The following is a 107,308-nucleotide window of genomic DNA, read 5'->3' as shown; positions in this document are numbered from 1 at the left end:
AATCCCAAATTTTTTCCAGATATTAAAAACTGCATATGTTTGTGAGGGTTGAAAGAGGTGGTTCTCTTGCAGGGGTGCCAAAGATAAAAGCTTGTCCATCTTAAAATGCTTTCTACATTGGTTCCATATTCTGAGTGAGTGAAGCACCATTGGGTTGTTAGTATATTGGCGATAACTTGCATTTATTTTGTTTTGGGAAAAACGGTGATTAATGCTTGGCGAAAAGTTTGAGGAAGAGTTTGGTTATCTCTGGCTTCTGTAAATGTTGCTAATAGGAGGGGAGCTAGCTGAGCGGAGAATTTCTTATAAAATTCTGCAGGGTAGCCATCAGGGCCTGACGCTTTCCCACCTTGAATTGACTTTATAGCATCCAGTAATTCTGATAACGCCAGAGGTTTATCAAGTTCCTCCTCACTAAAAGTGTCTATTTGTGGTATCTGTAATGTATCCAGAAATGCATTCGATTGTGTATTGTCTTCTTTAAACTCAGTAGAATATAAGGATTTATAGTAGTCTCTAAATATGTGAATTATATATTTGTGGTCAATGATTTTGTCTCCGTCTGGATTTATAAAGTAATTGTTCAGTTTCGTCAGTTGTCAAGAGGTTTAGTTCTGAATGCAGAGGCTGTCTTGGAAGCCTGGCATGTTCTTTATCTATTTTAGTAATTTCGCTTTTTTAGCTCTGCTACTTTCTTGGTTTCTAATTTATTGTTGTGGGAAAGATATGAGATAATCTGTCCTCTTAAGAAGGCCTTAAGAGTTTCCCAGAGTATTCCTGCAGAATATTTGTCTCTAGGAAGAAACTGATTTGTTTGGATATGAATTCTGTACAGTTCTCGTCTGCTAATAGAAGCGGGTTGAGACGCCATCTTGACTTTAGCTCCAAGATCAAAGGTGCATGGTCAGAAATAACAATAGCATCATATTTGCAAGATTTAATCGCAGGCAAGAAATTATTACCTATAAAGAAATAATCAATACTTGAGTAGCAATGATGTACTGGTGAGTAGAAAGAATATGTTCTTGAATTTGGGTTTAAAAACCTCCAGGGATCTTATAAGTTGTGATCAGTTATAAACTTTGTAATTATCTTTGCAGTGTTAGATGTCGTCCCCCCTGTGATAGAAGTCCTATCTAAGAGTGGATTTAAAACACAATTAAAGTCCCCGGCCATTATAACTTTATGAGTGTTCACTTTGGGAATGGATGCAAATAAATTTTGTATAAATTCCTTATCATCAACATTAGGTGCATAAACATTTATCAAAATCATTTTACAGTTAGATAAGTCTCCCATGACCATCACATATCTCCCTTCAGGATTCAATACTACATCTGATGCTACAAATGAGACTCTTCTATGTATGAGAATTCCCACACCTCTAGTTTTCTTTGTAAAGCCGGAGCTGATCCTTGCTTAGTAAGTGGGTCTCCTGTAAAAATACTACTTTAGCGTTTAAACCTGTTAGGTGAGAGAATACTTTCTTTCTCTTTAATTCGTGATTCTGACCTTTAACATTCCAGCTCACAAAGTTAACTGTCCCATCATGGAGACACTGATTCTGAATTTTTGATGTCATTTTGTAGTCTTAACTGGAAGTGAGACAGCTTTAACCTTAATTTCTTATTTCCCCAAGAGTTATTGCCATGCAGCCAATTGTTACATTGGTAGTTATAATTATAAAAGTTAAAAGGATAGATTAGGTATAGATATAGCCTGCTCTCTTTCTCCCCCCCTTAACCCCACACATGAGGCTAGACCCCACTTCACGCAGTCCCGTTCCTCTGACATACCCAGAGACAGAGCACGTCCAAATTAAAACAAGCCCCCACGCAGCAGCGTTTTAGGATTAAAAAATAGAGATATTACCAATATATTCTAAATACTATATGCCTAAAATATAATCATTAACAAACTATGAACTTAAAATATATATCATATTCAACAATCTTAATGTATTAAGATAATAAACCCGGATAATAAAACCCGGGGAATGGTGTTAGAAAGTGGTCCAGAATAAGAATAGTAAGTCTTAATGTATAGCAATAACAATAAACCAAGGGTATGATGTTAAACAGTCTCGTTTAGGGTAGAGAAAAAATAAATAAATAAGATAAAAAAAAAAAAAAGAATTAAGCACAAACGTCTATAACTGTAGTTAAAACATAAACAGATAGCATCCGAGTAATAATGAGGATATATAATGATAAAAACCCATATCTTAACAAATAGATCAGACAGTAGGTTATTTATCCTTGCCATGTCATGACAGGCTACGACTCACTATTGTGTTTCAGAATAGTCCCGGGATCAGCTTTCTTAATTCCTTTTCTGCTTCTTCCTTGCTGGCGAAGACATAGAATTGACCGTGCAATTCCACTTTCAGTTTGGCAGGATACAAGAGGCTGTATTTGACATTGGCTTGCCGTAACCGCTGTTTAATGTTGTAGAAGGCTGCGCGTTTAGTAGTTGTTGCTGGAGAGAAATCAGGGAAGATACGAAGGTGGTTATTTTCATATATAATCTCTTGCTTGTGTCTGAGGAGTGCCATCACCTCTAGCTTAAATAATAATCTCCGGAAGCGAATAATAAAAGATCCAGGTCTAACGGTATTTGATCCGCGTACGCGATAAGCCGCTGCTATCTCAGAATCTGCTTTAAAGTCGTCTCCAATTATTTTAGATATTAGTTCAGCAGCGAATTTCACAGGGTTTGGACTTTCCCGATTCTCAGGCAGACCTTCGATTCTAATATTATTCCTTCTGCTTCCATCTTCCAAAGCAGCAAGTCTGTCTCCGAGTTTTTTGCAATCGGAGCTGGCAGTTGTTGCTTTTTCTTCAGCACTGGCAGCTAGATTTTCGGCTGTTTCAATCCGAGTCGTGAATGTCTCATTGACATCCTCCAGTTGATCAGCAAGTGTGCTCAGTTTAGACGAGGTTTCCTGAACGTGCTCTTCAAATTTACCCAGCACATGTGGCAGCTCCTGTTGCGGCTCCATTCGCAGCTTCTCATTTGCCCTCTCGCTTTTCTTTGTATCTTTCTTTATCTCTTGCATGAACTCAGCGAGCATCACCTTCAGTTCAGACAGATTAATTCTACTTACGTGCACCGTAGGTGAGGCGGCAGGCTCTATTGTAGCTGGTGTTCCCGGCTCGTGTGGAGTAGTTGAAACCGCGGACTGCGAGGCCTTTTTCAGTTTCAGGTGATCTTCTCCAATCGGCGAGCTGTCGTGACCTGCGCCACTCGCACTCGTACATTCGCTCCCCATTTCGCTCTCAGCCGGAGACGATGTAGCGGACCATGGTCCCGAGGAGTCTGAGCTTTCGCCCATCTGATCCAGGTCAGTCTCTGAAAGGCCGTACCTTGAATTTGGGCTTGCCGATCTGAGCTTGGATGTAGCTTTAGTTTTCGTTTCTTTCATTTCTTTCTGAACCCCTTTCTTGTTGGCCATGTTTGCTTGCATATACTGTAGTAGTGTCCCTCAGGTTGGATAAATACAGGATATCTCAGGATAATAAGCAGATAATATGAAAAATAACACCTCTGCTAGCGGAGCTACGTTTCAGACGTCCATCTCTCGCAACGGACGAGACCAAACAATTCTCGGAGAGAATGTTAAAGACGCTTAGTAACCTTTTGATTTTTAGAAGCCGACTTATAATTTTTCATAGACGACACGTCAGAAACGGAGTTTCTCACAGTTTGCAATACAACAATGTAATTAATGTTAAGATTACATGAAAAAATGAAATAAAAAATAGAACCTGTGTCACCTTCCTCTGTAATGTTGTGTTCGTTATTACACCGAACCATTGTTCACAATTTTCATTTATATGTAGTAAAATAAGTTGGATTGACTTAAGGAAAATCTGTAATCTCAATTATAATAAAACCATGTTTAATATACATACAGTTGGTAATTTAAGTTTAATGAAAGAGACTCCGTTACTTCAATATAAATAAAGGCATTCATTTAAAATTACCTGAACTACAGTTTTGTAAACACAAAGTGAAATCGTCAACTTAAAAAGAATGCTTAATTTTAAAACTGCTCAAACTAATTACGTTCATGAACTTTATTTAACAAATCATATTTGAGTGTATCAGCACAAGCCTATTTGGCGTCTCTAATTTTTGTTTCCGTTCTCCCTTATCCTTTTTATATTCATTGAGGATTGACTGAAGATGGTTGCGCAAGTGTAATTAAGTCTCATTTCTCTTATGCTCGTGCGAATAAACCTGAATGGTGGGAGCGCCGCACGGACCCCTCGGCTCACACCGACAGCCCTGATGAGTGCCCTGCAGCTCCCGCGACCCCGTAATGCGGTGACACATTCAAAAGCAAAGAAAAGATTTAAATATCAGGGGGGAACTACAAATCTACCATCAGGAAGATCACAAAGGGTTAACCGTACGTGGCTGTAGCTGCTTAAAGATGACCCGCTGCTTTTTCCTTGTGAAGGCGACTGACCACCACGACCACTACGATATATTCCCATAGCTAGTCAGTCGATTAGTATTAGCTTTACATATGTGAACGGCCTCTCAGCGCTCGTGCTGTTGTATTTACATTCATAAACTTTCTCGTTGGTTATTTTATTTCAATATATTGTACTACTCTGGACTCACACGCGTTCTAATTGTGATCTTTTTATTGGACAGGGCTACTTAGTCAGGCTGGAACCCCACAGTTGTATAGAATATCACATCACTAAAATTAATATTCAATACTATTTAATTTTTATAGTCAGAAGAGGGAAACTTTGGTCTTTGCGCAGAATTTATAGAGAGACCACCTCATAACATTAACAAGTTAGACACAGTCGGCATGGCAAAGCTGGAGCATTTCACCTTTTTTATTTATTTCATCACAGAGTCACTTATTCTATCTCTGTTTATTAAATGGTTTTGTAACAATGCGTCATATTCCGAAGTAACAGCGGTGACAGAATGCAGTTCCATGTGTCAGCAGGCGACATTAAAGGCGCGCTTTTAACGGCACTTTATAAACGGGACACAAAGAGGCTCACGGGAGCTCAACGGCTTTCATGCACAGCGGACTTTCAGTTCTAGGCATCGAATGAGGAGCGTTAGCGCAGGGGGGTCTGGGATTAATTGTTGCCCTATTTCTTTAAACATGACATTTTTGAAAGTATATCCAACGGAGTTTAAATTCAGTAATTCAAAATATTTCTGAAAACTCAGAAAGGAGTGGTTATTTGTATAATACAGTATGGTACACGAGGGATGTTATGCTCAGATAATATAGCGCACTGAGTGAGACCAGATCGGAAGTGATGACTGCAGTTCTACAAGTGTGGCTGATCGGAGAAGAACACGCAGGTGCATCATGGGACTTAAGGACACATCCTGCTGTGGCAGCCTCAGAGAGTTAAACCGGTTTAGTCTCGAGCAGAGGAGACTGCATTGGGATCTAATCCAGGTCTTTAGAATTCTCAAAAGCACTGCTAAAGTACGGTCACCGTGAGCCTGGAAATCGAATCTGCTAAGGGACAGTGAACTGAAACGGTTTGGCATTAAAGAGGGAGAAGCAGTGCGCGCGAGTGTGTGTGGGCATCTAACCATCCATTTTATGAACACACTGACAGTATGTAGTGATAGAGTCACAGGGAGTCAAATAGCGCTGAGCCAGATAGATAGATAGATAGATAGAAAAGGCACAACATAATGATTGATAGATAGATAGATAGATAGTAGATAGATAGATAGATTTTTAATTTTAGCGTAGTAGGTAGGATAAGATAGACAGATAGATAGATAGATATATAGATAGATAGATAGATAGATAGGCAAATATCGCTGCGATAGATAGGTACAGTTAGGTCCATACATTTTTGGACAGAGACAACTTTTTTCTCATTTTGGTTCTGTACATTACCACAATGAATTTTAAATGAAACAACTCAGATGCAGTTGAAGTGCAGACTTTCAGCTTTAATTCAGTGGGTTGAACAAAAGATTGCATAAAATGTGAGGCAACTAAAGCATTTTTTAACACAATCCCTTCATTTCAGGGGCTCAAAAGTAATTGGAGAAATTAAATAACTGGAAATAAAATGTTCATTTCTAATACTTGGTTGAAAACCCTTTGCTGGCAATGACAGCCTGAAGTCTTGAACTCATGGACATCACCAGATGCTGGGTTTCCTCCTTTTAATGCTCTGCCAGGCCTTTACTGCAGTGGCTTTCAGTTGCTGTTTGTTTGTGAGCCTTTCTGTCTGAAGTTTAGTCTTCAACAAGTGAAATGCCTGCTCAATTGGGTTAAGATCAGGTGACTGACTTGGCCATTCAAGAATTTTCCACTTCTTTGCTTTAATAAACTCCTGGGTTGCTTTGGCTGTATGTTTTGGGTCATTGTCCATCTGTATCATGAAACGCCACCCAATCATTTAGCTGGATTTGAGCAGACAGTATGTCTCTGAACACCTCAGAATTCATTCGTCTGCTTCTGTCCTGTGTCACATCATCAATAAACACTAGTGTCCCAGTGCCACTGGCAGCCATGCACGCCCAAGCCATCACACTGCCTGACTCCACCGTGTTTTACAGATGATGTGGTATGCTTTGGATAATGAGCTGTTCCACGCCTTCTCCATACTTTTTTCGTGCCATCATTCAGAGGTTGATCTTGGTTTCATCTGTCCAAAGAATGTTTTTCCAGAACTGTGTTGGCTTTTTTAGATGTTCTTTAGCAAAGTCCAATCTAGCCTTTCTATTCTTGAGGCTTATGAGTGGCTTGCACCTTGCAGTGCACCCTCTGGATTTACTTTCATGCAGTCTTCTCTTTATGTTAGACTTGGATATCGATACGCTGACCCCCTGGAGAGTGTTGTTCACTTGGTTGGCTGTTGTGAAGGGGTTTCTCTTCACCATGGAAATGATTCTGCGATCATCCACCACTGTTGTCTTCCGTGGACGTCCAGGTCTTTTTGCGTTGCTGAGTTCACCAGTGCTTGCTTTCTTTCTCAGGATGTACCAAACTGTAGATTTTGCCACTCGTAATATTGTAGCAATTTCTCAGATGGTTTTTTTTTGCTTAAGCTTAAGGACGGCTTCTTTCACCTGCATGGAGAGCTCCTTTGACCGCATGTTGTCTGTTCACAGCAAAATCTTCCACAAGCAAGCACCACACCTCAAATCAACTCCAGGCCTTTTATCTGCTTAATTGATAAGACATAACGACGGACTTGAACACACCTGCCCATGAAATAGCCTTTGAGTCAATTGTCCAATTACTTTTGAGCCCCTGAAATGAAGGGATTGTGTTAAAAAATGCTTTAGTTGCCTCACATTTTTATGCAATCGTTTTGTTCAACCCACTGAATTAAAGCTGAAAGTCTGCACTTCAACTGCATCTGAGTTGTTTCATTTACAATTCATTGTGGTAATGTACAGAACCAAAATTAGAAAAAAGTTGTCTCTGTCCAAATATTTATGGACCTAACTGTAAATAGATAGATAGATAGATAGATAGATAGATAGATAGATAGATAGATAGATAGATAATCGCTGAGCCAGTGACAACCTGCTGAAGTTCAAAGTGAGCACCAGAATGGAGAACAAAGGGGGCTGAAGTGACTTTGAACGAGTCCTAGTTGTTGGTGCCGCAGAAAGGCTGGTCCAAGTATTCAGAAACTGCTGATCTACTTGCGATCTACAGTCAATGGGTGAAACTAAAAGGTAAAAAGTAGCAATGCACAAAATTCACTCGAGCTCCATATGCATAAAGCATACAATTATTCAACTCAACATTATATATCGAGCGCGTCTCTCTCATTTAAAATTGTCCAAAATGTTTCCAGGGCGAGATCCAACCTGCGAACGCTGCAATCAACTTCCGGCCTCACTGTTTTGGGCCTGCACCAAATTAACATCATTTTGGACCAAAATCTTTAAAATGCCTCTCAGACAGCCTTGGTGTCACAGTTTCTCCTAATCCATGAACAGCTGTGTTTGGTGGGCTCACAGAGGGGCTTAAAGTGGAAAAGGACAAACAAACAAACTGTGATCGCCTTTACTACACTATTGGCACGCAGACTTATCTTGCTCAACCAGAAGAATCCTAACTCTCCTCTTTTAAGTCAGTGGGTAACTGTTGTTTTATACCATTTGAAACTGGAAAAATATAGTTTCAAAAAAATAGAGGATCTGTGCAGAACTTTTTCAAAACCTAGCAGGATCTGATCAATAATATTTTAGAATAAGCATTTAGATTAATAGGCAGGTTCTCTCCCCTCTTTTACTCCATTTATCTTTATTCTTTTATTAATTTACTGTATCTATTCACTTATCTTTAATAGCTTTAAGTTTTACTCTGCTGGCCCAGCTCTCTTAATCAAGGGTGGGAGTTGATTCGCTTCGAACCTTTTTTTTTTATATATAAAACTTGAGTATTGTGTATGGAATGTTATTTGATTTTAATAAAATTAATGAAATTAAAAAAATAAATAAAGGTAAAACGTGGACTCAGAGGGTGACAAAGTGTACTAGCTTCTGCAGATCACAGGAAGGAAAGAGCACTTGAAACCCAACTGGATTGCACTTCCACCTCCAAACCCCGCCCTCCTGCTGACCTCACTTCCGCCTAATCCCACTGGACCCTCCTCTTCCTGCCCGCTAGATTTAAAGCCAACCACTTGCCTCCCGCAATTAGTCACGTGTCGGACTCAGTCTGTGGAGATTCACTCTCTAACTCTAACGCTACGTCTGAAGATCGTGTTGTTAATATAATATTTTTGGTGGAGCCCCAGACTTTTTTTTTTTTCTTGTCTCTTGTGCTTCTCCCACAGTGCTCAGAAATCCAGCAGAATTTTTTCATCTTAATGGTAAACCGCATACACGAGGACACCTGAGGAAATGAAGTGGAAGTGTGCTTAGCACTGAATACAGGAGGCACTTCTTTATGGAAAGAGTTATGAGATACTGGAACAAACTTACCAAGACATGGAGTTGAAGCAGAGGCCTTCACAATCTTTAAGAAGCACCAAGACGAGATATTCTGGGACAGCTGAGCTATTAGCCCGACAAATGAGCCTGATGGACCCAATGGAATCCTCTCGTTTGACAAATTTCTTATGCTCCTCATATGTTATCATCCATACATCTTCCATTACTAGATCCTGAGAAGCTATGACTTAACCAGGGCAGCATCAGGCACGAGGCATAAGTAATTTAGAACACTCACACTGGGTCAGTTTAAACTGAATGGTAAATTTCTGGGATGACAGAGGAAATAGAAGATCAAAGACACTGGGAAAAGTATAAAGAATCCACACTGGGCAGAAGTGGAATCCAGTGGCTTGGCATTGTGAGGCAGCGGTGGGCACTTTGGGCTCATCCAATACCCCAGACTGTGCACTCCATTACTACCACACTGCCCAAAACAAATTAAGGGAACTCTTAAATCACACATCAGAACTCAATGAATGAAATTTTCAAGTTGAAAATCTTTACTGAGTACTGCTGTGTAATTTGTAGAACAACTAGGGGGCTTCACCCACCTGGCTGCGCTACGCAACAGCAACTTTGGGTCTCTGCTACTCGCAAACAACCAATCTTAATACTCGTGGATAGGCCTCTTCATTGAGAAGAAACACTACTTTTCCCTGATGGCAACATAAATTAGACGATCTACGTGACAATGCGAGTGAATATTGTTTCTTTCTCTCTACACGAACTGTGTCTGACAATAGCATTCACACAAATAGAAATGATTGAACTGTGTGTGTGGTTACGTGGGCAGGACTTTTCCAAATCTCTATGCTTAAGCTCTTGTCTCGCAAGGCATGAAATTTTCTCTTGCGGGATTTCACTTTCACCAAACAACAAATCTTTTAATTCTCATAGATGCGCCTCTTTATTGAGAAGAAACACTACTTTTCCCTGATGGCACCACGAATTAGACGATCTACAAGTCTCCAATTTAAATTTAAATCTGAACAATATATTTGATCTGTTTTTGCTGTTCCGTTATTTCACCGAGTAATAAATTCCATTTGTTTGTGCTAATGCGATCTTTACTATCATTGTTTTGAGACTTTCTAATTTTTGTACTTCCATTATCTCTAACCTACTCTTCATGTGTATTGCACCATTTTTTAATTCTTTACGATGTTCTGCTTTGTCATCTACTCTTTGTCTTTTATTTCCAGCCCCAGGCCTGTTAAATCTCTTGGCACAAAGTCTCGTCTCGTGGGACTTGAAAGTGTCTTTCTGAGAAAATTACTTCTCGTTGCAGGATAAAATGTCTCGTCTCCCAAGATTTTTTTTATTGTAACAGAGAGAAATGATGTAATGACAGTCAATGGAGACCAAAATCACCAACCCATCGAAGGCTGATTCAACATCACGTCAAGTCAAGAACTGAAATCACAGCCTGTGCCAACTTGTGTGAACTTCATCATGGCAACTCCTAATGTGACTCAGTAGTGTGTATGGCCCTCACATGCCTGTATGAACTACCGACAACGTCTGGGCGTGCGCCTGATGAGATGGTGGATGTTGTCCTGGGGGATCTCCTCCCAAACCTAGATCAGGGCATCAGTGAGCTCCTGGATAGTCTGTGGTGCCACTTGGTGGCATCGGATCCACGGATACATAACGTCCCAGGGTTACTCAATTAGATTCGGGTCTGGGGGACATGTGGACCTGTCAGTGGCATCAGTGCCTACGTCATCCAGGACCTGCCTACACACTCTGGCCAGATGAGGCCGGGCATTGTCCTGCACTAGGAGGAACCCACGTCACCAATGTAAGGTCTCACAACATCTCTGAGGTTTTCAACAGTAGTCTGGGTACCATAGCCTAGCATGTGGAGGTCTTTACGACCCTCCAAGGTTATGCCTCCCCAGACCATCACTGACCCACTAACAAACCGGTCATGCTGGATGATGTTACAGGCTGCATAACATTCACCAGGAGCATCTACAAACTGTTTCACATCTGTCACATGTGCTCAGTGTGAACCTGCCGTCATCTCTGAAGGGAACGGGATACCAATTGTGTATTCTCTGGTGAATGCCTAGTGATGGGCTGTGAGCACAGGTCCCACTAAAGCACGTCAGGCCCTCCTGATACCCTCATGGACACTAGTAGTCAGCTGGAGGTCATTTTTAGGGCTCTTGTAGTGCTCCTCTTGAGAGGATACCGGTACCTGCTGCTGGGTTGATGCTCTTCTACCCCCCCGTCCAGCTATCCATGTGTAGCAGCCCGTCTCCTGGTATCTCCTCCATGCTCTTGAAGATTTGCTGCGTCTCCCAGCACAGTCTCTTGCGATGTGCCATCCTGGAGGAGCTGGACCACCTGTGCAATCAGAATCGGCTGTGGTTACCACCTTATGTTACCAGTAATGACAAGGATGCTAGCAAAACACAAAACTAGAGAAGAATCAGAAATGACAAGGAAAGAGCAATGGTCTGTAGCCACCATTGCCTTTGTGGGGTTGTCTTGCTGTTGCCTCTCCAGGTCATCTGTTGTCACTTGCGATTGTGAATCAACTTCACCTGCTTTGGTGCCAATGCTTCTGGACGGACTGATATCCCTGAAGCTTCACCGTGACTTGGCATTAGACTGGGATGATGAGATGTTCCCTTCAGTGGATTTTCATGAGGACTTTAAACAGCCAAATGTGAACACAACTATCTGCAGGCTTTAACAGAAACTGCGAAAGCCAAGAAGTCATCGGAAGTGAATTACCAACTCAGGGAGACCCCAAGGTAGAATAAGAGGCCCTATTCTTCAGGGAATGGACCCTCACATAAAAGGGCGGCTGTTAGAATATCAAGGAAGAACAGTCGAGAGAATGAAAGCATTTTGTACTCAATCAGTAAACAGTCGTGAATAAAAGAAAACGCTGCAAATGAGGCGACTTAGCAGGCGGTCTGCCCCGTTGAGGTTTAATAGAGTGAAAGCGCTTTCAGATGTAATAAAATGGAAATCTCTCCCCCCACCCTTGACGAGCGGCCACATTGTAGGGGCCTCATTGAGGCTCGGGTGGCACACCACGCCGGGGGGGCTTCAAGTCAACTGCTGCAGTGTTAGATTTTAGAAGCACAAAGAGCAGCGACTGCAACACAAAGAGAGAAAAGTAAATTGTAGGGTTTTTTTATTATTATTATTAATGTCTGGTACCTAATGATGTAAAAACAAGTAAAAACAGTTAAAAAGTTAAAAGTACTTCTTTTTTTTTTTGAAAGCCCCGGCCACGCTCTCGGATCACATTGAAAGGAGCGCCTTCACAAGGCAGGCCCATGTTTTATTCAAATGGACGTCTTACACCGTAAAATGATATACAAATGTGTCTGTGGTCCAAAGTGCAATGGGAAAGGTTGAATTCATTATCATGGTCTGGGAAACAGAGATCTAGCAGATGGGCCGGCTTTCAGTTTGCGCCTGAGTGACCTGGACACATGGCCCTCCAATAGACCACAATTAATTGACTTTTGAAATGACTTCTTTTCTCCCCGTTATTTCTCCTTGGCTAAGCAGAATTCACAAATTGCTGTCTTGAACTCTTTATTGGGACTAAATAGGGACCAATGAAAGTGTAAATGACTTTTCCTTGAATGGGGGCTCCACAATGCCCACTCAATGACAAGTTTCTAAGGAACATAATGATTATTGTGAGCCTGGAAATCGAATCTTCTAAGGGACGGTGACCTGAAATGGTTTGGCATTAAAGATGGAGGAGCAGTGCGTGTGCTTGTGTGTGTGTGTGTGTGTGTGGAGGAATCTAACCATCCATTATATGAACCCACTTATATAGTGATAGAGCCAGATGACACACACATATATACATATATAATGTATAATTACTCACCAGCCACTTTATTAGGTACACCTGTTTAACTGCTTACTAATGCAAATATCTAAATCGGCCAATCACAGGGCAGCAACTCAATGCATTTCGGCCTGTAGACATTGATGAGACAACCTGCTGAAGTTCAAACCACACATCAGAATGGTTAAGAAAATGGACTGAAGTGACTTTGAATGTGGTGTGGTTGTTGGTGCCAGACAGGCTGGTCTGAGTATTTTAGAAACTGCTGCTCTACTGGGATTTTCACTCACAACCAGAGAATTGTCAGAAAAAGGGAAAATATCAGTGAGCAGCGGTCCTTTGGGCCTTGTTGATGCCAGTGGTTAGATGAGAATGGCCAGACAAGTCAGAGCTGATAGAAAGACAACAGTAACTCAAATAATCACTGGTTACAACCGCGGTATGTAGAAGAGCATCTCTGAACACACAACACGTCAAAGCTTGAAGCAGGTGGGCTACAGCAGCAAGAAACCCCACCGGATGCCAATCTGCCACTGGCAAATGAGGTTGTACTTCAATTTTGGTGAGCCCATGTAGACAACAGAAGATTAGAAAAACGTGGCATGGTCTAATGAGTCTTGATTTCTGCTGTGATGGTAGAGTCAGAATTTGGTGTCAACAACATGAAAGCATGGATCCATCCAGCCTTGCATCAGTGGTTTAGGCTGGTGGTGACGGTGTAATGGTGTGGAGGATATTTTCTTGGCGCACTTTGGGCCCCTTAGTACCAACTGAGCCTCGTTCAAATGCCACAGCCTACCAGAGTATTGTTTCTGACCATTAAGACCACAGTGTACTCCTCTTCTGATGGCTCCTTCCAGCAGGATAACCCACCATGTATCAAAGCTCAGACCATCTCAGACTTGATTCATGGACATGATGATGAGCTCACTGGACTCAAATGGCCTCCACAGTCACCAGATCTCACTCTAGTAGAGCACCTTTGGGATGTGGTGGAATGGGAGATTCGCCTTTTGGATGTGCAGCTGCCAAAGCTACAGTAACTGTGTGATGTTATCATGTCAATATGGACCTCAATCCCTGAGGAATGTTTCCAGCACCTTGTTGCATCAAAGTCATGAATAATTACAACAGTCATGGAGTCAAAAGGTGGTCCTACCCGGTACTACCATTAACCACCATTAACATAGATAACGAAGACCCATAAGAAATGTAGATCTCAGTACTCAAAACACCCAATTTGAAAAATAAAGCACAACATCCACCTTCTGACCGCACGTCTAACTAAAGGTGGAAATGCATATGTGCCACGCTGGTGTGGCTGCAGCCCTACACGTTGTATATCTGTAGACCACCATGCTGCTCTAAACGGTTTGCTGCTGTTGTGTCCTATAGTGAGTGATGCAACACACCAAAGTGACACAAAGATGTCACAGCAGATGGAGGCACTTTGCAAACGTATGGAGCCCAGCAGCTGCAGTGATCTACAGTGGTGTGAAAAACTATTTTCCCCCTTCCTGATTTCTTATTCTTTTGCATGTTTATCACACAAAATGTTTCTGATCATCAAACACATTTAACCATTAGTCAAATATAACACAAGTAAACACAAAATGCAGTTTTTAAATGATGGCTTTTATTATTTAGGGAGAAAAAAAATCCAAACCTACATGGCCCTGTGTGAAAAAGTAATTGCCCCTTGTTAAAAATAACCTAACTGTGGTGTATCACACCTGAGTTCAAGTTCCGTAGCCACCCCAGACCTGATTATTGCCACACCTGTTTCAATCAAGAAATCACTTAAATAGGAGCTGCCTGACACAGAGAAGTAGACCAAAAGCACCTCAAAAGCTAGACATCATGCCAAGATCCAAAGAAATTCAGGAACAAATGAGAACAGAAGTAATTGAGATCTATCAGTCTGGTAAAGGTTATAAAGCCATTTCTAAAGCTTTGGGACTCCAGCGAACCACAGTGAGAGCCATTATCCACAAATGGCAAAAACATGGAACAGTGGTGAACCTTCCCAGGAGTGGCCGGCCGACCAAAATTACCCCAAGAGCGCAGAGACGACTCATCCGAGAGGTCACAAAAGACCCCAGGACAACATCTAAAGAACTGCAGGCCTCACTTGCCTCAATTAAGGTCAGTGTTCACGACTCCACCATAAGAAAGAGACTGGGCAAAACGGCCTGCATGGCAGATTTCCAAGGCAAAACCACTGTTAAGCAAAAGAACATTAGGGCTCGTCTCAATTTTGCTAAGAAACATCTCAATGATTGCCAAGACTTTTGGGAAAATACCTTGTGGACTGATGAGACAAAAGTTGAACTTTTGGAAGGCAAATGTCCGTTACATCTGGCGTAAAAGGAACACAGCATTTCAGAAAAAGAACATCATACCAACAGTAAAATATGGTGGTGGTAGTGTGATGGTCTGGGGTTGTTTTGCTGCTTCAGGACCTGGAAGGCTTGCTGTGATAGATGGAACCATGAATTCTACTGTCTACCAAAAAATCCTGAAGGAGAATGTCCGGCCATCTGTTCGTCAACTCAAGCTGAAGCGATCTTGGGTGCTGCAACAGGACAATGACCCAAAACACACCAGCAAATCCACCTCTGAATGGCTGAAGAAAAACAAAATGAAGACTTTGGAGTGGCCTAGTCAAAGTCCTGACCTGAATCCAATTGAGATGCTATGGCATGACCTTAAAAAGGCGGTTCATGCTAGAAAACCCTCAAATAAAGCTGAATTACAACAATTCTGCAAAGATGAGTGGGCCAAAATTCCTCCAGAGCTGTAAGAGACTCATCGCAAGTTATCACAAATGCTTGATTGCAGTTATTGCTGCTAAGGGTGGCCCAACCAGTTATTAGGTTCAGGGGGCAATTACTTTTTCACACAGGGCCATGTAGGTTTGGATTTTTTTCTCCTAAATAATAAAACCATCATTTAAAACTGCATTTTGTGTTTACTTGTGTTATATTTGACTAATGGTTAAATGTGTTTGATGATCAGAAACATTTTGTGTGACCAACATGCAAAAGAATAAGAAATCTGGAAGGGGGCAAATAGTTTTTCACACCACTGTACATGTGTCCGTCTGTTTCCACTGTCACTGCACTCATTAAAATGTGCAAACTAATTATTAGGCTTTCAGTCCCCTTGTGCTACTGAGCTCCTGAATGGACAACAGCAATTTCAGCTTCGATGTTTGATGAATGGTTTGAGGTGAAGCAAAATGCCGACATACAAATGCATTCGTGGTGCTTTTATATTTAAGCATTGCATATTCCCCATCGTAATGATACGATACATTTTTAAAAAAGTCTCACATACCATCTTCTGTGCCGATTTTTTTTTTTTGCACCTTCACAACATCTTCGTCGCGGAACAGTGGACCAGCTCTACACCCTTAGCAGGGTCCAGGAGAGTGCATGGGAGTTTGCCCGACCGGTCTACATGTGTTTTTATGGACCTGGAAAACGCGTTCGACCGTGTCCCTTGGGGAATCCTGTTTTGTGCTCCGGGAGTATGGGGTACCGGACCCCCTGATAAGAGCTGTTCGGTCTCTGTACAACCGGTGTCAGAGCTTGGTCCGCATTGCCGGCAGTAAGTCGAGCCCGTTTCCAGTGAAAGTTGGACTCCACCAGGGCTGCCCTTTGTCACCGATTCTGTTCCTAACTTTTATGGACAGAATTTCTAGGCGCAGCCAGGGCATTGAGGGGGTCTGGGTTGGTGGACTCAAGAATGGGTCACTGCTTTTTGCAGATGATGTTGTCCCGTTTGCTTCATCAGGCCGTGATCTTCAGCTCTCTCTGGATCGGTTCGCAGCCGAGTGTGAAGCAGCTGGGATGAGAATCAGCACCTCCAAATCCGAGACCATGGACCTCAGCCGGAAAAGGGTGGAGTGCCCTCTCAGGGTTGGGAGCGAGATCCTGCCCCAAGTGGAGGAGTTCAAGTATCTCAGGGTCTTCTTCATGAGTGAGGGAAAAATGGAGCGTGAGATCAACGGCGGATCGGTGCGGCGTCCGCAGTGATGCGGGCTCTACATCGGTCTGTCGTGGTGTAAAAGGAGCTGAGCCGTGAGGCAAAGCTCTCAGTTCACCAGTCGATCTACGTTCCTACCCTCACCTATGGTCATGAGCTATGGGTAGTGACCGAAAGAAGGAGATCGCGAATACAAGCGGCTGAAATGAGTTTCCTCCGCAGGGTGTCTGGGCTTTCCCTTAAAGATAGGGTGAGAAGCTCAGTCATCCGGGCGGGGCTCAGATTTGAGCCGCTGCTCCTCCGCATCGAGAGGAGTCAGATGAGGTGGCTCGGGCATCTGATCAGGATGCCTCCTGGACGCCTCCCTGGTGAGGTGTTCAGGGCATGTCCAACCGGGAGGCGGCCCCGGGACGTCTCCCGGCTGGCCTGGGAACTCCTCGGGATTCTCCCGGAAGAGCTAGAAGTGGCGGCAGGGAAGAGGGAAGTCAGAGCATCTCTGCTCAAGTTGCTGCCCCCGCGACCCGACCTCAGATAAGCGGAAAAGGATGGATGGACAACAGCGACATAATGTACAGCAGCGTATTTGAGCCACAGAGAAAAAAATTAGGGAAACTGTGAAAAGGTGTATTTTGTGATTAAAGTGGAAATTTCAGCTTTAATCTCAAAATGTCCACTTTAACCTCGTAGTTTATTTTATCATTAAAGTAGATCACCGTAAACGCCATCTTGAAACCAACGCAGTTGTTAATGCGCTTCTGGGGCTTCCTCCTGACCCGACATCAGTGGCAAGCAGCAATAGACCACCACATAGAATACATTTATGATATTCCAGCTCTCTGCACATTTAGAATCCTTTGATTGATGCTTGACATGACTTTAATGATGAAATGTGTTAATGTATGATACACGTTACAGATAAATCGATAACTTTGTTAAAATAATGTATACTGTTAATAAATACATGTGGGGGCGGCGCAGTAGCCACGTGGCTGGTGTTCCCTGTCTGGAGTTTGCATGTTTTTCCTGGTGGTTTTCCACAGTGTGCTCCAGTTTCCTTCCAAAAACCTGAAGGTTTGGGGATTTGGTAACGATAAAATAATGCCATTGCGTATGTGTTTGTATTTACATGCGATGAGCTGCTGCCCCGTCCAGAGATTGTTTCTGCCTCGTGCCCAGTGCTACCTGGAATGGACGCCTCCCTGGCTTGATGGATGTAGTCATTAAACATCCTTTTCAGAGATGTTGCGGCAAGGTGTACTCGGAATTTAAGTGAAGTTTCAGGCAATTCACAACACCACCCAGCCGAACGTTTTCTTACCATGGTGATATCTCACACTGCCACCTGGTGGAATCTTCTAGATTTACGTAAAGTGCGCGCTAAAATATAAACAGTACAGCACTTGTGTATCAGTAGAGTCTTCTGGAGCACATGTCACATCGCATGAAGTATAAACCCGGGCTGATGAGTGCGATGGACCTGCTCCCTCTAGTGGGCATTTGGAGATTTGCAGGACACCAAGTTCCTAACACAACCATCAAGTGTTATTTGCTTTAAGGCTATCTGTTCCTAGACTTTTGCTCCCCACAAATATCGGATGGTCTGCTACAATAGGTGTTATCTTCTATATTGTTTAACACATCTAGGAAATAAAAGCTGACATTCTGAACTCATCTCAAATTCAGCTTTCGCTCTCAAGCCCAAACATCTCCAGTGTAAAGCCAAAAACAAATGAGCTGGCCTTGCCGTTCCAATACCATCAGGGGGGACTGAACGTCAAAAACAGGTACGTGAAGTTCATTGGACTGGAGAGAGTGCCAGCATGATGGACTAGTGCCTGCCAGAACGGACTGAACTGAATTTAACATATTTTGGAAATGTGTTATATAATTGATGAAAGGGCAACGTAGTAAACCAAAATAACTTTTATTCCTATGTTAGTAGTGAATGAGGCTTTCATCTGCTGCCTCTGTGATTGTTCTGATGTCTTTACTTTTCTGCATATCTGTGATGCCCAGAACACTGTAGGCCTTACACAAAGACAAAGCCCCTGCAGCCCACCACCATGGGATCACACCATGTCCATCAGTCCCGCTGGTAATACGCCAGCTTTCTTGCATTCACAGGCCTCCACCATCCTCTCTTCGCAAGGAGCAGCGTCTCCCAGCATTACCACTGTGGCGGATGGCTGGCGCCCTTGCCTGTCTAGGATAACTTCAAGGTAGAGGGACTAGGGGAAGAGTGTGTGCTCAGGACATTAGCTCTCCCGGATTGCTAAAAATGGCAGCCCCCTGGGTTGCTACAACACCTTGCATTGCCACAGGGCATATTGGGAGTTGGGTAGTTCAGCCATCTTGGGTTCCGGGGGTACAACAAGGACTCCTGAGCCCTACATCATCGGCCTCCCACCTTACTTGCCTCCAGACCAATCCTACGGGACACCAGAAGTACTCCTGGGGATTACATAAAAGGAGGCAGCTGCCACTGCTCCAGAAGCCAGAGTCAGATGGAGAAGACAACACGTGCTTGAAGAGGACTGGAGGTGGAAAGAGACAAAGATGAAGAAGGCTGCATTGCTGTGCTATTTTGTACTTTGGTGCGGTCCCACACCAATAAGCTTGTGCGCTGTGCTAAACTTGTGTCCCGAGTCCGTCTGTGTCAGGTTTGGGGAGCCGGAACGCTCCTGCAGGCCACACCACCTACTTGAATGTCTCAGAGAATAAGACGACGTCAGGCCTCAGCTTTGCGCTTACACGAATCACTGTGAGAACTTTCCAACTTGTCATACAGAGAAGCGTGATGCATCACTTCAGTGCAAAAATTCTGCAGGTGAAACAAAGATGTTAAATAAAAATAAAAAAAGACAAGAAATTGAACTGGACTTCAGCTTGCTAGAGAATTACGATTTATTCCAGGGACAATTTCAAAAACATCTTTGATGTTGCAAGAAAGAAAATCAACATGAATAATTGTCAAATCACAGACACATACACACACAATTTAATTCCTTCTCTGTTCATTCCTCTCTAAAGCAAACCATAATATTCCTCAACGAAAAAATATGGGGAAAAAAAGTGCACCCCCAGTTACATTAATACAGCTGGGTGTGGACCTGGCCGAGATTCCACCCCAGGTCTTATTCCAAGATTTATGGCTTTTTAAAAATGACGTTCAAGCTTTTTATGGACACTGGTATTCAGAGTAGGACTGGGCTGAATAAAAACTAACTGTCACAGCTAATCTGGCTGATTTTGAGAAACTGCCCTGAAAGAAGTCTAGCCTCCATTGTCTGGTTTTGTTTTGGTGCCAAGGTGGCATTCGTTCAATGTACAGTATACTTTCTATACGTTTCACTGCAGCTTTACATTTGATCATACAACAGTGCAAGTTTACAACAATGATTAGTGTGATGAAACCTCCAAAATCTATCAGAGTTACACTTGTGTCTAAATGGCAGTCCAGATATGATGCACGCCCCATCACCAGTGTGCAAATCAGAACAGTGTTGTGGTGTGAAACTCACCCAGCACTGGGGACATCCCAGCAGCATGATGAGCGGACAGGATGAACTACTGGTGACAGTGGCTTGCTGAGCTGCAATCTGGTATTTCTGAGATGGACATCAAGGATGTGAGTGACTGAGAGGTATGACTCACTGACGTGACGTTTGACATGCAAGTTATGGCACCTATTCACAAAGGAACAAGGTGGCACTTCAGAAATGGATTCACCAAGACGACAGAAGATATTTTATTGATGAAACCAAGTTGCCAAGATGTCACCTGTCATTACAGAAACCAACTCACAGAGATGTCTACAGATGTTTTAATGAAGAAACCAACTCATCGATACAGAACGTCAGCAATGACGTGTATTCAAGTAAGGTGCCAGTTGGCACTTCATGGGATGATTCACCACGATGCCAGCTGAGAGTGATGAAAGCAACTCGCTGACATGGCCTTTCCTTGATGAAAACAAACTGTCAAGATCGTAGCAGTCATAACTGAACCAAGTTCATGGGGTTGCTAGCTGATATTTCAAATGATGAGCGATTCACCAGCTGGCATTTCAAAATGAACAGATCTCATGACGTTACTGTACTGCAGCCATTCCCTAAAATGCTAAGACAGATTCTGTAGAACAAACAGGCTCCAGCGCCTCAGGACACGTCTTCCAACTGACAGGCCGTATTTAATGCGGAGTACTAATTTAAATAATATTGTAAAGGCAGCATCATTTAACAAAGCAACAAGCGAGATATCTGTATAGCCAGAAATGTTCCAACTATACTGTATTTTGACCAATAGTAAAAGGTGATCAATTAATAATTCTACAAATGGTAAAACAATCAGAGATGGTCCAGTTAAGTGTCAGTTACCACACAACAAAAGGAAAAGACAATTCAGAGGAGGACAAAGATGGCCATTTCACAAGTTATCTGCACTCATTCCTTTTTGTGTGTGTGTATGTATGTGTATAATAATATATATATATATATATATATATATATATATATATATATATATATATATATATAAATACACACACATTTTATTGAATTTATTAAAAGCAAATAACATTCCACACAAGCAAGTCAAATTTTACAAAACTAAGTTCAAATCAAATCATCCCACACCCAGCAGTCTTGTCATTCCTAATGAACAAAACAAGGCAAGGCTACAAGGATTAAAATAAAATCTTTCCTCTCTTTTGTCCATTGCCTCGGTATTGTACAGTGATTTAGAGTACATAGATGTGAAAGGCACTATATAGTAGATAGAAATGAACGGTGATGGACAGACCTTTGGTTTAGTAAAAGCTGCCATCTCTAAATGAACACATTTCCAGGGAGTGTGCGCCCCCTGCTGGATGCAGTTGGTATATCAAGCTAGTTTTCTTTTTTTTTTTTGCGATACCATGGTTGCCAGCCACACAATCTGCTGCAGATTCTCTGGTTGGAAGACAACTAGTTTGGACTATTATTACCTTATTTAAAAAATAAAATAAAAACACTAAACAACCAGACATTCAACATTAGGCCATCACACTGCAGTTATCCATCTCGTTCCTTTTCTTGAATGTGTGTGTCTGTGGCATACAGGTTGGGAATAGAGATGGCTTGCATGGGTTTCCTTTGAGAAATGGGTTCTCCATGAGCTCACACTATTATTTCTTCTGTAATTATGAATTGCTGTTTATGTTAATAGATTGGAACAAAATTTTGGTTCGACTCCTCCAACTCTCAGTGATGCCAACAATCGAGAGAACAGGATTGATTACCAAGAGAGTTTGATTCTAGCAAAACGTTTCCGAACGCCTCCCATCTCCCTAACACGTGGCCAAGTTGTGACCATCACACCTTCTATAGGCGAGTTGTTACAGACACAATATGCAAAGAACCAGCTGGTTGAAGTAAAAGAGACAAGTTGATGTTCCACAGACAAGTCACGGTCAGACTACACACTTGGTTTTGCAACAAGGATTCTGAACGTGGGCTTCATACTGCTAATTTACTTATCAATACCTACAACCATTCTCAAAAATGAGGAATAAAAACAGACAAGAGTTGATCAACTCCACGCCAATTAAGTTGATACTAAGACGTTGTGGTCTAACAGATGCCAACTAAAGTTGGGACTTGCAGCTTGTAACCAACATGCAATTTTGTTCAGCCTCAGAAGTGCAAGTCAGGTACCGCAGGTCTAAAGCGTCGCCAATGTATGGCTGTGAAAAGACAAACTAAAATGACATTCACAGATACAAAAGGTGACAGATGACCCACAAAAAAAATCCAAAACATACAAAAATGCGGATTTTATTTGTCTTGATATTCAACCACATGAACTAAATGTCTGGAAAAGGTATTAGCAAATGAACCCAGCATCCAGAAGTTAGAAAGTTCATGTCAGTAGGATATCACCACATCTTTCAGTTACATCAAGCATGTGAGCGAGGGTCCCCAGAATGTCTAAGGAGAAGTTGTGGAGGACATCTCGTGACAACCAACATTTGGAGAGACCCATCATTAAAGATCTAACATCTACAAACATCCACTACACCAGTAAAAATTATAGGCTTGTCTCTAGAGTGCTGTTGACCCCAAATACTTCAAGGATGGAAGACAACATTCAGTCATGGCCACTTAATGTGCCATTCTAGGACAACAATATAATTTCTCTCATCGATTGGTGAGCAAATATGTTAACTACCTTAAACAAGATCACAAAAGGTAACTGCAACTCTTGCGGATTTTCTCAGTCGTGATTTAAAGGGCACCAAGGTTGCTCATCTACAGACTACCATGAAAAAACTGATTACTTCTTTCAACACTCCGGTCATGGACATAAAAAGGAAAGTAGTAGAACTAAAAAAAAACTAAAAAAAAAAAAAACTGATGAATGGGATAATACATCTAGTGCGGGAGTCTCCAACTGCAGTCCTGGAGTGCTACTGTAGCTGCAGGTTTTCATTCAAACCCTTTTCTTAATTAGTGACCAGTTTTTTCTGCTAATTGACTTCCCTTCACTTTAAATCGACTTGTTTTTAAAGACTCTGAATTGCTTCATTTTTCCTTTAAATGACACTCAAACAGAAATGAGATGTTAAGTGAGCCAACAGATGACCAGCTAAGTTGGGCCCTCAAAATCCAACCATTTTCTTAATTAGACGCCAATCCTTGTTATTAATTAAACCCATTAATTCCATGGCTTGTTGCTACTCCCATTCTGTCACAGTAGACTTTTCCAAAACTGTCAATTTTCTTTTTTCGAAGAACATCGTCAAAATGTTTTGGATACCTGAACATTATGGAGACCTTCAGCTTTCTTTACTTTCAGACCAGTAATTGAGCACTGCACGATAACATGGAGGGAATACACATGACTTGAGCATTTCTAGTTTTCATCCTCTTTTTCTGTACGTTTAACATTCAGTTGACGCGCTAGCTGCTTCCTGAGCAGCCCTTCTTTCTCCACCCTAGCAGCCCGCTTCTTCTCTTCTTTCATCGGCATCTTTTTGCATTTAAAACGGATTAAGTCAGTGTTTGTGTTGCAATCAGTACATTTTCTTTAATTTTTCACTTAAGCTGGCTCTTAAGTCTTCAATCTGCCTTATTTAAGATATGAAGAGGTAGGGGAGGTGAATGCGAAGGTGGTAGGGAATGACAATGGCGCTCGTACATATGCGCTGCACGGCCGCCCTGCTGACCGCTGCCGAGAGTTGATTCTACAATAAAATAAAAAGAGGAATAACCTTGGAGGTCAATCATCACCCTGAAAGCGGACAGTAGACATCACATAGTACATGTGTACCAAATTTCAGGTCCGTAGTTCAAACAGTTTGCGAGCTCCAAGTGATTTAAAATCCTGGACAGACAAGCGAACAGCCACAGTAGCGTATTATAGATAATATTATATAGACAGAGATATAGCTCTCGATCGATCGATAGATAGATATAGATATAGTGGTCCCGATGCCCAGGAGGATCAGAGGAGGGCTTGTGCCTCCTCCAGATCGCGAGGGGGCATCCGTCCTGGTTATGTTGGGGGCCTCAGGTACAGGGCTTGGAAGCCCAGCCCTGTAGGGACCCGTGGCCGCCCCGGTGCCGGAATATCCCGTGTGGTCCGACGCCCAGAAGAGGGCTTGTGCCTCCTCCAGACCGCAAGAGGGCGATCGCCCTGGTTGTATTGGGGGCCACGGGTAGAAGGCTTGGAAGCCCAACCCTGTAGGGGCCAGTGGCCACTGCCAGGCGGCGCCCAGGTGCCTGACGAACCCTGGAGCCCAGTACTTTCGCCACACCAGGAAGTGCTGGGGAAGAGAACAGGAGACACCCAGACGGCTTCCGGGTGCACAGTTGGCACTTCCGCCACACAGGGGTGTGTCCAAAGGAGAGTGCCGGGAAGCAGCGGAGCCCATCCGGTTCCCATTTATAGGCCGCCTCCTCCAGTCATTAGTGGATGTCGGGTGGAAGAGGACAGAGCTGGAGAGAGGACGCGAGGCGGCCAAGAGAAAGGCACAGTGACGGAGAGGCCTGGACTTTGGGGAATCGGTGCAAGAGGCACTGGGGTTCGTGCATTGTGAATATTGTGAAAATAAACGTGTGTTGGGTGAACTATGTTGTCCGTCTGCCTGTGTCCAGGTCCCAGTTCACAATATATATATAATATATAATATTATAGATATATTGTATGATGGGCACAGGTTAGCTGGTCATGTGTTGGCTCGTTTTGCATCTCATTATTTTTAAGCTGCTAACTAAGGAAAAAAAAATGAAGGGGGTTCAAGTCTTAAAGTGCAAGTCAATAAAAAATGAAAGCAAAACAAGTTAATCAGCCGCAAAACTTGGGCACTAACTAAGAACAGGGTTAGAATGAAAACCTGCAGCCACAGTATTGCTCCAGGATCGGAGATGGAGCCCCCTGTTCTAGTGTGTGTGGGCAGAAACAGGACACAACATCTTTTGCTATGGGTGGGAGTAGGGCAGGAACAAATTTATTTCTGTTTGAAGGTGGGAAGAATCCTTTTAGAAAGCGAGCAGGACTAAACAAAAACAAGTCAGCCCTGAACAGGCCCCAAATATAGACTTTTCTTCAGCTTGCATCCATTATGTTATGGGACTATAAAAAACACTCCCTGACTACAAGCTAGCCTCGCGGTCCTTATAACTCAAACCAGTCTGCTTATCCTGCGGCGTCGCTCTGTTACAGCGCACTCCTACGTCTTGCACTACAGTACATTACTCCTGGTGCCCTTCACATTTAAGTCTGGTTAATGGAAAGCCACCATTGATTGGCTTATCAGTCAGCTTGCACTACAGTAAGGCCGCCGACCATCAGACAAATGTGTGGGGCCTAGAGAAGTGCCACTTGACATACCGAATATGGGGACCACTTGTAGCGAGCCCAACATCCTCCAGAGAATTACTGCTGCATTCCATTCATTATGTTCAACTATATGGCTTCTGTTGGGCAAAATATAAAGCAGTCAACAAATGCCCACATAAAAATCGGGCCAAAAATGAGTGCATGCACAATGTAAAGCACACACAGCTTTATCCCGTTCAAACATGCCAAGTTGACTCCACTTCATGAGCAGTTCTGCATTCAGTGCAAGGAAAGAGCAGTTAAGTATTTAAGGAACAAAATAAAGTGATAACAAAAGCATCTGTATGGAAAAAGGAACAGGCGTGAATAGACAATGAGATGGCAGGTATCCTAAAAGCTTTTCAATTCAACTCATGAGTGATCACAGCTTGTTCTGTCAGCACTGGCCAGGGTGCCAGTCCACCAGTGTATGGATTTACATTTTATTTCCACATGGCAAACACACCGAATTTGACTTTGTAAAGCTCACTGTAAAGTCTATTGCCAATCCACTTAAAGGCATCTACACTATCTAAACAATGGTGCCGTAGGTTCAGTGCCGCAGCAACACTTGCCTTTGAGCGCAATTCAGAAATTTGTTAAAAGTCCGCACATCTCAGACTAAGAGAGATGCAACGGCGAGCTGAATCGACACAAATTCACACAGCCGCCTTCTTTCGGCTGCGCCAGTTAGGGGTCATCACTGCAGACCATCTTTCTCCATATCTTACTGTCCTCTACATCTTGCTCGGTCACACCCATTACCTGCATGTCCTCTCTCACCACATCCATAAACCACCTCTTAGGCCTTCCTCTTACCTGCCAGCTCTATCCTTAACATCCTTCTCTACAAATTCACACAGCCTATAAAATTGAAAAGACCACTGTTGCATTTATCAAGCATCTCGGAGTAGGAAAATGGTCCTGACTGGCTCAAAAATCTCAGGACAACACAGATTTGGTCCTACTCTTAGCAGTTGGCATAAAATTATTTTATTAAATTTTCCTAATTTAGAGATTACTCCTAATGTTTACCAGGATTTAGGACAGCTCAGGAGGCATCAAAGAGTAACTAGGAGATGGAGTTCAGGCAGAGATTGGCATGCACATCCCAGAAAAGGCAGAATGTTTTGGAAACGTTGGTCAACTCGTAAAAGGATATTGATTTGAAAGAAATGGAAGCTAAGCATGTTCAGGCCTGACCAGTACTTGGATGAGAGACCATCAAGGAAAAGCTTGGGGTGCTGCTGGAAGACGTGCTGGGGAGGCTAGCAGGAGGAGCTTACCGTGTAATCCGAATGTGGATCATGTTGACCCAGTGCAGTGACGGGGACATTATGCTGTAAAAATGGCGCCGTCCTTCACATGAGACATAAAACCAAGGTCTTGACTCTCGGTGGTGTAAAAGATCCCTGGGCATCCTTTGCAAAGAGCAAGGTGTATCCCCAATGTCCTGGCTAGATTGCCCACCACAGCCTAGTCATTCTGGCCCCCTAACCACCCCCTGTTTCTAATTGTCTCTCTCTCACCACTTAACAGCTAATGTGTGGTGAGCATACTGGCACAAAAATGGCTGTCATCACATCATTTAGTTAGATGCTACACATTAGTGGTGTTTGAAGTGGCTCCCCACTCACTGAAGCGCTTTGAAAAGTTAGAAAAGTGCTATGTAAATGTAAAGAATTATTATTATTAGTAGCAAATCTTGTACATTAGGTGATCGATCGAGCTATGCCGAGAAGCCATATTGTCAGCCAAAATTAAAGTGCTGGTCAGGTTACAGCTTTGCAATAGTCATGGTACGGGTATGTCATAACCAACCATTTCCCCAGCTTTGCACCAAATTTTGAATTCTCCTTACAACACGCAAGGGAACACAGATTTATACACCTCCTCACGTCTTCATATGGAAAAAGTAAGCTGAATTAATGCAAATCGGCATGTACATAAAGAGCATCGCCCCAAGTGATATCACAGGAACACCAGCGAGGTGGTCGTGGATACAAACTCTACCCTGAAGATAAGTAGGACTAGGAACTCCACGTGTCCATATATATGCATTTAGTTATGGTGGCTCACAGCTGCTGTAGCAAATGCTTATGATAACTACCTCTTCAGAGAACAACTACTACACCTGTTTTGCACTTTTTCACACTGATGTATCCCCAAGCTCGATTTGCAATTCCTCTTTGACCATCACAGCTAAATCTTCTTTGAAAGTGTGGTTCATTGACAACATGTGGCACTCAGCTGAGCATGACAGGATATGAGAGATAGACTGGCAAGCAGAAGTGGTGGTCACTAACAGCTAAGCCTCTTTCAAACAAAAACGTTTTAGGGAAACAAGTTGATCCCAATACATTAGAAAATTTCTGTATGAAACAATGCCCTTGCAATTCTGAAGATGCCTGTATGGAGGTATTTGCATTACATTTAACTTATCTGGCTGACATCTTTATCCTAGGTGAATTAACCACTACGCCACACTGCCTTCATTTTTCTCTTACATTATGGATGAATAGGGCAGTTTTGTGATTCTGGATACATGGGCCTCATTTATAAAATGACCATAGAAATACAGGGAGTGCAGAATTATTAGGCAAATGAGTATTTTGTCCACATCATCCTCTTTATGCATGTTGTCTTACTCCAAGCTGTATAGGCTCGAAAGCCTACTACCAATTAAGCATATTAGGTGATGTGCATCTCTGTAATGAGAAGGGGTGTGGTCTAATGACATCAACACCCCATATCAGGTGTGCATAATTATTAGGCAACTTCCTTTCCTTTGGCAAAATGGGTCAAAAGGAGGACTTGACAGGCTCAGAAAAGTCAAAAATAGTAAGATATCTTGCAGAGGGATGCAGCACTCTTAAAATTGCAAAGCTTCTGAAGCGTGATCATCGAACAATCAAGCGTTTCATTCAAAATAGTCAACAGGGTCGCAAGAAGCGTGTGGAAAAACCAAGGCGCAAAATAACTGCCCATGGACTGAGAAAAGTCAAGCGTGCAGCTGCCAAGATGCCACTTGCCACCAGTTTGGCCATATTTCAGAGCTGCAACATCACTGGAGTGCACAAAAGCACAAGGTGTGCAATACTCAGAGACATGGCCAAGGTAAGAAAGGCTAAGAGACGACCACCACTGAACAAGACACACAAGCTGAAACGTCAAGACTGGGCCAAGAAATATCTCAAGACTGATTTTTCTAAGGTTTTATAATAATAATTTATTACATTTATATAGCGCTTTTCAAGGCACTCAAAGCGCTTTACATACAAGGGGGGATCTCCTCAACCACCACCAGTGTGCAGCATTCACCTAGATGATGCGACGGCAGCCATAGTGCGCCAGAACGCCCACCACACACCAGCTTACTGGTGGAGAGGAGACAGAGTGATGAAGCCAATCAGTGTATGGGGATGATTAGGAGGCCATGACGGTCAGAGGCCAATGGGCAAATCTGGCCAGGATGCCGGGGTAACACCCCTACTCTTTCCGAAAGACATCCTGGGATTTTTAATGACCACAGAGAGTCAGGACCTCGGTTTAACGTCTCATCCGAAAGACGGTGCTTTTTTACAGTATAGCGTCCCCATCACTATACTGGGGCATTAGGACCCACACAGACCACAGGGTGAGCACCCCCTGCTGGCCTCACTAACACCTCTTCCAGTAGCAACCTAGTTTTTCCCAGAAGGTCTCCCATTCAGGTACTGACCAGGCTCAACCCTGCTTAGCTTCCGTGGGCAACCAGTCTAGGGCTACAGGGTGATATGGCTGCTGGCTGATGGGCTGATGAAATGAGAGTGAGTCTTGATGGGCCTGTGGCTGGATTGGTAAAGGGCAGAGAGCTCCAGTCCGACTCAGACGCCAACAAGGTGTAGGTGGAGTACTGGTTTGGGCTGGTATCATCAAAGATGAGCTTGTGGGGCCTTTTCGGGTTGAGGATGGAGTCAAGCTCAACTCCCAGTCCTACTGCCAGTTTCTGGAAGACACCTTCTTCAAGCAGTGGTACAGGAAGAAGTCTGCATCCTTCAAGAAAAACATGATTTTCATGCAGGACAATGCTCCATCACACGCGTCCAAGTACTCCACAGCGTGGCTGGCAAGAAAGGGTATAAAAGAAGAAAAACTAATGACATGGCCTCCTTGTTCACCTGATCTGAACCCCATTGAGAACCTGTGGTCCATCATCAAATGTGAGATTTACAAGGAGGGAAAACAGTGCACCTCTCTGAACAGTGTCTGGGAGGCTGTGGTTGCTGCTGCACGCAATGTTGATGGTGAACAGATCAAAACACTGACAGAATCCATGGATGGCAGGCTTTTGAGTGTCCTTGCAAAGAAAGGTGGCTATATTGGTCACTGATTTGTTTTTGTTTTGTTTTTAAATGTCAGAAATGTATATCTGTGAATGTGGAGATGTTATATTGGTTTCGCTGGTAAAAATAAATAATTGAAATGGGTATATATTTGTTTTTTGTTAAGTTGCCTAATAATTATGCACAGTAATAGTCACCTGCACACACAGATATCCCCCTAAAATAGCTAAAACTAAAAACAAACTAAAACCTACTTCCAAAAATATTCAGCTTTGATATTAATGAGTTTTTTGGGTTCATTGAGAACATGGTTGTTGTTCAATAATAAAATTATTCCTCAAAAATACAACTTGCCTAATAATTCTGCACTCCCTTATGGCTAAAGAGATTCTGTATCAACAAAATCTATGAATATCATCATATGTGAAAACTGCCATACAAACTGGCGTTTGTAAAACCCGAAACTGATGTGCAAACATTCTAACATACGCACATATCCATAGCAAGTGTGGAAACCTTTCGTCATACGCGGGCACTGGTAGCTTCCAGCTCACTGTATTTTTTCTATCCCAAAGACTTAATCATGATGATGCGAGATTTAAATGAAAGCAGTATAAAAATAAAATTTACATTCAGCTAACATGAGTGAGAACCTTGTAATTTAAAGACATAGCTGACAACCAAAATAAGAATGCATCAATACACTGAGCAGCAAAAGTCCAAAACAAGTTACACTGAATTTGATGTGGATTATAAAGAAATACTCGCCGTGTCATTATTTCAAATATCAGTCAAGATGAGGCATCATCTCATAGTCCAGCATCATATAATATATATTGTGGTCGAGCGCCATAATGACAGGGCAAGAAACAGAAGAATGGTCAGGACACCAACAGAGTCTTGCCATTTAATGCTGGAGACTTCAAAGTAACAACAAGCCTTTAGGGCTTAGAATACAACTCATCTGGGCGAAATCGCAAAAAGGAAAATTAAGTAGGCATTATTCGCCATCAAAATCTGAGCTCTATCTAGCAATCTGCCCAGTTTCAAAAGACAACTCTTTCTGTGCGGTCGGGCCTCCTTTCTCACGGCGGACCAGAAGGGGCAACACTACCATTCTCACTGTGTGGTTTCTCAGTGATGTGGGGTGAAAATGAGAAAAGGAGTGGAAGTGGCAGCACCCCCTTACGTCCTAGTGGAACCCGTGAGGAGAACCGCAGAGCTGAACGTGTGATTATATATAAACACACACAGACACAGAGAGAGAGAAATCCACAATAGGAGAAAATTAATCATGTACAGTACATTAAAACAGTCATTTATTCCTGAGCTTTCAACACCTATCATGTGTCATCATCAGAGGAAAACGATTAGACATACAGGAACCAAGATGATACATAGCAAATGAGGAAGGGAGCCGGGGGGTTAGGTTGCGATGTTCTTGTATACCTGTTGCGAGTACAAGAACACTGCAACGCGGTTAGAAGAAAGGACCCACAGTCTCTGATATATGCATATACCAAGTCAACCAGGCATACATGGTTCATTTTCTGCCTTTGTGGATTTCTATCTAAAAATATGCAAACCATATCAAAGACCTTCACTTACATATATATCTACAAATCTAGTCATAGGTGAATGAAATGGGAGTATCCATGCAACAAACATGAAGCAAGGACTTACAAACCAGTGTCTGGGGAAATGTGGCAGCTAACTGCATCATTCTTTTCACCCGCAGACCAGATGACGAAGTCTGCTGACTTCACTTCTACGATGGCTCAGAAAGTCCCACACCTCTTCATGGGATATCTAAACAGCATTAAGTGCTGAAAGTCGGCATCCAATTTAGATCCAGAGAGAGAGAGAGATCGACAAAGGAATGCCTACGAAGAGGCACCACTGTATGAGCAATGTTCACTACTCCCTTTTTTTGGTTTATTAGACTATTTTTCTCCTTTTCATTCTTTGCCATATTAAATGTGATACCAGCTGGTTCCTCATCCTTTACCATCTCCTTTTGCTTCTCCCCAATTTTTGAAGAGTAAAAGGCCATTGTTGCAATTGTTCTACTAAAGGAATCTGCCAACCACACAGGTGGCTCAATGGTATCGCTGCTGCTTTGCAGTAAGGAGATCATGAGATCGTGTCCAGGGCTCTCCCTGAGTAATAAGAAAAGCCCTATATAAAGAATTATTATTAATGGCACATACAGAGAGAGCAAGTTATCAGGGTTCAATTATGATCAGTGGCTATCAAGAGCAATCCATCTGGACCTCTGCCAACAGCTGTGTCACAACCTTCAAGCTCCACAACACACAATCGGCTGTTCCAGTGGAGGTCCAAGTTATCTCTGTGTATGGGTGCTTTCAGAGAAAATTTGCAGACAGACCGGCACTATCTCAAAGTATTGCTGGTTAAAAATCTCTGCGGTCTTGAAAACGATCATTCATGTTTTCAGTTCATCAGTTTACCCTACAATGAAAGAACCCAATGTCCAAATAAGAGGAGATCTGTGCAGAATACACGGTCGTTCTCAAACGTAACCAGTGCAACAGATTGCCCCCAAATTGCTATAAGAGGGCACTTAATAAATGTGTGAATGGGTTTTACTTGCCATTTTAACCAGGTGAATTGTGGGCAAGTTCTTGCAGTTTATATGGCATTATATCTTACTATACAAGGATATTTGAAAGCATTCCTTGAGTGGAGTCAACATGCTCACATATGTGCGTACAAAATTCAGATTTGTGATTTACAAAAAAGAGAAAAAGATTTAGAAATATTTGTGTATTGATATCTTAAAAATCATTCACAGAAACTTTAATGAAATAGTATGTTCAAATATAGGACGTTTCCTAAATGTAGCACGGCTCTCTGTCATATTAGTGCAAAATAAAAGTCCTGAGGAGGAGAAAATAAAAAAATAAAAGACATTCCATTAAAATCCATTCTTTCTTGTTCATTTGATGCCCACCCTCTCAACGCTTTTACATCTCCCAATGTGGTCAGAACTTTGCAATGAAATATTTGAAATTGTTGTCGCAATACAAAAATGACACATACCGTCTCACTCAAAGGGTACCCTCCAATTCTCATGCTCCCACCCAATCCTAGTAATTTTAAGTAATATCATGGTGATATCAAGTCAACCATGATGCCCACTCCTGCTACACGCCACAAATGGTAAAGACCTTAAGACAACTGCTGGAACAGAAACATTGCAGACCTCCTGGCCTCAAATTATCTTTAAGAAGGAGACTGACAAGTCACACCAGACAAAAGGGAATTTTCTTTATCAAATTTTAGATCCTTTTCCCTCAACATTCAAATCTAAAAACACAAACCCTGTTTATTTTTGATTGTCTTTCGTATCTGACCCCATAGAATTTGGTTCCTGCATTTGATCTGCATCTACACTTGACCAGTCAAGGCATTTTGCTTTATAGCTTCTGAAATAGAGTATTGCAATGCCTTTTGTAAGATGAAACAAAACTACAAACATAACTCATATAATAAAATTAGGAAAATCTTGTACAGCATGTCACTCAGCAGCAACACGCTGTATCAGTGCATGCTCCCCAACCTGACCATGTAACTCAGCCCACAATACCAGGACTGAATTACAAGGCATGTTTCCCAACCTGCTTGGCTATTGAAAACAATGTCTACCACCATACTTTACAGGTCAAATAAAGCTAACAGGAAAACATTGTTAAGTGTTTGGAAATATATAAGAAGGCCTCATACAATAGGGTCCAAAAGCTTGTGATCTAGAAGCCATCCTCCACTACTCATTAAGACTTCCCATCTTCATGAACATCTCCAAACAGGCACCAAATCCAAAGCTTATTTAGGATGCCATACATTCTACTGAAGGTTGTTATACACTAACATGGCAGTGATGTCCAGCACCTTACCTGCTTTTTTTTCTTTAATTCTAAACCTGCCTGTGAAATGGATACAAAAAAAAGTGATTTCCAAAGATTTCATCAGCTGAACATCGTAGCAACTAAACAACGGATACTTTTGATTTCTACCTGCCCTACACAAACCTTGGAAACCTAACCTGATGTAGGTCTTTCCATTTACTGTCATAGTACATAAATAAAACTTTGACACACCCACACGATTTTGCCCCTGATTTATCAACATCTCAGTTAAGTAAAAGAAGATTGGTGTAAATTTCTAATTACCAAAAAAAAAAAAACCCCACTTCATTTCTTATCCTCCCCATCTTAATAAATTGTACTGTATTATTATTTCTTCTCGACTGGTAATGTTATTGCCCTGTGCCATAATTTGGCTTCTCACTCGTTGTGTGGCATACCAAGTGAGAACTTGATCTCAGGCAGCCAATTTACACAAAGTTATCTTACTGCCATTAGAAAAGAGCCAGAAAGCGGGGTAGATGGACTCCTGAAACTGGCAATTAAATTTGTGGATGGGGGTGGCTCGGTCTGCAATGTTATAGAATGTCACAGAGCTCTCTTCACAATCTAGGAAAACCCCAACACGGGATGGACTGATAGAGGGCAGGACAACCTCCTGGTTGTTATGCCAAGCAGAAACCCTCACGTTAAACCACTCAACACACCAGGATTCCTTATTCCTGCCCAACTTGCTTGATGCGCCCTTACGGTCTATGCTGTTGTATGCAATGCCAATAGCACAGAAATTGCTGCAGCTCAATTTCACCTCCCAGTAATGGCGTCCCTGCGAGAATCCTTTTGTGCACAGAATCTGAGAGCAAACGGAAAATCTTGCGGGACTTTCAGGGTAGGCCAGCTGATCATCAGATATTGAAGCTGTGGTGCAGTTTTCTGAAAGGCTGATCCTCCGATGTGCGGTTTTAAAATCCAGTGTAAGAGTAGAAGAATCTGATAAAATAAATAAATAAATGAATGAATGACAGAATCTTCACATTAAATATCCATCCACTCATTTTCTAAACCCGATTTGGAACATGCGACACAAAGTCAAACCAGTGGTACCAAAGGATTCCCCAAAGAGACACAGTACAGAAGGAGTCCAGTCTTTATCTCAGGTCTCTGGATAGCGTCCATGTCTCACAACCATATAGCAAGACAGGAAGCACCAGGACTCTAAAGACTTGGACCTTCGTCCTTTTGCATAGATATCTGGAGCACCACACAACCCTTTCCAGCGACCTCATGACCCCACCCAAGTGCTCTCCCAATGGGTCTACTGACTTCACAGGAAGAGTCACCAGAGATATGAATGTCAGTGCCCAGGTAAGTAAATCTCTCGACACGTGCCCAAGAGGTCATTAAAGGCCTGGATCTTGGTTTTTATCCAGGACACTTGCAAGCCCAGACACTCCTCGCTCAGTCTCTCTCTCGAGCCCTGATCAGAGCCTCCATTGACTCCATGAACATCACAGCATCATCGCCAACCTGACATTACTCTTTTAACCCTTAAATTGCCACATACTTGGGGGTTAATGCACCCTTGGATACCAAATACTTTTCTGGAAACGTCACAATTCATCAACAAAAAGTGAAATTTTAATGGAACACATTTTATTAATGCAAACAGCATTACAATTACTACAACACTGATCACTTTACAAAGCTGCCAATGAATTGCAAAAACCGTAAAAAAACTACTGCAACAATCTATTATATGTACAAGGTGCAACTGACCCCCATTTATGAAATTCAGTAAATCTGCACGCAAACACAGAGGCCAACGCTGATACCTTCAGGCCAGTCTAGTGCAGCGGCCGAATCCCAGGGACAGTGCGGCTGCAGTGGGCGCCAGTGGACATGAGCGGCACGGACCGATTAGCTCCGGCGTGCTTGTAAATTGCATTGCGAACTGACTATAGCAGGTTCCCAGCGGTTTAAGTGTTAACATGACATTAATGAAAAGCTAAACTTACACTGAAGGAGCTCATGTCTTGTTGTGGGTGGGCATCCTTTTGGTAGTTCTTTGCACATAAAAGAGAAGAGAAAGAACAACATTACATATTTGAAATCTCATCTACTTTACTTAAATTCTTCATGTCTTGACATTTACAGGTTTCATTTTTCATTTGTAAATGTACAGGGCAGACAGCCAGAGTTGGCAAAAATCAGGACCATATGCCATTATTTAATTTTTTACAAAGTTAACTGGTATATACCAATTCTTTCCAGTTCCTGGTCTCATTGGTGAGGTGCAGTGGAGCTAGGAATCGCAGAGGTGTTTACATAGTTCTGTCTCATGCCACTTCCAAAGTTATACCTTCATTTTGTTCCAAGAAAATGACCAACGCTGACCTGCACAGTAGTACATTCTAAAATGCCTCAAAATGGTGTTGGTCAGCCAGTTGGCCTAAGACTACATCCAGTCCACACTATTACATTTTCACTTAAAACTGCATTCGTAAACATAAAGGATCTCCATCCACACTTGTACTCTCACATCATTTACAAAAGTATTTTCTTCGACACTAAAACCACCAGAAATGCAAATGATGTACACCTACACTGGGCATGTGTGCATCACGGAAAAAATCCTTGAAGGGAGAGTAACACTGCCTGCCACAGCACATACCACAGAACTGCAGTGACCGGTAAATTATTTGCCTTTTGCACATGGATGCAGCAGTCAAACTGTACAAAACACAATTTAGATGCACACATAAACACCACCACAGACACCAAGAAAAGCGGGAATCAGCAGGCACCGGCTGGGGTTGAGCAGAATAAAAAGGAGCGGGACAACTCAGCGGCAAGTCGTCTTTAGAGAGTGAAACAGAGAGAGCGATCTCTGGGTGGACAGGTAGTGGAGTGAGAGGAAGGAAAGTGCAGCATCGGCCGGGCTGACCACTAAACAAACAGCCAGACAGAGAGCGGTGTAATGGTTCCAGAAGGTTGCTGTGGAGTAGAAGAGAGAGCGAGAGACAGCCAGAATGTAAGGGGTGGGATGAGCAAGACGAAGTGGCGTCCATGGAATGACATGGTGCCCTGGGAGCTGCAGCAATTGGTGGCAGTGCAGTTCAGGTTTGCATGGATAAACAGGATGTGGTCAACTTTTCCTGATGGGGACGGAAAGAATGGCAAAAAGAAGAGAACATAAAAGGATTTTACTTCTCCACTGTTTGGGCGTTTAAAGCACTTATTTTCTAATTATTTATACTCACACAGGGCACCAAGTTTTATGGATTTATTTATTTGAACCATATATTTATTTATGGACATCTGAATATGCACCGTTTGCACACTTGAGCAGTTTTGCTTGTCTATTTTAAATAAAAACTGCTGTTCTGACCATAAAGTCTCCCTTGTCTGCTCACTAGCTGAAGTCCATCCTTGTTTCATGGCTATATCAATGCTTCTGATGAAGAAAGATGCTGATGGCTTCTTGTCCATGGTGACACAACATATAAATTAAGAAAAAAGGCCACTGCTTTACCTGAACTCGGGGCACACACTGGCTCTTTCGGGGGCTGTTTCTTAGCAGATGCTAAAAAGAAAAAAAAAAAAAAACAGAAAAAGAGAAGTCAATTGTGTAAATTGCAATCTACACTCATTTGTCACTTTATTAGGTACACCTGTTCAACTGCTTGTTAGCACAAATATCTAATCAGCCAATCACAAGGAAGCAACTCGATGCATTTCGGCCTGTAGACATTGATGAGACAACCTGCTGAAGTTCAAACTGACCATCAGAATGGGAAAGAAAGGGGACTGAAGTGACTTTGAATGAGGCCTGGTCGTTGGTGCCAGACGAGCTGGTCCGAGTATTTCAGAAACTGCTAATCTACTGAGAATTTTACACACAGCCATCTCTAGGGTTTACAGAGAATGGTCCTAAAAAGGGAAAATATCCAGTGAATGGCAGTTCTCTTGTTGATGCCAGAGGTCAGAAGAGAATTACCAGACTGATTCAAGCTGATCAAAAGGCAAAACTAACTCAAATGACCACTCTTTACAACCAAGGTGTGCAGAAAAACAACTCTGAAAACACAACACGTCGGACTCTGAAGCAGATGGACTACAGCGTGCCACTCCTGTTAGCCAAGAACAGGCAACTGAGGCTAAAATTCACACTGGTTCACTAAATACTAGACAAAAGACTGGAAAAATTTAGCCTGATCCAAGAGTCAAAAACATGAAAGCATGGAATCATCCCACCTTGTATCAACGGTTCAGGCTGATGGTGGTGGTGTAATAGTGTGGGGGATATTTTCTTAGCACACTTTGGGCCTCCTAGTACCAGCTGAGCATCATTTAAAATGCCACAGCCTACATGAGTATTGCTGTTGACCATGTCCATCCGGTTAGGACCACAGTGTAGCCATCTTCTGAGTGCTACTTCCAGCAGGATAACGCGCCATGTCACAAACCTCAGATCATCTCAAACTGGTTTATTGAACATGACAATGAGTTCACTGGACTTAAAATGGACACCAGAGTCACCAGACCTCAATCCAACAGAGCATCTTTGGGATGTGGTGGAACGGGAGATTTGCATCATGGATGTGCAGCTGACAAATCTGTAGCAACTGCGCGATGCCGTCACATCAATATGGACCACAATCCCTTAGGAGTGTTTCCAGCACCTTGTTTAATCAACACCATGAAGAATTACGGCAGCTCTGAAGGCAAAAGGGGGTCCAAACCAGCACTAGCAAGGTGTGCCTAATAAAGTGGCTGGTTAGTGTACATATAAGCATTGTATTCTGCATATTACACTTCAAAATTCACTACCAAAAAGCTAACCTCTACATGATGAATTAAACTTTACACTCATTCTATACAATTGTAATGATAATAATTCTTTCCACTTCCCCAGGTGGAGCATTTTAAGAGCAAAGGAGAAGCCACTGAAAAGGGGATTGAGAACGTCTCAAAAATATACCCAAGATAAGCCAACTCTAAAAACTAGAAATGGGCACTAAAAATCCACCAACTTTCAAGACCGCAGTTCTTTTAAGAGGAATGAATCCTTTAAACCACTGAAATCTGAAAATAAAAAATAATCCAACATGGATGATGCAATAATTCTTACCACTTGCCCATACCAATCACACTCTCAGCAACTTTGCAAATTGATAATCTGTGAAATTCCAAATCAGTCTTAACGTAAACCAAAATTTTAGCAACAAGACAAGGAACAAGACAAACAATTACTGAAACCCACCACTTTTTTTGGCTTCTTTTGGTTCAGCCGGTTTCTGATCTGGATTTTTTCCTGCAACAGGAAGAACAGAAAAGAACAGCAGAACCTGTAAGCAGTGATTTGACTATATGTCCAGGAAAAAAATACAAATGTAACAGTTGCTTACTTTGTTTCTGTTTAGTTTGCGCTGGTTTCTTATGAGCATCAGGGTGAGTCTTCCCTATTATTAGGAACAGAAAAAAAAAAAAAAATGGAAGAAACATTAAAAAGGAGCATAAGGGTGTGTCCTGGGACACAAAGCCTACTGCCACTACAAATATAGTCAAAGTATGTGAACCCCTAGGAATTCTCTATTTATGTCTAATTCCCATATAAAACATGGTTGTATCTTCATGTCAGTCACGATAATGAACAAACAGTCTCCTATAACTAAAAGATACACAGAATTCTTGACCATATTGAATAAATCATTCAAACTGTGAAACTGAAGGTTGGAAAAAGTGAACCCTAAGGTAATGGCTTTTTAAAAAGCTCATTGCAGTCAGAATTTTGCACACCTGGGGCCTTATGTATAAACGGTGCGTACACATAGAAATGTTGCGTAAGAACGTTTACACGTTCAAATCGTGATGTAAACTTGGAGCAAAGCCACGCACACTTCCACGGTACCTCATACCCTGTTGTACGCAAGTTCTTCACTCGGTTTTGCAGACTGGCGGCACCCAGCGTCAAAGCAATGCTACTGTTCCTGTGTGGTTACCCTTTCTTTCTTAGATGCACATTCCTAATGGAGCTTTATAAATACACTGAAACTAACTGCAAATTGTTTATTAGTTTAATGCATCTGATTGTAATTAACCTGTAACAATATAATGGTCCAGGGAATAGCCATAGTATTCCATACACCATAACTGCTTTAGCGTTGTTACTCTCACTGCACCTTCTTTCAGCTGCTCCCGTTAGGGGTTGCCACAGCGGATCATCTTTTTCCAGATTACTCTCACTGCACCACTGAGTATTTATATCACTGTATCTGAGTGGGGAATCACAGCAGCAGCTGATCGGAAAGAGAATTATCAGGATACAGCATCAAGCGCATGCTGCCTCAGCCACGGCAAAACGCTTCAGAGTCTTTCCTGTATGGACCTCGCAGTTCAGAAACAGTTTCATCCCACGAACTTTAAACACAGTCAATCAATCCATCAAGTGCTCCTTGTAGAACCGTTTGTACTTATAAGTACAATCACCTCACTGTAAACTTGCACTTCAGTTATAATATTGCACAACCTGTGCCACTTTATAAAGCTTGTATTTACAAATGATGACAATATCATTTTTTAAGGTGAAATGCAGCAAAATATGTTGATTATATTATACAGATAAAACTAATTTAAATCTGTATTGTTAATTAAACGTGTGAGGACACGGTGCCACAGCGCTAGCTAGTTCACAGATTGATTGCTGTATGCTGGAAGGATAGACAGAATAATTAAACATGTACTATGAAGATATTTCAATGTTCCTCAAAAGTTTTGAAGAATCGTCGTTGTAAGCTTACAGATGGCTTAATATCTATTACAGAGCTGATTATGTGGCGATTGGGTATTTGGAGAAAGAAAAGTAAGGACAGGAATTAGAGGTTAGTTTGAATGACACAGTACCGCCAGCGTGTTCCCATGTTTAATAACATGCTTTCATTCCTATCATCATGAAAAAGATATCACGTATACATCTCAGTATTTTAATTATTCAAACAGCTGTAATATCACGAATGTAATGCATTCTGTGTCCTGTCGGAGGAAGAGAAAGCCAGTTTAAGAACCACATTGCGATTCACACACAGAGCAAAGAAGATCAAATACAAAGCATTTAACGTGTTACTTTAGTTACGATGGGATTTGAGAAGTTCGTAAATTAATCGATTTTAAGATGAAGTTTATGATGTTCTACTTTAATGACAAAATAAACTACGTGATGAAAGTGGAAATTTCGGGATTAAAGTTGTGTTCCTATTTTTTTTTTCTCTGTACCCTAATAAGCTTTCATACGACACTCAGACGTTGGGCTACGACTCATCTTTTCACGGCGACTTGGATATGTGACAACTTTTTTTATTTCGGGTACCGTGTGACTTTGTGGACTTGAGCTTTCGAGTTTCTCCGACACTCTGTTACTCGATCAACTTCCTTTTGTTGATTATACCACTGTTTAAACGAACAAATAGTACTTTTTCCCTGCCTCCACTTGGTATTCGCTGAAAATTCTTATATTTTCCCCCGTGCTTTTCCCGTTGTCTTTTCACAGAAGGCTGAGCTTAAGGGCTATTTAAATTGATTTGCATATTCAAAGAGGCGTAATTCTGGGAAGAGTTGGGGCGGGACAGAAGGTGCGTGCACGAGCGTTACTTTTCGCGCTGACCGGGATTTATGTAGCGGCAGAACGTGGATTGGGGGAGAGGGTTGGGGGAGAGATCCTGCCCCAAGTGGAGGAGTTCAAGTATCTCGGGGTCTTGTTCACGAGTGAGGAAAGAATGGAGCAAGAGATCGACAGGCGGATCGGTGCGGCATCCGCAGTGATGCGGGCTCTGCATCGGTCTGTCGTGGTGAAAAAGGAGCTGAGCCGTAAGGCAAAGCTCTCAATTTACCAGTCGATCTACACTCCTACCCTCACCTATGGTCATGAGCTATGGGTAGTGACCGAAGAACGAGATCGCGAATACAAGCGGCTGAAATGAGTTTCCTCCGCAGGGTGTCTGGGCTTTCCCTTAAAGATAGGGTGAGAAGCTCAGTCATCCGGGAGGGGCTCAGAGTAGAGCCGCTGCTCCTCCGAAACGAGAGGAATCAGATGAGGTGGCTCGGGCATCTGATCAGGATGCCTCCTGGACGCCTCCCTGGTGAGGTGTTCCGGGCATGTCCAACCGGGAGGAGGCCCCGGGGAAGACCCAGGACACGCTGGATGGACTATGTCTCCCGGCTGGCCTGGGAACGCCTTGAGATTCTCCCGGAAGAGCTGGAAGAAGTGGCTGGGGAGAGGGAAGTCTGGGCCTCTCTGCTTAAGCTGCTGCCCCCGCAACCCGACCTCGGATAAGCGGAAGAGGATGGATGGATGAATGGAAGAACATGGATGTTGGAGTACGCACAGATTCCCATCTAGATTTTTCTGTGCGTAAGCACATTTCGGCTTTTGTGCTTGCGTCCTGTTATAGTGCGAATTTTACGCACGGCATTATGCATGAGGCCCCTGGAGTCCATTTAATGAAACAAGTTCAGAGGTGTGGCCTAGAATTACTTTGATTGATAAACACTACGAAGTTTGAGTTTGAGCTTTTGACAAGAAACATATCCAGATGGGAATCATGCCTCGTACAAAAGAGCTGTCTGAAGAGCTACGATCACGAACTGTTAATTTGCATAAGGCTGGAAAGGGTTACAAAGTCATCTCAAAGATTTTAGATATTCATCAGCCTACTGTTAGGCAAGTTGTCTATAAATGGAGACAATTTGTTATTGTGGATACTCTGCCTAGAAGTGGGCGACCTGCAAAGTCAGCAGTGAGGTAAAGAAGAACCCTAGAGTGACAGCAAAGGACTTGAAGCCATTGGAACTGGCTAACGTTTCTGTTCATGAGTCAACTATACGCAAAACATTGAACAAGAAAGGAGTCCATGGCAGGACACCAAGAAGGAAGCCACTGCTATCAAAAAAGAACATTGCTGAACGACTGAAGTTTGTGAAAGAGCACCTAGACACTCCACAATGGTACTGGGAAAATGTTTTGTGGAGTGATGAAATCAAAATTGAACTATTTGGGAGGAACAAGCAGAACTTCATTTGGCATAAAAAGGGCACTGCATATCAACATCAAAACATCATTCCTACAGTAAAGTATGGTGGAGGGAAAGTCATGATTTGGGCCTGCGTTGCTGCATCAGGGCCTGGACAGCTTGCCATCACTGAGGGGAAAATGAATTCACAAGTTTATCAACAAATTCTCCAGAATAATGTGAGGGTGTCCGTCCGTCAACTTAACCTCAGAAGAGGCTGGGTGATGCAACAGGACAAGAACCCCAAACACTGCAGCAAATCCACAGCACAATGGCTTCAGAAGGACAAACTGAGCCTTTTGGAGTGGCCCAGTTAGAGCCCAGATCTCAATCCCATTGAGATGCTGTGGAATGACTTGAACAGAGCCACACAAGACAACCAAAGAATATGGATGAGTTAAGGCAGTTCTGCAGGGAAGAATGGGTTAAAATCCCCCCCCACCCCGATGTGCAGGTCTGATCTGCAGTTATAGGAAGCACCTGGTTGAGGTCATTGCTGCCAAAGGAAGGTCAACCAGTTATTAAATTACAAGGTTCACTTTTTCCACTACCACTGTGAACGTTGAATGCGTTTGTAAAATAGACATGAAAGAGTAGAATTTTTGTGTCATTGGCTTAAGCTCATTGTGTACATCAGTATCTGTGACTCAGATGAAGATCAGATCACTTTTTATGACCAATTCATGCAGTAAACCAGATAATTCCAAAGGGTTCACATACTTTTTACTTTGACTGTATATAACTTGAATAAATCCCTGACCAAGGTGTTTGTACTTTATCTAGTTCTTACACATTGGTCATCTTTTCTAATAAGAAACCACAGATCATCTACAGTCACCTGAACACAAGTCTGTTAATCTAATACATTTAAGAAGCCAAGAATTTTACCTGGTGACACAAGTGGCTGTGGTGGAAAAGACAGTATGGGTCCTGTCAAAGACAGAAAGAGGAAACTATATGGTCTATTTTTAAAAGTCCTAGGGGTGAAAAAAGGCTTTCAAAATTCAAGGTCTTTGATTTCCAAAATGCATTCTTATGGTCCTGAAGGGTTGAAATGTTACATATTCTATACACCAAATAATGGAAACATGAGTCAAGTACTTGAAGAAAATGATATTGTAAGTAGCACTTAAAGAGAATTTAGAAGGGGCATCTCTTAGCAGGGTTATCTCCTCCAACAGAGTTCCTTCAATTCCCAGCCTGGGTAACTAACTGGCTCAACTGTGTTGAGTTGGCACACGTCTGTGTCGGTGGAGCTTTGATCAGAATGCTCAGTTTTTACTTCCACACTCCAAACACGAGTGGCATTTCTAAAATGGCTAGTTATGTGTGGGTGTACACAATTTTTGGTCTGTTCTGTGTGTTCTTGATGCTGCTCGGATTGCCTTTAATTTGAATTATGCAGATCTGGTAACAAATGGATGGATATTTAGTCTAAACGGATTTATTGGGCATTTTTAAACAGACCAAAACGGATAATGAAAGAACTTATTCAAGCAAAACTCAAGTAAACTAAATTTCTCCACAGATTGACCATCAAGTGAGACGCCCATTCTTTAGAAATTAACAAAAGAAATTATTAGCTCCTTAATAAGCAGAAAACAAAGTGCAGTAGAACCCCAATTATTCACACCCTCAATTACTGATGTTCTGCATTACCCAAGGCAAACTCGTAAGTGCAATACATTACTTTTTATTACTTATTAATAAAACAAAATCAAAAACTATTTTCTATTAGTTTTAGAGATCATAGTCTTCATTTCAGGTCTATAAAAATGAAATTCATAACAGTCCCAGAGGGACAGTGAGGACCAAAAGAAGGCATTTAAAAATGAGCAAGACAAAAGAGTAATCTGAAGACAGACAGAAGTTGAAATACTGAAGAAACCAAAACCAAAGTAGTACACAAAATTATATGATGTATCCAAACATGTTAGCCACAATGGGGAAAAAAAAAGAATACAGTAATCCCTCCTCGATCGCGGGGGTTGCGTTCCAGACCCCCCCGCGATAGGTGAAAATCCGCGAAGTAGAAACCATATGTTTGTGTGGTTATTTTTATATATTTTAAGCCCTTATAAACTCTCCCACCCTGTTAACATTATTAGAGCCCTCTAGACATGAAATAACACCCTTTAGTCAAACGTTTAAACTGTGCTCCATGACAAGACAGAGATGACCGTTCTTTCTCACAATTAAAAGAAAGCAAACATATCTTATCTTCAAACGAGCGTCGTCATAAAGGAGCGCGTCAGGAGCAGAGAATGTCAGAGAGAGCGCTGGTAAAGAAAAGCAAACAATCAAAAAATCAATACATGCTTTTAAGTATATACAGAAGCACCGCGATAAAGCGGCATTTTGTAGAGGAGCGTCCGTGTCCTCTGTGCAAACAGCCCCTCTGCTCACACCCCCTCCGTCAGGCAGAGAGAGCGAGAAAGATAGAGAGAAGCAAACAAGCACAGCGCGGGAAACATATCTTATAGCATTGAGGAGTTTTAGTTAATATGCAATACATGCTCTGATTGGGTAGCTTCTAAGCCATCCGCCAATAGCGTCCCTTGTATGAAATCAACTGGGCAATCAAACTGAGGAAGCATGTAACCTAAATTAAAAGACCCATTGTCCAGAAAGCGAACCAGCGAAAAATCTGTGATATATGTTTAGATGTGCTTACATTTAAAATCCGCGATAGAGTGAAACCGCGAAAGTCAAAGCGCGATATAGCGAGGGATTACTGTATTCAGAAAAGTAATAAATGAATAAGAATTGTTGTCAAAATGCATGTTAAGAGTTGTGAAAATACTTATTACGTGCAGCAAGCCAAATGTATCATGACCTTTAGAATGATGTATTATTGTTATCCAAGGATCTGAATCGTTCATTGTACTTTGGGGTATTGTTATGCGACTACCAGTTCATTTCCTGTTTGCTTCTTTTTAGTCTTTTCTGTTTAGTGCTTTTTTTATACGTTTATTGTAGTTTATCGTCATAATTATGTAAAACTGAAATATGTTCCTACACAGAAGTATGCGTTCTGTGGGTGGATCCCAAGAGGAGGGGCCACCTGTCAATCTCCACTAAGGAACTGCCCCCCAGTCCGACAAAGGATGGTGGGAGTTGTATTACCTTACTGCTGGATTTTCTGAATTTCTGATTACTTTTCTTCAGTCTTAGGTTACCCATTATTGGACTGTGCTATTTGGGACTTAATCCAGCTGAATTACGTTTTGACACCACTTTTCATTCTGTGAAGCCTTTGTGCACAACCCAAGGTTTACGGTTACCCTCCTCTTGTGGGGCTCTTGAGCAATTTAGAGACATGCAAGGTTATTCTGAGGCCAATAAAGCTTTTATGCCTGAGGCAGACCATGCTAGTAGGGATTGGCCCAACAGGGGAAGGATTATTCCCAGACGTCAGTGAAGGCCTGGCCAGGCCAGTGAAGCCTTTGTGGGGTTTTATAGAAGTCTTTCACCTTTTAATAATTAATAACAGGTATATAATGAATTGAATCAAGTTGTAAATCATTTTGGAAGAATACATTACCCTATTAGAATTATCTGAGCACTTTTGATTTCAGCAGTTAGAGTAAGGCAGAATTCATTACGAAAGTTCAAAATGCAATACAAAAGTTGGAGAAAAAAAGATGAATGGAATCACATAGTAGTTCATTTGATATACAAGTGAGCAGATAAACTCAGTCAAATTACAGTGACTCACCAAAGCTTAATGGAGGCTGAAAGACGATGGGGAGTTGCACTAAATAAAAATGAAAATAACACCTTAAAGATAGATAATGCACCCTCCTTCACTGGGTGACATACAAGTCACTTAAAGTCCGTGTTTTAATTCAGCTTTGCAATGCCACAGGATGCTGCTCACTCCTGCTGCCAAGCCTATGATGCCACTCAACATTCACGCCGCATTGGTTTTAAGAATCACCGTCTACATAATGAACCCTTTAGCAGCACTCAGATTAAATTCTGAAAATGCAGAACACTCCTGACTTAGGCCAAATATTAACTCTGTTGTTTTTTCTGTCTTTAGATTTTTGCTTTGCTCAAGTCACCAGCCAGGTCTCACTTCAGTGTGGAAGGTCTGAGCCAGTTTATACGTATTTCAGTAATCACCCATACTTCTATAATCCCTTTTTCCCCCAAAACAAGCCAAGTTGGGCAGCATGCACAGGGGTGTGGAAATCTAAATTTTTTTCTACTTATCCACGGACAAGTAAACTTAGAAAATCCACTTGTCCGCCAGTTAAATTCACTTGCCCATAAACAAATAACAAAAGTGAAAAATAGTTTTTTTTTTCTGATCTCTTTTGATACCAAAACTGCCTTCCATTTTAAAACTGAAAAAAGTTCTTTCAAGGAGTAGTATTTTGCCACCTTGCTTTAGAACATTATATAAAAGATTGCCTTATTTTAACTCACTAATAAACAATGCCTTCATTATTGATACACTAGTTCCGTTTCATTTTTAAAGTTACATAACAGAACACTGTCCTGATTCATTTTCTGCCATGTTCTTCAGCTTTTGTCTTGCGACATCTTCTCCCCTAAGAATTTCTTTTCTCTCAGACAGCATGGGCTGAATGCTGTTCATTTCTGCTTGAGCTGAACTGCATGGTTCCGGGACTGATTTACCAAAGAAGTAAATACAGGGAGTGCAGAATTATTAGGCAAGTTGTATTTTTGAGGATTAATTTTAATATGGAACAAACACAGTGCTATCAGTCAATCCAAAATGTTAATAAACCTGAAACCTGAATGTTTCACAACGGAAATGTGAGTGTGAACATCATCAGGGGAATACATATGTGCGCACAATTATTAGGCAACTATTAGTGTGCAGATTTATTATGCAACTAAAGGAAAAATGAAAATTTTCCCATCTCACTTGTTTATTTTCATCTGTTATAGTGAGAATAATAAACAAACACCTCAAAATTTACAAATAAACATCTCTGACATTTCAAAAAATCAATCAATCAATCAATGACCAATATAGCCACCCTTCTTTCCAATAACAGTCATAAGCCTTTCCATTCATGGAGTCTGTCAGTTTCTTGATCTGTTGACGATCAGCTTTTTGTGGAGCAGTGACTACAGCCTCCCAGACACTCTTCAGAGAGGTGTATTGTTTTTCTCCCCCGTAAATCTAGCGTTTAAGAAGTGCCCACAAGTTCTCGATAGGGTTTAGGTCAGATGAGGAAGGGGGGCCATGTCATTATTCCTTCATCTTTAAGGCCTTTACTGGCTGGCCACGCAGTGGAGAACTTCGATGCAAGTGATGGAGCATTGGCCTGCATAAAAATCATGGTCTTTTTCCTGTATCACTGTTTGAAGAAAGTGTCTTCGAAAAACTGGCAGTAGGTTTGGGAGTTGATTTTGAGTTCATCTTATGCAAAAAGGTCCAACTAGCTCATCTTTAAAAATACCAGCTCATACCAGTACCCCACCTCCACGTTGGAGTGGAGCTCTGTGCCCATTACTGATCCACAGGTCCATCCATCTGGTCCATCAAGAGTCACTCTCATCTCATCGGTCCATAAAACCTTTGAAAAAAATCTGTCTTCAGATATTTCTTGGCCCAGTTTTGACGTTTCAACTTATGTTTCTTGTTCAGTGGTGGTTGGGTTTCAGCCCTCCTTACCTTGGCCATGTCTTTGAGCACTGAACACCTTGTACTTCTGGGCACTCCAGGTAGGTTGCAGCTCTGGAATATGAAAGTACTGGAGGATAATGGGTTCCTGGTAGCTTCACGTTTGATTCTTCTCAAATCTTTGGCAGCTAATTTGCGTCTTTTGTTCTCAACACGTTTGATTTGCAACAAAATGTTTGATGGTTCTGTGATCACACACCAATATCTTAGCAATTCCAAAAGTGCTGCATCCCTCTGAAAGACTTTTTACAATTTTTGACTTTTCAGAGTCAGTTAAATCTCTTTTTTGGCCCATTTTGCCTGAGGAAAACTAGCTGCCTAATAATTCTGCACACCTTGATATAGGGTGTTGATCTCCCTAGGCCACACCCTCCCTGATTACACAAATACACATCACCTTACGTGCTTATATCCAATAAGCATTCAAGTTAATACAGCTTGGAGTTGGAATATACGCATTAAAAATGATGATATGGTCAAAATACTCACTTGCCTAATAATTGTGCACACAGTGTATTACTGATGTTGTCGGGAAAAAATAATCGCGTCTAAGTGAAGATTTTTATAGATATTTCATAACGTTTGGAAACCGTTAGAATGTTTTCTTCTTTATTTTTAATAAACTGACAGCGCGAAACCAACTTGTTTTATATGAAAAAGTTTCTAATCAAAAACGATCTACAGACAGATCATCAAAATTGATGTTGTCACGCAATAAATTTCTTAACTCCTCCGTATATCACAACCTACGCGAAATTGCAAATTTCAGGAAAGATTAACTGCCGAACAAGCTTTGTTATGTGGTGAAAACATTTGCATTGTAAGTAAAATGACCTCATTTTTACGTAAAAACAATTCATTTTATCTATACTAATAAAAGGCAAAGCCCTCACTCACTCACTCACTCACTCACTGACTCATCACTAATTCTCCAACTTCCCGTGTGGGTGGAAGGCTGAAATTTGGCAGGTTGATTCCTTACAGCTTCCTTACAAAAGTTGGACAGGTTTTATATCGAAATTCTACGCGTAATGGTCATAACTGGAAGCAGTTTTTCTCCATTTACTGTAATGGAGATGAGCTTCAACGCCGTGGGGGGGAGTTTCGTGTGACATCATCACGCCTCCCACGTAATCACGCAGTACATAGAAAACCAGGAAGACCTCAAAAAAGCGCTCAAGAAAACATGCATTATATAATTGAGAAGGCAGCGAAACAATAAGAAGCGAGTTCTGCTACTTCGGAAACAAAGCACGATGTAAACCTACACTTTAAATTAAGTTCATAGACAGGCTGCCGCTGGCGTTTGTAATTTAGTGCCTGCCCATATAAGGCCATCCGTCAGCGGCAATCCAATAGCAAACTGCCACGGGTAAATATTCACGGGTGAAGGACTGTGCTTATGGAGAGGAAGATGAGATGGTCAGGGTGGTGTTTGACACAAACTCAGCGAAACTGCCAGAGAAAGTTTTAAGTGCCAGGACTAAGGTAACATTAAATAAAGCTATGGACATAGCACGAGATGGCACCAGCACAGCTGGGAACCTTCGATGCAAGTACACCGAGTGGCTCACGTGAACTGATGCAGTGCACAGATAAAAGCAACAGTTCCAAAGAGCTGAACAAAACCGAATTACACAATTGAAAAGGCAGCAAAAAATATGAAGCGTCTGATAAGCATATTCATAAATGCAGCTACTGTGGAAACAAAGCACACGGTGGAAAAAGTGAATGTCCCGCTAAAGGAAGACAGCGTAAAAAAAAACCCGTGCATGCAGTTTGTCACATCACAGATAAAAAGGAAGACGAGCTGTTTATTGATGCAGTAAGGAACTAATCGATGAATGAAACCTCTTATCTTTACAACGATTGACAAACACGGAATGTAACTTGAACACATCACATCGTACAAATACGAGCCTGATTGAAAGAAATAATGATAATCAAATCCTTGATGACAGCAACATTCAATAACACTCACAAAACAATTACTGTATATTGACAATCATGTTACGTTATTTTTAAAATGTTCCCTTTTCTTTTTCATAACTTCTACTTCTCCACTGCGATACACGGGTATATATATAAATGTATATCTATAGCCCGATCTACAATATATACTTTAGCATAGACAAGCGGTGGCGCAATTGTAGAGTCTTAAGCCTCTAACGCCGACATTGAGGTTCGATTCGAGAGGGATGTACTGACTATGTACGCTACTCCCAATTCATTTTACCTTCCCATCTCCTTGGTTTGGGACGTATGAAAAAATATTAGGTTAACGCAGAATCATGTTACGTTATTTTTAAAATTTTCCCTTTCTTAGCACAAGCACAGTTGAGAAGCTTCGATGCATGTACTCCATAACGCGTTAAAAAATAACGCATTTAATCACACTTTCAATTCCAAGCAAGCGGGAACTTTTGTCAATGCATGATTTCCTGGTACATCCATTACACTGATGCACACATCACAGCTACAAAAATGTTAGAGTCGGAATAAAGCGCGTTCCTACGACTGATCATTTCGACTTCCGAGCGAAGCCTTGATAAAAGCATGGTTTTGTGCACACTGAAAAGCAAGCAAAATTAGATGCATTACAGAAAGCGGACTTTGTGGCTCTTACTGGGGATCATTGGACTTCCGTGACCGTTAGTAATTCTAAATACATCTAATTACAAAATGTTCAATGATCACACTGTTTTAGCCTAATGTACAAAATAATTTTGGCTAATGTTACTCAGAGTTTAAAGAGTAAGCTGGTCAAATTACCTTTTATGTTTCTGACTTATTTTTTTAAGAAGAAAAACTGCACTTTATGGTGAAATTTTGGTTATTATTATTTAAAGACAATACTATTCTGAAAATGTACTTAAAGTACTTAAACTACCACTTTATTTTTAAGTCTGCCCAATTTTAACCAGGGATGATATTTTTGTTTCTGTTTTGAATTCAAATGCAGTTTAAAAGCTTTTTTCAGAAATTAAAACAGCTTCAGTTTACAATATTCATGTCCATGTCTATTATTTGATTCTGTCGCCCACTAAAACCGTTTTAAATAAAAAAAAAAAAACATTTGCGATTTGGGGTAAATTTATGTGTCGATTACATACGATTAATCAAGATTAATTCTTACACAGCCTCTAATTAATTGGATTAATTTTTTAATCGAGTCCCACCTAATATATATATGTAGATATATATATGTAGATTTGTATATATATGTGTATATACAGTATATATGTAGATATGTATATGTGTATATACAGTATGTATATATGTGTGTGTGTGTATATACAGTATGTATATATATATATATATATATATATATATATGTTTATATGTATATATATGTTTATATATGTGTCTGTGTGTGTATATATATATATATATATGCCAGCAACACTCATGACAATTACAAAACAATTACATTGTCAATCATGTTACGTTATTATTAAAATGTTTCCTTTTCTTTTTACTTCTCACTGCCAATTATTTTGCTATATATATATATATATATATATATATATATATATATATATATATATATATATATATATATATATATATATATATAAAAATAGATAGATATGACAACAACACTCATATCAATGACAAAACAATTACATTAACAATCATCTTACGTTATTTTTAAAATGTTTGCTTTTCTTTTTCATAACTTCTTTAACACACTACTTCTCCGCTGCGAAGCGCGGGTATTCTGCTAGTTAATAATATATAAAAGTTATCGATTATAATGAAAAATCAGATTACCTCGTAATGTCAGCATGAAAAAAATGACTGCATCTCCAAGCGTGTAAATAGTAGGGTAAAATACTTATGTAAGACCGTAAGAGTGTTTTCCCCCTTGAAAAAATCAGCTGTCATTTTGTAAACAATATTGAAGACCAATCTGAGACATGAAGAACATGCCTAAGTAGACTGTTATCGCACTAAGTATGTACCCAAATGTTTAAAATTTGAAAGTAGTGGTAAAAATGTACCCTGCACAGCGCACGTTAATTCTTTTTTCTCCAGAAAATTGAACTTGTCCACGGACAACTGAAACCAGAAAAACACGCTAGTCCGACGGTCAATTTACCCGTGTCGGACAAGTCGGGCGTTGGATTTCCGCACCCCTGATGCACTGGTACAGCATTGTTGCACCCACTATACGACGACCCTCTATCTGCCACAGCCAGTTGTTACATGGGCGACCCCTTGGCCTGGTCCAGCCACTTGGGTCCCCAACAATGAGGATCTTATGAGCCAGATCACCCTCGGGGAAACGCGGCACATGGCCGTAGTGCCGTAACCGACGCTCCCTTATAATGCAGGTAATGCGCCCCATTCAGGACTCCATGAGCAACACAAAAGTCAAACCAGTGGTACCCAAGGATTTTCCGGAGAGACACAATGCCAAAGGAATCCAGCCTTAGTCTTATGTCATTGGATAGCGTCCACGTCTCGCAACTATATAGCAAGACAGGAAGCACTAGGAGTCTGAAGACTTGGACCTTCGTCACACACACACCCCTTTTCAGTGACCTCATGACCCTCCATGGTCAAAACACTGGCCCAAAATAACGGGATTTTATTTTTAAAAACTACAATTTTCTATTTTCTTTAATAATTTTGCTGTATGGGTGTCCTGCCAATTTTCTAGACACAGAACAAAACACTGCTGGCTTTACAGCAAATTTACAGCGTAAGCCACAAAACAGCAATCAAGTAAAAGAAAAGCAAACAATATTCTGTTGATATTAGCAGACACACAAATATGAACTTTACTGCTCTGTTTTTTTGCAAAGATATTGTTGTATTAAAAATCTACACACACAAAAAAATTTTTTTTTTAAACCACCTTTCATCTAACACAGCAAACATTCCTTTATTAGCAGACTGCACGTTTAGGAAAGGTGCTCTTAAATGACAAGAAAACAGTTTGAACATTTCAAATATTTTGATGTGAGCAGTGACTGCAAGATTCGTTACAACTGTCTAAACAGCTATCACACTAAAGAGGCAGAAAACTGACAGACTAGGATTTAAAGATAAAGCAGCCCAGAATCCTGGAAATGCTTGCAAATTGGACACCAACAAGGACAGAATTTCAGTCTTGTTCTGTACTTTGACTTTTCTAGTTGTATGTCAAGGCGTAATGTTGAAGGAAAACAAATGTCTCTGCATAACTCCCTTTCATTCTTTGAATAATCTGGAAAAAAACTGAACCAAAATAAAGCACTCTTGGAATTTGAGGTTTAAATGCTTTTTTCTGAAACCGATGTCCTATTGCACTCTTTTGTCTTCTTGTGATCGATCACCACAGCCAACATTTACAAATGTATAGTATTGGTCTTTTCTGATGTCTCTGTGAAAGGAAGCCAATGATGTAGCAAGAACTGACATTTCCACTTACCTGGCAGGTTACCACTCGGCTCAGACACATTCAATGCAGGTGGCTCCTTGAAAGCTGAAGGAAGAGAAAGCGGACGTAAATGCTCAGTCTGACCAGCTTGTTCTCAATAGTAATGTACTACTCTCTGCACAGACAGGAGAGTACCTCACAAAAGAAATAAAACCACAGAGTTAAAAAGAAAAAAAGTATACCTTCTACTTTTGAACTGCATACCGATTATTTTGCTCAAATGAACCAGAGAAATGAACAGGACTTTAATTATAGGGCCTGCAAGTATCCTCTCTTGTACATTCTTCCCGTGTTGTACAAGTCTGCGTGAACTGGTTTACAACTTAATGATGGAGAGAAAAGGCAAGTGCGCGCCACAGAAACCGTTTCAAATAATTTTATAATCGGGGAACAGATGGACACTGCAGGACTAGAAATTATAGAATCCATTTAAAGCTTGAGAAAGGAAGGAACATCACTCTGATCCAAATCATTCTTCATATGGACAAGACAGTCAATCAAATGTGTGCAATGTCACATGTCCTGAACCCCCATGTGTGCATTTTACATAGGTTTAAAAGTGCGCCACTATAGTCTATAAAGTTTATTTCAAATGCATTAATAAGGTGACAGGAAGATACAGGACACAAACAGCAGATGATACAGACAGGTGACTTAAAAAGTGCTGATATTTGCTGAATCAATAAATGACCAGGGTGACCAAGGTCCACTATCTGCAGAAGCCATGAGCGATTAGAACAGGGGAAGATGTTATTTGGGCACAGTTCACAAAAAGCAGGCAGCAGTTGCCCATACCTGGCATGGTTCATATCAAATTCAATGAATATGTAAACATGCGAGTGTTTATAATGGCAAGGATCCATCACAAAGCTAGAAGCTGACCAATGCTGCCCCCACCCTGCTGGACTGGACTGGAATAGCAGTCAGCATTTCCCCATTGAAGAACTGAAGGACAACTGTATGTTCCAGTGGCTTCTCTCTGGCCTGGATATGTAGGTATGTATAAATGATTACACATTGTATTTTGTATTTAAGGCAACTTAAAAACACATCTCTTCTTGTACCATATTGCTTTTGTCCGATTATTTCTACCACGGTTATGAAAGTGATGGGTTGAAGGCTTGTGTATGTCCTGCATTCAAGAAAGAACACCCCCTGGGAACAAGTGTTCCCTTGTGGATACAAACATAAGTATGGCTTGTCTGAGGGACCAAAAAGACAGAAGGGCAATATAGGAAGCAACATCAGAGTTCAAGAGATGCAAGGCAATGATGTTATTTGGATGTCAGCAAAAGTAACCTGGGAATAACACCTGTCACTAAATCAAAAGCTGCCCAGGACAACTTCCAACCCCTTTACAGTTCCGATTTTCAGTAAGCTTTAGGACAGTTTATACCCAGATTTAGCTATTTTCTATTATACAGGGTGGCCCACCTCCACCTTGACGGCTGCATTACGTGGTAAAGAGAAAAAAAAATCATCCAATTTGGTACTCATATTTACACAAAATGCTGAAAGTGATCTCCTTGTGCGTCAATACACCTCAGTGCCCATTTCAGCATGTTCATGTACACTCTTTGCAACGTCATGAGATCGATTCTCGTCTCGGTGGAGGCGGGTCATTTTTTCATGAGTCACCCTATGCTTTCACTTATTTGGTATTGTTATACATTAATAAATACCACATTGATTTATATTTATAAAACTTCTTGTTTTTTTCTAGTGACTGAAGTTAAAGTGGGCAAAATGGCCACAGTATTTATCAAGGCTATTGAGGTTGCTCCACAATAATCAGAAAAATAACAGCAAAAGAGAGGGTTTGCTTAGTAAGTGGCATATAACCAAAAGAGTTCCGCTTTCATGTGTTGCGAGAACACCCTCATGTTTGTTAGTGCAGGTGACAGCGAGTCCTGTATGTAGAGGACCCTTGTGTAGAATATGGAGGAGTGACTGGCAACTGGCACCACTCAAAACTTTATCTAACTTTATCGCACTAGTCTTCAAGGGCAGGAGTAAATGAACCCAGTAAACGTCTTTAAAAGAGTGGTTGTGTTTTTCTGATTAAAACATAACACAGTGCACAAAATCCAGTCTTCTACAACACCATCATATCATCAAAATGCTTACCGTATATACTCACATACAAGTTGGGTGCTGAAATCTGAAAAATCGATCATAAAAATCAGACCCGCCTTATACGCCCATTTAAAAAAGAAATTCCCCACCCCACCCCCAATATCTTCCTGCCTCCTCCAATCACTCACTAGTTTCTCAGACACATCGAATTTTGTTGCAGCAGCGCAGTTACCAATTTCTTTCGCTACTTTCGACGGCGTTTAATTTAAAAATCAGCTTCATATTTTCTTCTGATCAACGCTCTATCTTAGAGAAGGGATGCTCTTACGATAATGGTGTAGGAGGGTGTGAGATACAAAAAACACAAATCAGTGCAAACATCGCTTCGGAATAGTTCGGGGATTACTATGTGGTCACGTAGGCACAATACATAGAGAAAAAAAAGGCAGTGTGCTCCATGGTTACTCTCTCAGGTGGGCATTAGCGTATCATAATCTCTTGGACCAATAGCGTGAGTTTTCTGCATTTGACATTGATTTGATACAACCAACATTATAAAATACCAGAAATTATACAATAAAAAAAAAAAAAAATCACATCCCGACTTATCCACTAGTATATACATTATTCAAAAGCATAAAAATGAAATTAAATCATAATTCAATAAGTGTTAATTTTGATCCAACTTTTACACCAGTAAAATAAAAAAAGGGGCTATGATTATACCTTTTTGTGAGGTCCATTTTGAATATCACTGTTGTAAAATAAGGTAGCACTGTTCTTGGTCTTTATTATTATTATTGACTCACAAAAAAAAAAATCATCATATGGCAGCAGCACAATGCAAACAATCATACAATTAAGAGCATCGGGGGAAGGGTTGGGAAGGACTTCAGAGATATACACCGTTGGCTGGTTTGAGTAGCTCTGGTCCCGCCAATTCCCTGGAATTCACACAACAGTTTAAAGAGTTTACTCAAAATGGTTCCAAAAAAAAAAAAAAATCATGCAGTGCATCATAGTTCTGTGGACAGAAAAGACTTGTTGAGGACAAAAGTCAGAGTAGAATGGCCTGACTGGTTCGAGCTGATAGAAAGGCAAAAAAAGCGTCTCAGACTGCACAACATGATGAACCACGAGGCGGCTCGGCTTCAACAGCAGAAGACCACGTCAGGTCCCACTCCTGATAGTTAAAAACGAAAAGCTAAGACTGTCGTCGGGCATACTCAAGAATACTAGACAGCTGAAGACTGGGGGGGAGGAATGTCGCCTGGTCTGATGAATCTTGATTTCTGCCGAGGCACAAAGATGTTTGGGCCAGAATTTCACTGAAGACTCATAACACAAATGTGTAGCCAAGACATCTGCAGGAATTGCGTAATGCAAATCATGTCAGCATGGACCGGAATCTCAAAGGAACATTTATAAGAACTTGCTGAATCCATGCCAGCAAAAGGAAGTCTTACCCAGTACTCCTAATTCATTTGCCCAATGGGTACATTTGGCGGACACTTTTATTTGGCTCAACTTAAAAGGGCAGTATTCATTACAATTATTCACATCGACCATAGAGATTACAGATAGAAATTCGCACACTTTTTTTAATAGCTGTAGAACAGGCAGCTCAAAGTCGGACAATAGCACAGACTCAACCAGGAACCTTACAGCTTCAGGTGCAAAGCCACAGCTGCTGCAAAACACTTCCTGCCTGATGCACAGGTATAAAACATTATTAGAGCACCATTCCTACCTAAGTTAGCATGCCAGTGGGCAAAGAGGATGAAGATTTCTTTACAATATGCTTCTACTGTTAAAAGGATGATTTCTTAGTTGTTAAATCCTGTGTTCAAAAACATTTTAAGATCACAGCTCCACTATAGACAGGGGACTAACAGAGGGGCATGACACCAGGGAAAACGAATCAGGAAAAAAATAAAATAAAATGCCTTCTGAAAAATCTCTGAAAGTGCACACAGAGGCTTCATTTTCATTGGAGAACATAAAATCATTACAGCTCACAGTTATAAAACAAGCGCCCCTTTCCTTGTGGCATCACTTTTATGGCAATATAAATGTCAATGCATGGAACCCTAAGGCAATAAGCTATGGAAAAACCACAAATGATAACTCTCTCTCCTGTGCAACTGACAGTGTTTAAGGCAGATTTATAATCCATCCATCCATCCATCCACTTTCTTAACCCACTTATCCAGGACAGGGTTGTGAGGTAGCTGACACAATCCCTGGACAGGGCGCCAGGCCATCGCAGCATGAATCCACTTACACACAGGCCAATTTAGGACCACCAATTCACCCAAGACCTGCATGTCTTTGGGCTGTGGGAGAACACCAATAAGGACAAAGGGAGAACATGCATATGGCACACAGGAAATGCCCGCGCCCCCAAATCTGCTTATTGCGAGTCAGCAGCGCTACCATTGCTCAACTCCTTATTGTAGAATTCAAATCTTCCATCAGCACAAAAACCATGCAATCCAAGAAAAAAAAAAAATTTTGTATAGAACAAACAGCAGGCGAATGCACTTGTCACATGTAGCAGCAGTGTTTACATGCAGCTACTGAACACTTTGTTCTCCTTGTCCCAAATGGATAAAGTTCATCTATGCTTGATGCGTAATTTGGCCTTTGCTGCAATAAGGCTTCCTGAACAAAACAAAAAAGGTTAAAGTCCTTTTTTAAAAAAAGAAAAAAGGAAACAGATACATGGTATCACAACACGTTTTTCCCGTTTGGGTGATTAACAGAAAAAAAAAAAAAAATTCATGGAAAACTAAATATGGGAAATTTTCCATCAGTATACAAAGCCAACATTTTGTGCTCAATAACAGTTATTGTGAAAACAGCACTTGAGCACATAATATATACGTTGCATGAGAAAGTATATTCTGTACCATATATGCAGAACTCAGAATTTCATGCTTACAACAGCTCTGGAAACGTGAGACACCCCTGCACACTCCCATCCCTGGCAGATTAGGAGTGTGGTCTTCAATACAGCAGAATTTTCTTCAGGGGTCCTGCACGGCGGCTGTTGCAGTGTAGGACACTAGGGGGCACTGCCCATTCCGCTAGGCTTTAGCGGTACACCAGGCCTGTTAAGGCAGCAAGATTTAGCAGAAGCATGTTCTTCCACTTCCAAACTAAATGACTAGACTCCAGCTTGTACTAGGGTCTACCCAACTTCATCGGATACCAAAGGTGTGAATCAGAATTGAGCTAACATCTCCCCAGAGGACACCCAGCAGACTTCTTGAGCCAGAAGGCGTGAAATGGACTACAGCAAGGACAAAGACATATAATTCAAGGAATAACAACTCTGATGGACAGAAGAACTCGCCTATGAGGACACACTGTTAACTAGAAGTGACTTTCATCCAATCAGAAGAAAAAAAAGTGACATTCCCTTAACACTCGCTGTACCATCCTAAAGACTTTCTCTTGCTCTCTCTGGTGGCACACTCAAGGAGAACTCCGAGAAAACTCTCCAGGGAATCCCTAGGGCACTCCTGCCATGGGTCACTCCTTGAGGACTCTACCCAAACCTCTGAAACAATCTCGATCTCTACAACCAGAAAGCACATGAGCCGCTCCCTTTTTCAGGAGATGAAAGCGGAGATCCAAATCTACCAAACCAAGCACTGAGAAGCAGCCATTGTTTCATGAAGGGATCTTCAGCATCTAAACTCTTGTGCCAAAAAAAGTAGTGCTAATCCCTCTGAGGTTGCAGATGACACCGGAAAGGGCCTAACTAAGGAAACATCAGCACACTACAAACAAAGGATCACACAGCAAAGAGAAAGAGTGCACTCCAAGACAAGAACCACCTTTCACTTTAAACCCAAAGCAACATCGGACATCAATTTTAAATACTGGGTATTGTAAAACTATTTATCTGTGCCAACATAAATTAGAACTCCAAAACAGCAAACAGACAAGCTCTCGGTTATAAGTTTGTCTAGTCTGTGTTCCATCTTATATGTCAATATGCAGTTATCATATTTCTATAACCTTGACTCTGACCTGAATTTTAAAACACATATTAATCAGATTACTAGGAAAGCATTTTTTCACTTAAGAAATAGAGCAAAAGTTACACCTCTTATAACATTTCCAAGATGCTGAAAAATTAGTTCACGCTTTTGTGTTCAGTTGGCTAGATTATTGTAATGCACTCCTGTCAGGACCACCCAAAAAATGACATCAATCGATTGCAACGAGTGCAGAATGTTAACTAGGAAAAGAAAATCCGAGCACATCTCTCCAGTTCTGATGTCACTACACTGGTTACCTGTGCCATTTAGAATTGACTTTAAAATGCTGCTTGTGGTTTACAAAGCCTTCAGTCATCTCACTCCATCCTATATTTCAGAATGTCTTCCACCTTACACTCCAAATCGATCTTCAAATGAGTGTCTGCTTAGAATTCTAAGAGCTAAACGAAAAAGTGGTGAGGCGGCCTTTTGCTGTAATGCACCTAAAATCTGGAATAGCTGACCGATAGAAATTCGCCAGGCTAACATGGTGGAGCACTTTAAAAAACTGCTAAAAACACATTACTTTAACATGGCTTTCTCATAACCTCCTCTTAGTTTAATTTTAGTTTAAGTTTATATGAAACTGTGCTACAGAAATAAATGCGTTTACCAATAAATGTTATTTTGTTTGTTACAATGAGTGTACTCAAGTTACCTTGATAAATCTAAAGGCCGGAAACCCGCCTCCTGCGACAGAGAAAGGTAAATAAAGCAGGAGCCGTACCAAATTAGTCGACTACAGCCATCGACAAATATTCCAATAATTGATTAAAAGAGTTACAGTGGTGTGAAAAACTATTTGCCCCCTTCCTGATTTCTTATTCTTTTGCATGTTTGTCACACTAAATGTTTCTGATCATCAAACACATTTAACCATTAGTCAAATATAACACAAGTAAACACAAAATGCAGTTTTTAAATGATGGTTTTTATTATTTAGGGAGAAAAAAAAATCCAAACCTACATGGCCCTGTGTGAAAAAGTAATTGCCCACTGAACCTAATACCTGGTTGGGCCACCCTTAGCAGCAATAACTGCAATCAAGCGTTTGCGATAACTTGCAATGAGTCTTTTACAGCGCTCTGGAGGAATTTTAGCCCACTCATCTTTGCAGAATTGTTGTAATTCAGCTTTATTTGGTTTTCTAGCATGAACTTTTTAAGGTCATGCCATAGCATCTCAATTGGATTCAGGTCAGGACTTTGACTAGGCCACTCCAAAGTCTTCATTTTGTTTTTCTTCAGCCATTCAGAGGTGGATTTGCTGGTGTGTTTTGGGTCATTGTCCTGTTGCAGCACCCAAGATCGCTTCAGCTTGAGTTGACGAACAGATGGCCAGACATTCTCCTTCAGGATTTTTTGGTAGACAGTAGAATTCATGGTTCCATCTATCACAGCAAGCCTTCCAGGTCCTGAAGCAGCAAAACAACCCCAGACCATCACACTACCACCACCACCATATTTTACTGTTGGTATGATGTTCTTTTTCTGAAATGCTGTGTTCCTTTTACGCCAGATGTAACGGGACATTTGCCTTCCAAAAAGTTCAACTTTTGTCTCATCAGTCCACAAGGTATTTTCCCAAAAGTCTTGGCAATCATTGAGATGTTTCTTAGCAAAATTGAGACGGGCCCTAATGTTCTTTTGCTTAACAGTGGTTTGCGTCTTGGAAATCTGCCATGCAGGCCGTTTTTGCCCAGTCTCTTTCTTATGGTGGAGTCGTGAACACTGACCTTAATTGAGGCAAGTGACGCCTGCAGTTCTTTAGACGTTGTCCTGGGGTCTTTTGTGACCTCTCGGATGAGTCGTCTCTGCGCTCTTGGGGTAATTTTGGTCGGCCGGCCAATCCTGGGAAGGTTCACCACTATTCCATGTTTTTGCCATTTGTGGATAATGGCTCTCACTGTGGTTCGCTGGAGTCCCAAAGCTTTAGAAATGGCTTTATAACCTTTACCAGACTGATAGATCTCAATTACTTCTGTTCTCATTTGTTCCTGAATTTCTTTGGATATTGGCATGATGTCTAGCTTTTGAGGTGATTTTGGTCTACTTCTCTGTGTCAGGCAGCTCCTATTTAAGTGATTTCTTGATTGAAACAAGTGTGGCAGTAATTAGGCCTGGGGGTGGCTACGGAAATTGAACTCAGGTGTGATACACCACAGTTAGGTTATTTTTTAACAAGGGGGCAATTACTTTTTCACACAGGGCCATGTAGGTTTGGATTTTTTTCTCCTAAATAATAAAACCATCATTTAAAACTGCATTTTGTGTTTACTTGTGTTATATTTGACTAATGGTTAAATGTGTTTGATGATCAGAAACATTTAGTGTGACAAACATGCAAAAGAATAAGAAATCAGGAAGGGGGCAAATAGTTTTTCACACCACTGTAAATCTCTCCTCCTACCCACACCTTATGAGGAGTGCCCCTGGGATGCTCAGTTAAAATTCTTTCCTTTCCTACAGCAAGAAAAAAAATAAATAAATAACTTATTGCTACACAGGTCTATTAGTCAGTAATATCTACCTAATAAAAGTATAAACCACCACTTCCGTTCTAATTGAAATTGTCGCACATCAGCCTCAGTCGAGTACAACTTACGGTACTTAAAACAAGGCACGAGTTCAACATTCAAAGCTGATTTTGTAATCTATGGATTTTGGGAGCACATCCAAGTGGACTTTACTGTTTCTCCATTATGTGACAAAAGGACATGTACAAAATGTTTCCTCATTGGTTGTACCTTCAGGAAAAAAAAAAAATCTTCTGTTCACCTGCCTTCCGGATTGTATGCTCTTCTGCAGCACAAAGTATAAGAAGAAGGTCAAGGGGAATATTCACAGTGACAAAAGGAAGAACCACCACAGGTACAGAGTCACACCTCTAGAAACAATGGTGCTTTGATTCAGCCCCAAAGGAGCACAGTGACTTCAGGTTTTAATTAGAAGCCAATTATTGCTGCTAATGCCAAATACTCTTTTGGATCAAGCTAAGATTATTAACTCGTATCACTCTGTAAACTCAAACATCTGGAAATGCCAATGTGTAACGAATTAGACCAGATATGCCGAAAGTGGGCCAATTGCTACCACTCACCCTCCTAAACTGTAAGGCGGCTAATACAAGGACAGGCCGATATTAGCCCCATCAAGTTCTCCCTGCTGTACATCCCCTTTCAATAAAATCAACTTTAAAAAACAGTCAAGTGTGTGTGTGTATGTATATATATATCATAATATAATATAATCTTAAAATACTTCCTACACTCTTTCCATATTCTGAGTGAGTGAAGCACAATTGGGTTGTTAGTATATTAGCGATAACGTGCATTTATTGGGGAACAAAGCAAGGAATATAAAGAAGTACTTCAGGATTTTATTTCTATTGCGGACCAAGCCTGTGTATGTTTTTCTGCTTCTCAAAATTCCCCCCTCAAGTCTCCATTCCTGGAAGGCTTTCCTTACAAATGCAATTCCTGAAGGCATTGAACAAAAAATTACTTTTGGAAGCTTAGCACATGAAAATGCAAGGAACTTAATTGATCAAAAGCTTCCAATGATGTTTTAAAAGTCACAGTAAGCAAACTGAATTAAAATTTGACTTGCTTAGGTGAGTTTGCTAGTGTTACTCAACATCTACTTTATAATACGGAAGGACACAGTGTCAGTTTTGCAAAACTAGCAGCTGTTTGTAACAAGTAGTTTTTTTTAGCCGAGAACAGCATTAATGTTAATTTGTAGATATTACTCAGGATATAACTGACACATATTCATATGGTTTTAATGGAATATTCTGCCAAAATGTCATTTTTTTTCCTGTTGCTTGTAGTGATGGCCAAGAAAAAAACATTTATTATCTCCTGTATCATGGGAAAAGGAGACAGCAAAGTTTCTCATATAATGGGCTTCAATGATGACCAGCCCTGAAGAACAGCAAACATCATTAACACATCCGTCATTATTGGGCGGAGTGTTCCTTTAAAATTAGGGCGAGTTCAGTGCACGTCTTGGAGGAATGGCGTTATTAATTCTGTCCACAGCCAGTAAATAAATCAGCCTAAGGTCAGTCTAAATGTTAATGCATGGCCGGTGTTCAGGGAGCTATTAAGATGGATTCAATTTACTTGTCTTGTCTTTGAAGGGTTAAGGTAAAATTTTCCATATATGATATACAACACAAACCTAATAGCTAATGAGCAATGCCAAACACTTGCCACAGCCTCTCTCGTGTACAAGCCATACATTTTTCGCTAAGCCAGTTAATCAAATCATTTTAGTGAAATAAATGTTTTGCAACTATAATTTTAATACACTAAAAACCACCTAACTGAAGAGTTCGATCAATTGCATATTTTTTTTTCTTGCATAAAAACATGGCGCGACAGCTCTTTAAGCATGCCAAGTAACCGATCCCTTACACATGCTAATAACTCAAGTATGGTTACAAGAAAGGTCTGCACAGCACATTTGCGAAGAGAAACAATGTCCACTTTTATACAAGTAAAAATTTAAACACATACAACTGAACAAAAAAACTACCACTATATATGTTAAAAGCAGATTCTTGGCAACTGTGTACATAGTCGCAGTGTTCGGTTCGCCTGGCACCAGATTTTACTGCATGACTATGCACCCCCGCATGGCTCCATGCTTTTCCAACAGGTTCCTGGAAATCCATGAAACACGGGTAGTGCCATATCCATCAGACATTTTGCCTTGAGGCCGTTTAATGTTTCCTTGTCTCAATGATACACTTTATGGTTGTCACTTTCACATGAAAGCATCAACCAATGATTTCCATACATTTCTATTAAAAAGTCTTTCCAGGCCTGCATCGAGAAGTTTATATAGGGGTTGGCGAAATTTGTTGAAACCAAGGGAAGCATCTTTGAAAGGGAATGCATATAAAACACCTTTCTTCCACCTCCCCGTTACCAGTGACCCCGATCTCAAAACTGACTGTATTTGTGACTTCACAGAATAATAAACACAGGAAAATCTTTTCTAACAGCAAACATTCTTTTTATTCTTACCTGATGTCAGTAGTTGGCCTCTTTTCTCCAAAGGTTGGCTCATCAATTGAGAGAGAAAATTACGGAGGGCTGCAGCAGTAGACATTTGCATGAGTAGCGGTTTTGAATCGATATTAATCTTGGGAGCATATGGGGAGATCTTCATTGCTTCAGGCAGGTCAGCCTTGGTCTGTCCAATATAATCAAAAACAAGAATTGTTACTAAAAAATGTCACCTTCCCACAGATCAACGTTAAAAATATTATATAGCTATCTATATCTATCTATATGGCATTCAGTTTAGAAAACCAATTGTCATAAATTACTATGAAATGAAAAAGCAACCAAAATGGGTCCTAATCTCACACAGTATAGCAGCTGACCGCCACTAACTCCCTCCTGCATCAACTAGCCCGTTTATCTGACACTCTTGCATACATTTAACATTTCTTTGGAATAGAAATATTTTTGCTTATAGCTTTTGTTGGTTTTTCCAAGCATTCCTTTTCCTTTTAAAAATCAGCCACACTATCAGTTACTCTATTTGTACTCTTTGTATCAGACATCTGCAACAAGTTGCCGATAAAATGCACACTAATTGTGACACTTGAAAACTTGAAAAGAAGAGCTGCTCAGGAAGCAGCAAGCACATCAACCTCCGAGTTAAATGAAAGCTAAACATACAGAGAAAGAAAATGAAAACTATGAAAAGCACACTCCGCATTTACGACAGGCTGACGCAGAGCAAATGAGAATTGCTCACGCAAGTGAGACGGAGGAAGAGGCTAATCGACATCAGCAATCAGTGGTCAAATATATGAGATTTGCAAAGGCAAATGAGACAGAGCAAAACGTCATCCAGCGACGACAAAGAGCAAGTGTATTTACCACACCTTATCATGCACTATGCCATTACTGGTGTGTTAATATTTCAAATTTCACGTATACGGAATTAAACTATTTTTTCTTCTTACCTTTAAGAAGAAAAATACAGCCTCTTTTTGTAATTATTATTTAATAAATAATGCACAAGGCATTACTGTGGCCTTTACACCCAAATTGTTTTTACAGGTTAGGGTACCAAAAAGTAGCCTGACGATTCACAATGGAGGTGATGAAGTGCCTCATATCTTGAATATTGAGTGTTTTCAAACACCACAGCAAACACATTGCAAAATGGAGGAGTCTTAGGGGCCCATAAACCAAGGAGTCACCAGTCGGAGTCAATGAATTGGTGTACCAACTGTAAACATTTTGTAAACCATAATCTGAACAATATATATTTCCTAATGAAGCCGGTTTGGCTACAACCTAAGCAACCATTGCAGGAGAATCACCCGACACTCAGAAATAGCTGTGGAGTAACAGATCCTTGAAATGGGGATGTGCAGTGTGTGAGATTGTACAGTTCATTTGAAAAAGTATTAACACACATTAGCGTACCTGCAAAAAGGAAATATTCTCCGTCTGTTGCAGCACATTCTCAACAACTGCTTTGTAATTGTTCAGGCTCTCGTAGCTGTTACTCATTTTCTGCATTAGACTTCTTAACCTGTTATGAGCTCCAATTTCCTCTTTGTCCACCACATGTAGTGCGATGTTCTCTTCCTTCTCCAGGATGTCCTTAATCGACCTGAACTCTGCTTTAATTGCAGACTTTTTCTTATCAGCACAATCCTACAAAGAACACATAAAAAGCACAGCAAGGTAAGACAGGTATGTAATTTTCAGGATAGAGTTCTTGAGGAATTACTAGTTAGTGCTAAAAACTGATTAGTTCAGCCCTGCACAAGCAGGACTCCAGTCATACCCTCAGAAAACAAACAGTCACATTGACTGTCTCTGAAATGGCTGCCAGAAAGTTCTAACAAGGGAGACCCCTGGTTGATCTTTCCCGGAGGGACACTTCTACGATCCTTCCCAAAAACCTCAGATACTGCAATAGAGTTTTAGAAAGTACCCAGGGAGATGTAAAGGCAAAGTCTGCGGCCAAAGGTATTTCAATCATGAACTTCATACTTACTTTAATGCTCTTTTCCAGGCTATTCATTTCAGAAATTACACTGCTGAACTTTTCTGAATGAGCATTCAGCAAGACTATAATGTTCCTGAATTCCCTCTGCAATGAAAAGAAAAAAATCAGACATGACGATTATGCCTGTGCCTCAAACACACTTTTATTAATTAGTGAAAAACCAAATTCATTTAAACCAGGGTTCTCAAACTCCGGTCCTGGAGGGCCGCAGTGGCTACAGGTTTTCATTCTAACCCCTTTTCTTAATGAGTGACCCGTTTTTGCTGCTAATTCACTTCTTTTGAATTCATTTTACTTGACTTGCTCTTGAAGATTCAGATCCCTTAATTGTTGTTTTTATATCCTTAATTAGCTGCCAAACAATAACGAGATAAAAAATAAGAAAACTGGAGACCATCATACAACATCTGAAAATAAAGATGAAGGTCTCAGGAATGTCGATCTGCTCAGGTCCACGTAACATTTTAACTGTGCTCCTAAAAAAGAGAAACTCAATTTCACAAACGTCTGCTGTTACACAATGAGAGCGGCAACAAGCAATGGAATTAAAGACCGAGTTTAATTAACAACAAGACTCAGCGCCTAATTAAGAAAGGTTTGGTGCTTGGAGTTTCAGGCCCTGACTAAGTTGGTCTTCTATTGGCTCACTCACTTCACATTTCATTTATGTTTGGGTGCCATTTAAGGAAAGAAATGAAGCAATTCAGAGGAACGATGAAAGAATTCAGGGGAACAAATCTTAAAAAAACAAGTCAATTAAAAAGAATTCAAAAGAAGTTAATTAGCAGCAAAAACAGGTCACTAATTAAGAAAATGGTTAGAATGAAAACCTGCAGCCAGTGTGACCCTCCAGGACCGGAGTTTGAGAATCCTGATATAAACAATGTCAGAATGCCACATTTCTGATTATTAAAATAAATGAAAACAAAGAAACTAGACAAAAAAAAAAAATATGCAGGAGTCCCACTGTGCCAGTTTCCAACATTCACAGTGGTGCAGACATCCAGCTTACCGCCCTATGCCAACCATTTCCCTGCCATCTTATTTTCTTGTCTCCAACTCCCACTTGGCTCACTTCGTTCAAGTAATGAACAAAGCAGAGTCTTTTATAGTACAGTCATTCATACCTCCTCCTCCTTGTGACCGAATTCTTATGGCATCACTGGAACTTCTCACTACAGGTCAGCTTAACACTCACAGAGAAGTAATTTTCAAAGTGTGTCGGGTCCAAGTGGTCCACAAGCTGACAGTCGCCAGGGAAAAGTTCATTTTAAATTGCTACAATCTTACGTACTTAAGGATTTACTTGTGGATTCTTTGTGTGTGTCAACAACCTTTTTCCTTACTTTTTTGTGTGAACGGTTTGCTTTAAATTTCACTAAAACTGTTGTATGTCTGTGGTACTAGGGTGTTGTACCATGTTAGCCATTATGAATGCAGTCAGAAGTCAAGCAAATTGGCACCTTATTGGCTAACTCAGGTGTCATTTTGCTTAACTTCTCACTACAAAGTTTAAAATCAAGACACTTGGACTGTGGAGATTTTTTTGTTGGTATGACGTGTTATATTAGATATCAGAGTGTCTTTCCGAAAGCTGCATTCTGAACTACTGGGAAAACAGACAAATGCAGCTAGGTGTTATTAAAGCAACTCGGTCATGATGAATCCACAGTGGTGTAAATGAAATCAAGTTAGATGGAGAACTGCTGGCTCCTTTGTCATTTACATTATTTGGATAATAAACCATTACAAACAGTGAATGCAGATGTTTAAGATAAAAATAAACAAACAATCTTAAAATGTGATGCATCTAAAATGAAGCATTAAAAATGTTGCTTTAGCCGTAATACCAGACTTCTCGTGTGGGAACAAAAATCTGCAGTTACTACGACCCTCCAGGCCCGACTTTTCAGACCCCTGGTCTAAAGGTACAACATTAAACTACAATGGGGTTTTTTCAACAAGAGGACATACACACAAGATACTGTTTTCATAAACTGAACAACTGTAAAATCAACTGAAATCTATGAATAATCAATGCCAAAGCTGGCCTAGTTTTAGAAATATATTCAATAAGGTGACATAAAACAAAGCTCCGATACTGTAGATGCAGTATAAAGACGCAGAGGTGAAACATGCAGAAAAGAAGAGTACAGTACAAGCAAAATGAAGCCATGCCAGATCCTAAGGCCACACACACAGACTTGCGCACATACACCTACTTAGAAAGGAAATGCTGGTGGCATTTTTTAAAGACGGATCACAAAATATGACGCAGACAGCTAGAGAATGCCCTGGGATTATAAACCCGGCAAAGTGCCAGTAACTGATGAGAGCAAAACAGAAACAAAGGAGTGAGCAAAGACCTACCTGAGCTGGTGGAGTGTTAAAATGTAATTATTGAAATAAAAGGCAAAATAAAAATGGAAAAGCATAATGAAAAGAAGCGATTCACAATAATGAAAGGGGAAGTGTCTGTGTGGCTGCTATGTCTGTCATTCCAACAAATGGCTCATCACAAACATTTGTATAGAAAATGCATTACAATTGTCATTCCAACATACGGCACGTCACAGACCTTAACACTGCTTTTACAAACCCCACACCAAATGGCATAAAAACATTTATTTCTAACGCATATATTCATACAAGGAATGTCGCTGTGCTTTACAAAATAAACAAAAAACAGAGCATGGCACATTGCAAACATTAATAGTGAGGTCTGCCTTGATGACTTAGATTTCAAGCGGGTAACACAGCTTCTAATATACGATTTAAAAAAATAAAATTGTGCAATAAGACTGGAATTAGACATCAACATGAGCATAAAGTACCTATAAGCAGCATTAAGCAAGTGGCATGATGACAGGCATGACATCACAGCAAACATCTTAACCTACAACCAGGAAATAAAGTCAAAGGGTCTAAAAGCTGGAGAACACTACCAAGAGCTAGCAAAACAGAGTGCAAGACACAGACCAAGGCACATCTGCAAGACCCAACTCATTTAAAAAACAAAAGTGGAAATTTAATAAAGGAAGGTGAGCAAAGATCTTACAAGTGGCAACTATTTAAAGTTATAGTAAAAAAGCAATCACATTTGCCTGTCCTAAAGAAGAACTCTCCATTGAAGCACTAATCTGTTTGATCTCATTTGTCCGTAAAATGAGAAAAACACACTATCGCGGTTAATCCGTTCCAGACTCTACCGCAATAAATGAATTTCCGCGAAGTAGGATTCTTTATTTATAAATCGAATATTTTCTCAGTTAGAGCAAAGCATATCGTATATCATTGAGAAGTTTTATTTAATATGTAATACGTGCTCTGATTAGGCAGCTTCTCGGCCATTTGCCAATAGTGTCCCTTGTATGAAATCAACTGGGCAAACCAACTGAAGAAGCATTAAAAAGACCCATTGTCCACAGAAATCCGCGAACCAGTGAAAAATCTGTGATATATATTTAGATATGCTTACATTTAAAATCCGCGATGGAGTGAAGCCGCGAAAGTCAAAGCACGATATAGAAAGGGAACACTGTACTGTATTTATCCCCAAGGTAGAGAAATTTAGGTTATACAGCATATATGATGAGAGGGAGAGAGTAAGTGAGCAAGAAAGATTGAGAGAGGTAGATGTGTATCTGTACACACATACACACACAGCATATTTAAATACAGGTCCGCCCTTGCAGTTAAAGGGTTTATGATTCATAGATCCACCCGTTTGCGGATTTGTCGTCAATTATTAAAAAAAAAAATTACTTTGCAAGATTTGCAATCTATTGCAGAAAACCAGACGCCGCTACTAAAATGGACTGCAACTACCAGCAACCCCAGGACTACTGCATCTTTGGTCAGCTTCAGTGGTTGCAGTAAGGGCTGCTGGGTGAAAGATGAGGGCGCAAGCTTTAGAAGTGAGCCATAACAAGCCGGGAGGATCACAACCGGTGGAGTCTTTCCATTTCGATGCTTCAGTGCACAATTTGATTGCAATTGCACTTTATGGATTACAGTTTTTGCTGGATATATGTTCTTCTCCTGCACCCTCTTATTGTGATTTTGTTTGGGATAGAAAACATCTTTGCCTGCAAGCACTCTTAACTTTTACGGATCTTCGCTTACATTGGCATCATCAACAACAACATTTATTTATATTGCACATTTTCATACAAACAGTAGCTCAAAGTGCTTTACATATTAAAGAATAGAAAAATGAAAGACATAATTATAAAAAATAAATCAACATTAACATCGAATAAGAGTAAGGTTCAATGGCCAGGGGACAGAAAAAACAAAAAAACTCCAGACGGCTGGAGAAAAAATAAAATCTGTAGGGATTCCAGACCATGATACCGCCCAGTCCCCTCTGGGCATTCTACCTAACATAAATGAAACAGTCCTCTTTGGATTTAGGGTTCTCACGGAAGGGCTTGATGATGATGATGGTCACGTAGACTTCTTCCTTTTAATCCGTCCATCATTGTTGGAGCATCATGAAGCTTTGAGTAGGTGGAGGTGGCGCAGGCCACCACCACAAAGAAACCGGAAAAAGAAACAGAAAAGAGAGTAGGGGTCAGTACTGATTTTAGAGCCACCATGAATAGTTGTTATGATGAATTGAACATACAGAGTATCAGGATTAAGTTAAATTACGATTAAAATGAAGTTATAAAAGGCCATGTTAAAGTAATGTGTTTTCAGCAGTGTTTTAAAGTGCTCTACTGTATCAGCCTGGCGAATTCCTATTGGCAGGCTATTCCAGATTTTAGGTGCATAACAGCAGAAGGCCGCCTCACCACTTCTTTTAAGTTTTGTTCTTGGAATTCTAAGGAGACACTCATTTGAGGATCTGAGGTTACGATTTGGAATATAAGGTGTCAGACATTCCGATATATAAGATGGGGCAGATTATTTAAGGCTTTATAAACCATAAGCAGAATTTTAAAGTCAATTCTGAATGACACAGGTAACCAGTGTAGTGACATCAAAACTGGAGTAATGTGTTCTGATTTTCTTTTCCTAGTTAGGATTCTAGCAGCTGCATTCTGCACTAGTTGCAAACGATTTATATTTTTTTGGGTAGTCCTGAGAGGAGTGCGTTACAGTAATCTAGTCGACTGAAAACAAACGCGTGAACTAATTTCTCAGCATCTTTCAGTGATAAAAGAGGTCTAACTTTACTTATGTTTCTTAAGTGAAAAATGCTGTCCTAATGATCTGATTAATATGTGATTTAAAATTCAGATTACAGTCAACAATCACCCCTGCTTTTTACCTCCGTCTTGACTTTTAATCCTAATGTATCCAGTTTATTTCTAATAGCCTCATTGTATCCATTATTGCTGATCACTAAAATTTCAGTTTTCTTTATTTAACTTGAGAAAATTACTATTCATCCATTCTGAGATACTAGTCAGACATTGTGTTAGTGAATCAATAGAATCGGGTCATCAGGTGCTATTGATAAGTACAGCTGTGTGTCATCAGCATAGCTGTGGTAGCTCACGTTGTGCCCTGAGATAATCTGACCTAACGGAAGCATGTAGATTGAGAATAACAGCGGACCCAGGATAGAGCCTTGTGGAACACCATATTGGATATCATGTGTCTTGAGTTGTAATTCCCACAACTAACAAAATATTTTCTCCCTGTCAGGTAGGATTCAAACCAATTTAAGACACTGCCAGAGAGGCCCACCCATTGACTAAGGCGATTTCTAAGAATGTTGTGATCAATGGTGTCAAATGCAGCACTCAGATCTAAGAGGATGAGAACAGATAAATGGCCTCTGTCTGCATTTACCCGCAAGTCATTTACTACTTTAACGAGTGCAGTTTCTGTGCTGTGATTTGTTCTAAAACCTGACTGAAATTTATCAAGAATAGCATGTTTATTTAGGTGGTCATTTAACTGCATAATGACTGCCTTCTCTAGAACTTTACTTAAGAAGGGCAGTTAGAGATGGGTCTAAAATTTTCAAGAGCGAGGGTCAAGATTATGTTTCTTAAGTAGGGGTTTAACTACAGCAGTCTTAAGACAGTCTGGGAAGACCCCAGTATCTAGTGACGAATTTACTATGTCAAGAACATTATCAATTAGCACGCCTGATACTTCTTTGAAAAACCTTGTTGGTATCGGGTCAAGGACGAGGTGGAGGGTTTTAATTGAGATATTATTTTTGTAAATCAGGTAAATCTATCCTAGTGAAAGAGTTTAATTTGTTTATAACAGGATGTTGGGGTTTAGGGGATCCTTAGTGTTGGGGAGATATACTATGTTATTTCTAATATCATTAATTTTTGATTGAAGAATACAGCGACAGCCTCACAGGTTTCACTGGAAGCACTTAGGAGGCATTCCTTTGAGCTACCTGGGTTTAGTAGGCGATCAATTGTTGAAAATAAGACTCTAGGATTACTAGCATTGTTATTTATAATATTAGAGAAATAGCAGCGTCTCTCAAGACGGACAGTGTTATTGTATTCTGTTATTTTGACTTTTAATATTTCGTGGTGGATAGTAAGTTTACTCTTCCTCCATTGACGCTCAGCTCTACGGCATGTTCTCTTTAAATCAGACACTCTTTGGGTCTTCCATGGTATACAATGCTAGAAGATTTTTTCACTGTCTTTTCAGGTGCAACTATGTCAACAGCAGCTCTCACTTTAGAATTAAATCTTTCCACCTTACTATTTACATTGTCCTCGCTATTATAGCTGGCACTATAAACGGACTGATTGCTTAAAATGTTTGTAAGTTTTAAAGCTGCTGCCGAATCAAAGAAGCGTTTTTTAACAATATGCTTCTCATGAGTGTTTTTTATCATTATTTCTATATTAAAAAGTAGAAGAAAATGGTCTGATAGACCAATATCAATGATCTGTTTTATATCAACTTTCAGTCCTTTAGTAATCACTAAGTCTAATGTATGACCTGCTTTATGTGTAGGCTGATTTATGAGTTGTCTCAAATCAAAAGAATCCAGGAGGTTCATAAATTCTTTTACTTTTAGATCACACTGATTATCTATATGAAAATTAAAGTCGCCAACTATTAGGAGTGTGTCATAATTAGTAATTAAAATTGACATTAAGTCAGAGAATTCCTCAAAAAACGACGCGTTATATTTAGGAGGTCTATACACGGATAGTATTAGAACTTGAGAATCTCCATGAATAACAACGGCGAGATACTCAAAGGACTTGAACTTACCAAAACTGACATCTTTACATTTTAATCGGCTCGAGTAAATGTTAGCCAATCCGCCCCCCCTTTTTCCCTGGCGGTTTGAATGAGTAAAACTGTAATCCGGAGGCGCAGATTCGATTAAAACTGACGCGGCATCTGAATTCAGCCATGTTTCATTTAGTGCAATAAGATCTATTTTTTTATCACTAATAAGATCATGGTAGGGTAAAACTTTATACAACTCTCAGGAGGCTGTTTACAGGGGATTTCACTTCATAATTACACCACCATCCTCTGCGAAACTGGGCTGTGTCGCGTTTATCGTTTTGTTGGATTTCTTTTGCATCTGTATTAACCATTTTTGTCATTTAATACCAAAAATATACACACAAGTTTGTTATAACTCAAATTTTGTAAAAAGTCACAGTGCACTACACACTTTGTGTCAGCAGTCAACCTCTCACACGTGATTTGCTTGAGCAATGATAGTTTTCCCCGTTTCTCGCAACTTTTTGAATCTTATTCAGTGAAATAAATTTAGAAAATACAGCAATCATGGGCCCAAAACATATTTGTGGATTTTCGGATTTTGTGGGTATAACGGATTTAGATCAGGTTTTTTTTCTATAAAATTTCCTTTAACATTCCGGTTGATTTTGGAACTTCTCTCATCGCGCGAAGAGTCATATTTCACTTGCAGGAACGATATATTCGCACTAATCTGAGACGGAGGCTGTGAGCCAAGGGGAGGGGGAATTGGGACATCAGGAGTGGGGATCTGGGCAAGGCCCTCCTCACTGTCCTGTTTCACTAATACGGGGCAAAGCCACGGGGGTCGGCTAGTGTGTATGTATAATAAATAAATAAATAAAATAAAAACACACACACACACGGCTAGACACAAAAATAATTGGATTGGTAAAAACAAAAAATATATATATATATTTATTGATGAGCTACTGAGTTACAGCATTCTAAACATTGTCACCTTCTCTATACTCCCCCTCCCGATCTCTACAACGCTCCGTACGGATCTTCCATTGATTGAAACAGTGCTGGAAGTCTTCTTGCTTGAGGCTCTTCAACAGGCTTGCCATTTCTGTGTGTTCCCTTCAGGTCACTTGATTTTCAGGAAGGACAGGAAGCTAAATTGGGCAAATAGGGAGGATGAGAGGGGACAGGAATGTTTTTGTCAGTCAAAAATTTCTTTATGGAAAAAGCAGTACAATCATTTCGAACAATCTGATACATCATTTTGATGCTTTCATCCATCTGATAGGAGCGTGGGTGACCTGGGCATTGAACATCTTCCACATTTTCTTGTCCTTCCTTGAAACGTTTGTTCCACTCAAGAAGTTGTGTGCAAGACAAACTGTTATCACCGTACACTGTTTTTATCATCTCAAGTTTCTGTGGCCATTTTGTTCAATTTCACAATACATTTGATGTTGATTCATGGTTTGATTTTTTTTTCCACCCAACATTATTGTGGCAACTTGTGTAGCGATTGTTGTGCAAATACCGAATGGGCTATTCACAGGATATACCTAGCCGGTCGGGGGTTTGAGAGGGCGTGTAGGAGGGGATATAGTTCTGATTTACGGCCGGCCTCAGTATGTAATATTATATACACACACACACACACACACACACACACACACACACACACACAAAAACACACTGTATATTTAATTCAGTTCAATATGCAGCCTCACTAGGGAAAGAAGAATACAGGCAGTCCCTGGGTTACGTACGAGATTGGGACTGTAGGTTTGTACTTGAGTTGAATTTGTATGCAAGTCGGAACAGGTGCGTTATTTTAATAAATGCTATTGTTGACCGACTGTAACCAAGTGCTCTGCCAATGAATGATGGAGTTTCACCTCCTTCCAACCTTTTTATTATATCTACTTTATTTTCCATGGTGAGGTTTTTTCTCTTCTTTACTGTAGCACCAGCACTTTCATCAAATTTGTGTTTCAGAGACATTCTTGAAGGGTGAAGACAAAAGGTTAAGATGAGCTCTTCTGCACAGCACTGTACAGCTATCACAGCAGGAAGGCACCAGTCGTCAACACGTCTGATGTATAGGGCGGTCCAGATATAATTTTGCAATTTTCATTATGCTATAACTTATTCAGTTTATTACATAGAAAAATCACCCAAAAAATCCCGGACCATCGAGAAGAGTGTGAAATGACGACCTGAAGAATCATCCCCACATAAATCAAAGTCATCCAGATGATCTGGATCTGCAGAATTAAAAACGGGGCAGCCATGGAAACCGCTTGCTGCCAGGAGCCGCCCGAGGGACACTATACTGCGCGCACAGCGAAATCGCCCACCTCCAGCTACCTCTTGCAGCATCCCCAGGCCGAAGATGACAGAGCGGCAATTACTGAGGCGCATGCGTCACAGCTGCGGCCCCGTTCATATGTCGGATGTCCAACCTGGGGACTACCTGTATAGTTTTATTTGGGGGCAAATTTTGTCTAGTCCCATTTCTACAATACAGATAACAGGCTCAAATTTAATATTAGAAATACACCAAAACAACCCGTTGGCCCTCAGGTTAATTGCACACTGCCCCCTCAGTATTCAATATAGACTGTCCTAAAGCTCCCCCCGCACCTTATGAGTTACTTAACTTGAACGTCAGGCATGATAAAAGTTTAAAGAAGGAACTGCCCTGTAAAATGGAGGCAGTTGCTAGAAGTAGATCAGTATACGATCTGAATCATCTTCTCATATCAAAGACCGGGAGAGTAAAAAAATAAACTGTGTAAAAGATGCAGAAGCACACAGCATAAAGGTTTGGGGTTTTCCGGCCCCGTATATTGTAGACAATCCACAATAAAATTAAATGAAAAGCAGGTCAAAATATAAACTAAACAGTTCATATGCTGACCCGTATCATGGCGTCCGCGGCCATTTTATTAGGGAGGAGCCGGAAGTGGAGGAATGCTGGGAAGGACCGTGAGGGAGGATGGGCGGAAGTACCGTACTGCGGTCAAAAACCGGCTTATGGTGGAGGAAGGTCTTTTCTCCTATGAGGAAGCAGAGGGAGAAAGTTAGTACCCCGCCATTCCCTGCCGGCGAATGTGTCCCTAGGTGCGTTTGAATCCGTCCGCGATCTCCTACTAGCTGCGTGACATGATCCCCCCCTTAGCCCAAGACCGTCAGGTCGGGCGGACCTAACCGAGAGGTCGTGAATACGAGAGAGGGCATCAGCATTGGCCTGAAGAGTGCCTCGCCAATAAGTGACAGTGAACTTATACGGCTGTAGGTCCAGAAACCACCTGGTGACCCGCGGATTCGACTCTATGTAGGGACATCCACTGAAGGGCAGCGTGATCAGTCACCAGAGCAAATTCGCGACCAAGCAGGTAATAACGGAGATGGGTCACTGCCTACTTAATGGCCAAGGCCTCCCTCTCCACTGCCACGTACCGGGTCTCCCGATCCATCAGTTTCCGGCTTAGATACATTACAGGGTGTTCAACACCATCGACGCTTTGGCTCAACACGGCGCCCAAGCCTGTGTCCGAAGCGTTGGTCTAGAGAATAAAAGGAAGCCCAAAATCGGGCATCCTCAATACAGGTGCCGACGTTAGGGCCTTCTTTAGGTCACTGAATGCGTGTTCCGCCTTGTCGGTCCACACTACGTATAAGGGAGTGCCCTTTTTTGTCAAATTGGTCAAGGGTGCTGCTCTTTGGGAGAAACGGGGAACGAACCGGCGGTAGTACCCCGCTAGCCCCAAGAAAACCTGCACCTGCCTCTTGGTATTCGGATGGGGCCATTCCAAGATGTCTTTAAATTTTGAACACTGTGGTCTCACCTGTCCCCGTCCCACTAGGTAGCCTAAATACTTGGCCTCCTTTAAGCCAAAATAACATTTCCGAGGATTGATGCGCAGGCTGGCTTTAGCTAGTGTTTTGAGGACAGCCGTGATCTGCAATAGATGCTCCTCCCAGGTGCCGGAATAGATGACGACGTCATCCAGGTAGGCGGCACTATAGGACTGGTGGGGTTTCAACACTCTACCAGACGTTGAAAAGTCGCCGGGGCCCCGTGCAGCCCAAATGGGAGAACCTTGTATTGCCAGTGACCGCTAGGGGTGCTAAAGGCAGTTTTTTCTTTCGCGGATGCCGTTAAGGGAATTTGCCAATACCCTTTCGTCATGTCAAGAGTAGTCAAGTATCGAGCCGTACTCCAGCCGCTCAAGGAGGTCGTCAATGCGGGGCATTGGGTAGGCATCGAATTTGGAGACTTGATTCAGACGTCTAAAGTCGTTACAAAATCTCCAGGAGCCGTCTGGCTTGGACACGAGGACGATAGGGCTGGACCAGGGGCTATGGCTTTCCTGAATTATATCCATGTCCAACATTCGTTGCACCTCTAATTCTACCTCTGTGCGTTTTGCCTCCGGGAGTCTATAGGGCCTCTCCCGGACGATTACACCGGGGTCCGTGACTATGTCATGGGCAATCAGCGAGGTCCGGCCGGGCGACTCGCTCACTACTTCGGGGACGGCTCTGAGTGTTTGGATTAACTCCTGCCACTGCTTGGGGTTTAGTTCTTCGCCGAGGTTAAGGGCAGTCGTGCATGTGAAGAGGGAGAGGGATCTATGGGAGCCGGGAAGCTCCTCCCTATCTTTCCAAGGTTTTAATAAGTTGACATGATAGATCCTATCACTCGGCCGACGATTGGGCTGTTTCACCAAATAGTCGACGAGTCCTTTTCTTTCCTTAACCTCGTAAGGCCCTTGCCAGTGAGCGAGCAACTTGGAGTGGGAGGTAGGAACGAGGACCATAACTCGGTCCCCTGGGCGGAACTCCCCGAGGACAGAGTTGCGGTTGTAACACAGGGCCTGCGCTGCTTGCGCACGAGTCACGTGTTCCTTTAGGAGGGATTGGATTTTTGTGAGCCGGTCACGCAGTTGCGCTACGTACTCCAATATGTTGGAGGAGGGGAGGGCCTCAGCCTCCCAGCCCTCTTTTAGTATGTCCAAAATGCGACGGGGTTGTCGCCCCTACAACAATTCAAACGGGGAGAAGCCCGTAGAGGCCTAAGGTACCCCCCGGTAAGCAAAAAGCACGAGCGGGAGGAGCTGATCCCAGTTCCTGCCGTCTGCGCCGACTACTTTGCGGAGCATCTGCTTAAGCGTCTGGTTAAATCGCTCCACCAGCCCGTCAGTCTGCGGGTGATAGACAGACGCTTTCAGGTGCTTTATTCTCAGTAATCTGGCCACTTCCCTGAACGTATCCGAGGTGAAGGGTGTACCCTGGTCCGTGAGGACTTCCTTGGGTATGCCCACTCTGGAAAATAAACGGACTAATTCCCGTGCGATGCTTTTAGTATTAGCAGAGCGCAGGGGAACCGCCTCTGGGTACCGGGTGGCGTAATCCACCATGACTAATATGTATTTATGGCGACGGGTTGAGGGCTCCAAGGTTCCTACTAAATCAACCCCTATTCTATCAAAAGGGACATCAATCAGGGGAATAGGGACGAGAGGAGTGCGGTCCCTTCTGGGAATCTGGCGGGTCTGACACTCCGGACAGGATTGGCAGAAACGCCGGACCTCCTCGTTAATCCCAGGCCAATAAAATCGGAGCTTAATTCTCTCCAGCGTCTTTTCGGCCCCGAGGTGGGCGCCAAGGAGGTGAGCGTGAGCGAACTCACATATCTCCCGCCGGAAGGTACGCGGAATTAGCAACAACTTCCGTACCTCGCCCTCGTGGGTCGCCACTTGGTACAACAGATCGTTTGAGGACAAAAAAGGGCTCATGCGGTGTGGAACCATCGGCTTGTGAGCTGTTTGGCAGAACTACCGCATTCCGGGCAAAGCGCAGGGAATCGTCATTCCACTGTTCCCTCTTAAATGAGGCCGACGTGGACCGAAATTGATGGTCCAGGCTACCGAGAGGGTGTTGTGACCTGGGCACCAGAAGAGTTCCCTGGCTAGTCCCTTCCCCGGCGGAGTCTTCTGGGTCAGGGTCCGTTACCGCAGAAACGTCCCCCGAAGCGCCAGCGCCACTAGGGCCTGCCCCTGAGCACAGCGTGGACACCGCAGGAGGGGCACCTTTCCCCCTCATAACTAGATCCAACGAGGCCCCGGGAGCGGCAGGTGTCTTACCGCAATTCTTTTTCGACCAGAATCACCGGATAGGGGGGTTCGGGTAACACAGCGACCATCAAGTGAGCTAACTCCCCCTTCCAGGTGATATAGCATTGGGCGGAACGATATGACTTGGTCCCCCCATGTACACAAGTGACCAATAGGTGCTGTTTCAGCCACTGTCGCGGCAACACAAAACGGCGAGCCACAATGGTTATGTTGCTGCCGGAGTCAAACAAAGCCACCACCGCGTGTCCATTTAATAACACCACTCCCGTGTTCGGAGTCGTCAAGGAATGCGGCGGGGTACAGTACCTTTCCGTTGTTGTCCAGGTGCAGTCCACGGGCTCCGCCGTGGTATTGAGGGGACAGGTTGGCAGCAGATGGCCGGTCTCGCCGCAGTTGTAACAGCGCGGCGAGGCCGGCTTTTCTTTAGGCCTTGACGGCGCTTCTGCAGCGCGTCGAGGAGGCTCGGGTGTGGCCGCCCGTCCCTGTCGGTTCCCACGAGCAGACCTTTCTGACCCCCCAACTCTGAGGACCGCGAGCTGACGTTCCAGGACGTCCAGAAGACTCGGCATGTCCTTATAAGGGTACTTCCGGACATGCTGGGCGAGGGAACTGGGCATCGCGTTTACCAGGCCTTCACAGGCCACCTGCTCGACTACTCTCCGAGCCTGGGGTCCCTCTGGCCGTAGCCAGCGCCCCATCTTGCCCCAGAACTCAAACGCCTGGGCACGGGCAGGCTTTTCAGGGTCGAACTGCCAGTTCCGCCACTCTGCCGCCTGCTGGCCCGGGGTGATGCCGTAGCGGGCCAGGATCTCTGGTTTGAGGAGGTCGTAGTTCGCGGCCTCCTCCTCAGGGAGGTCATAATAGGCCCGCTGCGCGGTCCCTTCAGGTAAGGCGCCAGAATGGGCGCCCACGACCGCTGCCACTGCTCCGGGTGGCCGTCCGTTCGAATATGCCGAGGTAAGACTCAACGTCATCTGCCTCTGTCATAGGCACCAGAGGAGGAGGCGTCAGTTTGGGCGGGTCTGGTGTTACTCTTTGGGCCTCTGCCAGCCCGGCCTTCGTAGCCTCCAACTCCCGAGTAGTAGCGGCTTGCGCTTGCTGCAGGGCCTGGAGTTGGGCGTTCATTCCCTGCAGCACGGTGTTCAGGTCCTGTCCTTCTGTCATTTCCACGGATCTTGTATCCTGCCGACTACGCAACTGTAAAAGATGCAGAAGCACACAGCATAAAGGTTTGGCGTTTTCCAGCCCCGTATATTGTAGACAATCCACAATAAAATTAAATGAAAAGCAGGTCAAAATATAAACTAAACAGTTCATATGCGCGACGCCGTATCATGGCGTCCGTGGCCATTTTATTAGGGAGGAGCCGGAAGTGGAGGAATGCTGGGAAGGACCGTGAGGGAGGATGGGATTGATGACGTCAGGACAAGATGGCGGAGGAAGGGCGGAAGTACTGTACTGCGGTCAAAACCCGGCTTATGGTGGAGGAAGGTCTTTTCTCCTATGAGGAAGCAGAGGGAGAAAGTTAGTACCCCGCCATTCCCTGCCGGCGAATGTGTCCCCAGGTGCGTTTGAATCCGTCCGTGATCTCCTACTCGCGCGTGCGTGACAACTGTTTTGCCCATCGGAGAAATAAGGATACCATCTGTGCAAAACAATTCCTGCTAAACAGCTTCAATGTTACCAGACAGATTTCATTATTTACATTCATTTAAGATTATCCAGGGTACAAAGATGAATTCCATTAGGGCTGTCACACATGAATTTCAAGTTAGAATAAGGCAGAATTTTAATTTAAAAAAAAAACAACAAACCACACACATCTGAATGTAAATGTCAGAAATAAAAATCCAGGCTTCAAGTCTCTCCACTCAGCTTTGAGGTACTACATTTGACATGCTGCCATTTGTTGGAGGTGTGTAAGATAATTTAACTGCTTGCAAGCCACGAAGGGTTAAAAGCTGTTTTTGCTCTAACGGCAGGTTTTTCATTCAGGCATCTGTCATAAGACAGGGTGCAGTAAGCTGGCCGAGAATGAGAACTTTATTTAGAATGCATCCGTTAGACACAGGAAAGATGACTTTTCCTTTTTTATGGCCTCTTTTGCAATGTACGTAAAACAGAAACGGTTAGCCGATACACACAATGTAAGATGAAATGCATAGAAAAACATATTGTGCTTATTGATAAGTAAGGGGAAGGGAGGAAAATTATTAAAAGTCGAGTGACACAGTGGAACTTTGCTCTTCTGCCTTGCAACGTGGAATCCACGTACTCATCTATGACTGAATAAAGACTGACTGATTGAACTATTCCAGTCTTCCTCGGGAGGTACTTCCACAGAGAACATTTCTGTGCAATGAGATGCATAATCAAGGTTTGGGCTCCAGCCAAGATTTACATGGAGATACCACTGATGACAAAGCTCTCTCTATGCACCTCTGCTAATAAAATTTAAACAACATTTAATCTTAAAGTTAGGTTAAATTTGCTTAATCACAGCAGGACACTATGCCAATTCCCATTGCGAAGTGAATGACAGTGAGAACTTTCGTTTCATGTCATAAAACAACATTAACACACTCCAATTTGTTGATGTCCTGAATGTCGCGCACGCCACCCCTTGATGTTTCAAACCCTCGTGTATATTTTGCTTTAATTCATCGCCAGCTGCACTTCATATACACATTTTCTCCAAATAAACCACAAATGTTGTGGGTTACCGTAGAGGATTGTGTAGTCTGTGCACATGTTAGCATCACACACGTCTTTAAGCATCCACAAGATAACTTTTGTGAGGTAAATGCTCAGGAGATTATATTTGAAATAATCCGTCTTAGTAGTTCAGAAATCGCTACATTTATGTTGATGAGCTGAATGTACAGCAAGGTTATTATAGTTTTGCCTTTTTATATTAGTTTTTATTTCTATATTTTTTCTGACTTTACATGGAAATTCAGTTTAGTTTTCCTTCATTGTGCATTTTTAGTTTTAGTTTTATTTTACAAAGACATTTTTGTTTTATTTTTATATATATATTAGTTTCAGTTTTAGTGTTAGTTATTATAGTAAGGTTAAAGAGCTACAATGGAGTTTAGTTTTTGTGTCACAATGAGACAGAACTGTGAACTGAACGTGTTTGGATAGGAGTTTAATGTTAGTGAAAGCATACTACAAGACACACTTTACTATTTGGTTTTGTTTTTGTCTGATAAAAACATGCAGAATCAAAACCAGGTACTAAATATGAACAATTTCACAGAATTTTACAATTTTTAAAATATTTTATATATGTCATTTGTTCTGAACAAATCTGTGCTGACTGTTGGCACTTTTTTCTTTTCCTTTTATTGCCCAGAATGGGCCAATTTGTAATGAAATTTAGGTGAATTTTAAGATGTGAGGGTTTTTTTTTCTGTAAATGTCACACAACATATCCCACTCCAACGACAATGTGCTTATAATGAATGCCTTCAATATTGCATTCAAAAATCTCAAATACTGCGCTTTGTAATTTTCCGCTAGCCATATTGATCTCTGATTCCATCTCAGGCACAAACAATTTATAGACAGAATTTTGCCACCTGCAGGCCTGAAAAGATCAAAAATCAGAAAACTGAATCTACTGTGTTCTGACAAGTGTGACCATGAAAATCACGGGGGCTTAGGAAGAACAAAGCTCTTAGGCTTGAATCAGTGTGCAGACCCCACCTAGCTGTATTGAGGGAAACAAAGAAAAAAACAAGCATGTAGTGTCAAGGTTAGGGGCAGTGAGGCTTGAATAGCCCACCATAAGAAAAGTAAACACATAATGAGCAGAGCAAGAGCAGGTAATAAGAGTATGGACAAACACAAAACGACAGAGACAGCATCTGAGATTAGGAACAATATATTCATTATCTAAACCTGTTTATCCAGAGCAGGATCGCAGGAACCTGGAGCCTACCACAGCAGGTTTAGATGCAAGGGAGGAAAAATCCCTGGTGTGCAATATGTTCGATATGGCTAATGTTAAGAACAAAAAGAATGTAATATTTCAACTATTTTTTGAGAGAGCGAGAGAAACATTGAAAAAATGGGGACAAATTTTCTAAAACATAATTCTGCTACTGGATTCTTTTTACAATATCTGGTATTAATGATAATTATTAACTAAAAAAGAAATTAATAAATATAGCATAAATACAAAAACACATTAGTATGTTTAGCTTTTCATCGCTTGGCCTACCTAACTGTAATTCAGTAGAGACATTGCCACTCAGGAATTTTACAAGGTTTGTATATCTTCATTGTTAAATGACATTTTTAAAGCAAAAGTGATTGGTTAGCAACAATATGCTGATCGTGTATTACGACCTAGTCAGTCTCTCGATCCCTGCCGTTTTATTTGCAAAAATCGGGAGTGGTCTCCCCTTGACGTTCTTGTGTACTCAGATATGGGGATGGATATTTGAGGAGTAAACTGCAAGACAATGATTATATTATGTAAATTAATGAACCATCAACAACAAATCAAATTAATAATATATTGATCAATTATTATAAAAGTAAAGTTGATTAAATTGAACTCTGCAGCTGCACGAATTAAAAAAAAAAAAAAACACAACAAGTATGTGTACAGGTAAAAATACCACTTCCGGTTGATGGATTTGGCTCAAAAGTTAGAGATCTACAATTTTGGTGTAATGACCACATGCCAAATTTAATCCATCTATCTAGTTGTCTAACAGTTACAATGTTTACACACAGACATAATTCCAAAAAACTATTTTCGGACTTGGGGAGGTCTAAAACATCAAGATTCATCAAAATCTCTAGTTCGAATTTTTTTCATGATTATACTTTCTCTATACTTTGTATGCGAAGTGACAGGTGAATTACTGTCAACAAAAAGCAGGCACCTGAGAAATAAACTGAAACGTTACTAACTCGTGATTTTTCTGCCCATACGGCAGTTTTTGTTGACCACCACATTCCAGTTTCAGGTGTTTAAATTACATCTTGATATACAACAAGTGCAAAGAAAGGTGGTACGTAAATCACTTTCTATTCCACACGCTTTACCCGCGTATTCAGCTTGCTCTGTCACTGCAAAAGCTGTGTGAACAGCCGCCCTCCTTCACTGGATGAATATATGTGGGCAGCTCGTGGTGGATGACTTTCAGTTTTACAGTTTAAAAGTTATAAGAGTTAAAACTAACAGCAAGAATATTTATTCAAAAAATGAAAACTAAATTTCAGTAATTTATTTTATTTCAGTTAGTCTTTGCAGCTCTACTTTAATACAGTAGTTTCATTTAGTTGTAGTTTTTCATTTCAGTTTTTTTTAATAGGTTCAGCTTTGATTTTAATTTTCGTTAACTATAATAACCTTAAAGTACAGTACTAAACTCAGCAACACAATCCAAAAAAGCAGTAGTGAAATACATTAAAAGTAATGCGTGTTACATATTCCGATTACTTTGTACAGCTACCAGTAACCTAACACGAATACTTATTTTATTGAAGTAAAAAATACCAGCAGCAATGGGCATGAGGCAAGATCCACAGGAGTGTGCTGCGTGCATCCAGTAAAAGAACCATAGTTTGTTTTTTTTTTTTTTAAAAAAAGGGTCAATTTAGTTTTCATCCAGCTATTTGCTATTGATATGTTGACACTGTACACCTGAAAACGCTCACTATTCCCTGGGTACGGATGTACCATTTGACCATTTTCCCTCTTCACCATGTTCGAGGACAGACAGCAATAGGAGATCGGCTGCTGTACGATTCTCCCTTGCCGTAACCGACCCCCTTATTTCTACATCCGTATCAGTGATGGGTGGATTGATGTCTTGAGCAGTCATTCTCACATCCATGGCTAGTGAGAGCTGTAGCAAACTGCACCTTTCTCCAACCAGTACTGTTTAAAAATAATGAGAACAATATAAAAAACTGGTATGACACTCATGCTTTGTCAGTCCCAGTCAAGTCTGACTTGAAACCAAGGCTGTGGATGCAGTGGTGTATCAAAGAAACGTTTCAATTCGGTGTACTCGTCTGATAATGTGAATGAGGAAATTACAGTAAGTGTGCGCAGTCCAGGGCCGTGCAGTCAGGGGAGGCAGTAAAAAAAACTAATAACATAAAATTGTCCACTTGTCTGTGCTATAAATTTGGTTTCTGTATGATAAATAATCTGAATCATTTTTATAGTCAAAAATCAGCGAATTGGCGAGTTTCCTGTTCAAATAAAAGGGGGAAAAAACAAGGTGTGGCAGCGACGAACCTCACCTCCCCTCGGACTGCACTCTCCCTCACATGCAGGGTTAGGGTTAGCCTGTTGCTAGGGCTGTTCGATATAACGATATATATCGGATGACAATATGAAAACGTCTATCGCTGCACATTACGCGATCGTTTGTTTTGTGGTGTCGCAAAATAAACTGTTTACGGCAATATTTTTTTCATTGTTTTGATGGCCACCACGTGGATGCAGACACACTAGCATAGCTGATGAAGACGAGGCAACACCAGGTAGCTCCACACAGAAGGACCTTGTTCCTAAACGAGGGGCTACCTCTGTAGTATGGAGATGGTTTGGATTTGAAGAGTCAGACACGGACCAGAAAACGTTACTGTGCAAGTTATGCTGCAAACCGATCGCTACCACAGACTCCAACACGACAAACCTCTTCTACTACCTCCGCAAAAAACACGTGAGCGAGCATGCAGAGAGTTTACAACTGAGAGGCAGGCCACGTAGGATATTACAGTTGTAAAGGTACTATTTAAACGAGCATGTTAAAAGCTTGGAAGATTAATTGTTACCAAAACAATTTGCTTAAGGCATAATTTTCCTTGCAGCGTTTGCTGTCAGCGTTAATCTTGTTAAAATTACGTTTACGCCACAACTGCATTAACGCGGCAAATCTCCGTTAACGAGTTACGCGGATCGCCCGTGCTTGGGGCTGGGCGGCATCAACACGCTAGCGCCGTCCAGTCCCACGCACGGGCGATCAGCTGTAACTCATTAACGGAGATTTGCCACACTCGATATTGCAAATTAACATTTTACTAGAATGTAGCATAAAAATGATATATTTAATATAATATATTTAATATATTTTTGTCGTAAAGCCTTATTACTGCTACAGTTTGAAGTACAATGTTTACATTTGGTTTTGACAGTTAATGTTAGACTTGTATTTATTTTGTTTAAAGGGTTTATTGGCCTTATATAGTTTAGTTGTTAGTGCTTTGATCCTTTTATATTTAATATATGTTGTGAGAGTTATTGCTGCTACAGTTCACATTTTGTTTATGTCAGGCATTTTATATAGCAGTATTTTATATTGGGCCTTTAGTAATTTGTTTTTGAAAAGTGTTTTATATTTGATACATTAACATTTTATGTTTACATTCTAAGCAACAGAGTACATGCATTAGTGGAGGTAGTCAGCGGTGAAAATGGACAGAGAACATTCCTAAACGGAGGCTGTAGCAGACAAAGTTGAATATGATGACACAGAAGAACTTTTGACGAAAAAAGGTGCGGTGTCTGTTGTCTGAAGATACTTTGGTTTTAAAGTTCAGATGTGGACCATTATGTTCAAATGTGTGAATTCTGCTTCTACACTACTGGATAATACCGCAAGCCAAGTTGTACTTGTTTAATTATTTTTTCCAATACTGTGTAATGTACCTGGTTACTGTGCAATAGTGCGACGATGCCGGTCCCCTACAGACTCCCTCTTCCCACATGGGAGCCTGTTGAACCAACACCATCAATAGTTATGACCGAGATGAGCTCAGAAATCTCATTGAAGTCAGGGGATAGTGGAAAGTGCTCAAGTGCTTTTGTTAAAAACAGTCAAAAGCAAAACCAAAGGTGTCCATTGTGCAGTGTTCAGAAAAATACAGTACCCAAATAAATAGCAAATCCATAAAACCAGTGAAACGTGGGGATAAAATCCATAATAAATAAATCCGTTAAAATAGAGGTTAAAATGCAGTCTCTCTCCTGGCCCAATCGCACCAAACCACCTTCTGTCTCCAAGTGCTCACCCTTTACGGGCATTGCTGGCATAGCCTTTGCAGTACGAACTGCTTTCTGCCAACTCGTGTCTTGGCTGCCTCCACATTGAGCAGCCAGACCATCCGAGGACGGCACACCTCCAGTCTTCCTTCGCGCTCACTCAGATCCATTGGGAGGTCTTACACGTCACTCACCCCACTCTACACGCTTAGTCAGTGGGATGTACCAGCCCCTAGATCGCCTCAGCCTGTGCCCTAGCTCATGCTGCCTTCACCTTCCTGGTGTCTGTATCGTCTCCCATGACTGCCTTTCCCTTCTTTAACCTCCTTGTGTTCTCTCTTTTCTTTTTTGCTTCCCCCTATCCAGGCGGCCCATTAAAAATACATCTCCAGGAGGGCAGCGCCTTATTCACACGCCGCAGTAAGCTGATGAAGCAACAGAGGACGATCGGGTGTGACTCACCCCAATCAACTCTCCGCGGTTGTGCAATCACGTTTTGAAGTAATAGTATTATTCCTGGAAGTTTAACTATTTATTTTATTGTTATTATTTATTAGTCTAAATACTATGCAGTTTAATGATGGTAAAGTTGTTTAAAGTTACTTTAATGTGTCAGTGGACAGAGATTGTTAACATTAACAGAAAGTGTAGTTGGTTTACAAAAAATATGTACTATTTATTCCTTTTCGAAGACATGTTCAGTGCAATACCACTTTTGACAAGCACCTCTGGATATTTTACTAAATCTAAATGCCTCTTTGGATGGTTGACAATATGGTTGTCAAAACTTTAGTTTAAGTGGTTTGCAAAATTTGTTCAATAAAAAGGTTCTATATTCTGCCTGTAACTGTCATGCAATGTGATTCCTTCTCTTCATTAGTGCCTCATTAATGCCCCCCTCCTTGAAAACTTTATCACTTTATGGGGCCATGCGAACCTGTATTTTTGTGCACATTAAAATGTTTTTTTGTGCAATGTACAATTCCCATGACAGTGGAATAGATTAGTCTTAGCCAGTCTACTGCAGTAATTGCTGTGGAAAATGTGGTTAACTCATGCATGGAAAAGAAATACCATTGAATACTGTGAAACCGGCACAATTTTGAAAAATACTGTGATGTAGAATTTTGGTCATACCACCCAGCACTCAATGTGTGCGACATATTTAGTCTTGCTAATCGGACATAAAACCACAGTGAAAAAGGTGAGGCAGGCAGTACCGCGCTGCCCTGAAGGGGGCGCATGTGAGCCCAACAGGTGCTGCTTGCTGCTGTTGTTCTTCTATGCTGAGGCACAGATAGGTTAGCATCATCAGAAAGTCAAGTGCACTGCAGCGGTCCGTTTATTTTTAGCTTTTGTTCCGAATGACTGCCAAAATGGAAGATTAAGACTTTTAAAACTAAAGGAAAATAAGGTGGACTTTTGCAAGAAATTAACGGAGATTTTCGTGGTGAGGGATAGGCAAGTGGACTACATTTACAAATAAAAAGGTAAGACAAACGGTTTTCAATTTTATAAAAAATGGGATCAGACTAAGAAAAAAACAATCCAATATTTAAAAACTAAACATTGACATATTCTTTTGTTTTTCTTGTTATACTTATGTTGAACAGTCTGTATTAATATTGATTAAAGCATCAGAATGAAAAGCTTTTAAAAACAACTAAATCTATACTAATAAAAGGCAAAGCCCTCACTCATCACTAATTCTCCAACTTCCCGTGTAGGTAGAAGGCTGAAATTTGGCAGGCTCATTCCTTACAGCTTACTTACAAAAGTTAAGCAGGTTTCATTTCGAAATTCTACACGTAACGGTCATAACTGAATCCTACTTGCGTACATATATATGGCCATAGCCTGCAGCTCGGTCGCCGTGTGGGGCGGAGTTGCGTCCCCCATCACCACACCTCCCATGTAGTTGGCTGCCTGCCTATATTGCGTCCCCCATACCCACGCCTACCACGTAATTGAGTGCCTGCCCATATAAGGCCGTCCGTCAGCAGCAATCCAATAGACACGGTGCCGCTAAATATTCGCAGGCAAATCAAAAAGTTAATACCGAGAATGCCTGTTAAACATCTTAGATTCACGAGTAGCGATTTGGGTGGCGAGATGTCTATCGAGGTGATCACTGTAATATTTATATGTCATTGACATGTATTATTATCAGGCATGGTTTAGGCACCTATGTTATCAAGAAGGCACCAGAAAAAGGGACCTCAAGGTTACTATTATGGAAGTTAATTTAGAGCACGGAATCTGTGAATGTAAGAGCTGTAATAAATAATGTTCCCCTGCATACTTTAAAAGAAAGTCTCGCCATCATTTCATTTTTCACAATTTGTGAAAACAAGACATGGTGTCAGAATAGAGGACAGTCATGGATTTTGTTGGAGTTCCCTCGCCACGAATTGACTGGGATTCACTTAACAGGGCCAGGAGATTGGAAAAAGTTCCGACAGCACATGGAGCTGATGTTTTCTGGACAGCTAAAAGGCAAAGACGAGAGTGAGAAATGCAGCTACCTGCTTCTGTGGACTGGGGAAAAAGGAAGACACATTTAACACATGGACTCTCACCCAGGAGGTAGCCAAGGTACTGAAAACTTATTATGACCATTTTGAGGCGTTTGTCATGCCCAAGACGAATACAATATTTGTGAGATACAAGTTTAATGAGAAGGTGCAGGGTATAAACAAGACTTTTGATCACTTTGTAACGGAGTTAAAATTGCTGGTGAAGGACTGTGTTTATGCAAACGAAGATGAGATGGTCATGGATAGAATAGTGTTTGGCACAAACTCGTCAAAAGCGCGAGAGAAACTTTTAAGTGCCGGGTCTTAGCTAACATTAAATAAAGCCGTGGACATCGCAAGAGATAGCACAAGCACAGCTGAGAACCTTCGATGCATGTACTCTGGGCGGCTCACGTGAACTGACTGTGAACGCAGTACGCAGAGAACAAGCAAGAGCTCCAAAGAGCGCTGAACAAAAACCACATTACACAATTGAGAAGACAGCAAAAGAATATGAAGCGAGTGACGCATACAAGCATATTCATAAGTGCAGCTACTGCGGAAAGAAAGCACACGGTGGAAAAAGTCAATGTCCAGCTAAAGGAAGTGCAAAGAATGTGGTAAATTGAACCACTTCGCTAAAGTTTGCAGGACTGGGAAAGATAAACCCGTGCATGCAGTGTGTGATGTCTCAGATAAAGAGGAAAACGAGCTGTTTATTGATGCAGTAAGAAAGGAACAACCCTCTGAATTTGAACAAGCCTTTGTAGACATATCAATAGGAAAGGTGTAAAGCTTAAGTTTAAATTAAGTTCATAGACATGCTACCGCTAAATATTCGCAGGCAAATCCACAACTTAATACCGGGAATGCCTGTTAAACATCTTAGATTCACAATTTGGGTAGTGATCACTTCGATGAATGAGACCCGTTATCTTTACAACGGTTGACAAACACGGAATGTAATTTGAACAAAACACATCCTCCAAATACGAACCTGATTGAAAGAAATGATGATAATCAAATCCTTGATGACAGCAACACTCATAACAGTGACAAAACAATTACATTGACAATCATGTTACGTTATTTTAAAAATTTTTCCTTTTCTTTTTCATAACTTCTTTAACACACTACTTCTCCACTGCGAAGCGCAGGTATTTTGCTAGTATTTCAATAAAGATCAAAATTGAAATCCATTTTTTGGTACACTACTCAATACTTTCATTCGTATTGACCGAGTACGAACTGTGGAATTGCAACGGCAAATTTAGAACACATGAGTGAGGAACAAAGGCGCCCTCCTCTCCTCTCTCGTCGCTATAAATGTGACGTTCTTTCTTAGCCAAATACAAACCTTATCTGTGTGTGTGAGAAGAATGCTGATTAGATATGAAACATACCCAGTAGTCAATGTGCATGCTGCCAACTGAAGAGTCAATAAGCCACTCTTTGGGGTTCATGCATTTGTAAATCGGACTCTGTCACCAGCCATGAACCTCACCGCACATCACTAGTGCGGTCCCAGTACACTTTTACACACAGCAATGTCCACGTTGTGTGTAGACACTCTCCTCGGTCATATCATACAGACAGTGAATGACATTTCTTGTAAGGGCAGTCAGTATGGCATGTTATACTTTAGTTCTTTTTTAATCAAAATTTTTAAATCTCCCTGCTTCTAACAAAAAGTGTTTTCGTTTGGCTTTGTATCTCATTTCAGTTGTCTGGTAATGTGACAAAATACACAATAGAAGAACACATTTCTGTGCTTAGTATTCAATACACAGTATTCTGTATCGCATATTTTCTCTCATGTCTACAATGGATGGATATACAAATGACAAAAAAAAAAAAAAACACTTTGTAAAGGTATGTCTAACAATTTGGGACATCAGGACAAGCTGTTAAAGTAGAATAAAATGTCAGAACTTGTTCTCTTTGGGGAAACGCACTTTTGCGCTCATAGCTGGTTGGTTTGTTTCATGTTACAGTGGGGGGAAAATATGCATTTGATCCCCTGCTGAATTTGGAAGTTTGCTCACTTAAAAATGAAATGAGTGTAATTTTTATGGTAGTTTCATTTCAATAGAGAGCGACCAAATATTAATCAAAAAAACACAGTACATAAAAAAGTTAGAAATTGATTTGTATGTCATTGAGGGAAATAAGTATTTGATCCCCTACAACCCAGCACGAATCACCAACTAACAGCGAATGTACAAAGAGCGTACTGGCGCAAAAATGGATGCTGTCGCATCATCCAGGTGGATGCTGCACATTGGTAGTGGATGAAGTGCCTCTCTACACACAATGCAAAGCGCTTTATAAACGCAAATTATTATTGAGGGTAAAAAAAACTGTCCGTGAATCAAGTGGTGCTAGTGCTGTAATTATGACAGAAGAGAGGAGAAAGAAAAATGACTGAGGCATTTAATAATACAGTCAGCCTTTACAAAACAGGTTTGGTCACATTAGCGTACAGTCTTCCATAGTGTTTGTTCTGTAGTCCTGAATTGAGGAGGTGCAATGCCAACGGAGGAGTAATACATCTACTATGCATTTACAGAAACAAGAGTGCGCACGAAGGGGTGGCTGCAGGGCTTCAAGGCCCTGCCCTTTCCCATAACTGACTGAGGCGAGTGATCATCTTGATTGCTCAGAGGTTAAGCCTCCTTCATGTCTTTGTCTTTTTAAGAAACTGAATGAATGAGAGAAAGAAAGCAAAAACAGTGATAAAGAATTGTGCTTTGATAAAGGCAAGTAGTCTACCCCATATGGAATTAAGGAAGGATCTCCAATAACCATTACTATTAATTCCAAAAAAAGTACCTGTAATTTTTGTGCAAATGCTGCACATATTCTTACTTCTCTTTTCTAACACTAGTTTAAACTTGTAAGCTTGTTATGGTTACCAGCTTTATAAAATATATTATCTATACATATTTATTATAAATATTTTTCACAGCATTTTCTGCCCGTCGGCTTAAGCACATTGCAACCAGCATTGTCAAAAAGCGGACAACTGTGAAAGATCATGTCCTGGTCTGATAACTCCAAGAAGACAAAAGGTAACAGCAGGACCACCAAGCCCAATCAGGGTTAGCAGTGAGGATTTTATTCTTCACACATCTGCCCAAAGTGTGGCTAAGCTCAAAGTGTTTCCAAAACCTGTACAGTTGCTGAAAATTGATGTCAGATTGCCAACATGAGCAGCAACGTCATAACAAAGTGCCCCCCAACTCAGAAGTGTAGGTGGACAACAAGGGGTCTCTGATCTTCTGACTCTGTCCACAGAGATGTACATCATCACGAACAAGAGCGAAATCATTGCAATCTATCAAAACATATCACCCAAACGGTGGTATAATCCCAAAAGCCGGTCTATTGTTGTCCATTCTCCTCTTTTGAACGTCATGACCCTGGAATCGGCCCTAAGCTCGTTAGAAAATGGATGGTTGGAAGGATGCATGACAATCCAACACAAAAAGTGGCAGTCCATAAGTTAACGGTTACGTATTGCGCTCCGTTTGTGCTGCGAATTCAATTCGCATCTTTTAACGAGTTAACTTTGAATTCTAAGATAAAGCACAGAGCCGACACAGCCTTTACCGAGCACATGACATTAGGCCGTGTTTTATGGAGTTATGTTCTGGAACAGCTACTTACCTCCTTCTCGGCCCTCGCCATTTCCATTGTCTCGAAATTGCAGGTTTTGTGGCTGGGCAGGCAGTGGCTACAGATGCAGCAGCAGTGGTCCTTACAGAAGAACTCCATGTTCTTGTAGTGCTGTTGACAAATCCTGTCCTTCAAGTCCGTCAGTGGCTCCGTGAGCTGGTGGCCCAGAAAGGCAGGGCTCTCCCGGTGCGGCACAATGTGGCTCTCGCAATACGAAGCCATGCAAGTGAGACACGTCTTGGCGGCTCGCTGCACCATGCAAGTGTCGCAGAGGACCGGCTTGGGAGTGGACACGGGATCCACGCGCGGTGCCATGGATGAAGGGGTGGTAGAGGCCGAGTGGCCCTTCGTCGATTTGTAGAAGGTCTCCACGACACTACACAGCACCGTGTTCTTCTTCAAGTCGGGCTTGGTCTGGTAGTGCTGGCGACACTGAGGACAGTCAAAGCCCAATTCCACCAGCTGGGTGGCCACCCAGGTCATTTCCAGGCAGCTCAGGCAAAAGTTGTGGCCGCATGGTGTGGTCACCGGGTTGTCGAAAATGCTCAGACAGATTGAGCAGGTGAGCTCATCGGAAAGGCTCATTAGCGACATAGAAGGCATCTGCTCGTCCGAAAAACTCGCCAGCTTATCCCGCTGTCCGGCCATTTTGACGTGTAAGTGCGAAAACGAAAGTAAACTGCGGAACAACTGAAACTATATAAAGACGCCGAGCGTGCGTCAGCTGTCAGGTGGACCTTACAGGGGCGTGGTCCGCCTCGTAGGTGGGGTGGGGCTTTTTTATCCAAAAGCTGGACTTTACTTTAAGTAGCTTACCATTTTACTCGTTTTCAATTTATGATAAATATTTCCTCGGTCTAAGAATTTCTTCAAAAAAAAAAAAGGTTAAAAAAAGGTTCAGATAAGCAGTGATACGAGAAAGAGCTATTGAAACAGCGACATTTACTAATCAGAGCATGGCTTTGTCTCTCACCCTAAAACAGCATTAAATTTGCCTTAATTTCGAAGAAAAATGCAAGCAGTTTTTAGAACTACATAAATAATTACATCTTGTAAAACGGAACGCAATTTTCGATCATATTAAATGCAAATACAACGGGGCGATTCAAGCTAAAGTAAGAAAATGGGATTTATTAGAAAATGGACCGAACCTTAAAAAACTGATCGTGTCATTTCTCAATGGGGTCTCCACCCTTCTCAATGCACTTACACTCATAAATCAGTTAGTTTGAAGGTGAAATTCGAGTCCGGTGTTTTCAATCAATGGGATGTCAATCAGATGTGAGTGGGCACCCTGTGTTATTTAAAGAACAGGGATCTATCAAAGTCTGCTCTTCACAACACATGTTTGTGGAAGTGTAACATGGCACGAACAAAGGAGATTTCTGAGGACCTATATATATAATATATATATTGTGGAGCCGACCCGGACACAGTCAGGCAGACATGTTGTTAAATACCACCACACATTTATTTACACAATTATTTACAATTAAATGGTCACTCAGACCCAGTTCAGTTAGTGTACAAACCCCAAACACAGTCCTGGCCACGCAATGCCTTCTTCTTGGGCCGCCTCCACTTCCACCCGACTCTAGCCCTGAATGAAGGGAGACGGCCCCTTTTATAGTCTCCCGGATGAGCTCCAGGTGGCTCCCGGCATTCCCTCGTTGGCCACGCCCCAGCATGGCGGAAGTGCCGGCTGTTCTCCCGGCAGCTCTCCGGGTGTCCTTCCTAATCTTCCCCCCAGCACTTCCTGGTGTGGCGGAAGTGCTGAGGGAACAGGTCTCCAAGACATTGGAGCGCCTCCTGGCGGTGACCACAGGCCTCTGCAGGGTGGGGCTTCCATGCACATCCGGTCCCTCACAGCGTCAAAGTCTAGTCATTGCCCCTGGCATCCCTGACAATATATATATATATATATATATATATATATATACATATATACATATATAATGTCACACGTGTGAGTAGGGGGCAGTTAAAGGGTCTGAGTAAGTGTAATAAAACATCTGACCAGGGGGCGGCAGAGTGGGCTGACTGTCTTTCTCAGTTCCCTACAGACCTTTCCTGGGAAATCCTGCAAGGTTCAAGGCGTGACTTCCGAAGCCAGCCCCTTTGCTGACATCACTTCTGGTTCCAACCATTCTGATAACATCATTTCCTCTCCAGACCTTTAAAGCCTCCATCTTGGGCTGCTATAGTCATTTCTGTTGTGGACTCTGTTATATGCACATCGTGCTTCAAAAATAATCTTTTGTAGCTGGGAAAAACAATATACGGATGGCTGCCCCAAACGTTTATGATGTCTTTGGTGTATTATTGTGACTATATATATATATATATATATATATATATATATATATATATATATATATATATATGTGTGTGTGTGTGTGTATGTATGTACAGGGTGGTCCAGATCTAATGATGCAACTTTTAATGCAATGCAGGAAAACAATATGACAAAAGAATTGTTCGAAAATTGACTTACATTGAATTAATTCACTGATTTTCCATGTAATGTCCCACTTGTCCTCCAATTTTTTTTCTCTATGTAATAAACTTAGTAAGTTATAGCGTAATGAAAATTGCATAATTAGATCTGGACCACCCTATATACAGTATATACATATATATATGTATGTGTGTATGTACTGTATGTATATATGTATGTATGTATACTGTATATATATATGTACAGTGGAACCTCGGTATACGTCCTTAATCTGTTCCAGACCCTTTGACTTATACCAAACAGGACGTATACCAAACAAATTTTTCCCATAAGAAATAATGGGAAAATGATTAATCCGTTCCCATGAAAAAAAAAATCCTATTGCTATTGGCATATTATACATTAATGGGGTTGTATAAAATAATTTAAACACTACTTAATACTAAAATACATAAATACAAAAGCATTTAGATGAAATAAATGAAAATTTTACCTCACTTTACTTTTTAATAACATCTTTGTTTTTCACAATTGTAGATACCGTCATTCTCGGCAAACGGTATGCAACAGCCATGTCCCGGATACACATGCCACCTTCATACTTTTCAACAATCAATTCAAATTTACATGAAAAAAACACAAAATCACGTTGTGACAATGCAGGTTTGCTGTATGCTCCCATATGCTGCCGGGGAGCCCTTGAATCCTACACCGTCGGTAATGTGCCTCGCTGCTAAGCTCATCGGTAACAACAAAGCAAGGGGATGGTGAAAAAGTGCAAAGTGCTTTTATTAAAACAATTAACAAAACAAGGTGTTCAAATTAAAGTGCAGTCTCCAAAGTTCGAATAAATAATCCATAAAATCAGAAGTAAAAAGTGGAGGTTAAAAACAATAGAAAAAAGTCTTCTTAAAAACAACGAAGTTAAAAGCAGGAAGCATTCTTTAAAAAACAAGAAGCCCGGTGCCTGCTTCTCAACTGGGGAGTCGCCCTACTTGCAGCTGACCTTCGGTCTCCCTGTTTCAGTCACTTCATCCATGTGCGCTCTCGCTCGCTCGCTCTCTCTCCTCCCGTTCTTTTTTACTCCCCTTCAAGCCAACTCGCGCTTCAACAATCATGAACGCGGACGGTCCCTCAGAAGTGCACTTTGCTGAGAAACGCCCACATCGGTAATCACCCTGACAACCTTCAGCCACATAACCACCACGCCCCCTCACCAAGCTGCGAGCGCGGTGATTATTTATTTTAAAGCTGGACTTTGACAGGAGCTGTGGACCTGCTATATCACACAAGTGAAAGTTCACAGAGAGTTATAGCGTGGGTTGTTCACTGAATGCTAGCAACTGGCACTAACGCCGTGGGCAGTCGTGGCTTTGTCTCGAGAGAGGTAAACAAGGTTAGCACACGAGTCGTATTCCAAACAAAGGTTGTATACCAAGCAACATTTTTTGTGTCCAAACAGGACGTATACCAAGTTGGACTTATTCCAAAGCAGACGTATACCGAGGTACCACTGTATATACAGTATATATATATATATATATATATATAAATATATAAATATATGTATGTGTATGTGTATGTGTATGTTGTATATATACAGGTGCCAGTCATAAAATTAGAATATCATGACAAAGTTGATTTATTTCAGTAATTCCATTCAAAAAGTGAAACTTATATATTAGATTCATTCATTACACTCAGACTGATGTATTTCAAATGTTTATTTCTTTTAATTTTGATGATTATAACTGACAACTAATGAAAGTCCCAAATTCAGTATCTCGGAAAATTAGAATATCAATTAAGACCAATGCAAAAAGGATTTTTAGAAATGTTGGCCAACTGAAAGGTATGAACATGAAAAGTATGAGCATGTACAGCACTCAATATTTAGTTGGGGCTCCTTTGGCCTGGATTACTGCAGCAATGCGGCGTGGCATGGAGTCGATCAGTCTGTGGCACTGCTCAGGTGTTATGAGAGCCCATGTTGCTCTGATAGTGACCTTCAGCTCTTCTGAATTGTTAGGTCTGGCGTATTGCATCTTCCTCTTCACAATACCCCATAGATTTTCTATGGGGTTAAGGTCAGGCGAGTTTGCTGGCCAATCAAGAACAGGGATACTATGGTCCTTAAACCAGGTACTGGTAGCTTTGGCACTTTGTCCAGGTTCCAGGTCCTGTTGGAAAATGAAATCTGCATCTCCATAAAGTTCGTCAGCAGCAGGAAGCATAAAGTGCTCTAAAACTTCCTGGTAGACGGCTGCGTTGACCTTGGACCTCAGAAAACACAATGGACCAACACCAGCAGATGACATGGCACCCCAAACCATCACTGACTGTGGAAACTTTACACTGGACCTCAAGCAACGTGGATTCTGTGTCTCTCCTCTCTTCCTCCAGACTCTGGGACCTTGATTTCCAAAGGAAATGCAAAATTTACTTTCATCAGAGACATAACTTTGGACCACTCAGCAGCAGTCCAGTCGTTTTTGTCTTTAGCCAAGGCGAGATGCTTCTGACGCTGTCTCTTGTTCAAGAGTGGTTTGACACAAGGAATGTGACAGCTGAAACCCATGTCTTGCATACGTCTGTGTGTGGTGGTTCTTTAAGCACTGACTCCAGCTGCAGTCCACTCTTTGTGAATCTCCCCCCCAGTTTTGTTTCACAATCCTCTCCAGGGTGCGGTTATCCCTATTGCTTGTACACATTTTTCTACCACATCTTGTCCTTCCCTTCGGCTCTCTATTAATGTGCTTGGACACAGAGCTCTGTGAACAGCCAGCCTCTTTAGCAATGACCTTTTGTGTCTTGCCCTCCTTGTCCAAGGTGTCAATGGTCGTCTTTTGGACAACTGTCAAGTCAGCAGTCTTCCCCGTGATTGTGTAGCCTACAGAACTCGACTGAGTGACCATTTAAAGGCTTTTGCAGGTGTTTTGAGTTAATTAGCTGATTAGTGTGTGGCACCAGGTGTCTTCAATATTGAACCTTTTCACAATATTCTAATTTTCTGAGATACTGAATTTGGGACTTTCATTAGTTGTCAGTTATAATCATCAAAATTAAAAGAAATAAACATTTGAAATACATCAGTCTGTGTGTAATGAATGATTCTAATATACAAGTTTCACTTTTTGAATGGAATTACTGAAATAAATCAACTTTGTCATGATATTCTAATTTTATGACCGGCACCTGTATATGTGTATATATGCTGTTAAAAGAGTGAATCATAATTTAATATAATTCTGTAATATATGCTGGACAAAAACATGACAGTAGCAAGGCAATATGATTCAAAACAACAGTGAAGAGTCTTCAACAATAAGTCCTGCATACCTGTTCATGAGTTGTTTTTTCAGCACATCCTTTATTTGCCCAAAATGTTTGTCATCTCCTACTTTCATTTTTTTTTTTTTGTATTTTTATTATTTTTAACTAAGTCACATAAGCTCTACCTCCATAAGTCTTTGTAAGTCTTGGCACTGTTAGGCTGGTGAACAGAATAATGTAAAGATGGATGAACAGTAATCAGGAAGAAGACTGCTGTTCCGCAGTCATCATTTACTTTCAGCAAGCCCTCCTAGCAACACACTTCATTCGGTGCAAAGGATATTTGCTTTTGTTGGCACATCATGGTGAAATAGACCTTTGTACCCAAAGTGACAAATGCGTGACGAATGCCAAGTCATACACCTATAATATATTAATCACCTTTCATTTTAGCATCCAGAGTAGGCAGGAGCAGTTATCAGGGCTTATCATTTACTGTGGCAGGACTGAAAAACAAAACATGTTATGAAGACTCTACTGTGGCACAAGTGGCAGCACCTTATTTTAAATTCAATCTTGCAAAATGTCTTTAAAGTGAAGGTAAATAGACTTGATTAAACAAGATTACACACACACTCAAAGTATTCTGACCTCTTTAACTTTCTGCATAATTTATTGTGTTGCAGATTTAATTTTAAATGGATAAATTTTACTTTTTTGGCCATCAATATCTGCTCAATAAACCAAAATGATAAAGTAAAAATGTTTTCAGAAAAGTTTTCAAGTTTATTAAAAATCAAAAACTGAAATTTCTCCATTCTGTTAGCATTCATACCCTTTGAGATGCGTTGAGAACTTTGAGTCCACCTGTGACAAATTGAATAAATTGGCCATCAGGACTTCCTCCTGACCTGATAGCAGCGGACAGCAGCGATCACCACACAGAACACAGTAAATGTATGATATTCCAACTCTCTGCACATTTAAAAATCCTAAGATTTATACAGTACTTGTGATGAAATGCATTAAAGTACAGTATGTATGTTACATTTTACAGATAAATCGTTAATTTTGTTTAAATAATGAATACTGTCACTAATAACATACGTGGGGGTGACACAGTGGCTGAGCGGTAGCACTGCTGTCTCACAGGGAGTCACGTCTCTGGTATTCCCTGCCTGGGGTGAGCTCCGGTTTCCTTCTAAAGATATGCAGATTTGGTGACACTAAAATGACGCCAGTGTATGTGAGTGCTTGTATTCACCTTGCGATGAGCTGATTCCCGTCTAGGAATTGTTTCTGCCTCGTGCCCAATGCTTGCTGGAATGGACACATCCCTGGATTGATGGATTTAATCAATAAACATCCTTGTCATGGCCTGCGGTGGGCTGAGGCCCAGCCCGGGATTTGTTCCTGCCTTGTGCCCTGTGCTGACTGGGATTGTCTCCAGCAGATCCCTGTGACCCTGTGTTAAGATATAGCGAGTTGGACAATGACTGACATCTTTTTCAGAGATATTGCGGTAAGGCGTCATTGGAATTTAATGGGTGTTCCAGGCAATTCACAACACAGCGAAGCCGAACATGTTCTCACTGTGATAATATCTCGCACTGCCACCTGGTGGATTTTTCCAGATTTATGTGAAGTACGCACGCAAGTATCTCATATATACTCAGCAAAAAAAGAAACGTCCTCTGACTTTCAACTGTTTTTACTTTCAGTAAACTTAATGTGTAAATATTTGTATGAACACTAAAAGAGTCAACACCATAAGACATAAACTAAAAATGTTTCACAATGTGTCCCTGAATGAAGGGAGGATCAAACTCAAAAGTACCAGTCAGTATCCGGTGTGGCCACCAGCTGCTTGAAGTACTGCAGTGCATCTCCTTCTCATGGATTGGACCCCATTTGTCAGTTCTTGCTGTGAGATGTTACCCCACTCTTCCACCAAGGCACCTGCAAGTTCCTGGACATTTCTGGGGGGAATGGCCCTAGCCCTCACCCTGCGATCCAACAGGTCCCAGATGTGCTCAATTCCTTCGACGATAAACACAAATCCGTCCATCACCCCTGGTGAGACAAAACCGTGACTCATCAGTGAAGAGCACTTTTTGACACTCCTGTCTGGTCCAGCGAAGGTGGGTTTGTGCCCATAGGCGGCGTTGTTGCTGGTGATGTCTGGTAAGGACCTGCCTTACAACAGGCCTACAGGCCCTCAGTCCAGCCTCTCTCAGCCTATTGCGGACAGTCTGAGCACTGATGGAGGGATTGTGTGTTCCTGGTGTGACTCGGGCAGTTGTTGTGGCCATCCTGTACCTGTCACGCAGGTGTGATATTCGGATGTACCGATCCTGTGCAGGTGTTGTTACACGTGGTCTTCCACTGCGAGGATGATCAGCTGTCCTTCCTGTCTCCCTGTAGCGCTGTCTTAGGCGTCTCACAGTGCGGACATGGCAATTTATTGCCCTAGCCACATCAGCAGTCCTCATGCCTCCCTGCAGCATGCCTAATGCACGTTCACGCAGATGAGCAGGGACCCTGGGCATCTTTCTTTGGGTGTTTTAAAGACAAGTCTCTTTAGTGTCCTGCGTTTTTAGAACTGTGACTTTAAATGCCTACTTTCTGTAAGCTGGTCTTAACGACCATTCCACAGGTGCATGTTAATTAATTGATTATGGATAATTGAACATGCATGGAAAACATTGTTTAAACCGTTTACAATGAAGATCTGTAAAGTTATTTGGATTTTTAAAACATTATTGTTGAAATACACAGTCCTGAAAAAGGGACATTTCTTTTTTTGCTGAGTATATATATCTCTTGTGGTTCGTCCTGCTTCCTCTTCAAAACCGGTCCCGCCCACACTCAGCCCACACGGCATTTTTCGATTCCTATTCGTCCTCTTCCAAACCCTTCCCCACGCGGCCTGTGGCCTCCCATACACCCCCATGCTGCCTTTGCCTTTGTTACAAAATGAACAACAGTATCTTCTCTGTCGACCGGTTTTTGTACAACGTCATCTCTATTCCGGGATTCCGGCAACTGCCTGTTCCTATCAGTGGATTATTTCTTGACACAAACGGTTGACGAAGGCAATGCACTCTCACTACGACATAGGGCAGTAGATTTCATTGCATCACATTGAGACAGATTTGGAGATGTTCTTCCTGTTGTTCTTTCCAACGCAAGTCAAGTTATCACAACCAGTCATGAGTACTATCAATACACGGCAACATCTGGAGTTTATGATGGTGAAGCTGAAATTCAAGCTCTTTCCGAGATTCTCCATGCTACCATTGTCATTTACTTCAAATACGACCCCAACATCCCGCCTTGCATTATGTTTGCAAAGATTTGCGTTAATCTACAGTACAACAACCAGTCTTCAGCCACAGTCAGTTGTACGTGGCTTTTTCTAGGGTTAGATCTTTCGATTATCTGTCGTCTCCAGCAAAACACCTATTCACAACTGCGTCTTTCAAGAAGTATTTCTTTCTTCTTGATTTCTGAATTCCTTTCTCACCGTTTTCCGCTCCTGTTCTTACACCGCCGTATGCTACAGTGGGCGTCGGCTAGTAAACAGTAAAACACTTGCGTAGCAGGAGCGTCCGCTGGAGCATGCTTCGCGTCACATGAAGTATAAACCTGGCCTAAGGAATTCTCTCTTGACCTCAACAATCAAACTGTGTTGAAGAATATATCAAGGGAATGGGATAAAACCATTTCTAAAACGCGGGCACAGTGGCCTCAATAATTGTGAAATGGAAGAAGTTTGAAGCCACCAGTGCTCTTGCTAAAGCTGGTTGTTCAGCCAAACTAAGTAAATGAGCAAAAATATCCTTGGTCAAGGAAGTGAACAACAATCCAGTGGTTAATCTAACAGAACTTCACTTCTGGTTTGATGAGACAAAAAATAAACACTTTAGGCACAGCTCCAAGCAGTATGTCTGTCAAAGACCAGGTACTGCTCATCACCTGCCTAGTACCATTTCTAAGGTGAAGCACAGTGGTGGCAGAGTCATGCTATGGGGTGCATTTCTGCAGCACAAACAGGGTGACTGGTCAGAATGGAGGAATGCAGTCAACTACAGAGAGGTCCTTAAAGAAAACCTGCTCCAGAGTGCGTGTGACCTCAGACTGGGGAGACAGTTCAACTTTCAACATGACAATGGCCAGAAGCAAACAGTAAAGATAAAGTTTGAATCGCATTGTGACTTGGCTCTGACTGTCCATGAGTAGCGCAGCCAAAGCCTGGAATTAAACCCCATAGAACATCTGTGGAGAGACCTAAAGATGGCAGTTTACAGATGCTTCCCATCCAATCTAACAGAGCTTGAGAGGGTCTGCTAGGAAGAACAACATAAACTGCCCAAAACCAGGTGTGCAAAGCTTGCAAAGACTTACCCAAGAAGACGTGAAGCTTTAATTGATGCCAAAAATGGTTTTCTACAAAGTACTGAATTAAGGGTCCTGAATACTCAGATGAAGGAGAGATTTCAATTTTTGATTTTTAATAAATCTGCAAACCTTTCTGAAAACATGTTTTCACTTTGTTATTATGGGATATAGAGTGTAGACTAAAGGACACAAATGATAAATGTATCCACTTAATATTAAAATTATAGTAATGGTGTGCAGAAAGGGAAGAGGTCTAAATATGTTCTGAACCAACTGCATGTATATTTTTTATATATACACACATACACTGTGGTCTATGGCCGGCTTGTCATCTTGGCCAATACCCCCAGGCCGCCAGATGGACCCCTCCCTGCAGCATGGAGGTGCCCCGAAGACCAGCAGGGAATCACGGACAATGGAGTTTTCATCCACAGCCCTGCTGGATACCACAGGGGCTGCTAGAGGGAGCTGCAGGGAGGAACAAAGAGTCATACAGTGGTGTGAAAAACTATTTGCCCCCTTCCTGATTTCGTATTCTTTTGCATGTTTGTCACACACAATTTTTCTGATCATCAAACACATTTAACCATTAGTCAAATATAACACAAGTAAACACAAAATGCAGTTTTTAAATGATGGTTTTTATTATTTAGGGAGAAAAAAAATCCAAACCTACATGGCCCTGTGTGAAAAAGTAATTGCCGCCTTGTTAAAAAATAACCTAACTGTGGTGTATCACACCTGAGTTCAATTTCGTAGCCACCCCAGGCCTGATTACTGCCACACTTGTTTCAATCAAGAAATCACTTAAATAGGAGCTGCCTGACACAGAGAAGTAGACCAAACGCACCTCAAAAGCTAGACATCATGCCAAGATCCAAAGAAATTCAGGAACAAATGAGAACAGAAGTAATTGAGATCTATCAGTCTGATAAAGGTTATAAAGCCATTTCTAAAGCTTTGGGACTCCAGTGAACCACAGTGAGAGCCATTATCCACAAATGGCAAAAACATTGAACAGTGGTGAACCTTCCCAGGAGTGGCCGGCCGACTAAAATTACCCCAAGAGCACAGAGACGACTCATCCAAGAGGTCACAAAAGACCTCAGGACAACGTCTAAAGAACTGCATGCCTCACTTGCCTCAATTAAGGTCAGTGTTCACGACTCCACCATAAGAAAGAGACTGGGCAAAAACGGCCTGCATGGCAGATTTCCAAGATGCAAACCATTGTTAAGCAAAAAGAACATTAGGGCTCGTCTCAATTTTGCTAAGAAACATCTCAATGATTGCCAAGACTTTTGGGAAAATACCTTGTGGACAGATGAGACAAAAATTGAACTTTTTGGAAGGAAATGTCCCGTTACATCTGGCGTAAAAGGAACACAGCATTTCAGAAAAAGAACATCATACCAACAGTAAAATATGGTGGTGGTAGTGTGATGGTCTGGGGTTGTTTTGCTGCTTCAGGACCTGGAAGGCTTGCTGTGATAGATGGAACCATGAATTCTACTGTCTACCAAAAAATCCTGAAGGAGAATGTCCGGCCATCTGTTCGTCAACTCAAGCTGAAGCGATCTTGGGTGTTGCAACAGGACAATGACCCAAAACACACCAGCAAATCCACCTCTGAATGGCTGAAGAAAAACAAAATGAAGGCTTTGGAGTGGCCTAGTCAAAGTCCTGACCTGAATCCAATTGAGATGCTATGGCATGACCTTAAAAAGGCGGTTCATGCTAGAAAACCCTCAAATAAAGCTGAATTACAACAATTCTGCAAAGATGAGTGGGCCAAAATTCCTCCAGAGCGCTGTAAAAGACTCATTGCAAGTTATCGCAAACGCTTGATTGCAGTTATTGCTGCTAAGGGTGGCCCAACCAGTTATTAGGTTCAGGGGGCAATTACTTTTCACACAGGGCCATGTAGGTTTGGATTTTTTTCTCCCTAAATAATAAAAACCATCATTTAAAAACTGCATTTTGTGTTTACTTGTGTTATATTTGACTAATGGTTAAATGTGTTTGATGATCAGAAACATTTTGTGTGACAAACATGCAAAAGAATTAGAAATCAGGAAGGGGGCAAATAGTTTTTCACACCACTGTACATGTCAATATATAAAAACTATAGAGGAATCTCAATCCCAATGCTTCTGCAGACCCAATAATGTATGCAAATGCGAGAATGAACAGTGGGCCTTCATTGTAAACATGGAAAGATTGATGGAGCATAATATTTGGCTACAAAAGAGGTGCCTTTAAGAAAAAAAAAAAAAGTATGATTTGAGTGCAGCTGTACCAAAATGCTGGTGCAAATATTAAATCACATACACATACTCTCACGTATATTTATTCACATACACATGGATTTATGGCAGATGCTTACACGTGAGTAGAAAGCCGACTGCATATTCTTGGTTTTGCATACATTGTTGGGTATGCTGT

General features: G+C 41.4%; 1 protein-coding gene across 3 annotated transcripts; it reads right to left on the bottom strand.

The window, feature by feature from the left end:
- Nucleotides 1-29,592: 29,592 nt before the first annotated feature.
- Nucleotides 29,593-95,428, bottom strand: trim25 (tripartite motif containing 25). 3 transcript variants are annotated; one of them, XM_039739253.1, is made up of 12 exons: nucleotides 94,723-95,428; nucleotides 67,187-67,282; nucleotides 66,607-66,840; nucleotides 65,185-65,353; nucleotides 54,013-54,066; nucleotides 46,647-46,685; nucleotides 43,817-43,858; nucleotides 39,272-39,325; nucleotides 39,127-39,177; nucleotides 37,396-37,446; nucleotides 35,879-35,926; nucleotides 29,593-34,853 (listed from the first exon to the last, which is right to left on the bottom strand). In XM_039739253.1, the coding sequence occupies exons 1-12, from the start codon at nucleotides 95,377-95,379 to the stop codon at nucleotides 34,321-34,323; spliced, it is 2,028 nt and encodes a 675-aa protein (XP_039595187.1). In that variant the 5' UTR covers nucleotides 95,380-95,428; the 3' UTR covers nucleotides 29,593-34,320. The 3 variants fall into 3 exon arrangements, with proteins under 3 accessions (XP_039595187.1, XP_039595188.1, XP_039595189.1); XM_039739254.1 differs by lacking the exon at nucleotides 46,647-46,685; XM_039739255.1 differs by lacking the exons at nucleotides 43,817-43,858; nucleotides 46,647-46,685 and having other exon boundaries at nucleotides 94,723-95,427.
- Nucleotides 95,429-107,308: the final 11,880 nt, after the last annotated feature.

This window comes from Polypterus senegalus, chromosome 17, assembly GCF_016835505.1.
Source record: "Polypterus senegalus isolate Bchr_013 chromosome 17, ASM1683550v1, whole genome shotgun sequence".
Classification (NCBI taxonomy): Eukaryota; Metazoa; Chordata; class Cladistia; order Polypteriformes; family Polypteridae; genus Polypterus; species Polypterus senegalus.
The sequence above is the reverse complement of the archived record's forward strand: the minus strand, read 5'-3'. Positions and strand labels throughout refer to the sequence as shown.

What these genes read in the sequence shown, in the direction of transcription:
- trim25 (XM_039739253.1), bottom strand. Translation starts at nt 95,379, where the DNA reads ATGGCCGGACAGCGGGATAAGCTGGCGAGTTTTTCGGACGAGCAGATG. An exon ending in GCCGAGTGGTAACCTGCCAG is followed by an intron (nt 46,686 to 54,012) that starts GTAAGTGGAAAT and finishes ATTTTTATTTAG; the next exon opens with TGCAACTCCCCATCGTCTTT. An exon ending in AAGACATGAGCTCCTTCAGT is followed by an intron (nt 34,854 to 35,878) that starts GTAAGTTTAGCT and finishes TTATTTTATCAG; the next exon opens with ATTCTTCTACTCTTACACTG.